The 144,179-nt window shown below is 43.4% G+C and overlaps 1 protein-coding gene across 1 annotated transcript; it reads right to left on the reverse strand.

The window, feature by feature from the left end:
* Nucleotides 1-27,945: 27,945 nt before the first annotated feature.
* Nucleotides 27,946-112,350, reverse strand: TBC1D8B (TBC1 domain family member 8B). Its single transcript, XM_088482798.1, has 21 exons — nucleotides 112,153-112,350; nucleotides 97,645-97,755; nucleotides 93,464-93,582; nucleotides 90,782-91,007; nucleotides 88,769-89,009; nucleotides 81,538-81,745; nucleotides 71,153-71,317; nucleotides 69,989-70,129; nucleotides 68,956-69,106; nucleotides 68,261-68,475; nucleotides 63,268-63,385; nucleotides 62,851-63,136; nucleotides 56,431-56,560; nucleotides 54,007-54,105; nucleotides 41,121-41,189; nucleotides 39,051-39,294; nucleotides 38,868-38,933; nucleotides 38,579-38,662; nucleotides 33,753-33,809; nucleotides 31,802-31,899; nucleotides 27,946-30,587 (listed from the first exon to the last, which is right to left on the reverse strand). The coding sequence occupies exons 1-21, from the start codon at nucleotides 112,277-112,279 to the stop codon at nucleotides 30,189-30,191; spliced, it is 3,354 nt and encodes a 1,117-aa protein (XP_088338924.1). The 5' UTR covers nucleotides 112,280-112,350; the 3' UTR covers nucleotides 27,946-30,188.
* Between the last annotated feature and the right edge of the window lie 31,829 nt (nucleotides 112,351-144,179).

Genomic DNA, 144,179 nt, shown 5'->3' on the forward strand with positions numbered 1-144,179 from the left:
TGTACATTTTGCCTCCAGCCTAATGGGCTGAATTAGCACTCATGAGCATGTAACATTATTTCCCCAGGAAAAAGTAAATCACTGAGGATTGAGGTATAGGGAAGTCATAGCTGGAATGTGATAGTCTGAGGGGTAGATTTACTAAAGCTTCTAAAAATAAAAAGCTGTGGTGTTGCCCGTAGCAACCAATCAGAATGTCTATAATTTTCTAGGAAGCAATACAAGGATGTTAGCTAGATTTGATTGGTTGCTATGAGTACACTATACAGCACGGGATAAAATAACTATTGGTTAGCGAAATCTCCCCATAGTAAAACCTTTAGGTGTTATAATTATATTTCAGTAAAACTGTTAGTACTGTGACTGTTTAATAAATGCAGTGGGAAAACTCTAATTGTAGCCATCTGAGTGCCACAAAATATAACTTCTTCAGAAGTGATTAATTCCCAGTCAGTCACACAAACATATCTACTGTAGAATGGGTTGAATTTTTTTTTTATATGTATACCTTATTTTTGTCTAAAATATAAGACAGCAGTGTTGTATGTTCAATTACATGCAATGTGTTTATACAATTATGTTGGTATCAAATTTTAAGACCTGTTGTTCACACCTATTTGTGAATGCACTTCAGCCACTAAAACCTAAAAAGTGCATTAAAAATAAGATGTATGGCATTTTATGATTGGCTTATTCCCACCATTAATATCTAAAATATTAACACTGCATTTAAAAAATACTAGAGCATGGCACAAACTATTCCTCATGTGTTACTAGTACAGTAGATTGTATTGGTTAAAGAGCAGTACAATCGTTTTCATGTGTTGTTTTTTCCCAGCACACATCTGTGATCGACGCTTTTTTTATTTTATTTTTTAATAGTGGTAGACTACACACAATAAGGGTAAAGTATGAGAATACCATAGGTAAAATAAGCTAACCACTCAGCAATTAACTACAATAAAGCAAGTTAGACTAATGAAAGCAAACTTTTAATTGATTGCCATTGATTACTGTACGTTTTCACTTTAGCTCTCATCAACTCAAACATGGCTTCAATCTGCATTAGAGAAGCCATATTTTTGGAGCGCATACAAAAACTTTAATTAATCTAGATCTCTGTTAAGAAGATGTAATTGAACCACTGCTTGTTTTTTTCTTAAAGTATTTAAACAGCTGTAGGAAACCTGTGGTTTTACAATTGTCACTTGGTTTAGAATGTGTTTATGTACGAAATTTTCTCCAGATTTTGCTGCCATGGCTGCAAGATTTCCTCTGTTATTTTGTTAATGTTTTTAAGCGGGTTATATGTCATTCTAATAATTATTCCTCTGAGAGGTATTTTAAAAAATGGTCTATTAAAAAAAATGGAGATGCTCATTCTTGGAATGAGCTATAATGAAAGAACAATGCTTTTAACTACACCAACACTACATATTTAATTAATTAGGAAGTGGGTCAGATCTAGAAATGCATCTAATTTTTAACAAACTTTACAAAAATTCGAATAAACTATAGAAAAAGTAAAATTACATTTTTAAAATTATAATCTTATAACATTATTTAGCATGAAAATTATTGTCTCAAATTATATATCATATTTGAAGATGGTTATTAAAACAGTTATACAGAACGGAAAATGAGGTATTGCCCATTGTAAACAATCAGATTGTAACTGCCACTTTTGTACACAGTACAGAACAATTTAAAAAATGTTGTTCTTTTATAGACTCACATTTACAAATATTGTTTAATGTTTATTAAATAACCCTATATGTTTTTTTTGTTCCTTTTACTTTGGTACGCGGCACTTAAGGGGTTAATACGGCCTTGCACTTTTGACTTTTTGTAAATATTTTTGTTATATTGTTGCAATGTAAATATTGTAAATGTTCAATGTACAAATCTTGAGTCAAATATTGAAATTAGTTTATTTTATATGATGTCAAATAGAGATGCGTTTATAAATGTTCCTATTGATATAATTTTGTAATGAAAAGTGTCTTACAAAGACAGGCAGGTAGATTTATTTTCTGGTCTTGGACAAGCTTTCTTGTTGAGCCTGTTGCAACGTGAAAAGCTTTAATAGAGTGCATATAATATTTTGAAAAATAATAAAAAAAGACTACTTTTACAACCTGGTAGAACTTGGGTGAAGTTATTTGTTTTTTTTTTTTAACGTTTAGTGAAATTAATACAATATATGTGTAGCTGGAAAGACTTCATAGAAAAAATAAATTACATAGTTACAGCCATGACTAACAATATCAGCATATTGGGACCAATGCAGAGTTCAACATAAGTCATTCGTAACTGCTGAATTAAATGTGTATATTTGCTCGTATGGTTTGCATCTTTGCAAGTGTACCCAGGGCAGGTGCAAGGTTTCTAAGCACCCAAGGGAAAACTGCACTCAACTGCCCCTTCCTCTGTAATACCCTCTTCCAAACCACACACAGACACAACTTTCTAAACATTATAAAATGTATTATTACCAAGCATGCATTTGCAAATGCATGACCTGACTTTGCTAGTTCACACATGTGCAGTGGAATTTATGACTGGTTTTGGACTTTCAATACCACTTCTATAGAATTCTGAAATAGTTAATAAAAAAATCAATAGACTATTTAAAAAATAAATAGAAAAATAAATGTATAATCTACTGTATATGTCAGTGTTTTCCAAACTGCACCCTGGGGTGCCTTGGGAGACTTGCAGGGGTGCCTCAGGTTCATTGTCCAGCATCAAATCAAATTATTTATTATCAATGTAATGTTAATATGTGGACAAACAGAAGCACAAACCTGTCCACACTACAAAACTGAACCTAAGGATGACAGGTAAGCACAATTTACTTCACTTTACTAAATTTTTTTCTGAATCTGTTTGGAACCACTGGTATATGTCATTTAAACATAAGTAAATGAATGTACCCCTGCTATCACCATCCTCAGTGCATACAGATTTAATTTGAAGGGGATTATCATGTATCATCAAGGTTCTTACAGATTTTAGTAGTACTGAGCACAACTCCTACATATATAATCCTGAATAATAAAAAGGGTGTACTCACCAGGCTCCTGAGTCGTCATATTGAATTTATTGACTCACATGTACATTGCAAGGATAGAAGTTGATGTTTCGTTTCTTCCTAGAGACCTTCCTCAGGATAGAAAATACTATATACTATTTCTTTCTTGGACTGTCCTGAAGGTCCCTTACAACACCAAAGCTTCGACTTCTATCCCTTGTGATGTATGTGTTATTATTCAGTGTGTATATATATATATATATATATATATCTTTTTCCACATTTTGTTATGTTACAGCTTTATTCCAAAATGGAAAAAAAATATATTTTTGTCCTCAAAATTCTACACACAATACCCCATAATGACGTGTAAAAAGTATTTTTGAGATTTTTGCAAATTTAATAAAAAAAAACACTAAGAAATCACATGTACATAAGTATTCATGGCCTTTGTGCTCAGATGCATCCTGTTTCCACTGACCATCCTTGAGATGTTCCTACAGCTTAATTGGAGTCCACCTGTAATAAATTCAATTGATTGGACATGATTTTGAAAGGCATACACCTGTCTATATAAGGTCCCACACTTAACAGTGCATGTCAGAGCACAAACCAAGCAAGAAGTCCAAGGAATAGTCTGTAGACCTCAGAGACAGGATTGTCTCGAGGCACAAATCTGGGGAAGGGTACAGAAAAATATCTGCTGCTTTGAAGGTCCGAATGAACAGTGGCCTCCATGATACGTAAATGGAAGAAGTTCGGAACCATGAGGACTCTTCCTAGAGTTGGCCGGCCGTCTAAACTGAGTGATCGGGGGAGAAGGGCCCTAGTCAGGGAGGTGACCAAGAACCCGATGGTCACTCTGTCAGAGCTACAGCATTCCTCTGTGGAGAGAGGAGAACCTTCCAGAAGGACAACCATCTCTGCAGCAATCCACCAATCAGGCCTGTATATTAGAGTGGTCAGATGGAGGGTCTGATCCAGAGTTGGGAATAGAGAGAGATATTTCTCTCAACTGATCATCTTGGTGAAACCATGTTGCACTGCAGGTGGGGCAGATTTAAAATGTGCATAGAGATTTACATTTGGGAGGGAGGTGTCCAAACTGACATCTAAATTGTAGAGTAATAATAAAGCTGTGCAGTATTTGTGGGCTACATGTAAAAGCAGCCAGTATTTACCTACATGCAAAAAAAATTATGTATTTAAACCCCTTGCATTGCAACATGGTTTGTACAGGTACACAGTTAAGTGCTATCTCTCCCTCTATTCCCAACTCTGAATCAGGCCCGGAAGCCACTCCTTAGTAAAAAGCATGTGGCAGCCCACCTGGAGCTTGCCAAAATGCACCTGAAGGACTCTCTGGTCTGATGAGACAAAGATTGAACTCTTTGGCGTGAATGCCAGGTGTTATGTTTGGAGCAAACCAGGCACCGCTCATCACAAGGCCAATACCATCCCTACAGTGAAGCATGGTGGTGGCAGCATCATGCTGTGGGGATGTTTTTCAGCGGCAGGAACTGGGAGACTAGTCAGGATAGAGGGAAATATTAATACAGTATTGTACAGAGACATAGGGGGAGGGACCCTAGATTGCACACCCTAAGCACAATGTGAGGTGCTACTTGCTGAGACTTATAGTGCTGCAAGCAGAAAAAGAGACAGATGCAAGTGCACACTCTAACTATGTTGAACCAAATAATGATACTGCTAAATTGCAACCGAGAGGTTCTTAACATAATTATGGCCATAATTATGGGCCTGCCCACTACGTCCAGGTGACCTCTATCAGGCAGGTCCCTAACACTCCTATGGAACAAATACAGGGCACGGGACCCTCCAGGCCAACCCAGCAGAACCGCCCCACGGCATCACACTAGTGTGAGATTTAAAGTGAGGGGTAAAGAATAATAAAGAAAGCCTATGTGTTAAGTCCTATATAAATAGGAGGTTATAATAAAAAGTGTATAAAGTGTTACATATACAAAAAACAAACTAAAGTGAAAAAGTGTACATTATGATGCCATGAAGCAGTCCAGCCACACCAGCCCAGAGAGCCCCGCACCCCAATACCAGTCCCAAAACTAACACACAATATATATATATATATATATATATATATATATATATTAGGTCTTACCCACAGTGTGCCTTATAAGATGTGCAGTCTTGGAGTGCAAGGGCTCCTTCCTAATTAAAAACACCCAGGGACAGGTGAGAGGGGTGCTAATCAAGGTGGAAGTAGTCTCGTCCTTTCAGTGTACATACATACACACAGTACAGAATACATAGGGGGAGGGGCCCTAGATTGCACACCCTAAGCACAATGTGAGGTGCTACTTGCTGAGACTTATAGTGCTGCAAGCAGAAAAAGAGACAGATGCAAGTGCACACTAACTATGCTGAACCAAATAATAATACTGCTAAATTGAATGATTTGTTGATAGGGGCTATGCCTTCAAATATTTGAATACTTTGAAATATAAAGTTTTATTGCTAGATCAGGAGGAGCTGTTAAGCAAAAGACAACAGATTTTAGCCACATGTAATTTCCTTGGGTTATGCAATTTAATGTAACATCTCCTAATATCAACAAGATTGCTAAAAGACATTGGAATCTGATCCAGACAGATAAGTATCTTGGCTTGTCAGATTGTGATCTGATGACTTGTTACTCTAGATCCAGAACTCTGCGAAAAGAAACCAGGTTGTTATAAATGTATGTGTGTGACCTGCAGATACCTCTTAACGGGCAATATTTTTTACCACCCCCATTCTGGGAAACAAACATACATTACCATCTTACATGTGAATCATCCTTTGTGGTATATCAAATCTTATGCCCATGTGGTCTTACCTATATTGGTAAGACCACTAGGAAATTTAAAGAACGGATGGGGGCACATTGTTCCTCTAAGTTCTGCCATACTGAACAAAATGAGTGATCAGCCTGTGGCACGCCACTTCATTGAGGCAGGACACAATTTAGCCAGCCTGCAGTATAGGATGATTGACTGGGTCCCCCCTTTACATAGAGGGGGTGATAAGAACAAGCTCCTTCTTAGGAGGGAAGCATTCTTGATACACTTCTCAGATGTTATTGCACCAAGAGGTCTTAATGAGGTACTCCCGTTAACTGTCTTATCAGTTTAATGTTTTTATATATATGTCTGCATTCAGTATGGGTTGTATCTCTGCTATATATTTGGTATGAGGTTGCTCAGGGTATCATTATATGTTCTTGTTGTAGCGCTCTTTGTGTGCCCGTTTTAATATGTATTAATACTTATGTTTAATTGTAATGTCATTGAACTGTATCTACTGATGCCCTGTGTTGTTATCATGTGTTTCCTTGGTGATGTTATGCACTGATGTGCATCGAGTTGATACACGGTGACGTCATCTGAGCGCGACTGCCTGTGTCGTTGGCAGTACGCGTTGATCCACGTTGGTGATGGGAGTATAAGGTAAGGGCTGTTGGTTATGTTTGTATTACTTCCTGACGAAAATCTTCATTTGATTGAAACCATGAATCTCCTTGCTGTGTGGGCTGTGTTTTCTTTGAAGTGCCGTGAGTGCCGCACCTCCGTCGTACTAATATATATATATATATATTGGAGTGAAACCACATAGAAGATAGCATTACTTCTTCAGGATATTTAACAGGATATTTCACACAATTATAGCCATAAACTGAAAAATTTCTTATGCCAATAATAATAGCTGCTCCTATATATTTTTTACAGAACAAATGCTTTATTTTACTATTAGTGTTATTGTAGTTTTACTTTATAATACTCTATATTTTAAATGAATATTTAAACCAAAGTCAACTTTCAATCCCATATTTAATAGAGGATGCTTCATAGAGAGTTTTAGTAAAATTGTAAGTGCAGAATTAGATGAAATAGAACCCAAACGGGGTAAGCATGGGAACCTATCCCTGAAAGAGAGAAAAGCAATGGAGGAGTTAGAAAAAAAACCTCTGATGTAATTATTAAACCTGCCGATAAGGGCGGAAGAGTGGTGTTAATGGACAAAAATCATTATAACAAAGAGATTCTAAGACAACTTAATGATAACGAAATGTATAAATTACTGAAGGGAAATCCCAGTGAAAGAATAGAAAAAGATTTAGGAAAGTTGATTGATAAACATTATAAAAAGGGTGTGATTACAGAAAATGAAAGTAAATACATTAAGAAAGAAAATGCAATACTACCCATAGTTTAAGTACTTCCAAAAATCCACAAGGATTTAACAAATCCCCCAGGCCGTCCTATTGTAGCAGGGACTGATTCAGTGACATCTAACCTTTCACACTATCTGGATTTTCAATTACAACCAGAAGTTGTGAAACTTAAGTCATAACTGAAGGATACAACTGACCTGCTAAATAAAATTAAAGGTGTTTCCTGGCAAGAGAATAATATTCTAGTAACCGCAGACGTAAGTTCATTATACACAATAATAGATCACTCCCAAGGTAAAGAAGCAGTGGAATATTTTGTAACTAAGAATGGAACACCACAAGATAAAAAGGATTTTATTGGGGTAGGGATTTTATTCATTTTAAAAAATATTTTTTTTTGGTGCAATGATAAATTTTATCTCCAACAGAGAGGAACCGCAATGGGTACTAAATTTGCACCCGCATATGCTAACCTTTTTATGGGGCATTGGGAAGAAAAAGTCATATGGACAAATAATTTATTCCAGGGATGCATAAAAAAATGGTACCGATTTATAGATGATATCTTTTTTATCTGGGAAGGTGGAGAGGAGGATTTGAAAGAATTTGTGATACCTTGAATATTAATGATGTAAATATCTCACTCACTTTCAATTAGAGTAAAAAGGAAGTTAATTTTTTAGACCTTGTTATCTATATTGAAGGAAATACGATACACACTAAAAACTATTGTAAGACTACTGACAGCAATTCGTATATAGATATACAGAGCAATCATTACAAACCATGTTTAAAAAATATACCCAAAGGTCAAATGAGACACATAAAGAGAAACTGCACAGATATCAATGTTTTTAAAGGCCAATGAATTGAAACAGAAATTTATTAGTAAAGGTTACTCAGAAAGAGAGATTAATCCACATATAGAAGAAATGACAAATATAGATAGGGAGGAATTACTTATAGAGAAAATTAAGAGTGAAGAAATTAGTGAGTTTTCGCTTCCCTTTATTACTACCTTTAATAACCAATATAAACAGGTAGAGAATATAATAAAGAAACATTGGTATATATTGAAACAAGACCCTGTTATAAATACAATTATACCTGAACGTCTGAAATTTGTTTATAAAAAAGCACCCAATTTTAGAACGAAGTTGGTAAAAAGTGCTATACCTGTTACTAGGTCAGAGAGGATTAAAACCAAAGGTTTTTTAGATGTGGTTTGTGCTTAATGTGTAGGAACCATTTGAAACAAGATAGCAAAGTCGTACAATATACATCTAATAATACGAACACATCATATATGATTGATGATTTTATCACATGCAATAGTAGAAATTGTATTTACCTGCTAGAGTGTACGTGCGGTTTGCAATATGTTGGACGCACTTTGAGACAATTAAAAGAGAGGTGGAGTGAACACCTGAGGAATATTAAAAAAAGTTTTGAGAAACACTCCCTCTCTAATCACTTTAGAGAATGTCATCAAAAATCTATTTCAGGTATAAAGAGTGTAATGGGGATTAAACTAGTAAAACCCCATTGGAGACAAAGGGGCGTAGATAATATTTTAGCAAAAACAGAAATGAAGTCAATTTAGGAGTTAAAAACTCTACTACCTAGTGGCCTGAACAATGACTTTGAAATTAAATGGTTCTTATAATGGTGTATGAATTTTTATGGGAATTTTTTTATGAATTTTATAAGGGTTTTAATATTTGAGGTGTTATCCCTTAATTTTTAGCTTGATATACTGTTTTCATCATTACCACATTTCTATAAGGTCATCATTAGTCTGATTTATAATGGTATAAATTATAAGTATTCTATGCTGTACACTCTGTTTCTGATAATATTTTAAATGTAAATTATAAGCACTTTGGACTGTGCACTCCGCTCTAATAATGGATATTTTAGTTGCTACCCATCAATTGCCCCATTGGATGGTGGTTTTATTATCATCATTTTAATAGACTAATCTCTGTTTTATTTTATTTTGTATAGGCATTTATAGATGTAAATTATGAGCACTTTTGCACTTTACATCCACTACGCTGTCATAGTGATAATGATCCCTATCGGAACGGGATTGTTCCTCATACCACACCTATTTCAGTTTATAATAGGGAACATTATGCATTCCAGTAAGGGCTATTTAACTTGAGGTGACCCGCATATTTCCGGATTATGTGACAGGAAGAAAGCGCCACTCCAGAAAAATCCTGGAGTCTTACAGGGGACCGGCCGGCTGGAGAGATTGAGTCATGAGGTGGGTCACATGATGTGGTGACATTTGCCTCTGACGGTGGTCAGGAGGAGGCAGAAAGTTGGGAACAGCGGCTGTAGTTAATAGGCACTAAGCGGAGACAATCCAGTCACGTGGTGCGTCAGGTGATCGCACCCGGAAGTACCATGTGCGTTCCAAATGGAACGCAAAAAACGGAAGTAATAGACTTTTAAGTCTATTTTAGTGGTTAAACGGATCATTTTACCTTATATTTAATAAGATTGAAAGGAGATATGCAAATGGAATGTGCTTATAATAGAAAACGATGCTTACATGTAAAATATAGAAGTTTTTTGTCCCCTTCCTGTTGCTGGCCAATGAGAGGGAATGGCAGGGTATATTAAGTTTGGAGATCCACCACACCAGCACACCTTGATAAAGACTATAATTGTTGAAACGCGTTGGTGTTTAAGGGGAAGGTACAGACACAGACGTGAGGATTTGTTTGGATACATCAGTGAATGTGAAGGCAGGTGCTTTTCCGGGACTGCTTCCTGTTATTACATGTGTTTGCCGGTGTACATATACACCCAGGGCCGGCCCAAGCCTAATTTTTTTGGTAAGCAGCTATAGATTTTGGTGCCCCTTGGTGAAATAAATCCTCATATTTCAGTGTATGAAATATCGGGTGTACATGTAATGATGTAACAATTACAAAAGTGTTATAGCACCCTTAAACAGCAGGATCAACCTGGGAGCTAAGCTACAATTATACCCAAAGATACAAATTCAGAGAGAGGGTGACAGCACTTGACGACAGGGAGAGGGTGACAGCAATGGGTTATAGGGAAAGGGTGACTACAGGGAGAGGGTGACAGCAGTGGGTGAGGGTGACAGCAATGGGTGAAAGGGAAAGGGTGACGACAGGGAGAGGTTGTCAGTACTGGGTGACAGGGAGAAAATGACAGCACTGGGTGACAGGGAGAGGGTAACCGCAATGGGTGACGTAGAGGATAACAGACAGCACTGGGTGACAGCAATGGGTGAAAGGAAAAGGGTGACTACAGGGAGAGGGTGTCAGCACTGGGTGACGGAGAAAATGACAGCACTGGGTGACGGAGAGGGTGACAGCACTGGGTGACGGAGAGGGTGACAGCAATGGATGACAGTGATAGGGTGATGACAGGGTTAGGGTGACAGCACTGGGTGAAAGAGGGTGACATCACTGGGTGACAGAGAGAGTGACATCACTGGGTGACAGAGAGGGTGACAGCACTGGGTGACAGAGAGAAAATGACAGCAATGGGTGACAGTGATAGGGTGATGACAGGCAGAGGGTGACAGCAGTTGGTAACAGGGAGAGGGTGACAGCAGTGGGTGACGCCAAGAGAGGGTGACAGCCAGCGGATGATTAATACACATTTATATTTTATTACCTGGGCCCAGAACTGCAGTGTAGCTCGTGGATGGCGGCACCTCCTTGGCCTTTTAAAGCCGGGGACGGTCACGTTACGTCAGATGCCTGGCGCCCAAGCACAGCCTTCAGAGAGGGGAGGAAGCTGGGGAACATAAGGTAAAAGGGGAGGAGCTGAGTATAAGTAGAGCGTGACCCCTCGTCCCCCTCCAGCTTTGCACGGACCTACTCCAGTAAGCCAGACTGTCCCTATGGGGGAAGGAGCTGAGAAGAGGGGATGAGAAGAGAGCGCGTAGCCACTCCTCCCCCTCCAGCCTTGTGCGAACGGACACCAGCATAAGCCAGGCTGTCACTCTGTGGGGAGGAGCTGTGGAGAGGGGAGAACAGGAAAGTGGCCCCTCCTCCCCCTCCAGCCTTGCGCAGACGGACTCCAGGATAGGCAATCTCTCTGGGGGGAGGAGCTGAGGAGAGGGGAGGAGAAGAGAGAGCGGCCCCTCCTCCCTCTCCAGCCTTGCAAGGATGGACTCCAGCATAAGCCACGCTGTCACTTTGGGGGGAGGAGCTGAGGAGAGAGGAGGGGAGGAGAAGAGAGGAGAGGACGCCCTTCCTCCCCCTCCAGCCCTGCCTGTACTGTCAATCACTGACAGTGTTCAGGCTGCGGCACCGGCTAGCGGCGGGCAGCGCAGCGGCATAGTATAAGTCAGTATGACTTATTGTTTTGCCGGCTGCTGTGGGGGACAGCGGCGGGACTGAGGAGATGGTGCCCTTACAGATAGGCGCCGTACGCAGTTGCGTACCTCGCGTAATGGGCAGGCCGGCCCTGTATACACCTCTCTATCTGGTACGTTACCTAGACCCCTAAGTGCTGGTGGATAATATGTTTTAAATTGTTTTCCATTAAAAAGATTGTACTTCACTATATTTGGCAATCTTTTTTTCTTTTATATGCATCTGAAATATATGCTTGGTGACAATCAATGTGGAGAAAGAAAGAAGAATCACTTATAAAGGGACTTTCACTCTAAAGAACCTACAAAAGGGAATTATATCTTCTATACTGGCCTAGGAGGAAGCGCTGGGGACTTTATTGTTTATGTTTGTGTTGCTTTTATTCTTAATCCAATTGTTCTCCAATGCAGTCCTCATGCAGATCCATTAGGCTCAGCTCCTTGCCGGTTGTAAAAGGGGGTAGAGCTTCAGGGACTCACTGGTTGGGAGGCCAAGAAAGGGGCAGCGCTACTGCCTGACTTCCTGTTCATGCAGCACTCAGCACTGGCAGTTTCAGAGACACTGACTGTTACTGTCTAATGGTGGGTACACACTTGCCAAACGCAAGATGCGACGGACGATATATTCAGCGGGCGGTAAACACTGCACGATCTAGTGACTGACCGCTGATATGTCGTTCACTGGCACCAATGACCTTGCGCTGTCAGGCAGCTGGGTTGCTCCGTCGTCCTTGATGTCGGGCAGCGGGGGTGCGCATACTGGGTACATACTAGACGATGTGCCCGATATGTCTGCTTGATATGTGAGATTGGACAACATATCGTCTAGTATGTACCCGGCTTTAGAAGAGCAGTCAGACCAAGTAAAAATAAGGGGGCGGGGCCACGGTAGCATACTGCATCTGAAGTCAGCATTGCATTAACCACAATAAGGAAGTCTCTTACAAGGACATCCATAATTTTAATGTTAGGTGGTCTCAGCAGCGCCCCCACTGGACCTGGCGTCCTAAGGAGCTGTCTAAAGCTGTCTAATAGTGGCGCCGGCACTGAGTGTATCGCCCCCACTATCAAGACACTTTTTGTAATATCAGTCATTAATATCAGTGCGTACTTGCACCAGCCATATCCTTGGTGCAAACATAGGTGTATTTACGTGTATGCACAACTCTACATAGGTGTTTTTCAGACCATCCAACATGACCCGTTCCATTAGGTACAAAATGCTCTGCTCCTGGACTTCCCTCTTAATTTATGACTGAAGACACCTGTGCTGAAACACCTGTCTCATCAATTACCTAGTTCAACACAGGTGTCTGCAATCATACATTACATGGGAAGTCCAGGAGCAGAGTGCTCTGTACCTAATGGAACGGGTCATGTTGGAGGGTAGGGTATTTACGTGTATGCACAACTCTACATTGGTGTATTTACGTGTGTGCACAACTCTACATTGGTGTATTTACGTGTGTGCACAACTCTACATTGGTGTATTTACGTGTGTGCACAACTCTACATTGGTGTATTTACGTGTGTGCACAACTCTACATTGGTGTATTTACGTGTATGCACAACTCTACATTGGTGTATTTACGTGTATGCACAACTCTACATTGGTGTATTTACGTGTGTGCACAACTCTACATTGGTGTATTTACGTGTATGCACAACTCTACATTGGTGTATTTACGTGTATGCACAACTCTACATAGGTGTATTTACGTGTATGCACAACTCTACATTGGTGTATTTACGTGTATGCACAACTCTACATAGCCCACAATTCCATTTATACACCCTCACTAAAGTTAGCCCATGTGTGAATGTTTCATCACCACCCAGTTACACCCATTAAAATATAGCAAAAAAAACAAAATACACGCAAAAGCCTTTCTAAATTACTATAGTTTATATATATATATATATACACACACACACATTTAATTTATATATACATAAATATTATATATATATATATATTTATTTGTGTAAGGTATTTCCTGTCTCCCACTACTAGGGAGATGGGACAGGCCTTAGCCTGACAGGAGAGGAGGAACACGTCACTGTACAGCAAGTATGGGGGCAGGATGGAGCAGTTCCCTTTACTAGTATGTAATTTACTAACACCTGTCACATCTCCAACATACAGTCAATACTATACTAGCGACAATGGGCTGCGACTCTAACCACACAGGAATTGTACAAAGTCGCAGATGAAGTGTACAGAACTAGACATGTGAAAAAGCTGCGAATGTCAGTAAGATGCACATTTTGAGCGAGAAAGACGCACAGCGCAGCTGAGTCACCTGGGCCCTGGTGCGCCGAGAGGGGCTATTTGCCACGACTGGAGCCACAATGTATCAGGACACATCTGTATAACCTTGTTGCTACAATAAGGACAATTAGCTATTCTCTAAAATGACACAAAGTAAATCAAATCAGAAAAATAAGAGATCTCTGCTAGTTTGTACCAAAAATATTGTTTTAATTTTCCATATCCCACTGCCCACAGCTGATAAAAGCCACCACCATCCTGAGAACGCCTCTGTGATATAAGGATCACCTCAATTGTAAATAAGGAGAAAAAGCTACACTTAAGCATTCAGTAAAAAAAAAGCTGTGATAGATATGTATTCACATGAAATAGGTGAGGTATTCCCCAGAGAGTAAGCACAGTAAAAATAAATGAAACAGAATATCACTTGTATGAAGCTACAATAAAAAGGCAGAGCAGTCATTCAAATCATGTACAAAGATACTTGCCCATTATCCCCAAGATAAAACATACTTCCTCCATCACACACTATCCATGCTCATACAAAAATAGAACGCACATTAAATGTTCAACTTGGCAAGGTGCACATCAAATAAATTACTAAATAAATGATCCCTATAGAAATGTTGCTTTTATGGGCGAGAATTAATGACTCTTCTATCATCCTAATGCTGGGTACACACTGAACAATGTCATTCATACAGCTGGCAAACTATATACCATCCCGACTGTCGGCCGGTACGTAAGGTTGACTGACATACTGACCCATATGCAGGCTGCATGAACCAGTGACAATGACAATGCGGCCAGACATATCGGTCAGCAGATTGGTGTGTATACACAGCCGCATACTTACCACATGGGTCGGTTGGGCAGCCAGCCGGTCGATCCGTCTGTAAAGCGGGTACTCCCGCATTATGGGGTGCACACTTTGACGAAGGATCGGCCGACCAGCCAACCCATATCTGAATGATATTTTGTGCTGTGCACAATATATCATTCAGATATATAGCATCTGTCGTGCTGCGCGGCAGACACGATATATCTAAACAATATTGTTTACAGATATACCGTGTACACACTGGCCAACGGTCTTGACGATATTTCGTCCATCAGCTGTATGAATGATATATCGTCCAGTGTGTACCCAGCATAACTCGCTTGAAAAAGGAGGCACCAGATCACTGCTGCAGAGGCCTGACCAGTTCTACTTGCAGTCCTGGGAATGTCCTCTGGGCCTGATTCAGACCTGCTCGCGAACAGTTTGATGTTTGGCCACTGCGCATGCGCGAGACCCGGCTAGCGACGGGTGCTCAGTCGCTCCTGGTCTCACACCAAAAGGGGGCGGCTGTCGATGTTGATCGACAGCTCGCCCCATTTTGGAGGCGGGCGGGGGGGTGGCTAGCCAAACGGAGGCGTTCCCGAAGGAACGCCTGCCGTTTGGGGGCGGCCCCACTGACATCACGAGTGATGTCAGTGGTGAGCTTCCGGCTCTATTAAGAGCTTGCGGAAACAAGACCCTACCGCAAGGGTCTCGTCACAAGCCCCGATGGTCGAGACCATCACCTGGCCGCTTGCAATAGCTGTGGGTGGTCACCCACAGCTATGCGGACGGCCAGGACGCCACACAAAAAAAACAAAAAACGCCCTGATTCAGAGCGAGCGCTCTTTCAGAGCGTCCGGCTCTGAATCAGGCCCACTGTGCGCTCATATTTACTATAATTTCTGATATGCTATTGTGGTGCATCCAGGTAATATACTTTGCGCATGTTGATTCTTCTTTATGCTTTTTGACATAATATACAAAAAATCCTTAATAACGCATCTCATATAGGAGCAGTTTGGGAGGCTACATTGTATTTTTTTACATACATGTAGTAGATGGGATGTAGTGTGAATACCGATGCATCGGAAGCCGTCTGACGGAATTTCATCATCGAAATCCTGACTTAGTACTAAAGAAAGGCGTCTAAATACTGACTCCTGAACAAAGGTAAGCGGGGACAGGATTAGATTTAGGCACCCCCCCGGGGAAGGTTAGGCTAGGAGAAGGGGAGGTTAGGGTTAGGCACCCCCCCTGGGAGGGTTAGGTTTAGGGTGCAGGGAGGGAGGCGGGGGTTAGGTTTAGGCACTCCCGGGGGACTTGGGGTTAGGTACCACCCCGGGTGTTTTAGGGTTAGGCACCCCTAAGGGAGGGTGAGGGTTGGGGGGGGGGGGGAGAAGGATAGGGTTAGTGTACTTAGATACCATGTTGAAGTATAAAACATGGTATGGCCAGAGTTTGTTTGAAACTACTGAGGGCCCGATTCAGAGCTGAACGCTCTGACCAGAGCGCTCGCTCTGAATCAGGGCCCTCCTACCTTTTTTTGGAGCGTCCTCATGGACGCTCGCATAGCTGTGGGTTACCACCCACAGCTATAGCGAGCGTCCATGATGATGGTCGCGATGGTCTTGACCATCGCGACCATCGGGCTTGCGACGGAGACCCTGCGGTAGGGTCTCGCTGCTGCAAGCCCTGGAGTGATTTTGGCTCTATCAGAGCCAAAATCACTCCCACTGACATCACTAGTGATGTCAGTGGGGCCAGCTTGAGACGGTAGGCGTTCCCATGGGAACGCCTCCGTCTGGCAGGCACGCCCCTGGCACGCCCACCAAAGGGGACGTGCTGTCAATCAACATCGACAGCACGCCCCCTTTTTGTGCAAGACCCGGAGCGATGGAGAGCCCGCCGCTCGCCGGGTCTCGCGCATGCGCACAACGGAGCTCCCTCCGTCGTGCACATGCGCAGTGGGGGAACATCGACCCGCTTGCGAGCGTACTGCCGCTCACAAGCAGGTCTGAATGACCCCCTGAATCCTTTGGTGATATTCCTATCCCTTTTCTGGATACCAGCTAACCAGGACACAGGACATTACCATCTCTAGCTGAGTGCAGGAGCACAATAGCCTGTGGGAACTGTCATAATCCAGCTATGATCTTCCAATTTATTTGTTTTATAGGTGTTTTTAATCTTGTGTTACTAAATTTGCTTTTTTAAAAACATTATGCTATTATTTTTCTTTCTGAGTAACTGACACAGAAAGCTATCCATAAGAACCATTACAGCAGCAATTATCCTCTCATAAGCTTCATGTGCTTTTCCTCCTGGTACGCATTATAGTGATTCATTATAGAGTCACTCCTGTAGAAAACTACTACATTATTTTATCCTTCTCATTTTCTATGTGATTTTCAAATATCAATCTCAGAGGATCTTTTCCTTTGACAATTTTATTATAAATGCAGAGACAGGAAACCCAGTTTGGATTATTCAGTTGTGGAAGGTAAAATATTCTGTTTATCCCTATGTAAAAATCAGTGGGCCTGATTCAGAGAGACACTAAGGTGATCGCAGCTGAGATTTTGCACGCATCGAAGCTGCAAAAATATACTAATGGTTTCAAAGCTTACCCGAGCATAAGGACGCCCACTGCTGTCTTCTCTTATGCGTATGACGTCGCTTACGTGCGTCAAAATCGGTAACATCAACACACATCGAGCAGCCATTATGCCCTTACGGCAGGTCTGACCTGCCACAGCCTTGGGAGCTCTTGTGACACACAGAGCTGCCAGGAGATTGCAAGGGCTAATTTATGCATGCCCATGAAGGGTTCCTGTCTATAGATAGACAGTAATTAGTTAGACAATGTCTAGATAGACACCAGATGTTACACAGTAAATAGTTAGACAAAGATAAAAGTTCGACACAGAAAAAAAGTCAGACACACTAAAGTTAGACATATAAAACGTTCGACAGGTACAAAAGGTCGACAGGGTCAAACGTTCGACATGAAAATGATCGACACAAAAATGGTTGACACACTTACACACTTAGGCACCAAGGGGAGGGTTAGGGTGAAGATTAGGGCTAAAAAAAATTATGTAAAAAATTGTCAGTCATTTTTATATCGAACTTTTGATCTTGTCGACCTTTTCACGTCTAACTTTAGTGTAAAAACAGAAGAAGTAACCAGCGCTATATGTTAAAATATAGAAATGAATATAATACTAGTAGCTGGATGGTTGTAAATATAAAAAAAGGTTTAGTAATTTATTAAGCTAATTAGCACTTAAAAATATATATATATATAACATATAATATCATATGGACACATACATGAGTGTCTAAAGACATACAAACATTAAAATGTTTGACACATAGAAAAAAATTGAGTGTAATGCAAAAATCCACCAAGGACCAGTTCTGGATAAATGGGTACAAATGTATCTCTCTAAATAATCCCACAGTGATCAACGGTTATGACCCCAAAAAGCAGTAGATTGAGTGTATAGGAAGTTCCAAGTTGTCCCAACAGGGAGTAAGCAAGCTGAGCCACAGTGGTATGAATGAATAACAACACCACTTTACCAGTTCTTGATTGGAATGACTGTTTGGGAAATCCTCTGGCATCCAGCAGAGATGAAATTACAGGCTGAAGCACAATGATGAGGAAACCTTCAGGGCTGCAGGGGTAAATCCAAAGTATGATATCCGGGTAGAGAGTGTGTACCAAATGTTCCAAATAGAGCACAAAGGTCCAGATGATAAATGGTGGAGGGTCTCAACGCGTTTCGCTGAGCAATGACCACTCAGCTTCATCAGGAGTGTAAAGTGTATGTCAAAAAGTAGCTCTTATATACCCAGTGTATAATTAGGCATTCTAAACACATGAAATCAATCAATACAATAAAACAGTGCAGGAAAACCATCCATCAATAAAAACATCTAGACAGTCATAGGTATAGGGGACAGTCATACTCATAATCCCAGAGTGAGAAATATAAATAAATCATAGTTCATAAAAGGTTACCTTCTATAGTCTCTGATTATCAGTAAAAGTACTTCCGTGGTTCCGGACTCCTGATCACGTGATCATCCTAGGTCACGTGGTTCGGTATAGTCCAATTGAAAAATGGTAAAGACAACACGTCACTGGGACACAAGCTGTGTGTTCCGTTCACGTGTTGTGTATGGTCACGTGAGGGAGATCCCTAATGCGTCAGAGAGAATCCACTATTAGAGAAAGCAGGGAAAATCAGTCACATGAGGAGAATCCCCAGCACGAATACAAATGTCATAAAGGAAATCAACTGATAATATTAAAGTGCATCTTAAAAAGCACATAAGTGTATAAAATGAATAAATGACACAAAGTGTCAACCCCTACACCCTACACCAGCAGCTCTCCTGATAGAGAGAATAACAAAGAAACTTGACGCGCTATCTTTAGTGTCTCTGACTTTTGTCTGTGTCAAACTTTTTTCCCTGTCTAACTATTGACTGTCTAACATCTGGTGTCAATCTAATTACTATCTATCTCTTATACCACACCCACCCATGAAACGCCGTTCAAACGGACAGACACGCCTGCATTTGTCAGACTACTCCCCGTCACCACCCAAAACTCTGCCTGTCACTCACTTTGCGATGGATTCCTCTATGCATCCGTAGCAGTGATGAGATCGCTGCACATGCACAGTGCGGCTTATACACATGCGTGATGGCAGTCGCTCAATCGCTATTGTGTCCAGTTCTGTATCAGGCCCAGTGTGCACAAACTTCCATCTAATAGTTGTATATGGACATATTGTTAAATAAACATATTGTGTGCAGATCATGACGACACTGCCTTTTGGGTGAGCACTTAGGCTTCCAGCTGAAAGACCTGCAGGCCTTCTGGTCACTAGAGGAGCTATGACTTGGCTGCCTCCTGCGAGCTTCCAGAGCTGGAAATAGACGGCATAGAATTATGACTTGTCCATTAGAAGCAGAACGCTTGAACATATTCCAGATGTCTGCAGAAATGAGGGTTCTTGATATCACGCTGCCTTTATTACAGGACCATGGTGGTCTTCCTCCCTCCCTGCCCACCTGTGACCATCACAGGATTTTGTTATAGAAGATCTACTGTATCCAGATAAATACTGAATAGATTCACAGATGGTAGACAAAAAGAATAGGTTGACACAAAAATGGTCAACCTTTTTTTTACCCTAACCTTCCCCCAAGTGCCTAAACCTAACCCAACCTAATCCTCCAGCAAGTGCCTAACCTTATGTTACAAAAAAAAATGTTTTATTTGTGTTGACCATTTGTCCCTGTTGACCATTTATCAGTCAATGTTTTGTACCTGTCGACCTATTGAGTGTCTATCTAGACACTGTAGATCTTTAAACCGGATACCCCATCACAGCTGCAGAGGCAACAGTGTGTTAACTGCACACATCTTACCATACACAACACAGCTATTTTTTGGAGCAATGAAAACAATTATTAAAAGTAGTTGAATTTGTAAAATAATAGAGATGGGGGACTTGATATTTCATCTTTTACTTATCAACACCATGTAAAATATATAAAGCATACATAACAGTGGTGTTGTCTAAAAGTGCGTACACACACGATTTTTTGAACGATTATCATTAAATGATATCATTTAACGATAATCGTTTGAAAAAATCGTTCACTTTTGGAGTCAAACGATGAACGATTATTGTTCATGCACGTTCACGTTTGTAGTTCAGTCAGACTTGTCAACTCAATGATTTTCATTAAGTTAATATGCAAAAATCGTTTATTACATTTAAATGAGCATAGTAAATGAACAACTTTAGTAAACGATTTTAGTTCATTTTTTCAAGGTAGAAAATAGTTTACTAAAATCGTTCATTAACTAAATCGTTGTGTGTGTATTCACCTTTAGGATTTAAAAAACAAACAACAAAAAAAAAAACAACATATTGGGCCAAATGTAATAGGGTGTCTGTTTTTGGTAAATTGCGAGTTTTGTGCTAAACTCACACTTTTTCACATCTCTCCAATGTAATAGGGCAGGGGTCTTCAACCTTTGGCCCTCCAGCTGCTGTGGAACTACACATCCCAGAATATCCTGCCACAGTTTTGATATAACAGCATGCTAAAACTGTGGCAGGGCATCCTGGAATCTGTAGTTCCACAGCAGCTGGAGGGCCAAAGGTTGAAGACCCCTGTAACAGGGTGTCGGTTCAATAGAACTCGCATTTTTTCAGAATTACTAAAAATCCCCATTCTCAAAATCACATCCAGATGTTTTCACATTGAAAACAATCAATTCGCCCAATGTAATAGGGTGCGAGTTTCAGACTTGCAAAAAAAAAAAAAAAGATAACCAAAAGTCCCCAAATAAAAGACCAGCTTCAGGATAGCGAGTATATTCTGAGCAGGTCATATTAACACAGAAACATGCACATATTCATGAGATATGTGCATGTTTGTGTGTACTTATGCAAAACGTTTTTTTTTTTTTTTTAAATGACGTGCAAGTCCAACCCCCCCCCAAAGCATAACCAGCCCATGCTTTATAAACCCTGTCCTGGTTCTAAAAATACAGTGGACAAAATGCGTAGGGGGTTCCCTGTATATTAAGAACCAGCACAGGGCTTTGCTGAGCCGGCCCTGGTTGTGGAGAAACAGGGGACAAAACGAGTAGGGGTCCCCTGTAATCTCCATAACCAGCACCGGGCTCTTTCTGGCTGGGCGGTAATGCCACAGCCAGTGAAAAACCTTTCACCGGTTACTCCGGTCAAAAGCATTACCCCTGACCGCTAGTCAGCCCAGGCCGGGATCCCTGGGGGGTTGGGGACCCCCCCAATAAAGGGGTTCCACTATCCAGGGCACCCCAGGCCTCGGCTGATAGTCCGGGGCTATCCCCGGCACTCCTGGGCGGTGGGTGCCGGGTTGATAGTATTTACATAGGAAAAAACTTGCCTAAATTCGCATATGTAGTAGCCTCGAGCTGAAAAGTTTGCAGGCTATTACATTTGCGAGTTACAGTACAAACTCGCACCTTTAAAAAAATGCGAGAAGGTGCAAGTTTGTACTGTTACTAAAACTGACACCCTATTACATTTGGCCCATTATCTTAGTTTTATAGTTACTAGCTGCCCTAATCTGCAGGGACAGGACCACGTTTTGTTGATTAGCACATGGAAACTTTTGCCAGAAACTGTCTGCTTTGTAATCGCCAACTTCTCCATGCTCATTAGTTCTTGTTCTACTCTGCAGTTATTTGCAATTTTAACATACAAGATGGACTTATATAGTATGATCATAGCATATCGGGGGTGTTGATTTCTAATGTCTGTATGGAAGGTAAAGCATACGACGGACAAAACTATGCACCTGACTAGTAATACAGCTTCCCCGGAAATTACCCTCCAATATTGTGCTGTAAGTCATTTCTTAGGCCCGTATTCAATTCGAGGCGAAAATTCCAGACTTTTCGCTTCTTTCGCGAGCGTGCCCGATTATCCCCGTGTTCAATTTCTATGGACGTGAAAACGGGAACCGGCGAAAAAAACTGTCAATTTTCAGGAAATCATCCTTGGCCCCCCTAAAGATGTCCAGACATGAGGAATCACTATGGGTACCTCCGTTTTTGCCTGCTGAAGGGAAGTCAGGTTTTTAAATAGCCGCAGCAAGTGCATAAATGCGCCTGTGAAGAAGTGATGAAGAATAGCATTTAGGAATTAGTTTTTGGGAAAAATAACTGTTCCCATCAAATTTGGGGTACATGAAAGCATATTTCTATGTCCGTAAAATGATTTTTAAAAATTCTTCAAAAATGCACCTGCCGCTACTACCCGCAATGAAAACACCTGCCGCAAACTTTGGGACCCCTCTGGAATCTATTCCACTACTTTAGGATTTTGTCCCCCATATTTTTTTTTTTAACCCCAAAATTAAAGTACATTTTTTGGGGGTGTCCCAATTTTTTTGTAAAACTTTTTTAGACACCCATTCATTTTAGGGGACATTCCCAGGGGTGCAGGCTATTTTTTTTAAGCCTGCACCCCTAAACCCCAATTCTGCACTTTTTTTCGCCAGCAAAACACTGGAGAAAAGTTATCCCCGCTTTTTTACAAAGACTTTTCGCACTGGCGAAAAGTTTTTGAACTTGAATATGGGGATAATGCAAACAGGCGAAAATGAAGTCATCGGCGATAATGCGTTTTCGCTTTAAATTGAATACTACCCTTAGTTGGAAAGTTCTACCCATGATTCAATGGGCAAAATTTGCTAAGCAGCAAGTTCTAAACCCCGGCGATTTGGAGGCGGTTTTGCTATCCGCAGATGTACTAAGGCCAAAACCGCTGTCAAAACACATTTTAGAATAGAACAGGGCTGTCATTTAGAAACCACTGCAAAACCGCCACCAAACCCCCGGGGTTTAGAACCCGCTGCTTAGTAAATTTTGGCCAATGTGTTTTTTTACTAGCCTTCATTTTAGAATAGGGGTCAGGGAACTTTTTTACCTTTTACCCCAAAATATATTTAGATACGCAAACGTTACCCCCTTGATTTGAAAGGAAGGAAATCATATAGTAGTGCCCCCATTTAATGCCCCCATTGTTATGCCCCTGTAGTAGTGCCCCCATATAATGCCCCTGTAGTAGTGCCCCCATATAATGCCCCTGTAGTGCCGCTTAAACAAAAAAATAAAAACACTTAACTTAATCCCCGCTCCTGCATCCAACGCCGCCTGGCTGTTCCTTGGAACTATGGGAGAGAAGTCATGACATCTCTTCCAAAGTGCGCATGGAGAGAGACGGAAGCTGGAGTTCAGAAGAGAACTCCAGCCTCCGGCTAAAGCGGCGCTGCAGGGAAGGAGCCGGACGCCCACTGGTAATAACATCTCAGTGGGCGTCTGGCTTAGAGCCTCCCTGCGGCACAGCCGGGCATGCATATGAATCATTATAGAATGATTCATATGCATGCCCGGCTGTCCGTCCATTACCCCCAGGAATTTAATTTTTACCCGTTCCCTGACCACTGTTTTAGAACATGAAATGTACGCAATTAGTGGAATATTAGGGAAGGTAGTAGTGTCATTACTTATGTGAAAAAAAGTTATCTGGGAGCATAAGTGCCATTTTATTAATATCAGTTATTTATATAGCGCACAGATACTCTGCAGCACTTTGGCAAAATGTCTGTTTAATAATATTGTTGTTTGTGAACAGAGATGACAGCCTGTTATTCCCATGGTTTCACCTGTCCTCCCTGCCCAGCTGACAGTATATGTCTAGCCTATAATACTAGTGATCGCACGCATTACTGTACTCCTCATTTCAATTGCAATGCTTGTTTGTGGCAATGTGGTGTGTGTTCCAAGTGTCCTCTAATGTTATGCATTCAGGAAAACCACAAAAGCAACCAAAGGAAGCCAAAGCTGCTGCTGTACCCAATGTGTGCATTTACACCCAAAGGACTTACTGTATATACAAAGGTGCTGCAGTGAGGCACCAAATTCCTCTCCTGTGTTGGAAAGGTCTTAAGAGACCTCCCCGAGAGACCAGTGAGAATGGTATTGTCTGCTACATGTGGCATAGTTTACTCTATTACGGGATGTAGTTATGAGTCCGACACTCGTAAGGGACTCAAGATAGGCGCCCTTAGCGCTAGCCGCCCCCGCAGGTGGGGGGGGGGTATGTGGTTTGGGTTAGTCACCCACCCTCAGGGGGAAGGTTAGGGTTCAGCTGCCGGGACTTTATACCCATTCCCTCTAATACATATAATAACTATTTGAGGGTGGTAGTGGACATTCATTTTTTGAGGACAAATAAATAAGTGATGTAAAAACTGACACAAGAAACAGAACAATTCTTATACGTTCTGAAAAGATGGAGTTTATTAAGCATACCATTTACATCAGTCTTGCAATGGATACAATGTATAAAAAAGTTAAAAGTGCAAATGCAGAAATAAAATGAAACACTGCGAAGCAGATAAATGTGACCCAAGCAGCCGTGACCTCTGGAATGCGGATAGAAAAGGCGCAGCAATGTGTTTGGGCAATCCGGGATACATGATTGTAAAGCATGGCTGTAAGGATCAGAGTGCAAACACAAAATACAATTCATGGTGTGCCCCAATGATGGCGGCATATAATCCAGTACAATATTTTACATCTGAAATCAAATTAAATATCACAAAAATGTAAATTCATTATAACCCTAATTTGATAGTAATCTACTTCTGCTTGTACCTTATTCAGAAAGAGGTGACGCTATCTGCCCTAATCCAGTGCCAGACCCCTCCTGTTAATCTTATTCAGGTATGATACTCCTCTCGCAGTACAACACCCAAGGGGTGTGGCCTAATGGCAATTAGGGGCTATGATGTAATTGGAGCATGACATATTAGGAGTTGGGGCCAGAACACAAGGAAATAAAAATAATCACAATAACTACCAACATTCCCTACTGAAACTTAGTACAAAACAGATAGGCTACACCCCAATCCAAAGAAAAACATTTAGGTCACAGTGTTTAAAGTGGTCCTGGTTATGTATGCATGTTTTCTTCATTTAATCAGGAAAATAATAATGCACTTACAAAACAACCATTAAGAATGAAGTTACTGTAAGCTTCATGATTTTTACTATTATTTCTATGACTGCATATTAATTCAGCCCTCACACTGCTTAGTGGCTTAAAAATATGCGATGAGATGCAGCTGTAAGACTGAAGCACCGCTGACATATAAGTATTGTTTGCAAGTAAATACAAATATGTAAAACAAGTTAGTTGCTTAAGCCAAGTAATATAAACTTGCAACAATGGAGGAAAAATGCAAACACACAATTACAATTGGATTGGTTCTATATAGCAGCACTCATTAGGAGACAAAACAGCTTAAGGCCGGTACAAGCTAGATGATATCTAGTGTACCCGACTTAGTCAGCGACGGGACCCGGCATTGGCGAGTGCATACACACTTGCCGATGCAGGCAGTGACGGAGCGACGGCAATGCTGCATTCGGCAGCATGGCACCCCGCTAACATTATCGCCCGTCGGAACGGCATGCAGGATGGCGCTGACGAAGTGCAGGAGTGTGCATCATCAGCGACATAGCAGGTCCCCACTAAATGATGTGCCCGGATTGGACGACATATCGCTTAGTGTGTACCCGGCTTTAGTGTTCATTTTCTATTTCGTTTACTATTTCCTTTTCAACATTTAAACATTTGGTGGCAGGAAAGTTGGACAGACAGACATTAATGTGTGCATTATACAGTCATTTAGGATAGTACAGTGTGATGCAAAATAATTAACACAAGGAAATGTCTTCTTGGAAATTATAGTTACAGTACGTTTGTGTCATTTTCATAATGTTGATATTTAAGACTGTTAATCAACAATTTTAAGATTTCTCCCTAAACAAGGCATGTCTGACAAATGGGAACAGATGCATCTCACTATGGCTTTCTTTAAATAAGTTAAATTTACAATTTAAGTTGAACCATCAGCATAATTAACCATTTTATAATATATTATAAACTATCCATAGAGCATTGTCAATGTGGAAAATGTCCTACTTTGTGGCAGATAAAGGCACAATCTCACATTTTAAAACTAATTATACTTATAGGTCCTCTGAACTGCCAAAATACAAGATTTCACAGTGTTCTCCCCAGAAATTTTTTCCAGCCGGGTGGCATCAAAAAGTAGCCGGGTGGGGGCCTTCGCAATTATGCACGCTGGAAAAAGGGGTATCTCCCTTACCAATCCAGCCTGACTGGTCTCAGGCTGCTCCCCCACTGGCTCTCAGTCAAAAGTGCCCATTATGCAGTGCCCCTGTATTTGTGCCCTTTATACAATGCCCCCTGTAGTTTTCCCCTTTATACAGTGCCCCCTGTAGTTTAGCTTTGCCCTTATGCAGTGCCCCCTGGATGAAGTAGTGCCCCTATGTAGTGCCCCCAGACTGGTCCCTTATGTAATGCCCCCAGACTGGCCCCTTATGCAGTACCCCCACGCTTAAATAGTGTACCTTACCCAGTGCCCCCAGGCTGGCCCCTTATGCAGTGCCCCCAGTAGTAGCGCCTTATGCAGTGCCCCCATTAGCAGCCCCCCTATACAGTGTCCCCAGTAGCAGCCCCATGATACAGTGTCCCCAGTAGCAGCCCCATGATACAGTGTCCCCAGTAGCAGCCCCATGATACAGTGCCCCCAGTAGCAGCCCCATGATACAGTGCCCCCAGTAGCAGCCCCATGATACAGTGCCCCCAGTAGCAGCCCCATGATACAGTGCCCCCAGTAGCAGCCCCATGATACAGTGCCCCCAGTAGCAGCCCCATGATACAGTGCCCCCAGTAGCAGCCCCATGATACAGTGCCCCCAGTAGCAGCCCCATGATACAGTGCCCCCAGTAGCAGCCCCATGATACAGTGCCCCCAGTAGCAGCCCCATGATACAGTGCCCCCAGTAGCAGCCCCATGATACAGTGCCCCCAGTAGCAGCCCCATGATACAGTGCCCCCAGTAGCAGCCCCATGATACAGTGCCCCCAGTAGCAGCCCCCTTTATACAGTGCCCCCAGTAGCAGCCCCCTTTATACAGTGCCCCCAGTAGCAGCCCCCTTTATACAGTGCCCCCAGTAGCAGCCCCCTTTATACAGTGCCCCCAGTAGCAGCCCCCTTTATACAGTGCCCCCAGTAGCAGCCCCCTTTATACAGTGCCCCCAGTAGCAGCCCCCTTTATACAGTGCCCCCAGTAGCAGCCCCCTTTATACAGTGCCCCCAGTAGCAGCCCCCTTTATACAGTTCCCCCAGTAGCAGCCCCCTTATACAGTGCCCCCAGTAGCAGCCCCCTTTATACAGTGCCCCCAGTAGCAGCCCCCTTCATACAGTGCCCCCAGTAGCAGCCCCCTTTATACAGTGCCTCCAGTAGCAGCCCCCTTTATACAGTGCCCCTAGTAGCAGCCCCCTATACAGTGCCCCCATTAGCAGCCCCCTATACAGTGCCCCCATTAGCAGCCCCCTATACAGTGCCCCCAGTAGCAGTTAGCAGCCCCCTATACAGTGCCCCCAGTAGCAGCCCCATTTATACAGTGCCCCCAGTAGCAGCCCCCTTTATACAGTGCCCCCAGTAGCAGCCCGCTATACAGTGCCCCCAGTAGCAGCCCCATGATACAGTGCCCCCAGTAGCAGCCCCATGATACAGTGCCCCCAGTAGCAGCCCCATGATACAGTGCCCCCAGTAGCAGCCCGCTATATAGTGCCCCCAGTAGCAGCCCCCTCTATACAGCGCCCCCAGTAGCAGCCCCCTTTATACAGTAACACATACTCACAAAAGAAAAAAAAAATAGACAACTTACCTGATCCCCGCTCCAGCCGACGACCGCCGCTGTCCGCTGCTCCCGGGCCCGCTCTGCATTATGGGAGAGACGTCATAATGTCTCTCCCATCAACCACTGCGGGGGGAGCCGGAATGGGAGCTCATGAATGAGCTCTAGCCGGCTCCCTCTGTGGCCGCAGCAGCCAATCAGAGTCTGTATGACTCTCATTGGCTGGCTGCACTGCTATGACAAACACACAGCTGCCGCTGGCGGCTGTGTGTTTGTTTCTGTGTGGGGCAGACCGCTACTCACTGCGGTCTGCCCTACACTTGTGAGGCCCTGGGGACACTAGCGGCGGGTGCGGGCCCCTGTGCAGTGCACCGGCTGCTCCGCCGCTAGTTCTCAGTGAAGCACAACTGCCGGGCGGTGGGGGATTTTTGCCTGGGCGGACCGCCCGACAAATAAAGCGTGGGGAGAACACTGTTTCAGGCAGAAATCATATAGGTCAGTGGTGAGCTAGCAAGGGTGATATTTTTGTAAAATACAGTCTCTCTTTAGATTGTTTCTCAGAAGCTAGAATACGCTACACATTTTAAACTGCTTTCCAAGATGCACCCTGGACTGCACAGAGGCCAGTAGAATGCTCTCTGGACTGCACAGAGGCAAATAGAAAGCTATCTGGACTGCACAGAGGCAAATAGAAAGCTCCCTGGACTGCACAGTGGCCAGTAAAATGCTCTCTGGACAGCACAAAGGCCAGTACCATGCTCTCTGGACTGCACATAGGCCAGTAAAATGCTCTCTGGACTGCACAGAGGCCAGTAGAATGCTCTCTGGACTGCACAGAGGCCAGTAGAATGCTCTCTGGACTGCACAGAGGCCAGTAGAATGCTCTCTGGACTGCACAGAGGCCAGTAGAATGCTCTCTGGACTGCACAGAGGCCAGTAGAAAGCTCTCTGGACTAAACAGAGGCAAGTAGAAAGCTCTCTGGATTGTAAATTGCACAGTAGAAATGCAAGTGGGAAGACATTCTGGCAGAGGCTAGCAGTGTTCTAGGTCTAGTAGTTTAAAAAGTAAAGGTGGCTTCTTCCATTGTATCTTTGGGGGCAAGAGTAAAAAGTGATGTAGATAACTAGCTAGACAACCCTGAGCTGATGTTTTGGAGAAACCAATCTGGCTCTTTGTGCGAGTGAAATGCCTAACACAAAAATGTTAAAGTGTGCCTGCCACCTACACACAACGGAGGCAATTTTGTAGACTAAAACAATATTCAGACTATACATTTCTGAGAAGCACTGACATAACTGAGGCATGCGTCACACCTCAGTGTTGTCACTAGCATCTAGTGATAAACTGCAACCACATGGATATTGCTTCTGCACAAAAAATGTCCGTCTTCCCTGTGTGTAGGCAACAAACACATTATGCAATTTAACCAAATTTTCTGCAGTTGATTTTTGAAGAGTTACAATACTGTAACATCTGAAAAGCAAGTATCCCAGAACATGCTACATTATACAGATACTGCAATTCTTCCACGGAGAGAATGAAAGGAACATTATACAGACATTGCTATATGTTACACATTAAAATATTTTGATTAGAAAAACAAATTAAACTGCAGAGTATCCATTACTTTCTAGCAGTGAGAACAGAAACGTCACTGATAATTTGCATATGTAGCAGAAAATAAGTAACAATAAAGGCATAACGTAAATCACATTTCCTCGCCAACACAGAGGCCGTGAGCAGCTGAGACTAATGCCGCATTATAGCCTTTGGTGCATGGCATTTGACCACTCTGTCCGTACCCAAGAAGCAGTGTAGTTCTCTACAAACGGTGCAGGTAAGCAGAGTGGATAAATTCCTAGGCTAAATAAAATGTGTCTGTGTGACATTGGCTTTAAATATCAGAATATTTAAAAACAGATGCTCTTAATGCAAGCATATAGAACAACATTTATTATACATAACACATCAATAAAGCACTCTCCATTGGAATGCAAACATCTACAGTGCATCTGAAGTGTGGCTTCTTCGTTATAAGAAAAACTGCATTGTAGCCCTGAAAACATATAAAAGTGTCTGAGAACTGTGACCCACTTGAAAAAACAGAGCGTAATAGGAAATGTGGCCATTTCGTATAGTGGTCTGTGTAACGGAGATTAGAAGTTAATGTTTTATACCCTTTTACTAGCTCTCATTTGTGAGGTCCTAGTGGCTTCTAACTTGGCTTTTATGCTAGTAGATTTTTCAAAAAATCTGACAAGTGAAGGCTCATTTAGTAGTGAGGCGAGGATCTGTTCAAAAGCAAAAGACCATTCTGTGGCTTCTTTGGAAGGGTGAGCAACAGTGCTGTCCATTGGAATGCCAGCCTCCTGAGTTGTGTCATTATGTTCAGTACCTGCCACAGGTGGAACACTCTTGGACGGTGAAGCAGGATTCTGCAGTTTCCTCCCTACTTCTTCCATTCGGAGGAGGAGGCTGGTAACAGCTGCAATAGCACGATACAGAAGCTCTTCTTCAGGGTCCCCACGAAATAAGTTGTATAGGGTCTTTGAAAACTGGATGAACTGGGTCTAATGAGAGATTTCAAATAATGCAACATGATGAGAGCAGGCATATATGTAGAGATGATTAATCATGATTCACACACAGATGACAATTATGAAGATAGGAAGATATATGTATACTCACAAAGACAACACTGATCTCTAGGGGTGATTGACTGACTGGGCACATGAATACTATACTGGATATCAGAGTAGGGACAGGGGAGAGTATAACATATATTACTCTCCCTTGTGCCTGCTTTGTAATCTATCTCACTCCATTACTGTATAGAGATGAATGCTCTCTATGTGCATATCCATGTCTCATTCACTCATTTGTCTCTAGCCTTAGAATAAAGGAGGATAGCGAGAATTGTTGGTAATTTCAATTATGGAAGGATCCCTAAATTAGAATAATAATAAAAAAAATCTTCTACTGAGAAGTGCCACATATACTGATTTCATTTCAGAATGAATAAAAACCATCATAAATCAATAAGGATCAGACATGAATAAATGCATATATATGCATATACAACATTAGAATACTACCACTGCTAATGCAGAAATTAAGCATATGTACCAACTGATCTAATCGTCTCATCCAAGGTGCAGAGAGAACAGCTCCTAATTTGTTCGTACTTAAATTTTCACCGAGTATTTAAGATACAATAAGGTGGGCTTTTCAGATGTTAACTGAGTTTAATCACAACATATAGAATTTCAAGTCAAAGACGGCATAAGCAAAATAAGAGAGGTTGAGTCTCCCATATCCAAATATTTTCCGAAATACGGAATATATTTTTAGCATGACTGAGAAAATGAAACCTTTGGGTTCTGATGGTTCAATGTACACAAACTTTGTTTAAAGCACAAAATTATTAAAAATACAGTATAAAATAACCTTCAGGCGGTGTGTATAAGGTATATATGAAACAAATGAATTTCATGTATGTACACAAACTTTTTTTGATGCACAATATTATTAAAAATATTGTCTAAAATGACCTGCAGGCTTTGTGTATAAGGTGTATATAACACAAAAAAGCATTCTGTGTTTAGATTTGGGTCCTATTCCCAAGATATTTCATTATGCTATGCAAATATTCCGAAATACGGAATATTCCACTATCCAAAATACCCCTGGTCCCAAGCATTATGGATATGGGAGACTCAACCTGTAAAATAAGAGATCACACTGCTATCTATTTATATCTCTTGTGCTTTGGTACGCGCCTCACCTGGTTTATTCTGGGCAAGTCTTTGATGCTTTCCTCCTTACGCACCAGCTCATCTTGCCACTGTTTCAGATATGCCTGAATGTCAATCTTTCCTTTTCCTTCAAAATAGAAAAAATAAGAGGCGAGTACAATTACCAGAACAACGCCAACTTTCAAGCACATTTATACTGAATAGCGTATATATAAAATGGATCCAGATGGTCTCTTAATGATCACTCAACTTTATATATACTGTAGTCCTGGTGTTATCCACCTAGATGTTTCTGTAGGATGGGTAAGGTGAAGATGAAGCACTACGTTATGGCATACAGAGAATAGTGACTGTTCATCATTAGACTATAATATACAGATGAATAGCCAGCCTACAGTTTTTGCATACTGATATATAGATTTGGGACAGTTGTTATAATCTGGACAATTATTCTTAAGAACACCCACCCTATAGAAACATCTAGGTGGATAACACCAGGACTATATATAAGGTTGAGTGATCATTAACACTTAAGGATCCACAATAGCGCACAGTAGATATTAGTAACATTAAAACCTCAGAGCGCTTACACAATATTGTTATATTAATGTACAATTTTGGAAGGTTGGGGATACCTGCCGTGTGAATAGCTGCAAGAGGTCAATTGATACCCTTTAGAGCGCAAACCAACTAGTAGAATTTACTTCAAATATCAATACATTTCTTGATTCAGATGCATACGCATTACATTGCAGGATTCTATTTTATAAACAGGCCAGTAGGAATTCTTCAACATCATTTTTGTAAGCATATATCATAAGGGGGAATTTTCCCTCCTTATGTAAGTGATACACAAGTGTTATTCCTCCTAATGGGAACTACACTCTGGGCCTGATTCACAGGTGGACGCTGCTGCATCCGCTCTTGCGTCTGTTGTCTGAGTTGCGGAAGTGATAACATGCAAATATGCGTGCGCTTGAATGAGCAAGCATGGAGATGTCCACTTTGTGTCTCTGCACTCCGCAACACCGCCGGTGATTCTTGACACACCACCATTGGCACACCATGGATACTTGCACCATCCTCAGGTTCTCTGTTTGAACATGACATCTGTGTTAGTGGCTATGCGTCTAAGAACGCAGCCCTTTACACTGATATGCCAGCGATTTTTTATGTTTTTTGGTTTCACTGTCACCGCCCAGGATCTGTTTGCCGCTGGATTTCTGATACCGTCTGAGCGGATCGCAATAACACATCAGGGTAACACATGAACCATCAGGTTTTATAGACATTTGTGTGCATGCATAGTAGTAAATAATCGCTCAACTACAGGAGCATCGCTCTGTGGAGAATCTACCATCTGGGACACTATTTCAGTTTTTCAGTGCAACGTGGGTCCTGTGTTTTGAAGATATCGCACCATTGTCAGGTCTGTCTTCTGTTACATGTATACTGAAACAAGTTGGAACAGCAGAAGCTGTGGAAAGTGTGTATTATAGGGCGCCTGTCAGGAATGCTTATGCACCTGAATCAAGAAATGTATTGAGACTTTCAGTGTGACAATCATCATGAGTTACTGTTCCCCGTTTTGCATTGTTTCATTATGAGGAATTTAGTGGTTCCTTTTAGGTACTGTACAGCTGCTGTTGTTCAGTATTATAATTTTATTTGCCAATGAGGAGGATGAAGCCTAAGAAATCATAAAGTGTATATTACATCACAGGAGAATGCCACAGCCAGTAATGTAGTTTGTTCTTTGTGAATTGATAGGTAGGACAATCATAACTATTTATTAATTTGTGCTTCAGTGAGGTCATGGATGCCTATTCTCATGAATACCGCCTCCACTATGCGCAGGTGAAAAGTGCACTTTGAAATGGTAAAGTGATATACTGTGATCTTAACTATTCCAAATCAAAATTCCACTTGGTAACAACTGAGCTTACACCCATGTTATAATTAATACATTTTCAAAAGTACCTTTTTCAGGGCTCTTTGTTTTGTCCTCAGGACTGGGATTATCTGTAGGTGAGGTTACTGTTGGAAAAATAGCATTTTACAGTTACACATCAATAAGCACAAAGGGAATTAATATATGCTGTCCAACTTCTTGCAGCCTTCTAATTAAAATAAAATTAGTAGTAGTGTTCATTCTAGCACCCTGCACCTGTCACAACCCATGCAGTTCCTTTTTTTTTTTTACCTGGGCTGGCGCTCTCGTGCACAGGGTGTGACAGGTGCAGGGTGCTAGAATGAACATAATTAGTAGTACAGCAACATATGAAAAAGCATTGCAGCAATCACCAACTGTTGAATGTACGAGGGTGGTCTAATGTGACTAAAATAAGGTAAGAAGACCTCTCACGTGTGTAATGTTCACTATTTTGTTCTAAATTCCCACCAGGCCAGAGCAGGTAGACCACTGCTTCCCCTCAATGCCATTACACTCAGTCATACTGTCCCAACATCAGTTGTGAGATGGTGTCCTCCTCCCTACAGCCATGACCTGGCACTGATTGATCTCCACCTCTTTAGATATTAAGCAGACATCTTAAGCACCTGCGTTCAGCATGCCACCATGTCCTGGCTTCAGGTGCTTTTCACAGGTTTCTTCTATGTCGGATAGATACCTTGGTGTGCCATTGAAAAAAATGCCTAGAAAAGTATGGGGACTATGTGGAAAAATAATCTGTACCAAGGCCATACTATTGATTATACATATATGTACGAGTTGAATAAATTTACGCAAGGAGGTTGCTACCTTATTTATTGAACCACCCACTTATCTAAAATTCTTTTGCCAAGAGATAGTTAATTTTTCCTAATGTTTACCTTAAACTGCCACACCATTAAATCCATGCTAATCCCAGGTGGTAAAATGGTCCCTGAGGCAACAGAACCTTACTTAGAAGAAGGCGCTACGACGGACACATTGACATCCTGAGATTGTTTGTGTACCACAATCCTCTAGCCACTAACAGCACCCTAAACGCCTTCACATTTTACCTTAATGAGAATGTGTGGAAGCAATGCTTTAGGAGGGAACAGATAAGCAGATGTAAATCCTATAAAACTGATAAGGCATTGTCAGGCTACTCCTTTGGGTACCGGACCCCTGAGCATAACTGCTTGTCCTGATTCATGTTGATAACCAGCTGTTATGGCAGGATGAACTGCAAATCTGAGAAAGGATTGCTGACCATTGCAGATTGGAATATGCACATAAATTAACTTCTCTCCTTGCATGCTACTGATAACAGATCTCAATTATTCTATCTTAAACCTATTTATTCAAACATAGGTGTTGAAGAGGGGGACACTTTCAATATCCCGACAGCGGGGATTCCAGCGTTCAGAATGTCAACGCCAGAATACCGGCACCAGCATCCCAACCGCCAGAATCCCGAAGGTAAGTAGTGGGATAGTGGGATTGGGGGTCGGTTAGGTACTAAGGGGAGGTTAGGTTTAGGCACTAGGAGCGGAGATTAGGTTTAGGCACCGGGGAGGGAGGGTTAGGGGTTAGGTTAGGATACTTGCCTATAGCCATCGGGATGGTAACCTAGACTGAATGCCAGCATCAGGATTTATACTGCTGGGATCCCGAACGCCGGCATCCCGTACCCAACCCATTGAGGATCTTGAGGTTCAAAATGGGGTTAAAGAAACCTTATGGTTTTTAAAGCCAAAACAGCATTGAGTTAATGTGGGCAGTACACTATATGAAATCAAGGCTCTATCCTTGAAATTAAATGTTAAGTAGGTAGTAGGTGGAATAAATGTGATGTAGAGTGAGTATAAAAAGAGCCATATGCATAAAGACAACAATGAAATACAAAGCAACAAAAAAAAAAATCAAAATAAATTTGACTCAATATAGATATAAAACTTTTTAAAATATAAGAAGCGCTTCTTATATTTTAAACTGTTCATTCTCATTGCAAAATAGAGAATATAGAAGCTGCTATAGGATTCCAGGTGCGCTTTGTTATTACTCTCTGTTTATAGATATAAAACTGAAAAACTACAGATTATAAATAAGAATGCAACAACAATTAGTGTTAACCGTATCTTGCCTACCCTATAAAGGTGTTTACACACTTGGCAAAATATTGTTCGTTCTATCGACAAGCAATTTATCGCGAGTACATCGGTGGGAGTGTAGACCTGATATGTCTGTAGTTGATGTAATTCACAGACATATGGAGGTTGGCCAGCGGCACAGGCAATGCCGATATCTGAGAGATATACATTGGTGCATCTACATGTGCGTGCGGGCAACCCGCTGACCGCTTGTACACATGCTGCAGGGGCCGCCAACACTGACATCTCAACTGGGCGGGCAAATTGCAATGCCCGCCCAGTTGTGATGTCAGCCCAGACACATTGAGTGGCCGATTGGTAAGTTATACACACTTACCAATGAGCCGCTCTGACGGCGGTCCGGTCTGCAGACAGATCCGTGGTCGAAGTGCGTACCAAGCATAACGCTAACACAAATCTAGCTAGTCATACAAACACTATTAAAGATTGTGACATGTCTTAGTAGCAATGCATAAAGCACTTGCAGATCGAGGTAAAGCAGATTGAGCTGATGAGATAAATCCAATAAGGTGACTGCATAAAAAGAATCTGACAACTAGAGCAGGGGACAGACCACTCTCCATTATTCTATAAATTATCATTATTGCATTCTTTATAATCTGCACATTTTCAATCAGTTTTATATCTGCATTGTATATATTTTATATATTGTATTTTATTGCCTTTTCTTCGATTGTTGCTTTTATGCCTATGGTCTCTATGCATGTAATAAAGGTTTATATTAATGCATACTCACTCTAATATTCACATTTATTCCACCTACCACCTCATTAACATGTCGTTTCAAGAACAGTGTCTTTATCGCATATAGCCAGTTGCCCACGTCATTTTCTTCCCATATTCACTTTTAGGGACTAGTCTGTGCCCAGGTATCCACAAATATTATACAAGTTTCATGAGAGAACAGAAAGCCTTACCACTAGACACAGTAAGAAGCACAGATCACAACAAACTACAGATGTGTCCTTATACACTATTGCCGCAGCAAAATAGCCCCCAGGCCACGCTTCACAAGACTGCACTGATTAATTTGATATGCAACACATGTATAGCTGTGTACTACCAAGTCTGAATCTGTATACAAAGTGCTATGATGCAGCAGCTGTGGCTGTCTTTCAAGCCAAGTTCCATTGTACAGATTAATACTTAGTCACACACAGATATACAAGTGTTGCATATAAAATTTTGTTGTATTGCGTTTCAATTAAGACGCACATCTCTCAGCGCAGCTCATTTGTGCCAGGCATCTCGCGCCGCATGGCGTACTGAGGCTAGGTGTATAAGGACACATCTGTATTGTTACAATTTAGTACTGAATGAAACCTTATTCCCCTCTGTTCTGTTGGCACCAGGGTGATTACACTCATGGCGAGTTACAAATGAATGGCTTCTTGCAAAGCCTAACACATTACCAAGTCCTCTTGAAGACCACTAGTGAAAAACCATCTGGGTAGAAGCACTGAGGAGGTTGATAATGTAACCCTTGATTCGGAGCGATACCCACCTAAAAATCTGACGTGGAATTGAACCACTGATCCTGGTAGAGAATGAATTATGCTCCCACCAAAGCCACTACAGGGTGAGCTGGCTACCTGCCATGCAGACCATTTGTCTGAGGGATTGGTCGCCGACTTATTTGCAGACCAGGCCTGCTTAGGCTGTTCTCACAAGGACTGCTCTATTAAATACCTTACTTTTACTGGCAGTGTGAAATGAATTAGTGTTAGGTAATGGACGAGAAGACAGTCCTTCCTACCATGTTATCTTATCCAGCTTAGCCACAATAGAACACATCACCCAAAAAATGAAAACCCTCCAGGATATTCTTAGACATCGAATACACCTCCAAGCCTTGAGCCAGAGAGTTACGCAAGATCATACTATGAAAACTGAAGTTGTGGCCCCAACAAAACCAGCATTCATATTCCCTATATTTTTAAACGCCTCTTGATGTAGCCTTCCAATCAGTACTTGACAAACAATATGTGCCGCATGCGATAGTGCAGTGACCGGCAATGACAGGTAATGCGATAGTGCAGTGACCGGCAATGACAGGTAATGCGATAGTGCAGTGACCGGCAATGACAGGTAATGCGATAGTGCAGTGACCGGCAATGACAATGTCGGACTGTTTGTCACTAGGGATTCGACACCCTTAACTCGGTGTAGCTTATTATAACATTTCAATCGGTACATGACGATATATGCTGCATTCAATAATGCGGTGACGGCACCTACTTCGCTTTCCATCGGAACACAATATTTTAAAGAGTAATAAATAAAGATAATACATTTTATTATAGTTTTCCGGAAATTCAGGTACTAAGGATGATTTTGACCTAAGTAGTGCACTGAATCAAAAACTTGTCCTTCCTCTTTGTGTTGAATTAGATATACATATCCGACTGCCTAATTTGTGTGACTAAGATGCACATTCGAGTGAAAAAGATGCTCGCCTAGTTGCCCTGGCACGCCAAGAGGTTCTATTTACTGCGTCTACAGTCACAGTATATGAGGACACATCTGTACATTGCCAAACAGAATACAAGGGATATATAATACAAGAGAGTAGACTTAACTCCTGAACTTGGCAAACTATTGTTTCAGGTAAAATATAGAGAGTGTTTGTGTAAGTAATGTTACTGTACAAGGTGAACTCCTTCATCTGTCTTCACTCTAGCACATGTAATTACTATTATATTTACCATGAAGTTGGCTAAAATGCATCAGATCCTCTTTGGAAAGCTTGGCTTCCTCTGAAGGGCTCATAGCTCCCACATCAGTAAAAGCTAAAATATAAAAAAGCATAGAGTAAACACAAACTGTATTTTACATGAATTTGCTTGTAAGCTATAAGTCACATAAACACACAGATCCTTCTAAGTTCAATGTAATGCTTTTAAGCTTCTACATGTCTCCAGTTTTTCATAACACTTTCTTTGGAGTCCACACTTTTATTTCAAGTAAACATCTGAACGAAAATAAACAACTTACCTGGAGGTATGTGCATTTTAAAGAGTAGCTTGAGCCGATCAGTAAAGCTGCCATTGAACATCACATCTAAAACAATAAAATAAAAAGTAACAAACAATTATACATGACACGGTTTTTCCAACATGTTGGTTATATGTTGGTATAATTCATTTCAAATACACATAATACTAATTATTTCCTCACCAAAAGCAAATGAAAATTCTTTAAAATTAATGAGCCCATCAGAGTTTTCATCCAAGAGACGGAAAGTCCACAATGCAAGTGAGTCTACGCTGGGAGAGTATGCCCAGGGGCTGAGAAGATGGTAGAGAGTCCGGAACTGCTGGCAGTCTATGTGGTATTGTTCTAGGTATGGCAGGCTTGGGTCATGATGACTGAGGATACTACTGTTGTTCAAACTCCAATAGCAAGACAAGAAGTGTTCTCTCTTGAATAAATACAATGAAATACAGTACACTGAATAAAAGGTCAAATCCAATTGTGCTTCGACAACCATATACAGTATTTAATCTCATGCTTGATAATTTTCTAACAAGTTTACCGATTAGTTTTCAGCAAATTTTAAATCACAAGACCTATATCAAGCCATCGCTTTCACAAATATAAGGGAAAAGCGTTATAAAGTGCATCTGTCTGAGGCCTCCTAGTCCATTTGTGTGTTAAAAAAAATGTACAAAAAAAAGTATCCAAACTTAAGTAATAGTATGATCCTAATTAATATTTTTCTTGTTACTAAATACTTTATTACAATTCCTCTTTGCATTCACCTGACTGAATTTGCAAATGAAAATTAGTTGGGTATGATGTCGACAGTAATAAACAGTGCCTGAATTCCTTGACGTCATGACGGCACACCTAGGTGTGGGGTCCCGGGTGTAACCTACTTTAAGAAGTGGAGCACTACCCAGAGATTCGTTGCTCCACAGTCTGCAGGGTGCCTGCTCTGAGTGGCCCAATGATGCTCCAGGCGGCTCTGCAGTAGTGTTCCAGGCACCCTACAAGACAGATGCAGGTGCCGTGGGGCAGCGACAGTGCCGCCCCCAGGGCAGTGCATCTCACGCACCTCTTGTTACAGACCTGGTGTGACCACGTCGACATTCATGTCAACTATGCTGAAATGTTGACAAGTTAGAACATCGACATAGTACCTGGTGGCCCAGCAGAGGTTACTTCTTCCCATCGGCTCCAGCAGCGTCTTCTATGTCCCAGTGGTCATGTGACTGACTTCCGGGTCAGACCTCAGATTCTCCAGCACTCGGGGGGAGTATTTCTCCCCTATTCTTAATCCCTACCACTCCCTCTAGTGCCTAACCCTACCCCCCTCCAACAAACCCTAACATCCCCCCCGCAGCCATATCCCTAAACCTCCCACAGCCTATCCCTAATGTCGACGTTCTGACAATGGCAACATTTCGCCGGTTGACATAACTGTCGACATTGTGGTATCCACATTATGAATGCCGACATTGCCATTGTTGACTATTTGACTACATCCCAATTAAAACCCCTAAAAACAGGGCAAGTGCTCTGCAATATCACAAATGGCCCAATACAGAAGTGAGTCAACCTCAAAAACAACCCTTATGCCTGATAATTTGATGAAATGTTACTATAGCGCATATACATACAATCTAAAAATTATCATTTCCAGCAGCATCAACCCTGATTTTCCATTTCATAGTCTATCCTATACTAGAAGTCATTCGGCCACACAGCTTGAGGAGTTAAGCAGTCACATTATATCCAATTTGCAAACTTACGTGTAGTAGATTTTACTCACATTTTCATGTATTTGTCCCAATAAGAAAAAAACCTAAAAATTATTCCTGGATATCATTAAAAAAAATCAGTATTCATCCTTTTAGGTAAAGTGTAACTTGCGAGAGCATATTTAATGTGTGCAAATACCATAAGGCCGGGTACACATCAGAATGACATGTATCCCAGCTGACCTGAAGGGTATATATCGGGCGGCCGTACACACTGCGCGATCCAGTGTACAACCGTGCACTATATCCCTCCATCCTGCATTTACCTGCATGCCGTCGTCAGCGTGGTCGGCCCATCTGACGTGCAGCAAATCAAATGGAAAGACCCTGCTGATGACGCACGTGAACGCGTGATTGAGAGTACACACTATGTGATTTGGACGATATGTTGTTCCAATTTGCCTGAAAATTACATTGTCCAATAATCGCCTAATGTGTACCCAGCCTTACTTGGAACAACAAACAGTTAATGACCTAGAAATACCTTAAATAAGTAATACAGTTCATCTAGATCAGCAGGGCTGAACTTCACATCCTGCAGGACAACTCGAACCTGCAGGAAAAAAATAAGGGAAAGACAGGCTATGCTTATCATGCCATGCATCTATATAATGAGGGACATTTATAAAACAAATCACTGAGAATACATGGTGCAGGCAGACTACCAATGAGAAATTGATACACACATTTGTAAATTTTAAGACACTTTTTTTGCTAATTTGTTGCTGACTTATAGGTCAAGCACAAAAGTTAACCTATAGAACAAATGTATAAAATTTCACCTACAAGCTTTGCTTCAAGGCATAGTATCACTACTGTCCATACAGAAAGATGTAGGTTATTCTAACTTATAATTGCTGTACACCATTAAGATCCTATTGATACATTTAATTAACTGAAGTTGTATTCCTTCTCTGCATTGCTCTCCACAACTTAACAAACTAACTACAATGCTGTGACAGTGGGTACTGGGACCAGGTGATCCAGGAAGTGAGAAGCTTCAAGACTTTATCATCACTACTTTGAAGATCTGAATCACAGTTTTTATTCAAAGCAGATAGTGCTTCTTATTTTCTAATAATGAAAACCTTACATAATTTGCAATCTTGACAAGTTCTTGGAGCTGTACATTGGCAGCATCTGTTAATACAGATAATATGAGATATGGTAAGAACTTACCCTTGTTATCTCTATTTCTACGAAGTCCATAGGGTTCCACAGAATACCTTGGGGTATAGGTGTGACGTCAGTCGCAGGGCACCAAAGAGTTAAGCTTTCAGCCTCCCAGGATGCACTAGGTCCCCCTCCTATACCCCGCCCCCGGGCCAAGGCACCTCAGTTAGTTACCAAGCCATAGGCCGGAGGAGGAGAAGGAAGAGAGAGAACAAAGATCTGGACACATACAAGAATCACATTCTCACCAGAGGGAGACGGAAAACCGGTGACCAGAGCAAAGCCCATCTGCAGCACAGGTGCGACAGGGCGGGAGTCCTGTGGAACCCTATGGACTTCGTAGAAATAGAGATAACAAGGGTAAGTTCTTACCATATCTCATACTTTCTACTTCAGGGTCCATAGGGTATCCACAGGATACCTTGGGGATGTCCCAAAGCAGTATCCTTTAAGGGTGGGGACGCTCCTGTGCAGAAAGGAGAATCCGCCGCCCGAAGGAAGCATCCTGAGAGGCGAAGGTGTCAAACCTGTAATACCTCACGAAGGTATGGACAGAAGACCACGTAGCAGCCTTGCAGATCTGAACTGCCGAGGCACCACGTCGAGCTGCCCACGAAGGACCCACAGACCTAGTGGAATGAGCCTTCAGAGAAGGAGGGACCGGTAAGCCTTCATGAAGATAAGCTTCAGAAATAGCCATACGGATCCAGGCTGCCAAAGTTTGCTTTGAAGCAGGCCAACCCTTTTTACGGAAGCCAAAGAGGACAAACAAAGCGTCCGACTTCCTAAACGAAGAAGTGCGGTCAACATAAGTCCTTAAGGCCCGCACAACATCCAAAGAGGCCTCACCCACGGAAAGACCCGGTGAGTTAAAGGCCGGAACAACGGTTTCCTCGTTAATATGAAACTGGGAAACAACTTTGGGAAGAAACTCGGGCCGAGTGCGGAGCACTGCCCTGTTCCCATAAAAAACCAAGAAAGGGGGTCTACAAGAAAGAGCCCCTAACTCAGAAACACGTCTGGCCGAAGCAATGGCCAGAAGGAAAACAGTCTTAGCTGTTAGCCATTTAAGATCCACTGAGCCCAGTGGTTCAAACGGCGGTCCTTGGAGAGCCCTCAGGACCACAGCCAAATCCCAAGGCGCCACAGGTGGAACAAAGGGCGGCTGAATGCGGAGAACACCCTGCATAAAGGTGCGCACATCCGGGATTGTAGCAATCCTACGGTGAAACCAGACAGATAGGGCCGAAACTTGTACCTTCAAAGAAGCAAGGCGAAGCCCATGATCTAGTCCCGCTTGCAGGAAGGCGAGAATCCGAGACAGACGAAACTCCCGCGGTGCATAACCTCTCGGTCGACACTACTGGAAGAACGTATGCCACACGCGATGGTATATCCTCGCGGAAGACGGTTTCCGAGCTCGTAACATGGTACGCACCACAGAGCTGGAAAACCCCCGGGACCTCAGCATGGCCGTCTCAACAGCCACGCCGTCAAAGACAGCCGAGTCAGGTCCGGGTGAAGGCAAGGACCCTGAGACAGAAGGTCCGGTCGTAGCGGCAACCGCAGAAGAATGTCCACGGACAGACCCTGAAGGTCTGAGAACCAGTGCCGTCTGGGCCACGCGGGAGCTATCAACAGGAGCGTCCCTCCTTCCTGTTTGAATTTCCGGATTACCCGTGGAAGAAGGGAGACCGGAGGGAACAGGTATGCGAACCGGAACGTCCACCGGACGGACAGAGCATCCACCAGAGACGCCCCTTCGTCTCTTGTGCGAGACCCGTACACCGGCAACTTGTTGTTGTGCCGGGACGCCATGAGATCGATTTCTGGAAGACCCCACCTGTCCACCAGTAGTTGAAAAACGTCCGGGTGCAGGGACCATTCCCCCGGATGAACGTCCTGGCGACTTAGAAAGTCCGCCTCCCAATTGAGCACTCCCGGGATGAAGACCGCTGATATGGCCGGAAGATTGCGCTCCGCCCAAACCAGGATCCGAGAGACCTCTACGAGAGCCGCCCGACTGCGAGTTCCTCCTTGCCTGTTTATGTAGGCCACGGTGGTAGCGTTGTCCGACTGGACCTGCACCGGGCGACCCTGGAGAAACCGCTGTGCCTGCTGGAGAGCATTGAAGACCGCACGGAGTTCCAAGATATTTATTGGAAGCTCCGCTTCTGTCGGCGTCCACCTGCCCTGGAACAAGTGTGGACCCGAAACTGCTCCCCAGCCCCGAAGACTGGCGTCCGTTGTCAACAGGACCCAATTTGGAACCCAGAACGGACGTCCCTTGTTGAGGTGGGTCGTCTGTAACCACCACGTAAGGGACAGGCGAACCTCCTGGGTGAGCACAATCGTCTGGGACTTCAGAGACTGAGTCAGCCCGTTCCACTTGGACAGGGATCAGGTGCTGCAGAGGTCTGGAGTGAAACTGGGCGTATTCCACCATGTCGAACACCGACACCATGGAGCCCAGTAACCTCATCGCCGAGTGTAAGGACACCCGGCGGCTGTGCAGACAACTGCGCACCCTTGACTGTAAAGCAGAGATCTTGTCCTCCGTCACGAAGATCCTTTGCTGTCCCAAGTCCAATAAGGCTCCAAGATGCAGAATCCTCCGAGACGGGATTAGAGTGGACTTCTGCCAGTTGATTAGCCGGCCGTGCCGTTGCAGCAGTGCAATGGTCAGGTCCAAGTGGCGTAACAGGAGCTCTGGAGATCCTGCCACCAATAACAGGTCGTCCAAATACGGCAACATGCGAACTCCCTGCAGCCGCAGAGAAGCCGCCATGACCGCCATCACCTTGGTGAAAACACGTGGTGCTGTTGCCAGGCCAAAAGGTAACGCCCGAAACTGGAAGTGGTCGCTGCTGATTGCAAACCTGAGGAACTGTTGATGGCGCCAAAGAATAGGGACATGCAGGTAAGCGTCCTGTATGTCCAATGACACCAAGTAGTCCCCAGGTTCCAGCGCCAGAATGATGGACCGTAGGGTCTCCATCCGAAACTTCGGGACCCGCAAAGACTTGTTGAGTGCTTTGAGGTTGAGAATCGGACGATATGACCCATTGGGTTTCTGTACCAAAAATAGATTTGAATAGAAACCCTGGCCCCTCTGGGAGAATGGAACCGCCACTATAACTCCAGCCTGGAGCATAGTGTGCAATACCTTCCGCAGCTCCGTAGCCTTGTTCCGGTCTGATGGGAGACCCGTGGTGAAGAAGCGAGCCGGGGGTCTGTGCCGGAAGGAGAGGGCGTATCCGTGGGAAACCACCTCCAGAACCCAAGTGTCTGTCGTAGTGGTCGACCAACACTGGGCGAACTGTAGCAGGCGGCCTCCCACCCTGGGATCCCCCAAAGGGAGGCCCGGACCGTCAGGCCGCAGGCTTGTCATCTGGCTTGGGGGCCGGACGTCTGGTACTCCATGCCTGCTTCCGGGGCTTGACCGATTTCTTAGGGCCAGCCTGTCGAGGAAACGACTGTGGTTTGGGCCTGCCCTGGGCCCTAGATGACCGAAAGGACGATGGTCCCGAACCAGAAGGAGCAGCGGCCGACGGGAGACAGGCAGATTTGGCTGCCGCCAGCGTGGCCACAATCTTATCCAGATCCGGACCGAAGAGAACTTCTCCGGTAAACGGCAACGCTTCCAGACCTTTCTTGGAATCTGCGTCCGCCTTCCAGGATCGCAGCCACAAGGTGCGACGAGCAGCTACCGCTGCTGAAGAAATTCTAGACACCAGAGTACTAATGTCTAGAGCCGCCTCGTAGGTGGCCGAATCACGGAGATTGCCAATCAACTCCGCCTGATCGGCCGGACAGTCGGATTCAAAAGAAGCCTCTAATGAATCCGCCCAGCGCTCCATCGCTCTGGCAACCCAGCAAATGGCCATAGCCGGCCGTGCTGCCCCCCCTGCAAGGGAATAAGCGGACTTCAGGCAGATTTCTACCTTGCGGTCCGTAGCATCCTTAAGGGAGGACATGGATCGCATCGGCAATGTGGCACTACGGACAAGACGGGTCACGTGAGAATCCACCTGTGGAGGGGATTCCCACTTCGCAAAATAATTATCCGCGAACGGATAAGCCACCACCAGGCGTCTCTGCGGCTGGTATCTTTTGCCAGGTTGTTTCCACGCCTCCTCTAAATGGTCCACCAACTGACCCGAAAGAGGAAAGACTGTGGCATCGCCCTTCACATCTTTGAAAAAGGCATACTTAGATTTAGCCGCTGGGGGAACTTCGTCCTCAATCACCAAGGCTGTGCGGACCGCCCGAATAAGTCCAGGAATATATACTTTGGACTTAGCATCAGCGTCCTTAGTATGGAGAGGTTCCTGATCGTAAGGATCTAGAATCTCCCCATCATCAGACGTCCCTTCGTCATCCTCATAAGGAGCGGACAGAGACGCCACCGGCCTTTTATGAGACCGCATCACAGACTCCCCTTGCAACACATCCGACAAGTGCTGTACAGAACTCGTCAGGGAGTTAACCCACGCTGGCTCCTGAGAACCCGGGAGCGGGGAAATAGGGAGACTGTGGGGTACCACCAATTGTCGTGGGAACCCCTGCATGGGTGACGACACCACAGACTGCTGGGACAAACCCATCGGAGTAAACGCGGGCTGCGGAGCTAACTGGCCCACTAAAGCTGTTAACGCCTGAGCGAAACAAGCCCAGGGCGGCTCCTGTACCGGTGCTGTAACCGTAATAGGCCGCGCCATGGACAAACACTGCCGGCAAAGGCCCTCCGCGCTACCCTCCCCCTCCGCTAACGGTACTTTGCACGTGGTACACTGTAGCCGGAGGGGAAAATCACTTTCAGACATGATGGCACCACGTATGTGACCTCTCTCACCAATTAAGTATTAAATAGGCGAGAGACCACCCTGCAGCACCGCACCGCAAGGGCTTTAGCAGAAAGAACAGGGACAGTAATAAAGCTGACAGTTTAGAGAAGAAAAGATTACAGGCAGCAGCGCTAGCACAGTCACATACAATGCAGAAAAATAACAATTCCTGCACTAACAGCGCTGATCACTCAACTACACAGACACAGGGCCTGGTAGGACACAGCGCTGCATACACAGACCTGACCACAGCGGAGGAGAGGTATGCGGGGGGACCCAGACCACGATGCTTCCGTCCAGCGCTTCCAGCAGCGTTCACCATGCGTTCTGGAGAAGATGGCCGCCGAGGAGCAGAGAGGAGGCTGGCCTGGGGGAGGAGCGCTGCCACAGGACCAGTCGGCAGCATGCAGAGAGGGCTGTGTGCAGCGGGGGAGGCGCCGGCTGTGAGACAGGGAAGGCGCGCTCCCCTGGCATGCATTTAACCCCTGGGACGCCGCAGCGCTACCGCTCTGCTGCGGTCCGCTGTCCCAGGGGGTAGTGGAAGCGCAGGTTGGTCGCCTGGCTCCACGCTGCAGCCAGTCCCCAGGGAGCCCCCTGCCTGGGGACTTAGGACCATGTGATCAGCGGGGACCCACCGCGGGACCCTGCTGCTTACCTCTGTCCCCCTTGAATCCGGCCATGGTCCGGAGCATCTGGGGTCACCGCTAGCTGTGACCCCAGACGCCCACCAGCATCCCCGGATCAGTACCGGCGTTCTGGTACCGGCGGGGTGTAGGGAAGACAGCATGGACGTCATGACTGACTGTCCATGCTGTTCATCCAGTTGTGCAGCCACAGCTGCATGAAGAATAAGCTTCAGGGGCTCTTCTAGCCCCCACTCCAACAGGTGCACCCGACTCCGGCCGGGCACCAAACTAAACTGAGGTGCCTTGGCCCGGGGGCGGGGTATAGGAGGGGGACCTAGTGCATCCTGGGAGGCTGAAAGCTTAACTCTTTGGTGCCCTGCGACTGACGTCACACCTATACCCCAAGGTATCCTGTGGATACCCTATGGACCCTGAAGTAGAAATATCCTCATACACCTAGACACAGGTCCACCCAGAGGTAGGTAAACAACATTCCCATATGGAACATAGCAGTGTTCTAGTTACTTCATCCCGGCCACCACTTGTTCAATAGTCTTTCTGGGTCCAAAATCTTGAACTGGAATTTACCAAGATTCCTCCTCCTTGGAGAAAATGCTGAAATCTGCTTCCATCAGACCTTGAAGGCTCACCTTTTGGGTGATTCAGAATCTGTCCCCTACTCTAAACGCCCCCATACACGGTGCGGAGATGTGGACAATTTCGATCGATCATAACGATCAATCGTGCACATTGTGTGTTGTTTCTGCATGCGCATCCCCGCCGTCTAGTTGGATCGTAGATCTTACGGGAAAACCGTAAACATCGTATACCGTTTGTCACATCGTACATGATAGAGATGCATGTAGCACGGACCAGGGAGATCCGTGCTACATGTATCTGTATGATTGACACACAGCACGGATGGGTCAGTGAGACCAGTCTGTGCTGCTGTGTATTTCAATAACACAGATGCACGCACGGACCAGGAGATCCGTGCTACTTGCATCTGTGTCATTGACACAGAGCACTTCAATGGAGGGAGCCGTTCATTGGCTGAGAGACGGGGACTGACCTCTTCTAAGCCAATGAACACTCAGTTAGGGCTCTACAAAGGCTAGAGCCGCATCTTAGCGTTTCATTCGGGAGGGAACAACCATCCTGGCTGTTTATCTAGTGCGTTGGTCGTGTAATTTAGTTTTCTTGTTTTACCAAGACCATGGATATTACAGGGACAAGGGGACCGCTCCAGGTAATGTAAGTGAGTATGTGTGAGTGTATGTATTTAATAAAACTTTATTTTCACGGTGTGTATTGTGTTTTTTTAAACATTTCTTTACAGGTGTACTACAGGTACCAGCTGGCCCTTAATGCCCCGCATGCTGGTACTTGTGGCTCTACAAGTACCAGCATGCGGTGGAGGCTTGCTGGGACCAGCAGTTCTACTTGTAAAGACAATGTTTACAAATCTATTTTTACACAATACCTATACATTATCAATCCGCCACCCACCGCCACTAGGGGTGGCGGGGATAGCCCCGCGCTATCAGCCTGGGGTGCCCTGAGGGAGGGACCCCATTATTGGGCTGGTCCCTAGCTCCCCAAGGATCCCCGGCCTGTGCTGACTAGCGGTCAGGGCTGATGCTGCGGCTGGGGGGGCCCGGTGAAAGGGCTCCCCTGGCTGTGGCATCAGCCCCCCCGCTAGAAAAAGTCCGGTGCTGGTAAATACAGGAAAACCCTACTCATTTTTTTGTCCTGTATTTCCAGAACCAGGACCGGATCAGAGCCCAGTGCTGGTTGCGCAGAATATGGGGGACCCCTACGTCGTTTGTCTCACGTTTTTTGGCAACCAGGACTGGTTCTGACTAGCCCAGTGCTGGTTGTGCTTGAGTATGGGGGATCCCTACGGCGGTTGTCCCCTGAATTTAAGCACACCCAGCACTGGGTTACTAAAAGCCCGGGGCTGGTTGCTTTTTTGGGGGGCTGGGGCAGGCAATATATATATATATTTTTTTTTTTACACAGGTTTTTTTTACCGCAGCAGCACAGAGTGGTCTCATGGACCCGTCCATGCTCTGTGTCAATGATAAAGATGCAAGTAGCACGGATCTCCTGGTCTGTGCGTCCATCTGTGTCATTGAAATAACACAGCAGCACAGACGGGTCTCACGGACCCGTCCGTGCTCTGTGTCAATGACACAGATGCAAGTAGCACGAATCTCACTGTGCTATATGCATCTGTGTCAGATCGTACTCGATCTAATGATTATGAAAATCATTAGATTGTGGACGATCGATTGGGTGAACATTGTGCAGCTTTTGCTGCACATCGTTCACCTCAACTGCCGGAGAGATTTCAAGGGTGATTTCATACGATATCGCATGGAGACCTTAAGGAGGAGTTGAGGCCTACGAGACTTTGGGGGCAATTCAGCTGTTTTAGACGCCCCTGCTGGGAGTCTATACGAATAGGCACCCGACGGAATAATTCAGTTGTCACTCCGTTTGGACACCTAAAGCTCCGTGGGACACATTTCTTCTCGCAGCCTCTTGAGGTGAGGCGGGACGCCAGTGACCTTATCCCTTTGATTCCAGGGAGTTTGGTCTGTGAAATAAACATCACTTCGTATAAAAATCCAGGGACTCTCGAGTGGCATATTAGTAAACATTGAATCGGACAATATGACAGCGGTGGCTTACATCAATCACCAACGGGAAACCAAGAGTAATTTGGCCATGCAAGAAACATCCAAAATCATGCATTGGGAAGAGCGTGATATCCCCAAACCATTTTGGCAATCGACTACCTCAGTGGACAGACCATCCACCCAGAAGATTTATGCAAATAACAGAAGTTCAACATTTCAACAAGATGGCCTCTCAGCTAAACCACAAAGTGCACCGCTATTCTGCAACAACTCAACACCCAAGGTAATTGTTAGAAGACACCTTAGACAGTCCCTTGGAACTAAACTCTAGTCTCTATGCAGTGCCAGTCAGAAATGACCAGCTAAGTCAAGGCCTCTTCTTCTATCATGACTTGACAGTCTAGATTTAGAACTTCCCCAAGTTACAGCAGTGTCCCCCAATATAGATGAAAGAAAATAGGATTTTTGTAGTTACTGTAAAATACGTTTAAGCTTATTCCAGCAAACCTCAGACACATCACATGCCTCCCATCACCCTCCAAAACACTGAAATGTGCCTTTCTGGAATGCACGCTCTGTCTGCAACAAACTAACATCTGTCCATGACCTCTTTATTTCAAATAACCTTAATCTTCTGGCATTAACAGAAACATGGCTCACACAATCAGACACTTCCTACCCTGCAGCGCCCTCACATGGTGGTCTACACTTCACACACACCTCCAGGCCTGGTAATAGTAAAAGAGGTGGAGTAGGAATACTACTGTCCCAATCTTTTACATATACAGTTATTCCACAGGTACCATCCCTTACATTTACATCATTTGAAGTACATTCTATTAGGACTTTCACTCCTTTCTCTCTGCGCATTGCTGCTATCTATCGTCCACCTGGACCACCCAATCAATTTCTGGAACATTTTTCTGCCTGGCTCCCTCACTTCCTATCCTCTGACATCTCCACCATTATTATGGGTGATTTCAATATCCCCATTGACAGTCCACAGTCCCTTCATGCCTCCAAACTTCTCTCCTTAACATCCTCTCTTGGCCTCTCCCAATGGACAGACTCCTCTACTCATCAAGATGGCCACTGCCTTGATCTTGTATTTACCAGACTATGCTCAGTCTCTGATTTCACTAATTCTCCTTTCCCTCTCTCAGATGATAACCTTATCACCTGCACACTCTCCTCCATTACTTCAACGCCAAGTAAATCAACCAAACCTCCTCAAACCCGCAGATATTAATGCTATTAATTTTGAACAACTATCCACCTCTCTGCAACAATCACTCTTGCCCATTTCTAATTTCACTTCTCCTGAGACTGCTGTATCATACTTGAACCAGACCCTAGAACTAGCCCTTGATGAAGTAGCTCCAGCTACCCATCACATTCCGCGTAGACTTAGACGTCAACCGTGGCATTCCAAATTCACAAGACACCTACAAAAACTCTCACATAAAGTAGAACGTCAGTGGCGAAAGTCTCATACTCCAAGTGACTTCCTCACATATAAGACGATCTACCACTCTTATCGTAATGCACTGGATAATGCCAAACAGACATATTTCCAATCTGTTATCTCTGCCCAAGCCTCTAACCCCAAGCGACTTTTTAATACACTTAAATCACTTCTTACCCCTCCGTCACCCAATCCACCTGCTACTATCAGTGCACAAGATCTCGCTTCCTATTTCAAGAACAAGATTGATAATATCCGAAATGAAATGGTATGCACTTCCTCAGCCAGGGTCTTGTTCAATTCCCTACCTGAACCCAGTGGCACGTTCTCATCATTTGACCCAACTAATGAAGATGAAGTAGCTACACTCTTTTCATCCTCCTACTCTACTACGTTTCCTCTTGATCCTATACCCTCACAAATCAGTGAAGCTCTGTCTCCTGAGCTCATTCCACACTTAACTAAAATCTGTAATCTCTCTTTCTCTACTGGTATCTTTCCATCACTGTTCAAGCATGCAGTGATCACTCCAGTTTTGAAAAAACAAAATTCTGACCCTAACTCTCTCTCAAATTACTGTCCTATCTCCCAGCTACCTTGCCCTTCCAAGCTGCTGGAGAGACTTGCCTACACTCGCCTCACACACTTTCTTAACACCCACAACTTATTGGATCCACTTCTGTCAGGCTTTCGTTCCCAACACTCCACTGAGACAGCACTGACTAAGGTAGTAAATGATCTGGTCACTGCCAAGGCTAAAGGCCATTACTCACTTCTAATTCTTCTAGATCTCTCTGCTGCCTTTGACACTGTTGACCATTCTCTTCTCATACAAACACTACAATCCCTAGGTCTTCAAGACACAGCCCTTTCTTGGTTCTCATCCTACCTATCTAATCGCTCTTTCACTGTTCGCTTTTCTGATTCTACCTCCACTTCGCTACCTCTATCAGTTGAAGTACCACAAGGTTCAGTATTAGGTCCTCTGCTTTTCTCAATATATACCACCTCTCTTGGCAACTAATCAGCTCTTTCGGTTTTCAATATCATCTGTATGCAGATGATACTCAAATCTACCTATCCTCCCCAGATTTGTCACCAACTGTGCTGGTCCGTGTCACTGAATGTCTCTCTGCCATTTCATTTTGGATGTCATCTCGCCACCTCAAACTTAATATTTCTAAAACAGAATTAATTATATTTCCACCGGCCAATAGTAGTTACCAACCTGAGATCTCTATTACTGTTGACAACTCGACAATCAACCCCACCTCACAAGCTCGCTGCCTATGTGTCATCCTTGACTCTGAACTGTCTTTTGTTCCCCACATTCAATCTGTCTCTAAATCCTGTTACATACATCTAAAAAACATAGCCAAAATTCGACCATATCTTACGCAAGACACTGCAAAAACTCTAATACACACACTCATAATTTCCCGCATTGACTATTGCAATAGTCTCCTTATTGGTCTTCCCAAAAACAGGCTCTCCCCACTACAATCCATTTTGAATGCAGTTGCGAGGTTGATCTTTCTCACCAAACGTTCAGTGTCTGCTGATCCACTCTGTAAGTCCCTCCATTGGCTGCCAGTCTTCTACCGTATTCAATTTAAAATACTTACACTCACACATAAAGCTATTAACCAAACCACACCAACATGCATCTCTTCACTTATCTCAAAATATCTTCCAACCCGACATCTCCACTCTGCACAAGATCTGCGTCTCTCATCCCCGCGCTTTACTTGTTCCCATGCACGGTTACAGGAATACCCTCCCACGCACAATAAGACTTTGCACTAGTTTCCAAACATTCAAGCGTTCTCTGAAAACTCACCTCTTCAGACAAGCTTATCAGATTCCAGGACCGCCCACCTAACCTTTTATAGCTCCCTATCTAACTCTCTTCTTATAATAAACACCTATCACATCTTCTCTTTCTTCAATTTAACATCCTCTTAACCCTAGGCCAACTTTCCAGTGTGATTGGATTATACAGCCCACCAAGAACATCTGCAATCGGGCTGGACCAATTTGCAATATGTAGCACCTATCCTTGTGTATCAACACCTATTTCCTTATAGATTGTAAGCTTGTGAGCAGGTCCCTCTTACCCTTATGTATGTCTTTTATGTATGTATGTATGTATGTATGTATGTATGTATGTATGTCTTTTACAACCCAGTATAATTCAAATTGTAAAGCGCGATGGAATTTGTTGCGCTATATAATAAATAATAATCTTAATAAATAAAGTTGCAGCTAATTGGATTCGGCCCATAGACTGCTCTGAGAGCAGGTGACAACAATCATACATCATGATGGCTTCCTAATTGTGGTGTAGGCCTTGTTGTACAATAAGGTCATTGGCACTAAAGTGTAATGACAACTCCAGTTGTAAAGATGATTTTAAGTTGTCTCAAAGACTGCCTGCTAATTATATTATGAACTAAGTGAATATTAGAAAACTGCAGGGGTGGGGGAAGTCCTGCTTTGTCCTCTCACCTTATAACAAGAGAATTACTTTTATTAGTGTATTTACACTGTACTTCACATTCTAAGACAATGGAGACAAAATGTTTTCAGTGACATACTGACATTTAGCACATACCACATTTTGTTTAGTTGTCATCTCTAAAGTCTGGATGACATAGAGGCGGTTTCTTGTGCGCATGCTTTCCACGTCTTCATAGCGAATGGCTCCAAATCTCTATGACAAGAAAAAGATGAGATAATTTGAATAATGACGTTGTGGCCAGTTAAGCTGTATTTACATTATAAACATGTTTCTTGGGTTTAGATTAATGGGTAACTCATCACAAATCAAAGCTGTTAACTTATATCACATTTGCAGCATGAAAGGAGTTACATGCAAGAGACTATGATACATACACACTTTATATGTGTGTTTGTACACATACGTACACACCAACAATAAAAAGGTGTGGTGGGATCAAGAATAATACAGAGCTGTTGGTGTCCTGGCCCCAGCTTTATAAAAGTGATCACAGTGAGGTAAAATGTGGAAGTAAGAAATCCATACAGATGTGTCCTAATACACTATTGCTGCTATCGCACCAAACAGCCTTTCTCTGCGCTACAGCTCCCATGTTATATCGCTTGTTCAGTGTCTTCTTCGCTCGAATGTGCGTCTTAGGGCCGTATTCAATTAACGGTGAAAACTGACGTTTTTTTTGCCAAAAAACAGGCGAAAACGGCCACAGGCGAAAAGAAACTGTAGAAAAGTTTTCTCCATCCCAGACCAGGAGAAGAAAAAAAAAAAGAAAAATTCCAATTTTTGGCTAAAAATGAGGGGATTTCTTTCAGAACCCTTTGGACATCCCCCTTAATGATAAATTACTGGGAAAAAAAATCGTAAGTTGAGTAATTTGGCGAAAAACGACCTCACAAATTTTGGGCGAAAAAAAAAAATTGTGGAAAAAGGTTTTAACGTGTTGGGTCTGATTTTTCGATGGGCGGTATGGATGCACCAAGTGTTTTAAACATCGCACGTGGTCGCAGCAGGCGTTTAACGGTTTTTAAAATTGCGTTTTTCCGAGAAAATATACTTGCATCCAATTTAATGTAACCCCCCAATTTACATGGAACAGTAATTTCCTGGAAAAAATTTCCTGCTTTCTATCTTTTCTCAACGTTTGTTTTTTTATCCCACCCAAAATTTGCGATGTCTCTTTTCGCCAAAGTACGAAACTTACTATTTTCCCTTCTGGTCATTTATCATCAGGGAGGGGTGTCCAAAGGGTTCTGAAAGAAATCCCCACATTTTTAGCTAGAAATAGGGTTTTTGCTTTTTTTTGCTCCTGGTCTGGGATGGAGAAAACTTTTCTCCAGATTTTTTTCGCCTGTTGCCGTTTTCGCCTGTTTTTTTGCGAAAATGTAGCAGTTTTCGCAAATAGCGAAAAAAACATCCGTTTTCTATGCTAATTTAATACGACCCTTAGTTGCAATGCAACAAAACTGCTTCAAGAGACGGCACTGATTAATTTGATATGCAATGCTTCTATAGCTGTGTGCGACTGACTGCTTTTTTTCTCGCCATGTTCAGTTGCAGATTCAGAATCAGTTGTACACAGATATAGAAGTGTAGCATATTAAATTCATCAGAGCAGTTTTGTCACGTGGCAATGCAACTAAGACACAAGGTGCTATACCGCTCGGCACAGCTCACTCGCGCCACATGACGTATTGAGGCCAGGTGTATGAGGACACATCTGTAGGTAGTCACTGGATTTTCCAAATAGGGTTCAAAAGCCATACTAAATGCACGGCAGATCAGGTATCTTGTGCAAAGCAATGGTAATAAATACATACCAGATGGATAGAACAGTATTTTCTGTACTAGTTATTACTAGATTCAATTTACATTGAATCAGTTACGGATGAGTAATTCATCATCAAAATTCCGATATTTATCAGAGGAACTGCCTGAACATTTACCATCTGTGAGTCCCCACTAACCAATTCCCAGCTTTACTAATCCGATCTGTGTTGTTTTGGGCAGAACTATATAACACTTACCCCATACTATTAGTTTGTAATTGATGGGGGTTTAACCAAGTGGTTACTATTGCCGACAGGAACACATTGTTTTCATATTAGATGCTTATCTTATATATTACTACTTTTGGTGTATTACTATATATTTTTTATGTCACTGTTGCTTTATTAAATTAATACAAATGAAGCCTCCAATTTTCATACCAACTGCAGAGAGACTTGTATTTACCTAATATGTATTGGTTCTCTTAGCGGATACCAAGCGCAATGATCACCTATACACCCGGGGATCTTGCACCTGTTCCTCCATTACAGTCCTACTCTTCTGTTACATGGTATGGGGCCTTCATTACCACAGTTGTGGTGGCAGTTGTAATGCCAGGGATGGTGTGAATACTAATAATTACATTGTATGTAAGGTCTGCTTTGCTGATCTCCTTTCACCAGCAATGCAACAGAAACACCACTATTAGATTGGACACAATGAGAAACTAAATACTAAACAAACATATCATACCTCATTTGATTCCCTGATAAGTTCAGTGATGTCTACTTTGGTGCTGGTCCCTTTCCTCTCAGACATGGCAGATGCTTGCTGTACACTTGAAGGCAGTGGGCTGTCTTTATTTGTTACATTATCAAAAAACCTGCAGAGAATTGTTTGTTGTCAAAACATTGATACACATGACATTTTAGGCATATACTATTAGGTAGAGATATTAAAACATCTAAAAAATTATAGCTAGATTTTACCTATTTAAAAAAGATCTAGTAAATCTGCCCTTACGTGTACAGAAAGGCTGGGGAACACTGGACCATGGAGATTGTAGGTTGGGGCTGGAGCTGGCACTTAAATTAAACTGTAGCTTTAAAACCTAAGCTCCTCCCCCCTTTGCAATCCCACAATTCCAGTACTTTTGTAAGAGAGTCCGGAGAGGAGTAGCAGAACCCCATGAAACTGTTAAGACACACATCCACTAGCAGACCTCAAAACGACTGCACGATTACGACATTGAAATCGTGCAGTCATTTGACAGTCTGTGCTGTGTCTATACTGAACGAGCAGTTGTTCAGTGTAGGCACATCAATCATCCCCTAACGTGCTCAACCTGACGCTATCGTCAGGTTGTTCAGCATGTTTGGGCCGATGATATACAGTCAAGTCCATAAGTATTGGGACATTGACAGAATTTTCAGATTTTGGCCTCTATTCACCACCACAATGGTTTTGAAATGAAACAAACATTATGTGCTTTGACTGCAGACTTTAAGATTTAATTTGAGGGTAATTACATCCAAATTGGGTGAACGGTGTAGGAATTACAACAGTTTCAATATGTGCCTCCCACTTTTTAAGGGGCCAAAAGTAATGGGACCATCAACTCAAAAGCTATTTCATGGACAGGTGTGGGCTATTCCCTCGTTATTTCATTATCAATTAAGCAGGTAAAAGGTCTGGAGTTGATTCTAGGTGTGACATTTGCATTTGGAATCGGTTGCTGTCAACTCTCAATATCAAATCCAAAGAGCTGTCACTATCAGTGAAGCAAGCCATCATTAGGCTGAAAAATCAAAACAAACCCATCAGAGAGATAGCAAAAACATTAGGTGTGGCCAAATCAACTGTATGGAACATTCTTAAAAAGAAACAATGCACCGGAGAGCTCAGCAACACCAAAAGACCCGGAAGACCACGGAAAACAACTGTGGTGGATGACAAAAGAATTATTTCCCTGGTGAAGAAAAACCCCTTCACGACAGTTGGCCAAATCAAGAACACTCTCCAGGAGGTAGATATATATGTGTCAAAGTCAACAATCAAGACAAGACTTCACAAGAGTGAATATAGAGGGTTCACCACAAGATGCAAACCATTGGTGAGCCACAAAAACAGGAAGACCAGATTAGAGTTTGCCAAACAACATCTAAAAAAGCCATTACAGTTCTGGAACAACATCCTATGGACAGATGAGACATAGGTCAACTTGTACCAGAGTGATGGGAAGAGAAGAGTATGGAGAAGGAAAGGAACTGCTCATGATCCAAAACATACCACCTCATCATTGAAGCATGGTGGTGGTAGTGTCATGGCATGGGCATGTATGGCTGCCAATGGAACTGGTTCCCTTGTATTTATTGATGATGTGACTGCTGACAAAAGCAGCAGAATGAATTCTGAAGTGTTTCGGGCAATATTATATGCTCATATTCAGTCAAATGCTTCAGAACTCATTGGACGGCGCTTCACAGTGCAGATGGACAATGACCCGAAGCATACTGCAAAAGCAACCAAATAGTTTTTTAAGGCTAAAAAGCGGAATGTTATGCAATGGCCAAGTCAATCCCCTGACCTGAATCCGATTGAGCATGCATTTCACTTGATGAAGACAGACAAAACTGAAGGGAAAATGCCCCAAGAACAAGCAGGAACTGAAGACATTTGCAGTAGAGGCCTGGCAGAGCATCACCAGGGATGAAACCCAGCGTCTGGTGATGTCTATGCGTTCCAGACTTCAGGCTGTAATTGCCTGCAAAGGATTTGCAACAAAGTATTAAAAAGTGAAAGTTAGATTTAGGATTGTTTAGTTTGTCCCATTACTTTTGGCCCCATAAAAAGTAGGAGGCACATATAGAAACCGTTGTAATTCCTACACCGTTCACCTGATTTGGATGTAATTACCATCAAATTAAATCTGAAAGTCTGCAATTAAATCACATCTTGTTTGTTTCATTTCAAAGCCATTGTGGTGGTGAATAGAGGCCAAAATATGAAAAATCTGTCAATGTCCCAATATTTATGGACCTGACTGTATGTCTAAAACGACCGGGAGCGCACATCGCTGGTCATTTTAGACATTTTAATGAACGATTTGCGAACAATCATTATCGTTCAATCGCTCATTTTAATCGTGTAGTGGATGTGCGCCATCAGAGCAACCAAACAACCCAGTAGGGAAAAGACTGGTCAAGACCCAAACACCTCGCACGACTGAGCGTGAGGGAGGGAACGCAGTGTTCTCCAGCCTGATTAAGAGAAAAGGATTCAACGGTAAGTTGACCAAAAATCCTATTTTCTCTTGCAGCAAGGCTGGGGAACACTGGACCATGGCCCTCATTCAAACCCGCTCGCAAGCGGGTCGATGGTGGGGCACTGCGCACACGGCATGTGCGCAAGCCCCGGAGCGAGAGATAAATTCTCTCGCTCCGGGGCTCACTACAAATGGGGCGGCTGTCGATGTTGATCGACAGCTTGCCCTGTTTTGTAGGCGGGGATGGCCGGACAAACAGAGGCGTTCCTGAAGGCGGCCCTACTGACATCGCCAGTGATGTCAGTAGGGAGGTTCCTGCTCTGTTAGAGCAGGAAGCTACCTGGGGCTTGCAGTAGATGAGACCCTACAAGCAAGGGTCTCGTCGCAAGCCCCGATGGTCTCGACCATCGCGCCCATCACCTGGTCACCCACAGCTTAGCGAGCGGCCAGCTTTTAAAACAAAAGTGGCCGCCCTCATTCAGAGCGAGCGCTCGCTTTTTGCGAGCGGCTCTGAATGAGGTCCCATGGGACGTACCAAAGATCGCCCCCCAGGGGAGGGAATGCTCAGGCTGCCTGACCAGAGAACTATACGCCCATAGTGGGTGACGTCGGAGGCAAAAACATGAAACGCAAAAAAAAAATAAAAAATGAGCAAACGTTCGGACAGGGGACCAGGCAGCTGCACGACGGACCTGTGCTGTTGAAGTCCCGTGTTGCACTGCACAGAAGATTGCCACCGCCCTAGTGGAAGGCGCTGACACCAGGTCTGGTGGCGGTCGCCCCGCACCAGAACGGGCTTGAGTAATGACCAAGTAGATCCAACGTGCAAGGATCTGCTGAGTAGCCGGCCAACTATGCCCCATGCATCATAAAGTACAGTGCGGCGTACCAAAGATGACGTGTCCAAGGAAATCTGCATAGCTCAGCCCAAATAGTAGAGCCAGATTATCCCAGTCCCGGGAAGTTAGAACCTAAATCCTATACGGCGCAACTGCACAAACCTCATGAAAGACAAGAAAAGGCGGCTTGCCAATCCCAACAATGAACTTTGCAGAGGGAAGGCAATAGCCCTAAGGAAGACCATCTTTCAAGCAACAAGCCGAAGATCCATTGAACAACGCCAATGGAGCCTAGGTGAGAGCCGATAAGACTAAATTAAAATCCCATGGCTCCACCTGCGGATGAAACTGTGGCCAAATACACAGGACACCTTGTAAAAATGGTTTGGACCTCGGAAGAAGAGCCAAACGCTGCTGAAAAGAGAAAGAAAAAGCCAAAGCCTGCATAGTCACAAAACAAAGTCGTCAACCGGCCTCCAAACCCACCAGAAGGAAGGCCAGGAAACGTGAGAGGTGAAACACGTAACAGTTACTCCACCAGAGACAGAGTTTTCAAGCCTGGAGGTAACCGCAAGATGGAAACAGAGTCCGGCCTTGCAGCCAAGTACGGACCATGAGAGAGAAAGACTTGTAAGCTCTATCACTCCCGGGTACAGAAGGCCAGGGACGAAAAACCAAGAAAGGTAGTGCCCTTGTAGAAACGGGCCTAGTAGCATGGACGAAGTGGAACACGCAACCCCGGACCTGACTACCTTGGGAGAACGTCCGCGTACTATGACTAGCATAGTCAGCCTAGAGCCACTAGGAGTACCCTCACCCAGGAAGCCTCAATGCCCATGGAGACCTGAGGGAACAGTGTGGACGGCGGAATCTCTGGATGAAAAATTCCACAGAATAGCCAAGGCAGCCACTGGCGAAAGCCAGCGGATAATTGGATCACATATCAAACTGTGGAGCCTTGCAAACGAGCAGAGAGGCCATGAGATTCCCCCGCTGAAGGCTTCATGCCCGAACAGTAGGCAGACCACTGGAGGGAGAGCCCACTGTCCTGGGAAAAACATGGTTCTACTGAGGAAGACCACTGTCCGATTTCCCTCTAACGGTATGACTACTGCTTAGAGAGAAAGAACAAAGGTCTCCGCACCGGAAAAACTGCAGCATCTGTGTGATGCTCGTGTGAGAACGTCTGTGCGCAATACGCACGGTGTCACCGACCCTGTTGTGTTGCAAACACACAGAGTCGGGGTGCCACCGAACTGTAGGGCCCGGAATAGACAGGGAACGGAGTAGATTGCCCATGAGGAAGAAGGACGACACGCCCGAAGCGGAACCTGAAGATACACATTTCAGACAGCTAGCAAGGATTTGTTGGCCTCTGTGTTGTGGTGTCCCAATCGGAGAGAGTTCATACTAACTGAACCATCCACCACTTGGTGCTCAAGGCACGAAGAGACAAGATCGACCAGAATGAGCCGGTCAGCAATCGAACGAGGAAAAGAGATAGAACCCCCAGTTTGTAGTCCTGCAGCAGAACTGGAGCAAAAACCTGTGGGCTGAGAGGAGTGGAATGATAACAGCCCATTTTCACTGCGTTTGCCTCTTCCTGGGGAAGAGTGATGTTAAAAACCAAAACAACTATGAAGCGGCAGACCTCCAAGGTGCAAAATGGAACCCTAGCGAATGATGCCAAGCACCCAGCTGTCATATACTCAATGATCAAGCAACCGCCCTACCACTTGCATGCGAACTGGGTAGAGTGAGAGACTCCGTTAGGCCTTAGGCGTCATTGGAGCGGTGTCCCCCGAACGGTGAATGGACTAGAAAACCTGCCACCGGAAATCGAACCTCTGCCGAGGAAGAATCGTCTTGTGTCGGACTGACCTTCCAATGATGCTGTGCTGCTGCACGTGGGGAGTGCAGCGTGGGAAGTTCCGCCCCATTCTTCTCCATGCTCCGGAGACCAGGAGTACTACCCACGGGTAGGGTAAACTCTGGTCTTTCAGCCCTGTTGATGGGCAGCCTGTCCACGCGTGCACCCCCTCTTGTATGGGAGGGGAGCGTCGCAAAAGCCTGCTTGTAAAATGGCGGCCGCCATCTGGGACTGCACCCTCCGCCGTCACCCTTTAAAAGGGTAACCGTGTGCACCAGTCCTCTGGCCCAGGCGGTCTCACTGGAGACCAGAGTGCTGTGGGGGGTCACAGCGATGCGCACCGACAAACGCAACGGCCGCACTCACAGAGCGCACAGGTAACCTAAGCAGAAAAATATATATATTACAAATGAAAATAAAATCTAAGCTACAGCAAAGCATAGCAGCCCTCTACAACGTGCCCTACTCCGTGAAGCACTTAAAGAACACTGGAATTGTGATATTGCAGGGGGGAGGAGCTTAGGTTTTAAAGTTACAGTTTAATTTAAGTGCCAGCTCCAGCCCCAACCTACAATCCCCATGGTCCAGTGTTTCCCAGCATTGATGCAAGAGAAAAATATATTTATGATATGAAGGAAGAAATAGGTTTACATTTTATATAGCTATCATTGCCAACATTCAAAATGGTTCAAACTTGTTTCATGGTTGTCGAGGCATATGACATATTATATGGGGAATGTATAATGGTGTGTGGGGCCAACAATGAAATAATGATGTGCTCGCCTTCACTATCCTCTTGATAGAGAACAGCCTCTTTAAAGGACTTTCATCATACTAATATACAATCTTTTGTCATTACAGGACTACCTTTAACATTACTCACATTACATAATGTTTGAATATTGCCACAACAGCAAATCATTTTGTAGACCAAGGGCTAAATGTAAGCATGCGATCTTCAGCCACTGCAGGGATTTATGGGAGGCTCCCTGTATTTTTAAAGCAGCATTGATTTTAAACACCAAGCTAGTTTAGCCTTTAAAATTATTGCCACTTTAAAATTACGGGGAGACTGGCATAAATCCTGCAAAAGCTGAAGATCGCGAGCTATTACATTTAGCCCTAAGACTGGAACCAGCGGAGACAATGTCACAAAACACCTGCAAAAGGGGTAAATTTTCCTCATGTGTCTTTCATACCGGTTAAGAACAGTGACAGCCTCAGCATCGTCTTTGCAAACTAGCAGCTTTTCAATGTTAAAGTGCAGCACAGTCAATCCCAGTTGTAGAATGGCCTTGATCCCATCATAGAAAAAGCAGTCCACAACATTTACAGCACTTTCAATAGGCAGGACACTGATAAAGAGGGTGAGAAACCATGACAGGGACACCGAGGAGAAAAAGGTCATGTCAACCATGTGATCAGTCAGCTGCGGCAAATAATCCTTAATAAGGTCTTCAAATACTGCTTGATCTACCAAAGCACCTGAAACACAATGGACAGAAACAATTACTTATGTTCAACGACATGAAGCTCAGCTCTAAACTTATGTCAGATAACAGACATACCACAGATAAGACAGCAATCACAAACAAGTGATAGAACACAATGATTACCAATAATTCTCCGGTTGAAGTAATCTGGCAGCATTCTTTCACACACCGCTACTAGCAGCCAGAATGCCTCCTCTTCTTTGGCATAAAGCAGTAGGACAGAAGTGAGAATATTCATTGCCTGTGGAAACACAAGGGAGGACATGGAAGTCATGCTTTTTATGTAATTAATTGTCTTCTATTCCTACTGACAAGCATCAGCAGAATGAAAACAGAATATACTCTTCTCTAAAAGCTAAATGAAAGTACAATACAATTTACTCATAAAAAGAAATCTAATACAAAACAGTGGCATTCCGAGATGCATTCTGTGCTATCAAGGGTGAAGCATAAAATAACAGCGTGAACCACCAAACGAATAAAATGGCAGTGAAAAAGAAACACTCTACTATAACAAGCAATAATTGGTTTACATGTAATCTACTAGGTGTCCCTAGAGAAGGTATAGAATATTGTGGACAAAGGCTAACACCTAATGCATGTGTGCTGTGCATGTCCTTAGAAAGTAGGAATACCCCCTTGTGCCTATGTAACTGAAGGACATCGGATCTACTCATCAAACCTAGGTTAGTGGATGATGTTTCACAATTGCCTAGTGCAATCAAACAACATTTATTTCAACCTATATGTAGGTAGCAGCAGCGGCGCCTACCCTCTTAAATGAGGGGGGTTGACGATGGCTGTACTGCCGTTGTCTGCACTGCAGGAGGAAGGAGGGGACAGTAGTCCCAGGCGGCAAGGTCCTGATGCCTGCGCAATGGATCTGGCAGGCGCCAGGGCTGACATACGAAAAACACCGGTTTCTAGGGACTGCATTGGTTGCAGCCTCTAGAAGCCAGGTAGGACTGCCCGAAAGGCAGAGGAGCGGCTTCCCACTGGAAGCACACGCTATACTAATCGCAGCCCGGACTGGCAGTCCCAGAGGGAGAAAATACCTCCCCCTGAGACTGCCTGTCTTGTGTGTGATTGGCAGGTAGCGCTTCCAATGAGAAACCACTGCCATTGACAGTGTAGCCACTGCAGTCACGGGCTACAACTGGCTCACTGAGGAGGTGGAGTTTAGCACTGCAGCCCCTAGGTAAAATCTGCCACTGGTTGGTAAGTATTACAATAGTAATAAGTCAATGCATCATTACTTCTTTCCTTCCCTTTTCATATTTGTTCCAACCATTTAAAAGGAGGACTGTGTAATTGCTGCTCTACCGTCAAATACTGTCCTAAAATGTTTTATTTATGAACCAGTAACATATTGTGAAACATATAAATGTAACGCTACAATAAAAGACTTGTTATAACCCCTCAATTACGTAACAAGTATATATGTACTCCTGATCAGCTGATGATCACTAACAGCAAGTACCTTTCAGTTTATTAATATGAAATGTGAAAGTTGGAGTGGGGTGCAAACTCCACCAATACTTTTTTATTCTATTCAAATTACATCTTGACATGCTCACTACTGGAATTAAGTCCAAAGTTTACGTATCTGGGAGCAGCCCAATCTTCTACTGTGGGTCACATGCAATATTGTGTGATTGTTCAGTTGTTCATTACATCGTGTAATGTGTACTGGTAGTCTTGCATGGTCTGGGGTGAAGGTAAATCAGCCCCGACCTTCGGCAAGATTGCTGGTCGTACAAGTGTGTACCCAGTCTAACGCATACTTTTCAGATTAAATAAATAAAGCAAATCATAGGCAGGAAAAAAGATCATGCCCCCGCAAGGTATTTTTCGTTACTCCTCCTTACCTTCCTTTGTTTTAGGTGACTTCCCAAGTTTGCCCTGAAAAAGATTTAAACACCTACAAGGGAAAGATACATTGGGCTTCCATGGACTTCTTCAAAGAAAAGAAATTATCAGCTAAGAACATAATTTGCTTATTTCTTTTTCAGACTCCATGGCAGACCTGACTAATGGGATTTACCAAAGCAGGTTATATGGGTGGCATGTGTCAAGAAACAATCAGGTACAGAAACAAAACCGCATTGAACAAATTGTTTCATAACTTGATGCATCTTTCTTCCAAATTGTGTATCTCCTGAGTTAGCCACATTAAGGAGATAGTGCTTGGAAAGCTGAGTAAGAAAGACCACATTGCGGCCTCGCATATGTCCTACGTCGATGCCTGTACTTTGTGGGCTCAAATGGTAAACACATTAAACTATTTTTGGATTACTGGTCTGCAACCCATGCAAAAACATCGAATCTTTGGCCTGACAAAAAGAAAAAACACACCTTGTTAAATGACTTGCATACCTTCTACTCACTTTAACGTGCGTCTCCGGGAAGCCGGCTGTCGGTATTAAGGCAGCCGTTTTCCCGACTGCATACAAGTTGTTCCTCAATTTTCTTATGGCCCTAGAGACTGATGACACAGCTACAGACGTCTTAATGGCAAATCCTACCAACACATGCAGCCGTCTACAGCATTTATCCATCTTTTTATCACCTGCATCTTTCATCGAACCACCATCATCCAATGAATGACTCTTTAGATGACAGCTAAATATATTTTAGGCATAAAGTCCCAATTTTCTCTCCCATTATCTGGAAACTGGGAGGTCATATCCAACCTTGTTGCACTAAACTGACTTCTATCAACATGAGCCCATTCTTATTCTAGCAATCCTTTAATAAATGTATTAATAACAAATACAGAACGTCTATGACATTACTCTCCAAAATTATCATCCTGGATGTCCTCAGCATTAGAATGCCCATAGTCTTATAGTTTAATGAGGCTATCCACATTCTTATGTTGGGCATATACAATACAATTATCGGGCTGATCGCCCCGAAAAATTGCACTGTGCGCGCGGCCGTTCGGGTATGCCAGATCGTCCAGCATGTCCATCTGATGCAAAATATTTTAAGTTAAACGTCGGCCTCATTGGGTAGTGTATGCCCAGCTGCGGCCGACCGACAGACAGTCATTTCCCCGTTCTTTCACAGGAAAGGAACGGGGAAAGGTCTCCTCCCCAGGGAAGGAGGGCAGATATCGGAGCCAATTATCTTACAGTGTATGGCCATGATATCTGCTGGGTGTCAGGCTGCCAGATAAAATGCCTGTCAGACCGACAGACATTTTATCTGGCAGTGTATGCCCAGCATTAGGGATAAATACAGACATGTCTTCTTTAACCTCTCCTTCCTCCCTGCAAGAGAACTTTTCTGAATAAAAGGACACCTGAGGAGATAAAGTTTTCATCTTCAGCATAGCGACCTAGAACTCTTCACTCCCTGACCAGATTCAAAAACCTTTGTGTACACAAAATACTTCATCCAATTTAAAAGCAGATTAATTTGACTAAAAGACTAAAGAAGGTAAGGTGAAGTCCTAAGATGTACCTTCTAGGGGCGTTATCTTTTTTCCTGTCTGTCTATCTCAAGTGGAATATGATTTAACCCATTAGTCAGCACTACCAAGGAGACTGCAAACGAAAACATATTCTGCTACTATACACTTGATTTAGTTAGTCTGTAACTATGCACTTCTTTGCAGAGCCAAAATTCCTGATCCAATGGTTAATGATGCATGTTTCCGCCTATTGCTGCAAAGACATAGGTTTAGGGTCAAACTTGGGATTTCTATCGGGGGGGAAGGGGGGGGTTTCCATATACATGCTTAAAATTTAACACTGTACCTATCTTAAATCATCCCCACTTATGCTATTGCTAGACTGTGCTTCCCTCTTACTGCCCACTTATGAATAATATTACCACCCCTCTCATGCCTCTCACTCCACCTCCCTCCAACATTGATACCTCTTTTATGCCTTTCACTGCGCAGGCCTCTCACACCTTGCTAGGAGCTCTGCATATTTTCCAATGTTACTCAGAGACGAAGTACACACTTTCCTTCTAATCGTGTTCGCTGCTGATTACACTAACAGTGGGTAGTGTCGCCTTTGAGTGCATGAACAAAACTCTGAGGAGAATGTGCTGGTGTAGACCTCTAGACATCCAGAACCAAAACAACATTAGCCAAGAACCTGATTCACCAAAAACACACACTGAACTTTCCTAATTTTTCACATAAACTCCAACCCTTTGTGGTTCGGTCTAAAGCAAATCAGTTTGGAGGTAGGGTGGACAAAATAAAATCTCCTAGGTATATACCTGCAGTTATCCAAGCCCTACATAGAATGGAGGCAACAGGTCACTCCTCTTTGTGCAGAAATAAAATAGATGGAGTCACCAGGAAATGTTCTGTAACACAAGCAACGTCCTCAACTGCATACGTTTCTCTCAACTTCCACTAATTTTATTTTCACCTCCGTTTTCCAGCAACACTAAATAGCTGTAAAACAAATTATGTCGCCGGTTACTAGTAACAAACCAGATACCATGGGCATAATACACCATGCAGAAATTAAATACTAATGACGTTAATGCGGCTTGTGCAAAACACTTTTGAAGATTTGCTGGCGGTAATTAGAAAAAGGGGTTGTAATTGCAAGAGAAAAAAGGTAACCAATGCTTCTCCACTAACGAGATGAGGTATATTGTGACACAAAAGTAACGAGAAAAATACACATTTCTTAAAACAAATCAACAATAGAAAAATATAATAATCTGGAAAATATTTACATTGTGGATTTTTATCTTGTGACCTTTGTGTCACAATTTAACTGCCTTATCTCATTAGTGGAGAAGCACTGGTTACATTTTGTCTTTTTAGACTGTTACTTACTTTTAGAATGTTGATTATAATAGTAGACTACAAAAAACTCTGAGCAGCATCATGATTTATTACCAGTGAGCACTGCTGATGAAACCTGGGAAGTAGGGAGAACACTGAGCAGCAAAGCTGCATAGAAACCAAGTGTTATAGTTACAGAGTCTCAAGCACCTGTGTAGAATAGAATATCCTTTTTAAGCATGTAGGTGTCGATTGTTAAAACATAGTTCACTATCTAATTATCTGAATAAAGTCTACTGCAGACATCCATGCATATCTGTCATCTTTACCGCAAATAATGGGAAATCTGCTGACCTGACAATATCCAATTTTGGGGTTCCTGTAAGCATATGCGGTCAGCACCCTCCTCAATGCAGAAATGCCGGTGTCACTCTGAAACGCAGGATGCTCTGGTAATGATCTGCGCAAATCTCGTTCAATCTCATCAGTAGCCAATGTGCACGTACCTAAAGACTTTTCCACAACTTCTGTATAATAGCCTGGGTTAGCTGCCATGTCATTCACAGCACCTGCAAGTGATAACATCTGTTATTCCATTATTAAAGTGAAATTGTTGATTATGTACTGTGGGTGCAGACATGTTGTGATCTGAACCGATATTTGCTATAACGTAGTCGGTAATATCCACTAGAAGATTCTACTAGATATTACCTCCGGTCCCACTATGTGGAACCAACAATAATGTTTCAATGAATTCGGGTTATTCTGTGTGCTAAAAATTGGTCCAAGACCCTCCAAAAGGTATTAAGGATTTCTTATAACAGGAGATCTTGCCTTGTCAACATGTACTAATCAACATTAGCACACATAGCCAAATTATGAACGTTTAAACTACATCATAGGAATTGTTTGTAGTGAGGTGCAAATAGGAAGCAATTTGTATGACTACCCACAATTACTAGCGTGAGGTTTCACTTGTATCTTTGGTTCTGTGGATACCATTGGTTGATATAAATTAATTATCCTTGCTCCAGGATGTGATGTTTTACCTGAGAAAAGTAACCAGAGTTCTCCTCTCAGCGTCTCCGGAATGCCCCTAACTACTAATTTCCGAGTTCTTCTCGTCCGAAACATGCTAACTCCACGGCCACATTCTGTGAACAGGATATTCCATGACTGCTCCTTCATTTTCTCTTTTAACTGGAAAAAGAATTGACATTAATTAATGAAACCAGTGCATACTGAACCTGGTAAGCAGACATTTTATGAGCACAGGAGATGTAAAAGGTATAAATTACCCCTGTACCATACGTTACCATTATACTAAATAATAGTATATAGCAAAAAGGAACAAGACTTAAGGGCTGAGTAAACAGAGGGGGTCATTCAGACCTGCTCGCGAGCGCAGGACGCTCGCAAGCGGGTCGATGTTGCCCCACTGCGCATGCGTACGACGGAGGGAGCTCCGTCGTGCGCATGCGCGAGACCCGGATAGCGACGGGCTCTCCGTCGCTCTGGGTCTCGCACCAAAGGGGGCGTGCTGTCGATGTTGATTGACAGCACGCCCCCTTTGGTGGGCGTGCCTGCCAGACGGAGGCGTTCCCATGGGAACGCCTACCGTCTGAAGCCGGCCCCACTGACATCACTAGTGGTGTCAGTGGGAGTGATTTTGGCTCTGATAGAGCCAAAATCACTCCTGGGCTTGCGGCAGCGAGACCCTACCGCAGGGTCTCGTCGATGATCATCATGGACGCTCGCATAAGCTGTGGGTGGTCACCCACAGCTATGCGAGCGTCCAGGAGGACGCTCCATTTTCATGGAGGAGGGCCCTGATTCAGAGCGAGCGCTCTGGTCAGAGCGTCTGGCTCTGAATCAGGCCCAGAACTCACATGTGGCTTCAAATAATCTCTAAATGAACAATGTAAAACCTGTCATTCTTTAGAATATATATTGTTGCAGCTATACAAAGATATAATGTGAACTCATGATCAGCAAATCTAGTTTATAAGGAAATTATATACAAGATGACAAGATTGCATAATAACTGCAATATTAGGGGACATAGGAAACTTTTTTCCTTACCATTATAGGATCCAGGTTTTCTGCGTCTTGGGGGTGGAAAACAGTCATCAGTGCCTCTGTGCTCACCGTTTTACTAGTGCCTTTTGGACCCACCATAGGATGTTCTTCCAGGAAGTTTTCCCTGCTATCATTATATCCAGTCTAAGAAGATGGGAAGTGTTGTGCATATAGTAAAACATAGAGCAGGCATAGCAGACAAATAATAGTATTGAGCGAAGACTGTGATGTTATATAGTCACAACACCAGGAGTGTCAATGACTAAAATATTACTTCAATATTTCTGGAGTCAGGGGCATGGTATTTAACATATTATGTTCTGCAGAGGGTGGACATATTTACACATTTATCATAGTCAATAGCAATAAACACACTTTCAGGCTAAAAGACTTGGGGGCATGGCATACAGAGGGCAAAACCAAATCTTACAGCAGAATAATGTCTTTAAATGCACAGATACAGTAGTATAGGACATACAAATAGTGGGGCTGATCGAAGGCTAAAAAAGATTTGTGTTTTCATGCAGCACAAATACTATAGGCCCTTGCTTGCTGCACACACATAGCACACAAGCTTGCTTGCTGCACACACATACCAGCCAGCTAATTTTACACTACATTTTGGAGCTGGACTAGGCCATGACAACCTATTATTATTACATTTCATTTATAGGGCACCACAAGTACCGTACAAAGAGCAAACAGTAAGACAATAAAGTGCAAAACAGTACAGTACAAATAGCACTACAAATCTCGACACAGCTACTGATGCAATGTTAGCATACAACCTAGCATACAATAGCCGCGATTCCATTCAATGCGATGTTGAATAGCCCCAGGAGGGAGCTCCAGGAGCTATTCAATTCAGCGTGACGTTTGGTCCAACTAAAGGATTTCTCCTCGCACCCTCCTGAGGGTACGAGGAGAAATCCAACAAAAATGCTGGCTGCGAGGTGGTTTGCCGGCTTAGTGCGGCGCTAATAGCCTCGTGGCCGGCACTTTTGTTGGGAGAATGTCGGTTCTACACACCCAGGTTAAGTCGGGAGAAACTGCATTCTCCTACTTAACAGTACGCTGAATTGAACAGCTCCAATGTTTTTTTTTTTCTAGGTGCAAAGTTTGAAGTGATACATTTGATGTCGGTAAAGGGGGGGAATGACAAGTTACCTCAGTAGAAGAAGTGTGTTGGGGACTTGTTACTCCGCATTTGGACCTCAGTCTTGCCACCAGAGAATCATAGTCTCGAACATCAGTGAAACGGAATATATTCTTCCCTTTTGTACTAATTGTAGCAGCCCTTGTGATAGAATCAGACTTCTCTATGCCAATAATCTGCAAGTGGAAAACACAAGACCGGTCTAGAACAGCAATTTTAAGTTTAGAACAGTAAAAATGCCAGAAGGGAAAAATTATACAATTTTAGACAATAGGTGCAGGTTTCACATATAAGGGATTGTGTGTAATTTATATATATATATATATATATATATATATATACACACATATACACAGTCAGGTGCATAAATATTGGGACATTGACAGAATTTTCAGATTTTGGCCTCTATTCACCACCACAATGGTTTTGAAATGAAACAAACATTATGTGCTTTAACTGCAGACTTTCAGATTTAATTTGAGGGCAATTACATCCAAATCGGGTGAACGGTGTAGGAATTACAACAGTTTCAATATGTGCCTCCCACTTTTTAAGGGGCCAAAGTAATGGGACCATCAACTCAAAAGCTATTTCATGGACAGGTGTGGGCTATTCCCTCGTTATTTCATTATCAATTAACCAGGTAAAAGGTCTGGAGTTGATTCTAGGTGTGACATTTGCATTTGGAATCAGTTGCTGTCGACTCTCAATATGAGATCCAAAGAGCTGTCACTATCAGTGAAGCAAGCCATCATTAGGCTGAAAAATCAAAACAAACCCATCAGAGAAATAGCAAAAACATTAGGTGTGGCCAAATCAACTGTTCGGTACGTTCTTTCTTTTTAAGAATGTTCCAGAGAGCTCAGCAACACCAAAAGACCCAGAAGAAAACAACTGTGGTGGATGACAAAATAATTATTTCTCTGGTGAAGAAAAACCCCTTCACGACAGTTGGCCAAATCAAGAATACTCTCCAGGAGGTAGATGTATATGTGTCAAAGTCAACAATGAAGAGAAGACGTCACAAGAGTGAATATAGAGGGTTCACCACAAGATGCAAACCATTGGTGAGCCACAAAAACAGGAAGACCAGATTAGAGTTTGCCAAACAACATCTAAAAAAGCCATTACAGTTCTGGAACAACATCCTATGGACAGATGAGACAAAGATCAACTTGTACCAGAGTGATGGGAAGAGAAGAGAAGGAAAGGAACTGCTCATGATCCAAAACATACCACCTCATCAGTGAAGCATGGTGGTGGTAGTGTCATGGCATGGGCATGTATGGCTGCCAATGGAACTGGTTCCCTTGTATTTATTGATTATGTGACTGCTGACAAAAGCAGCAGAGTGAATTCTGAAGTGTTTCAGGCAATATTATATGCTCATATTCAGTCAAATGCTTCAGAACTCATTGGACGGCGCTTCACAGTGCAGAAGGACAATGACCCGAAGCATACTGCAAAAGCAACCAAAGAGTTTTTTTAAGGCTAAAAAGTGGAATGTTATGCAATGGCCAAGTCAAGCCCCCTGACCTGAATCCGATTGAGCATGCATTTCACTTGATGAAGACAGACAAAACTGAAGGGAAAATGCCCCAAGAACAAGCAGGAACTGAAGACATTTGCAGTAGAGGCCTGGCAGAGCATCATCAGGGATGAAACCCAGCGTCTGGTGATGTCTATGCGTTCCAGACTTCAGGCTGTAATTGCCTGCAAAGGATTTGCAAGAAAGTATTAAAAAGTGAAAGTTAGATTTAGGATTGTTTAGTTTGTCCCATTACTTTTGGCCCCTTAAAAAGTGGGAGGCACATATAGAAACCGTTGTAATTCCTACACCGTTCACCTGATTTGGATGTAATTACCCTCAAATTAAATCTGAAAGTCTGCAGTTAAAGCACATCTTGTTTGTTTCATTTCAAAGCCATTGTGGTGGTGAATAGAGGCCAAAATCTGAAAATTCTGTCAATGTCCCAATATTTATGGACCTGACTGTGTGTGTGTGTGTGTATTATATATATATATATATATATATATATATATATATATATATATATATATTAGGGATGTGCAGGCTCGGATAGGTTCGAGTTTGCACGTGGAGTTCGGATTTTTCCCTCCAAAAAAACGGAACTCAGAACGAGGCAAAACGTCATCTTACATGGACGAACATCATCATTCCTGGACAAAAGACCAGGAATGATGATGTTCGTCCATGTAAGATGACGTTTTGCCTCGTTCTGAGTTCCGTTTTTTTGGAGGGAAAAATCCGAACTCCACGTGCAAACTCGAACCTATCCGAGCCTGCACATCCCTAATATATATTATATATATATATATATATATATAATCAGAATGTCCTGCACTCACAACCATAAAGTGTACAACGTTGGGGTGCTTCCAAGGATCAAATGAAAATGATGCCAAAATAGTCCTGTATTTCCCCCAAAGGAAGGAGAAATTCGCCACTTTAATTCTTTAAACAATTTTATTCAATCTGTGAAAAAGAGGAAAACACATTGACATGTCTACCAGGCTCCAGGAAAATAGATCACTGCTTATGTTAAAGAGTCACCTATATATTACACATATGCCGCCATATAGGGTGCTGATTAATGCACACGGTACTAACTGGACACCTTCACCAGGTAACCTATGTGACCATAGGAGCAAACCATTAATAACACACACACACCTCAGTGTTATCCACCTGATATTCATGAATCACTATATACAAGTACCTCACTTGTCAATAGCGCTGTATGTAATGCGCATGGTTCAACACAACCCCTCAAGGTCCTAAACCTGAAGAAAACATAACTCCGTTACAGTCAAGGATAAGAGCGCCGATCTCTCCACAATGTGTGTGGAAGCTGGCTCACCTTATAGCTCAGGGCTGGTCTACAGTCATCCGTAGTGCATTCATTCAGTGTGCCGCATGCCAGTTCACCTTCAGGTGCACGCTGCTTGCTCTCTCCAGTCCCGCTTCCGGCTAAAGCCGCCGCGAAACCGGAAGTACGCGAATATGCTACAAAGCACTACCGCGTACCTGCATGAGACGCACGCTGGTGCGGGTTGCCTAGGTAACCACTTATGGAAACCTGCAGGTGCCAAATTGAGAGTGTGTGTGTGTTTGCGAAACCGGAAGTGGACGGGAAGATAATCCAATGTCTCCACAATACAATCAGCCACATTAGTTTCCTTAGTAACATACTATGGGAGCCTGGTAGGGCCATATCTACATACGAATACACCACCATAATAAAAAAACTCTGCTGCATTGCTGCAGCAAAGCATAACATCAATTTAGTGTTCTTAAATCAAACACCATATACATATGTAGGTGCAACCCCGCATAGAAGAAAAAACAATGGCAGAATCGAGATAGATGCTATACGCAAATAGATATAGTATAATAAATACGTGGATAGTACATTGGGAACCCTACCTAATTAGCACAAAACAAACACACATGCAAAGATAAAACTATACAATATACACAGAAAAATATTAAAAATGTATATACAGGAATAGCCTATGTAGACCTATATTATCTAGACCTGTAAAGTCTAATGTATCTAATACTACAGACAGCTCAAATACTACATCTGTTGCACCATATGAATCCAGAATCAAAAGAACTGGTTTTAGAGAAAAACAAACATATGTTTCTCTACCTCAATGACTATAAGAATACATTCAACGGGTTGCATTCGTTCAGTCCCCTTGGCATGACCGTATTTAACTAACGTATCCAAAAGCTTTCACGCCTTTTTAAGGCCACAAGCCTATCCGTACCCTGCTTGGGTGGTATCCAATTGATTAATTTGCATCTTAGCGATGCTGCCGGATGTGCTAATTGCAGAAAGTGTCTAGCCACTGGCTTATCACTTGCGCCAGTTGACAGAGCTGCTCATATAGACGCTCTGCGATTGGCCATGCGATCTCTGAATCTTCTGGCTGTAAGGCCAACATAATATAGGCCACACGGGCATACTAAAATGTAAATTAAATAGTCAAGTGCACAGTGTAGTTTGTACTTAATTTTTATCTTCCGGTCTGAGTGTGAGTGATTAAACGTGGACCCCACAATCATAGAAGCACAGGTGATACAACTGCCACAGGAGTAGCTACCAGGCCTTCTCAACAGTAAGTCCGATACATCACTCTCCTTGTCTGGATAAAGCGTGGGTCTCATTAATAACTGTCGGAGATTTGGCCCCCTTCTATACGCCATCATCTTTAACATAAGCAGTGATCTATTTTCCTAAAGGAGCCTGGTAGACATGTCAATGTGTTTTCCTCTTTTTCACAGATTATGTCTCTGTATGATCTGTAATTATCAATTATTGGATGAGGTCTTGAAAAAGGTTCAATGTGGAACCGAAACGTCGACCAGAATTTGATACATCCAAGCAAGTGTAAAGCCCATGAATGAATAAAATTGTTTAAAGAATTAAAGTGGCGAGTGCCTCCTTCCTTTGGTGGAAATACAGGACTATTTGGGGATCATTTTCATTTGATCCTTGGAAGCACCCCAACATTGTACACTTTATGGTTGTGAGTGTGGGACATTCTGGAATATTTTGAGTTTGCATCAACTAATGTTAGTGCATGCTTTTCCTGACACCCAACATTTATATAATCTTTCAATATGTGTAAATCATGTGAAAATTATCTGGCTCCGATAGGTCACACAACTTAATGGATACACCCACACACCCACCCTCCACCTATATAGCACCTTTCAGTCCACCACTCAGTAACTCCTTGATAAAGGCCTCAGGCCGAAACGCGTTGGAGAACAACCCCCCCACACACCACTGCATATACATACACACACATACATACACTCACACTTGTGCACAAACTCTAATTGCAACCGAACATCTACAACTATAAATAAATTGTTATAATAGCTAAGGCGCCAGTGTGGGTGCACTGTGTGTTATGTCTGCTGTTTCCAAAAAGCTGCACACCTATCAGGGGTCTGCCACACCCCCAACAATCTAAACTATACACAAACAGTTGATAGACGGCGCTAATATCTCACATCAGATAGAAAATGAAAAAATGTCTTTAATTTAAATGTTTAATATTGAATGTTTATATGCACATATAATAGATAGATTATCCCTAGGTGGGATTCCTAAAAAGGTATAATCCTAAAAGACATATATTGTACAAAATGACAATGATACATATAAATAAAACAACCGGTGGGTAGTGATCTCCAATCCCCTGTAATACAGGGTGCCAAAGCCCCTTTCCAGATCAAATGGTAAAAGGCTGTGCACAATGGTTACTATGTTTGCAATGGTGTGGATAATGTTCCCAGTATTGTGACACTGTGTTGCAAACAAACCACAAACTGATAGTGATGGCAACACTTGTATCAAACCACAGTACATGGGAGCTAAACTTCAAATAGAGGAAGCACTGGTAGCCAAGCGGTACTGGAGCAACAGTGTGTATGAAAGCTCAACAGTACTCACGATCCTCTTATAATCCAAGCCACTGAGAAAATGATGAAAATGCAGCCTCCGTGGCTGCCAACAGTGTCTCCAGAGATGGAACAGAGCGAATATCCTGACAAGGTCTCCTTCTCTATGAACCGCTCCGGCGGTTAGCTATATGCAGCGTCAGTGGCTGTGGTAGCTTGCTCCAGAGATAGATAAGGGTCTGGCCCCTTCTCGGCACTGATTGTCCCGTGGCTCAAATGAACTGCCACCCTCACGTGCGTCCCGGCAGACCGCTGTATGTGAACCAGCGATGGGACTGCTGGGGAGAGGAAAAAGCAAACAAATGTCTTGTACTGCAGCAATCGCTGGGGGATGGGGTCACTCCACCGGTAAGCACAACTGTGCCCTCAACGCGTTTCTCCACACTAGGCGGCTTTTTCAAGAGGCGGATGTGTTTAGAGGGTCAATCTTGGCCCAACCTTATAGTGCTGCCAATCAAAAATTTCAGGTGAATTTAAACAATCAATTAATTAAAACGAACATCACTACTCCCTTCGAATCAATGATAGCACCAATAGGGAGAAAAACAGACAGTTAGGTGAGATTAAATTCATTGTTCATATTCACCCAAGCTTAATAAAATAATAAAGTACAATACATTACAGCACATAAATTTAGAATTAATAATTACAATACAAAAATATATATTTTAATATATTTATTAATAAAAATATATAAAAATAAAATATAAAAATAATCACAAGTATAAACAGACAAGAACTTGACGTGTTATATTACCTAAGTAATTCCAAAGTAAGGAGCAAGTAACCTCAATGAACAAAAAACAAAAAAAGAGAAGAAAAGGCTAAAGTACACCATATGTACTAAGAGAATTTAGTGAGAACAAAACAGAAAAAATAACAGGGAGGACCTCCCAAGTTTCTAAATAAATTCAAGGTCAAGCGTTTCATTCAATCCTTGTGGCTTTAATGATTGAAGCTTCAATATCCAAGATGCCTCTTGGTGACATAAAGTTCTGAATCTGTCGCCACCCCGATTCGTAATAGGTATATGTTCTAACCCTACCACTCTCAAACCTGAAGGATCACTTTCATGACTTTCCAAGAAATGCCTAGGAACACTGTGCTTTGTGCACTTATTAAGAATATTCCTCCTATGTTCCATGAATTTACACTTTAAAATTCTCACAGTGCGCCCTACATAATATATATTGCAAGGACAATATAGCAAATAAACAACAAAGTCTTTATTGCAGTTGATAAATGCATCTATTTTAAATTCTTTCTTAGATTGAGTAGAAAATACAGTCTTAGGTTTATTTGCTACATGTAAACATGTGGTGCATTTATTATGATTGCATCTATAAAAACCACAGATATTTAAACCTGTGATAGTACTCTGTCTAACTGCAGATTTTTGATTCTGAGAATTATTATAGAAGCTAGGAGCCAGCATGCATCTCAAATTATTCGCCTTCCTAAACACAACCGTCGGTTTCTCTTCCAGGCATTGAGCCAGAACCGAGTCTGTATATAGTAACTTGTGATTCTTCTTCATCATGCTAGTGATTTTGTTAGCTGAAATATTGTATTTGGAAATGAATGTGGGACCAGGCCCAAAGCCCCCCCACTGCTTAGATTTGGAACTGAGTCTATTACAAGTGACAGCATCTGACATCATCTGATTGCTAATCTCAGAATTGCCTATATTACTCGACTCAATATTGATACTATGCCCCATAAGGATATCACTGGATGGCTGTGTGAGATCTAGACCATCTCCACCTTTCTTGGATTGTCTACCTCTCAGAATGTTACGTCTATCTAATGTCTTAGAGTATTCCAAGGCTTCATCAAGCACCTTAGAGGGATAGCCCTTAGTTTTAAATTCTTGGATCAATTCAGTGGCCTGTACTTTAAAATGTTAATCCGAAGTACAGTTCCTACGAATACGTTGTAACTGGCTTTTAGGAACATTTTCAAGCCATTTTTTCTTATGGTTGCTAGAAAAAGGAATGTAATTGCAAACATCAACAGGCTTTTTATAGGAGGAAACACTTAGGGTCTCCTGTAACACCTCCACCGTGATATCTAAAAAATGAATACGAAATAAATCATGAGTGCACGTGAAAAATAAACCAAAAGAATTAGTATTAAGATAATCAACAAAATCACTAACTGAAACCGCATCCCCATCCCAAATGAAAAACAGGTCGTCGATATAGCGAAAGTAATGAATGAGATTCGCACCATATGGGCCGTCCCATATGTGATGTTGCTCAAGACGGCCCATATACAAGTTCGCGAAACTCGGTGCGAATCGACTACCCATCGCTGTACCGAAGACCTGTCTATAGTGCACGTGATCAAACAAAAAATAATTGTGAGATAAAATAAATGCAATAGAAGATAAAATAAAATCACGCTGTCTCCCAGAGATCCCCTTATCATGAAAAAAGGACATCTCCACAGTTTCAATTCCTGTGCTGTGTGGAATATTACTATAAAGGGCTTGAACATCACACGTCACTAATCGGTACGTGGACTTCCATTTTAAACCCTCAATCTGAGTAATGAAATGCGTAGTATCACGGATATGGGATCTCAGGGAGACAGCATGTGGCTGCAAAACATAGGAGGAATATTCTTAATAAGTGCACAAACCACAGTGTTCCTAGGTATTTCTTGGAAAGTCATGAAAGTGATCCTTCAGGTTTGAGAGTGGTAGGGTTATAAAATATACCTATTACGAATCGGGGTGGCGACAGATTCAGAACTTTATGTCGCCAAGAGGCATCTTGGATATTGAAACTTCAATCATTAAAGCCACAAGGATTGAATGAAACGATTGACCTTGAATTTATTTAGAAACTTTTGGGAGGTCCTCCCTGTTCCTTTTTCTGTTTTGTTCTCACTAAATTCTCTCTTAATACATGGTGTACTTTAGCCTTTTCTTCTCTTTTTTTTGTTCATTGAGGTTACTTGCTCCTTACTTTGGAACTAGTTAGGTAATATAACACGTCAAGTTCTAGTCTGTTTATACTTGTGATTATTTTTATATTTTATTTTTATATATTTTTATTAACACATTGTTTATTAAAATATATATTTTTGTATTGTAATTATTAATTCTAAATTTATGTGCTGTAATGGATTGTACTTTATTATTTTATTAAACTCGGCTGAATATGAACAATGAATTTAATCTCACCTGTCTGTTTTTCTCCCTATTGGTGCTATCATTGATTCGAAGGGAGTAGTGATGTTCGTTTTAATTAATTGATTGTTTAAATTCACCTGAAATTTTTGATTGGCAGCACTATAAGGTTGGGCCAAGATTGACCCTCTAAACACATCCGCCTCTTGAAAAAGCCGCCTAGTGCGGAGAAACGCGTTGAGGGCACGGTTGTGCTGGCCGGTGGAGTGACCCCATCCCCCAGCGGTTGCGGCAGTACAAGACATTTGTTTGCTTTTTCCTCTCCCCAGCAGTCCCATCGCTGGTTCACATACAGCGGTCTGCCAGGACGCACGTGAGGGAGGCAGTTCATTTGAGCCACGGGACAATCAGTGCTGTGGCCAGCCCCTTATCTATCTCCGGAGCAAGTTACCACAGCCACTGACGCTGCATATAGCTAACCGCCGGAGCGGTTCATAGAGAAGGAGACCTTGTCGGGATATTCGCTCCGTTCCATCTCTGGAGACACTGTTGGCAGCCACGGAGGCTGCATTTTCATCATTTTCTCAGTGGCTCGGATTAAAAGAGGATCGTGAGTACTGTTGAGCTTTCATACACACTGTTGCTCCAGTACCGCTTGGCTACCAGCGCTTCCTCTATTTGAAGTTTAGCTCACATGTACTGTGGTTTGATACAAGTGTTGCCATCACTATCAGTTTGTGGTTTGTTTGCAACACAGTGTCACAATACTGGGAACATTATCCACACCATTGCAAACATAGTAACCATTGTGCACAGCCTTTTACCATTTGATCTGGAAAGGGGCTTGGCACCCTGTATTACAGGGGATTGGAGATCACTACCCACCGGTTGTTTTATTTATATGTATCATTGTCATTTTGTACAATATATGTCTTTTAGGATTATACCTTTTTAGGAATCCCACCTAGGGATAATCTATCTATTATATGTGCATATAAACATTCAATATTAAACATTTAAATTAAAGACATTTTTTTATTTTCTATCTGATGTGAGATATTAGCGCCGCCTATCAACTGTTTGTGTATAAATAAATTGTAGCTACAGATGTGTCCTTAAACTATTGCTGCAGGCGCGCCAAACAGCTCTTCTCGCCGAGTCAGTACCGTTGCGGCTCTGCTTGCGCTGAGTATGTTTTTTGCCCTAAAATGTATGTTAGTCACAATGTGATGCGACAAAACAGCTTCACGTGACTGCACTGATAAATTTGATATGCAATGCTTGTATAGCTGTGTGCGACGGAGTCTGCACTCAGATCCATTTTCCTTTGTATACAGAATCAGACTCAGTTGCACACAGATCAGTGCTGTTTCGTGAAGCGGTTTGACACATCAGACTGCGACCAAGACACATATTTGGGCTAAAAAGAGCCTCTACATCACTTGTTGTGGCTTACTCACGCCAGGTGTCTGGAGCCACAAGGTGTACTGAGGCTAAGTGAATGAGGGCACCTCTGTATAATAGCTATGGTGTACCAACGGATCTGTTAGTGATCACACCCAGGGCTCTAATCCAGTGGGATTTCACCAGACATGGGCTCAGTAGGAAAAAAGTGATGTCTCACTTGCTGCTGAAATCACCGTAATAACACCAAGTACATTTCATAATTGTAGCAACCCAAAGGATTGTACTTCTCACTTCATACTATCATCACAGGAACATGTATATTTATATTGTTATCTGCTATGTAGCTTTACCTCTCGCAATGGAATGATTGTGCTGTACAGACTACCATCATGGCTAGCGAAACAAATGTAGTTCTCAGAAACGCACATCTTTCCCAGTGTATTCAAATGGCTGAAAGGTATCCACAGAAAACACTCATGCACCTCCTGCAAGGTCTCTTCTTTAGGCAGTCTGAAGTAGGTAGTGAAGTGTTCGCTGTGAGCTCGTCTTTCCAGACCTCTAGCGGAGAGAGTGAGTAATGCATGTTAGTTTATCACTGTGCAACAACAGCCAATTGCAGATATTACAGAATAACACCAGTTATATACTTACTATGGTTACTAAAAAGTGACAGTTAAAAAAATATTTGTAGTAAACATACCCCTATCCCTAAATAGCAGAACTGTGGGACTCCCACTGTCAAGTATACTTGCATCAAGAGAACTTGCCACTGAAGTGCAGCAAGAACTTCCTTGTACGTGTGTTGTTTCTAAAGTTGGCATTGATTGGACAGTCATAATGCAGCACAGTTTTAATGCTTCCCTTCTCCTGCTTGTTACAGAAAGAAATTAAGTCTCCAGAACCATGCTAGCCCTATGAGTTCTACGTAAGAGCTCATTATGTATATAGCACATGGTTCTGTGGGGGATATGTATTACAAGCGAGGACAAAGTAGTCATAAGGATCATCCACACAACTATTTAGTTCCACAACATCTGGAGTGCCACACATTGCCTATCCCTGATATAATTTACAGTGAATGCTATATGGAAAAAGGAAAAAAGCTATAAACGTTAAACAAAAATAGAGAAAATTAAAAACTTAGATGGGGCCCTGCAGGGCCCACCAGGCCAGACCACCAACCGACATTTGGGCACCTGGAAAAGTATTCTCCTATGATCCCGTAGAAACAGGGGGCAGTGGGGTCACCCGGCAGAGGATATGCACCTGGCAGAGTATATGTATTGGATACCGGCACACTATGCTAAATAATTGACAGCACTTCTATTTCGCCCCAATCATTCCTTCTTGTTCACTATTTAATGCTGGTGCATGAGCCTGTCATGCTTTCATGGTGTATGCTCAAGGAGGTAGATAAAGACAACAACTCTTGCCAGTTTGAATCAGGAGTACAGCATAGGGACCATGAGTAAATGGAGGCATATAATACTGCAGATGTCACTTTAACATCTATTATTACTACTTCTGGGCGGAGTTGGAGGTTACTTTAGTCACTTTAAAAATGCTAAGAGTAGTATTGAAAGTTACTCTACACATTTAAATATGGCATTTGCTGTAAATGATGACATTATAAACACTATTTAGCTGAAACTCTGTTTTTTCTAAATCAATTTTTCATATAGGGGATCTACTCCCAGCTCTTCCAAAGCAAAGCAATCTTATTAAAAAGAAAAAAACTTTTGATTCAAATTCTGCAGATTGTGGAGGTAAGAGAGAGAAAAGTCTGCACTTACAACCAAACGTTAAAATATTAGAAACAAGAGTTGGTATAAAGAAAGCAAACCAATCTTTCATCTATTCAAAATAGTTTATTGATGACACTAATCATAAGATATTCAGTTTCACTTTAGTTAGTATACATATGTATAGTAGCGACATCTTTGTTTCACTTTATTACTTCTTTTGCATATTATGGTATCTCATTTATTTGTAGGACAGACCCACATAATAATAGCAGCAACAACCCCAAAAACACAGAAGGACAAGTGCAGTTCTTCCCTCCAGAGATCTCTAGAAATAAATATATTACGGCCACTTTCATTAAAAATATTTTGTAACCTCCACTAAAATTTTGTTTATGCATGGCTAATGTGTTGCTTTAAAATATGAAGTGGGCAAAGAACAACCAGAGTTAATATAAAGAATAGGATTTTGGTAGATACTCGAGTATAAGCCAAGCTTTTCAGCACATTTTTTGTGCTGAAAAAGCCCCCACATGGCTTATACTCGAGTGACCAGGGCCGGTTCTCCCGTTACGCGGCTGAGTAGGGCGCCACATATTGGAGGGCACCTCACTCAGCTGCGTACCATGCGGGCTGCGGTGCAGACTGTGTCTCTGTGACACAGCTGCACCGCGTGTGTAGTGCTGACCAGACGGAGTTTGGTCAGCACTACACAGCGCCGGCAGCTGTGTGTTTGACAGACTCTCATCGGCTGCTAATTACAGCAGACTCATCGGCTGCTGCTGCTCCCACTGCGGGAGCCATCTTCCGGCTCCTGCAGTGGGTAATGGGAGATACGTCATGATTTCATGACGTCTCTCCCATAATGCAAAGCGGCCGGAGGAGCCGGTAGCAGCATCGGGACCAGGAGCGGGGTGTCAGGTGTTTTTTTTTTAAATTATTATTATTATTACGTCTCTCTACTGGGGGGGCTACTACTGGGGGCAGTACCGGGGGGGATTACTACTGGGGGCACTACCAGGGGGGGATATTACTACTGGAGGCACTACCAGGGGGGATTACTTCTGGGGGCACTACCAGGGGGGATTACTTCTGGGGGCACTACCAGGGGGGATTACTTCTTGGGGCACTACCAGGGGGGCTACTACTGGAGGCAATTTTTTTATGTTTAAAATTTACCAGTAGCTGCTGCATTTCCCACCCTAGGCTTATACTCGAGTCAATAAGTTTTCCCAGTTTTTTGTTGTAAAATTAGGTACCTCGGCTTATTTTCGGGTCGACTTATACTCAAGTATATACGGTAAATCCCTTTCTCAGATTTCATTGGGGACACTGGAGTTAAACTGGGTACAGACAGGTGATAAGTGGAGCCCAGCACTTTAATTCTTTTAAGAATTGGAGTTGGCTCCGACCCCTCTATACCCCACTGGCCTCAGTTAAAATGAACCAAGCCCGAGCGGAGAGTAGAGAGAATAAAGAGAAAGAGAGAGCCGAACCATACAAAACAGGGGCAGAAGGACCCAACTAAACAACCAAAGTTCGCAAAAAAATGGCATCTGCGGACGCAAAAGTATCTAACCTGTAAAATTTGACAAAAGTGTGGACCGAGGACCAAGTGGCTGCATGACAGAGCTGATAAGCAGAAGCCCCATGCCGCGCAGCCCACGAGGCCCCAACTGACCGAGCAGTGAGTGCAGAAATGGCCCAATCGGTGCCCGGCCATTAGCGACATAGGCCCCACAGATACCCATACATTTTCCAACAGGAAATGGTCTGCTTGGAAGCAAGCCAATCCAATTAAGGGCATCATAGATGACAAAAAGATTGTCCATCTTACGTAAGGAAGCGGTGTGAGCAACATACACCCTAAGGGCCTGAACCACATCCAAAGAGTGGAAAGAGGCATCAGCGGACGAAAAGAACCAGAACCCCAAAAGGTTGATTGTGGAAACCTTGGTAAAAAGGAAAGCTTCCGCTTTCGTACGGAGCTCGGCTCAGTCATCATAAAAAAAACAGATAGGGAGGGCGGTACAACAAGGTTCCAAGCTCATACACTCGCAGAGCTGACGCAAGGGCCAAGAGTAAAAAACAATTTTCCATGACAGATATTTGAGATCCACCTCTTCCAGGGGCACAAAGAACTCAGGGCCTGATTCAGCAAGGATCGCAGTTGCCAATATGCACGCATTCGGCCGATTGTATGCGCAATACGCAACATCGCAGTGCGCGAGTACTCCACTGCGATCGGGTTCGCAGTGACTACGCGGACCCATCGCAGAGTGATTGACAGAAAGAACCGTTTTGTAGGTGGTGACGTGGAGGTGGTCGGGGAATACAGGGGTGCCAGTGCATTTCAACGCTTTTGCAGAGGCGTGCATAAATTATCCACTGCGATGGCCTCCACAGTCTGATGACTCATAGCGTGGGAGGAAGTTAGCAAGATCTGATGACCTTGTGCAAGTGTGCGTTAGTCTGCGGCCGATGGTTTTCGCAGTCTTGCTACTCATTACGGATGTGTGTACGGTAAAGTGGGTGTCCTTGAGTAGTACTGCGACGGCATATTGTTCACAATGAATTAGCATACTATCGTAGTTGAACTGCATTCATAATCGCTACTGCGATCGCAATTGCGATTCTTGCTGAATCAGGCCCTCAGACTGTAGAAAACGTAAAACTATGTTAAGGTCCCATGGAGTAGTTGGAGAAACAAATGGCGGCTGAACATGCAGAAAAGTTTTAAATTTCGAAATAAAAGCCAACTGATGCGGAAAAAAGATGGACAAGCGGAAACTTGCACCTTTAAAAGAGCCTAAATGAAGATCTGTATCCACGCCAGCTTCCATAGTATCACAGCTTCTAGAATACCCTTATGCCTCAGAATCCAGGCTTCAATCCATGCTGTTAAAACGCAGACAGTGTAAGGCGGGGTGAATGAAGGGACCCTGTTGAAGCAGAAGCGACAACAACCAAGGATTGTTGTCTAGCAGCTGAAGATTTGAATGCCAATCTGAAGCCACCACGCATGTGAGCTCTCGCACTTCATACACTTCAAAACCAGAGGAAGAAATGGTAACGGAGGAAATAAATAGACCAGTGGGTAGCACCACAAAATGGAGTGCATCCACCGCCACTGCCCCCGGACCCTGTGTCCTGGAACAATAGCGTGGAAGTTTGCGATTGTGCCAGGATGACAATGAGTTCCAAGTCCGAACTGCCCCAACGCCGGATCAGTTGCTGGAAATCATTTGAATGAAGGGCCAGTTCCCCGGGGTGTAGGTCCTGGCAACTGAAATAGTCAGACTCCCAGATGTCAACCCTGGGAATGAACAGGGCTGATATGGCCAGAACGTGCTTTTCTGCTCACTGTAAAATGCGTGAGGACTCTCGTCTAGCCAGACGGCTCTGAGTTCCCCCCTGGCTATTTATATACACTACAGCTGTGGCATTGTCCAACTGTACTCGTATCTGACGATCTTTGACGAGATGACACACTGCTGTTAAAGCGTAGAAGATTGCGCTAAGTTCTAAAATGTTTATTGGTAGAAGACACTGACCCTGAAACTGCACGTGTAGAACCACAGCCTAACAGTCCCTCTAGTTAGCATCTGTGGTTAAAAGAATCCAATCCCAGATCACAAAAGGACTACCTGCCCCTAGGTGAACATTCAACCACCAGTGTTGGGAAAGAGGAGTCTGAAGGGACCGCTGAACAAGCCGATGTAATTGAAGATGGGACCCTGTACACAAGGAAAGTAAGTCCAGCTGAAAGGTCAGAGAATAAAATCTTCTGAGATGGATCACATCGACGGAAGCTACCATTTTTTAAAGCATGGGGATGCATAAGTGAACCGACCCCAAACTCTTTCTGAGCACCATCCGGACCATGGATTGGATTGCTTGCATCTTGTCTGGTGGAAGAAAAACCCTCTGCAAGGACATGTCAAAATCATGCTCAAGAACAGAAGTTGCTGGGATGTTACCAGATTGGAAGTCGTGAAGCTGACAATCCACCCATGGGCAATTAGAACGCGATGGGTCATAGTCAACCGATCCATCAGAATATCCGCTGCCAGTGTCTTGAGAAGGTTGTCAAGGTAGGCAACAATGGTTACCCCAGGGAATGAAAGAGAGCCACCATCACCTTTGTGAACACCTGGGGTGCAGAGGAAAGGGCCTGAAATTGGAATTGGGAGTCCATAATTGCCATCGCAGGAATGCTTGATGAGGTTTCCAAATCAGAAAGTGCAGGAAAGCATCCCGAATGTCCAAGGATACGAGAAACTTCCCTGGTTCCATGCCTGCGATTACAGAGTGTAAAGATTCCATCTTGAACCTGTGAAACATCTAATGAACATTTAAGAATTTGAGATTCAAAATAGGCCGGACTGAACCATCCGAATTCGGAAACACAAAAAGAGAGGACTAAAACCTCTAAGTTCGCTGATGGACTGGGACTGGTACCAGCACTTTGGAAGCAAGTAGTTTGTCCACTGCCTGTTGTAAAGCCTTCCACTTTTGTGAAGAGGTTGAGAGGCCAGTGGTGAAAAACTGAACTGGGATAGAGGTTAGAAAATATCTTGTAACCCTCCCGAACAAGATTTCGAATACCAACATTGAAACAAGTTTGAAACGTCTTTGGAACTAAATAGGCGAGCGCCCACTGTAGGAGCCCCAGCTCGGACAGAAGACAGTCATGCTGCGGTTTTGGTATCTGGACAACGGGATGGACTGGACTAACTACCGACCCCGGGATTTCAGTCTAGCAGCTGACGAGGCTCCTCTGGTCTTAGAGCGAAAGCACGAAAGAAGTGAAAAGACGGACCTGGATATGACCGTCGGGGCACGCGGGTAAGGAAGACGAAAAGAAGGTACACACTAAGCCAACACTAAGCCCCGTCCTCAGGCATAATCCGCTGCAGCCAGTACAAAATTATGGCAACAAACTAGCCTTCTATGCTGGGGGGAGGCAACTCCGCTACCGGCAGCGCTAAAAAACCTCCCTGCTTCTGATCCTATCTGGCTGGGGGCACTACAGTTGCCTTTGCCTGCCAGATCGCGGAAACCACACAAAGTCCTGTGACTCTGAGGCTAGGGACCGGAAACACCACAGGTGGCCATGGCAGGTTCCTAGGCAGCTTCCCACAATGCAGGTAGACTGCAACAACCTCGCAATCTGCCTGTCTAGTCTCCAAAGGATAAGGCCGAGGCCAAAAGCACTCCCACTGACATCACTAGTGATGTCAGTGGGGCCGGACCCAGACGGTAGGCGTTCCCATGGGAACGCCTCCGTCTGGGCAGCAACGCCCCCGGCACGCCCACCAAAGGGAGCGTGCTGTCACTCACCATCGACAGCACGCCCCCCTTTGGTGCGAGACCCATAGCGACAGCTTGGCTGTCGCTATGCGGGTCTCGCGCATGCGCACGACGGAGCTCCCTCCGTCGTGTGCATGCTCATTAGGGCACCATCGACCCGCTTGCGAGCGCTCAGCGCTCGCGAGCGGGTCTGAATTAGGCCCTGAAAGTCCAAACTAACACCCGGCTCCCTTGACCACTTAATCTAAATTGACGCCAGTGGGATATATAGACAGGGTGGAGCCAATTCCAATTCTTATAAGAATTAAAGTGTCAGGCTCCACTCATCACAAGTCTATACCCAGTGTAACTCCAGTGTCCCACAGTGGATGAAGGAGAAAATATGTATTGTATGGTATAGTATTGGGGAAACATGGTGATGGCACAGTGGTCATCATTGCAAGTTTGACGAAACAGCGAATAAGAGGTTGGTTAGTTTATAATTTAAAGGACTAAGCGTATTTATATATCTGATGTCACCATTTACCTCTTTGTGATTTGCATAGGATCATTCAATATCGGGTCATTTTCAAATTTCTCCTTGTCGAAAAGTCTTCTAATAGCATAGCCTGCAAGTTGCTCCATCAAAAGAAAGGTCTCATTGATGTGCATAAACATAGAGAAGTAATGGTCCTCCCCCTGGGAGCAAACATGTATACTCTCGGTGAGCAGGACTGTAGAGGTCTTCTCCAGTCTGGAGATTTCGTCCCATGAGATGATGAGTTTAACTGGGGTAAAACAATAAATCTGAATATTACTATACATGCACAGCTTAATGTTTTTTGGACATTTTAATTACACATTACTGGGCACAAAGGGACAAATTACAGGATTTTTGCTATTTATAATTTCCCCATATGGATTCCGAAATATTACAAACATTCTACATGCTTGGATGGCATAATATTATTAGACGTGTTCTGCTCAAGGTTGTAATGAGTTTATAAGAGGAGACAGAAAATCTGCTAGGCAGCTCAAATGTAATAAAACAATCACATGGAGCGAGCGGTACGTGAGAGGATTATCACTTGAGCTAAAAAGTGGATTATAAATCTCTGAAACGATTAAGCCTTATGCTGTGAGGCAGAAGGGTAACAGACCATTGCTACTGCCCAACTTGCAAAAGGTTTTTTGTCCTAATTTTTTCCAAGTAACAAAAGTAGATATGAACGGTTTTGGCTTTGGCTCTAATCTTCCCACCAAGTTTGTATCTCAGGACGAAGCAAAACGTTACATATACTCTAAACTCATATGGATGCTGTGCTTAAAGACAACTTGTGGTTCACAAAGATGTCGGACTAGGTGTTAAATCTGCAGTGTTACCCTTCACAAGGTTTCCTTCCAAATGATGTAAAATTACTTATTTAGTGTGTTCTGTTATAATTATATAAGGAGATCATAAACAAGGTCTCTGCCATTATATTCGACTGTTTAATACTTACATTCTATTGTATAACTTTTACAAAGGGGTGACATTAAAATACAAATTTAAAAGATCCACAGGTCATTCTGTGAGGAGATCTGGAAAACATGCACTGTAAGTGTATTCCGAAGACTGGATATCAGAAGCACTAATTTAGACTACATAGCAGAAAAATTCAAGTGAAAGATGCACATAATGGGACTGAGCTATTCTTCCATTCTTACAAAAAATGTAGAAGACTTAAAGCCAAGCTATAAGTATATTTACAATCCTTCTCCCTTTTAAAGACGCTAATTACCAGAAGCCACAGCATCTAAAAATGTTCTTTCTATTGTTATTAATTGGTTCACCCCATGACCCAAACAATGACATACAAAGCTGGCTCTTACATTTATCTGACGTACAAACGTCTATAGAATTTAAGGCAATGGTCTTAAAGAGCACAGATCCAATTACAGAGCAGTAGGAGTTCTGTCACTACAAAAAATACATCTTTGATGTAATTTCCCCATTATAAGAATATTAATTATTCTTAAGAAGCCCTAACACAGTAAGGTGGTGATTTAATAGTTATTTTTTAAGTTGCAGTAATTAATGGGCGCCCAAGGTTGCAACTCAATTGCCATTAATCGTCGCGCCCAATTAGACCGGGTTTAGATACGTAAAACAGCTAAAACTGTCTAAAGTCCTAGATAGGGACTACATACTTTTCGCACATTTCTGCTCACCTCCTCAGGTGGGGGCGAGGAGAAATGCCGGCGCCTGTTCGCGTCTGAACAGAGCAACAATTGAATTGCTCTGCCGCCAGCGCTAACAACTGAATTGCCCCCTAAGTGCCCAGAAATTAAAATAGACTCTCTAACATAGCCTTCCCTGCAGTCATTTGGTCTTCACTTGCTCTGAACTCTCAATGACAGGCTATGTATGTTGCACATGGAAAATGGAAAAGTGATACAGGACTTTGCCACACATCTATATCTCCACTATACTCTTGAAATAACAAAAGCTGATAACATTAAACTATTAACAAAAGTCTTTTTTTTTGTAGTTTGGACTAATTTCAATGACCAGACTTACACTCGGAGCCTAACAGGAATGAATAGAAGCTTAGAAAGTTGGTGCTAAGATACAGCCATCCCTGACAAGGAACTCTTCCCCTCCAGTAGCTGCACGAGTAATAGGTCACCAGCTTTTCCTGGTCTGGCAGCTCAAAGCATTTCTCAAACTTCAAAAGAGCTTCACGAAATTTTTCAGGATCCTCTTCTTTTACAAAGGATCCCTTTCCTTCTTCAGCAATGAGCCCCTTAAAAAAAAATGTAAAGTGAGCTTATGCAGTTTCTCCTCATTTCACAAAGGTCACTCCCACACATTCTTATTCTCTATAACCTGTTCAATATATTTCTAGCCACTAACTGTTACACGATTGAAAATAGAAGCACAACGACAACCTGCTGTTAGCATGAATTGGCGAAAGATAAGTGGGGATTGCATGTTGCCCATAACAACCAGCAAGGATATAAAAGATAGTATCAGCAGGTACCTGTAGGAGTATATTAGTGTGTGGAGGAGGGGAGACAGATTAGAAAACCAGTAGACAAACTTTAAGGATATATAAAGGTTACTAAACAAAATATTGAAATGGAGTTTAAGCACCATAATATTTATTTTGGATGACCACTATTTTTGTTACTCTAATATGCAGACAGCCATTTCTGCATAACAACTGCAATTCTATCAGTTCTCTTTACTCAATGGAGCCTGCACTACATCATAGATCAGTGCTGGGCAAGTCCCAGGAGCCATGTAGCTAACGTGCCTAAAATTCTACTACTGATTTCTGAATCCTAAAATACTCAGTCCACTCTTGGCACAGACAAACACCATCAACACTTAGGATTAGTTCAATTAGTATCAGAGATGCTAAAAAATGATGCCAGCATTCGGCAAGGTCCCATGGTGTTCCCTTCCTCGGCAGCGCCCTCTGCTGAGCTGTTAGCAGCCTATCTCTGCTGATGGCTGCCTGTTGACTAATGTGCATGCAATACAGCGGTCTTTGTATTTGCATAATACAGCCACATCCCCCCCCCCCCCCCCAGGGATTCAGGAAAGCCTGGAAGGCTTTAGAAGATCCCCAATGTAGGCAAATGGGACCGTACAGTCAATAACAGCAGTAAGCTGAGAAACTGCGCTTACTGCTGTTTGCTAAATACAGAACAGATGTCAAAACCTCTTTAGCGAGTGCAGGTGATGGGACCTGGGACTTGTATGGACTTACTGCCTTGTATTGGAACTGCCTACGATTGTGGATGGTGAAAATTCGGCCTCCATTACTACATCACAGGTTGTTCATTCCATCTTAGACCAATTATAGCAGCAGTATCCATGAAGTCTGAAATTTACTTTTTAATAAAATCTATTGTATTTATACAACCTTTGTTCCTTTTATATATGTGATTTTTACCACACATTGGGAGGGAGGCTGCATGAACCAATCTGTGAATTAAAGGGCCATTTAAAGAAACCTTGATGGGTATACTGAAGATGCCCTGTATGTGAGTAGTGTACGCACCTCAAATCTTTTGTTCCCCATCTGTTGCTGGGTAGACTTCCCATAATAATTTGAGGATGAAAAGATACCTTTAGGAGTTTGATCATACCTGTTTTATTGTGAGTTGGGTATGCTGCCCTTTTATCAACTGGGGATTGCCACAATTATATACTCAAGACCATGCCAAGAACTGTTTTATGTGTTATGTACTGTGGAGGATATCTGGATGGACTGAATTTAACTTAGAGGACTTCACTTGATTCAATATACACCTTGACTCAACATACTGTACATCTTGAAAATTTATTAAGGACTGAGGACCTCATTCAGAGTCGGTCGTTGCGGCCGCACGGTCGTAAGGTAAAAGGGGCCGGATATGCAAATGAAGCGCTCGCAAGTTGCGTCGTTAAGATGGGATCGTTAGCTGGACGAGCGAGGGGAGGATGCAGCCGTAAGACTAAAAAAACGCCCCCTTCTCGTTCCCATTACACGTCATCTCCGAGCATATAAGGATTAATCGAGACCATCGGAGCTGGTCGTAGACCTTAAGGTTGACCATTCCCTCTCTTAAGCACTACAATCAAGCCAGTGTAAAACCCTCCCATGTCACATGTGCCATGACACTATTTAGTTAATTATGCACTCTCATAAAACGCTGTTTGCATAGTCAGGCACGCCTGCGTTCGGATCTCCACTCCCCCGTTCACAAGCACCTTCCCCTGTTACCACCCACAAACGCCTCCTGTCACTCAAACTAACGACATGGCCAAGTTGAAGGAGAGAGCAATTTCTGATCGTAATAGCTAGTTTGCGCACGCGCATTGCGAATTTTACGCATGCGCAGTTTAGCGGACATCGGTGGCGTACGACCGCAACGACTGACTCTGAATGAGGTCCTGAGTATCATATATTGTAACATCTGTTTGGCACTAATCATACCTAGCGCTATCACATGTTCAGATTTACATGTATAAGTATATATTATTTGTGAAAGTGTGGGGACACTTTATTTTCTGAACGGTGGATAGGCAGCAAGCTTGCGCACCTTATAGCTATACAGTTTTCCCTAAACGGAACTGTTTGCTAAATACAGAACAGATGTCATAACCCCTTTAGCGAGTGATGAAAGGCCAATAACTTATTTTAAGTGGGGCCATTCTTGTTTTCTGTTAGTATATTTAATGAAAAAATACAATTCAAAATGTACTTACTCTGATTTTACCTTGAACAAAGCTATTTATATCATCACTTGAGTCAAATACTGACAACGTCTTCAAAACATTCTGCTCCAGCCATTGCCAGTGCTTAAAAATCTCACCTCTGTTAGCTCCTAAAACAGAAGAGCATTGTAGCTATAATAAAACATCAAAGCTCCAGTCAACCCACTTTATTGTGTTCACAGCAGATATATATAAAAGAGGAATTGTGTCAGATATCTCTGCAGGACACAAAAAAGGTTTATAGCTTACTTACTGTAAACAGATATGCTGTGAAACACATGGAAATGAAACGTGTATGATAATGGAAAGTAATACAGAGAGTAGATTAACATGAGTATTCCTGCAGCCACATTACAGGCAGTCCCAACAGAACCCTCCCACTCCTTTATGAGGAGCAGATTTTAGTTTCCCAACTAAACACAAACAAGACAGACTGTGGGTTGGTTTAATTAAGAAAATGTCAGTATGAGAGCCAGGAATTACAAAGCAATCCTTCCACAAAACAGACTGACTACTCTCTATGGATGCTCCCTTCAGTGGCAAACATCATTTCTACAGAGGGGTTTCCAAATGCTTGATTTTAAGTGTGGCCAGTCCATCAAGAGGGCATTAATCAGCTATAATAAAGGTCATAAGAAGGTATGAAATAATTCTGACAAATACAGGACCAGCTATCCTGTCAGAGTTGAATGTTTTTATTTCAGATGTGGGCTCCATTCCAGATCATTTGAGTAAGTTCGAGAATCTGGGAGAGGAAGACCCTTGCACCCCTAACAGTGCATGTTTTCCAGATCTCCTAGTTGGTGAACAAGTATCAACAGGTCAGGTAGTGCTAATTATTTTTATTTGTGACACTGAGGAGATCTTAAAAAATATGCAGCTGTAGTATTATAAGATATTTATATAGTGGTCATCATGGTGTGGGGCTGGGAGGGGGGTTTCCAGGCAACGGTAACCCCACCCCACCCCCCTTCTCCCTGCATTTGCCTATACCTTTTGCATATGAGACAACTAAACACACATTAACAGATACAGAAGTGCTGGTGCACTTTGGTCAGAAAGAAATTCACTTAAACCATACTGTGGGGTCATATGCACCTCTGAACTAAAGCACTCATTCTGGGTTAATCTGCTGCTTCCTTCCTCCTCCTATAAGTTCAATTAGTACTTGCTGCCTTTACAGTCTGGATAGATGATATATGCAGTGAGGAAATTAATTACAATCTCTGCATGATAAGTCCGTGGTACATATGTTGCAAGAACTATGTAAGGAGTCCATCAATACATTTCTGAAGGACTCATCATTGCTACATTTCACCACCAAAATCTGCCTGTGTGCCCAAACAAATGTATAACCTTTTCATCTTAAAAGTACATAATGTTTAACTGTTCATTCAGCACCCAGGATGGTTGAACAAAGGACTGGCGCTACAAGTAGTGGTGAGCTCTGTCACATGGAGAGTTTGCAGTGGTAAATCATTTCATCATAGCTAGGTGCCACTAAATAAATATCACGATAACCAGGTTGATCTAATAATTTAAGCACACTCCACTGTGAGGTACCGTATATACTCGAGTATAAGCCGACTTTTTCAGCACATTTTTTGTGCTGAAAAAGTACCTCCTCGGCTTATACTCGAGTGAAGTGTAGCGCTGACCGGACGGAGTTCGGTCAGCGCTACACACTGCCAAACACACAGCCGCCGGAGCCGGCAGCTGCGTGCTTGGTGTAATCAGCAGCCGCTGAGAGTCTGTCAGACTCTCAGCGGCTGCTGCTGCTCCCACTGCGGGAGCCATCTTCCAGCTCCCGCAGTGGGTAATGGGAGACACGTCGTCATGACGACGTCTCTCCCATGCAAAGCGGCCGGCGGAGCGGATAGCGGCGGGACCAGGAGCGGGAGTTTCAGGTAAGTAATTTTTTTTTTATTCTTATCACGTCTCTCTCTACTGGGGGTGGGGGCGGGGGGGACTACAGGGGGCGATTACTACAGGGGTCACTACCAGGGGGCGATTACTACAGGGGGCACTAAAAGGGGGGATTACCACTGGGGGGGGCACTACCAGGGGGGATTACTACAGGGGGCACTACCAGGGGGGGGATTACTACAGGGGGCACTATAAGGGGTGATTACCACTGGGGGTACTACCAGGGGAGGATTACTACTGGGGGCACTAAAAGGGGGGGGATTACTACTGGGTGCACTACCAGGAGGGATTACTACTAGGGGCACTGAAAGGGGGGATTACCACTGGAGGCACTGAAAGGGGGGATTACCACTGGAGGCACTGAAAGGGGGGATTACTACTGGGTGCACTACCAGGAGGGATTACTACTGGGGGCACAACCAGGGGGAATTACTACTGGGGGCACTACCAGCTGCTGCCATTTCCCACACTAGGCTTATACTCGAGTCAATACGTTTTCCCCAGTTTTTTTGGGTAAAAGTAGGTACCTCGGCTTATATTCGGGTCGGCTTTACTCGAGTATATACGGTAAGTCTGGGATCCCAACTACTCCATTAGGCATCACAGACCAAATGCCAACCCCTCTGTAAAGTTTCCAACCACATCCATCCAATTGAAGGCCCAGAACAGACTACCCGGGTCAAAGTTCTGCCCAGCGTACACCAACGGAAGCTCCGACCGGGACACTAACCCTCCTAAAACCTGGCTAGGATCCAACTGGACCACCTCACATTGGTTTCATCCCATTCGGTGCAGGGGTGTCCGACTGCATTACCGTACAGACAAACAAGCAAACACACAAAAAAAAAATATATATATATATATATTATATTATATATATATATATATATATATATATATATACATATACACACACACACATATATATATATATATATATATATATATATATACACATATACACACACATACACATATTTGCACACATATACACACACTGTATGTAGATAAAAGTGCTTACCATGCATACCATTGCACAAGGGATCCAAATGGCCACTAAAATTATTACATATTAAATCCTGATTAATATTTGGTTGTGCCGATGTATAATACAGAAATAGCTCTATATTGCATAAATGTTTGCTGTTTCAAGAAAGGTTACCCAATATAAGCAACAAATATGTCACTAATACAATGAATGTTGTTGAATTGCACTATCTTTGACAGGAACGTCACACCACCTAGGAATAAGTCTTGAATGGCGAGGGAAAGATGCCGGTGGAGAGAGATAAGATGAAGAGGAGCAAAAGTGGGAGCAGGCAGTGGCGGAGAGGGAGCAGAGGATGCGAGGAGGCAGAGGGTCCAGGGGACAGGTGGAGTGGGGAGAAGACAAGATGATGGAGTTGACTTCATCATCCGTGGTAGGGCGGAAGGAGGACAAGGTGGGGGGGGCCGGGGGGACCGGATGCTGAGGGGAGTGGGGCTGCAGCGGGAAGATGGGAGGAGATTTTGTAAGGGATTGCCTCAATTTTGGAAGAGGTCAGTCGCAGTGATGGAGGATGGGAGGGGAAGGCCAAGGAGAATGTTGAAAATAACAATGTGGCGGCGGGGATTCGAGGACTGAGAGGAGATGAGTGACTGAAAGAAGGGTTGTTTGATGAGGGAGAGGGCCGAGCTGTAAGAAGAGAGGACAAACTTGAAGTGGAGGAAGTCTGCCAAAATGCGAGATTTCCTCCAGAGGCATTAGGCAGTGCGCAAGTATTTTTGTAGGAACTGGGTCAGTTTGGAGTGCCAGGGTTGGGGTTTGGAATGGCGGAGGGGGACAGAGGAGATGGGGGCAACTGAATCAAGTGCGAAGGTGAGGGTGGTGTTGTAGAAGGAGACCGCCTGGTTGAGGCAGGCCATTGTTCAAGTTACTGTACTGCCTATTGCAAACTGGCTTAACATTGTTAATTTGTTGCTTTAGGTAACAAACTTTAATATATTGTGCAGAGCTGGTTTAATGTACATGCCAGGGTTCCTGAAGCCAAAAATGTATTGCATGAAGCATTACAGCAGGCCTCAGAAAATGGCAAACCCACATTTCCATGCAGCACATTGTATTTCTCGCACTGCAACCTCTGTGAGACCGTATGGTGCAGGTGAGCTAAGATGCAACCTGTATGATGGCTAGTTCTTAGCTGGAGGACTAGATCAGAAAAAAATGTGCTCAATAAATGTTCAAGTGCAGCTTCTTCTGTACTCACCACATGCAATAGACCAGTACACCTGAGAATCAGGGGTTTGGTGGAGAATTCTAAATGGTGCTACTTTAGCAGTAGAATCCAATACAGCATCAAGAGTTCCCACGAGAAGACCTGCCCAGGAGATGGAAATGTAAACGGTTAGTCATTATACAGTAATACAAACAAGGCAATTAAAATGATACAATAAAGAGAACACTGACACTGTATTTTAAAATTGGCAAAGAAAAAGTATCATATGGTTTTACTGACGAAGGAAACAATAGAACAAGTCTATCAGTGACAAACATTTTTCACATATACATCTGAAAACACATACTGGTATTTATGAACTATTTCAGCATTGTTTATTGAATACATTGTGAGCATTATTCAGTACATTACAAAGAAAACAAAAGGTTTTAAAACTTTCCTTATATTCAATATAACACAAGCCAAATCAGGGGGTACCATACCTAACCCCCATGTCAGAGCATTTTTTGGGGGGTGTCAGGCTGATTTCCCCAAATATGACAGCACTTTCCGCTTGTTTCAGTTTCGCCGGGTCCCGTTTTCGCGTACTTTCAAATTCAATACGGCGATACGCGGGCACGCGCGGAATACTTTTCCGCCTACAAAACATGCTGTGTAGGCGAAAAGTCTCGGAGGCGGAAAAGAATCGCGGGTCCGCTCAAATTGAATACGGCTCTAAGATGGCCATACATCTAAAGATCATATTTCGAACCATCCAACTAGTTGGCTGATTGGAATGTAAATCTGGTAATTTATGGGAGCAAATGACAATCAACCCTTTGCTTCCAATTGCTGGAAATCCGACAAAAATAGTTGTCCAGACACAATGGGTAAATTAAACAGATTTCATACATTTTTCTGAACGATGATTTTTGACAGATTTCTGGTGTTTGGGATCAATGATCGAAAATCATTTGCTCCCATACATTATCAGATTTTCTTTACATGGATTACTGTTAGGGGAGGACAATTCTAAAAGGAGTTGAAGATTACAAGTGAGCAGGGTCTGGAATATGGAAGGAGGTCCAGGGAGCCAAAACTTTGTGAATGGAGACAAAGGGGTTCAACAGAATGTTGGTTATTTAGTCCATTCCATACTTACACCAGATGTGGGCACACACCATTAGGGTAGGAGGGTGGAGATTCTGCCACAATGACACTGTCAGGCATGTGATTGCACAGGTAACATATCTGTTTATATGAATGCGTAGGGGCATCCGGAATTGGCACGGGCAGCGGAATACATTTTGGGTTATGTGGCTCTGCTATGCTAGCAATGTTTAATGTTCTCCAACTATAGCTATTCAAGTTTGGAAGAGCTCCAAGATGTGCACGACTGAACCCTGTTGCCCACAATTTCTCTAACACACGTCACACGTGTTTACAAAAAAAATTCTAGGAAAAGTAATGCAACATAACATTTAAAAGAGAAATTTATTGCATAGGCATTTTCTTTTAATGCACTACATTGTCAAAAGTATGTGGGCATACCATCTAACTAGTGTGTTTGGCCATTGCAGCCACATTCATTGCTAAAACTCAAACAATAATAGGTTATATAGGTTGTACTGAATAGCTAAGTTAAGGTGCCCATCCACTAGGCGATTAAATTGAGCGATTGAACAATAACGATATAGTCATCGTTCATTAATCGTTTGCAAACAGTTTAGAAAAATGTCTAAAACGAACCAGCGATGCGCGCTCCCGCTGGTCATTTTAGACATCTATCAGGTTCTACACTGAACGGCACATCACAGACTTTGAAACGACTGCACGATTACAATGTTGTAATTGTGCAGTCGTTTTGAGGTCTGCTAGTGGATGGGCAGCATTACTTTCAACATGGCAATGTCACAATGTCATAGGATATCAGTGTTCTCCCCAGGCGGTTTTCTGCGGGCGCATTGCCCGGCAGAAACAGGCTGCCGCCCGGCACTTTTCCCTGCTGACTCCCGCTGTGGAACGCTTGCCTCTGAAGTGACCGGAGGCTAAAGAGGCCTCCGATCGCTTCAGATGCCAGCATTCCCAGTGATGCACTGCGCGGGTGACGTCCGCGACGTGAAGAGCCTGCCCCGCGCGCCTGTTGGATCTAGTTAAGATAAAGTCCAATCGAGGCAGCGGCCAGCAAGTAAAGGTAAGTGCTGGGCTGGGGCCAGGACCAGTCTGTGGGCACTATTTAAGTCTGGGGGCACTGCATAAGGGACACTATTAAATCTGGGGGCACTGCATAAGGGGCCAGTCTGGGGGCACTATTTAAGCCTGGGGGCACTAGATAAGGGACCAGTCTGGGGGCACTACATAGGGGCACTACTTCAGCCAGGGGGCAATGCATAAAGGGGAAAACTACAGGGGGCACTGTATAATGGGCACTTTTGACTGAGAACCAGTGGGGAAGCAGCATAAGACCTGTCGTGCTGGATTGGTAAGGGAGATACCCCTTTTCCCGGCGTGCGTATAATTGCGAGGGCCCCCACCTGGTTACTTTTGGATGCCACAAGGCTGGAAAAAATTTCTGGGGAGAACACTGGATATGATCTTTCCAAAAAGTCAGACCATCAAATTTCTGCCCTTCTACAGATGTAAGCAGTGTGATTGTAAAGTGCAAACGTCTAGCAGCAAAAACAGCTCTGCCGGCAAGCTGTAGGCCATACAAGTTCACAGGGGTGTGGTATAAGAGATAGACAGTAATTAGTTAGACAATGTCTAGATCAGGGCTCGACAAATCCCGGGGGCCAGGTCGCCTTGGCAAACAGATTTTGCAGCCTGGCGACCAGATTACCCAGGGAGGCAGGGGCCACTTTTAGTTAATGAGCAGTTCCGTCCCACAGGACGTGCTATGATCTAGCTGTGTGCACTGTGCTGGGTGCCCGCGCCGCAGCCAATCACTGCTTGCATTGTCTCCCCAGCCAATCGCCATGCTGCCTTCAGTATCTCCCCAGCCAATTGTAATGATGTCTGCAGTGTCCCTCCTTCACTGCCCGCCAGCGTGCCACTCTGTTATTTAAATCCAACAGCTCTTCAGCAGCGCCTCTGCATCCTCCTCCTCAGGCTCTGCACCCCTTCCCTGTCAGCCACCCTATGACTCTCCCGGCTGCAGCATGAATTGTTGCTCCTATCATGTTGTTGGTGTCGGGATCCTCCAACTGCCTGCACTGCATCCCTGACTCCTTGAGTCAGCTCTCCACACACAGAAAGCCAAGGTGGACACTGCCCAGACCAGGAGGGAGCTGGAAGCTCTACACCCTGAAGGACGAGCTGAGGCTGCAGCTCATGCTGAGCTCCCCCAGTAGGGAGGAGGAGGTAAATACTGCCCTCTGTACTGCCTGCCCCTAACCCCCTCCTTGCCCCACTGTAATTTAATTAATTAAAAAAAAAAAAAACTCCTGAACCTTGCCCCTTCGTCAGATAAAACTCCCTAAAGGTGTGTATCCACTTATAGACATACAAACGAGAGCATGATAACGACATTGCAATCGTGCTGTCGATTGTATGTCTAGTGATGTGCCTAGACTGAACGTTCACTCGTTCAGTCCAGGCACATCCATCTTCCCCATATATGCTGAACCTGAGCGCTCTGGAGCAGGTTTTCATCCAGGATGTCTCTGTACATTGCTGCATTCATCCCCACAGCATGATGCTGCCACCACCATGCTTCACTGTAGGGATGGTATTGGCCTGGTGATTAGCGGTACCTGTTTTCCTCCATACATAACACCTGGCATTCACACCAAAGAGTTCAATCTTTGTCTCATCAGACCAGAGAATTTTGTTTCTCATGGTCTGAGAGTCCTTCAGGTGCATTTTGGCAAACTCCAGGCTGGCTGCCATGTGCTTTTTACTAAGGAGTGGCTTCCGTCTGGCCACTCTATCATACAGGCCTGAATAGTGGATTGCTGCAGAGATGGTTGTCCTTCTGGAAGGTTCTCCTCTCTCCACAGAGTAATGCTGTAGCTCTAATAGAGTGACCATCGCATTCTTGGTCACCTCCCTGACTAGGGCCCTTCTCCCCCGATCGCTCAGTTTAGACGGCCGGCCAACTCTAGGAAGAATCCCAGTGGTTCCGAACTTCTTCCATTTATGGATGATGGAGGCCACTGTGCTCATTGGGACCTTCTAAGCAGCAGATATTTTTCTGTACCCTTCCCCAGATTTGTGCCTCAAGACAATCCTGTCTCGGAGGTCTACAGACAATTCCTTGGACTTCATGCTTGGTTTGTGCTCTGACATGCACTGTCAAGTGTGGGACCTTATATAGACTGATGTATGCCTTTCAAAATCATGTCCAATCAACTGAATTTACCACAGGTGGACTCCAATTAAGCTGTAGGAACATCTCAAGGATGATCAATGGAAACAGTATTCACTTGAGCAAAATTTTGAGCTTCATGGCAAAGGCTGGGAATACATGTGATTTCTTAGTATTTTTTTTATATTAAATTTGCAAAAATCTGGACTCGGTCTCCTCCCACATATCCCTCAACATATTTTTCCCCTCTTTTCTCTTCTTTCCTTCTCTTTCTTTTTCATCTCTCTACCCCCTACGTAGTTCTGCTTTCCATGTATATTTTCCAATATTTTGTTTTGCTCTATATGATCTATTCTAATTAGTTTGGATTGTTGATATATGCGCTAACATGATATATTGTTTTGTCGATCTGAATATTTCATATACCTCTTTATTGGATTATGTATAGTTGTATTATTTAATTTCTGTAAACTCTACAAATAAACTTGTTAAAAAAAAAAAAAAAATTAGCAAAAATCTCAAAAAAACTTTTTATATGTTGTCATTATGGGGTATTGTGTGTAGAATTTTGAGGAGAAAAATGAATTTATTCCATTTTGGAATAAGGCTGTAACATACAAAATGTGGAAACAGTGAAGCGCTGTGAATACTTTCTGGATGCACTGTATCGTCTAGTGCAGATGCAGACGTCAAACATGCGGCCCAAATGCACATTTTATGTGGCCCGACAGTGTGGGCCCAAATACAAATATTATGCAACCCAACAGTAACAGTGTCACCTGATGATGCGCTACATTGCCGTGGAGAGACGCCACACCCCACAAGACCTGCACTCCCAGAATGCCACCTTCCGGCAGTAACGCGCTGCTGGGGAGAGACACCACACACCACACACCACAAGGCCTGTGTTTCCGCAAGCCTTCCTTCTGGCAGTAACGCACTTCTGGCTAGACACACCACAAGGCCAAACGCCGCGTTCCCAACTGAATCTCTGTTGCACACCCAGACTTCTATACAGGAGCCTGAGAAACAAGCTCAGCCAGCCGGGACAGGACAAGCGCTGCAGCTGAGACTTGAGTCACTCATAATATCACACCTGTAAGTACATCCTGGTACTTCCATGCTCTGATAAGTTGGTGTACCTGACTTTTATAAGTATTTGCCTGCTTGACTGGTAGAAACTTGCAAGTTTGCATGTGAAATTATTTCCATGTTGGAAGTACCTACCAGTGTGAGCAATTATTCTCATTAAGAAAAGGAAACAAGTCTCCAGAAAGGTCCAGATTGACAGACTTTCATCTTGGTTCAGTTTTAAAAGTTATCACATTCAATAAGATTTCTCCTGAAATTGGAAATTTGATGACAGCAAAAAGATGTCAAATATTGTGAAGAAAACATTAAAGTATGTTTTCTCTTAATAATAAAGCTTTCAAAATTGCATACAAGACTTTTTTTCTTGTGGCCCACACACTCATTGCTAAAACTCAAACAATAATAGGTTATATAGGCTGTAATGAAGAGCTAACTTAAGCTCGGTACACACTTTTTCGATAGCAGGCTGATCGGGTTCAGCTGTGCAGTCTGTCCTCAGTGTGACCCCCTATCAGCTGCCTGTGAGCTGTGTACACACTGTGCAGACATAGCACAGTGTGTACGGGCATCTATGGATTGGGAAGTTAAACCGATAAATATTAAACAGTACATAAAATGCGACCTCCCAATCCCGACCGTTGCAGGATCGTTAAAAGCTGTTTATCGGCTAACGCTCCTGCATCGAGACAGTTTACACACCTATACAATCCAATGGCCATTGATAATGAAAAAACGGCCTGACAATTGTATAGGTGTGTACCCAGCTTTACACCTTGAATATTCAGACGGGATTTTGAGTTCGACATGCCTGGTCTAGTGTGTACCCAGCTTAACAAAACGCCTTTGGAAACAATGGGCCTGATTCAGAGCCGCTCATAAGCGGCCGCTCGTTCGTTCTGACCGATATTCGCACATCTGCCCATGTGTACGGATTGTAATACGCATGCGCGAACCAGTCAGTGCGGCCGAAAATAGTTTGTTCGCTAAATAGCGAATGCCTGCTATTTTGAGTGACAGGAGGAGGCGTATGTGGGTGGTAACAGGGGAAGGTGCTTGAAAACAGGGAGTGGAATTCAGAACGCAGGAGTGCTTAAAGGTCAAAACGGGCGTTTTATGGGTGTGCATAATTAAAACAACAGCATCATTGACCACGTCACTTGGTTTTTTTAAAGGCAGAACTGCTCGCAAAATAGCGGTTGGAATAACCAACCACAAGAATAGCGAGCAGTTCATACGCTGTTCGATGTACTCGATTAATCTATTAAATAGCGGACATGATGTATGGTGCGAGCGGCCAGGGGGCGTCTTTTTCAAAATTACGACCGCAAGTTTTGCTCGCTCGTTCAGACTTAGAGGCGTGAACAGACCGCAAAGAGCGAACGGTTCATTTGAATACCCACCCCTTTTTTTTTTGAACGAACGACCGCAAATAGCGAGCGGCTCTGAATCAGGGCCAATGTCAGCACATGAAGTGTTTGTCCAGAGACTTGTAAGTTGTGTTTCCATTGTTGAATAGTGGCTCACAAACCCCAGATCGCCATGTGCAATTCCAATCATGGACTAGAGTGGTGAGATGCACATTGCCATTGGACTTTGAAGCAGTGAAAATATATTCTTTGGAGTTATAAAAAAATTCAGAATTTGGCGGATGCCAGGAGAATGCTTACTGCTCAAATGTGTACTGCAAACTATACAGCTGTGTATGAGGAAGCAGTCGCTGGCTGCTACCCCCCCCCCTCCACAAAAAACGACGACGTCGTTGTAGCCACCACCCCCTCACGTTAGCTCCCATAAATGGCCACTGTGGGCCTGCGAAAAATGTCCTGGACTTTTCGCATGGTGCATTTTCCGCAGTCATCGCTGGTTATGCCCAGGGCTGCCATCAGAAATTGTGGGGCCCGGTACTGACAAGATAGGCAGGGCCCTCCCGGGGTATAGGGCAGACTTGGGTGGAGCTGTGGAGCTACTTCGGCGGTGGTGCATCAATTGGTGCATAAACCAGAGATGCTAGACATGGTGGGGGGGGGGGGTAAAGGGCAGGGAAGGATGGACATTACTGGGGAACACAGGGCAGGGGAGGCTGGACAAGTGGGGGCACTGGGCTGGCAAGAGTGAACTGGAGCAGGGAAGACAGGCTAGCTGGCTGGACTAGGAGAGGGTAAGGGCCCAGGGAAGGCTGGCTGGATTGAGGTAGGGCCAGGGAAGGTAGGCTGGCTAAACTAGAGGGCTGGCTGGACTGGGGTGCAGTGGGCAGGGAAGGAAGGTTGGCTGGACTGGGGAGGGGGCTTAGGGACGGCTGGCTAGACGGGGGAGGGGTAGAGAAAGTAGGCAGGCAGGCTGGAATGGGGGTTGGGCAGGGAAGTCTGGCTAGACTGGGGGGACAGTGCAGGGAAGGCAGAATGGCTGGATTGACTAAGGGGGCAATGCAGGTAAACCTACCTGTTCATTTCATGGCACTTCCTGTCCTGAGAGAGATGGGCGAAGAATGCACTGGGTTGGAGACAGGCAGAGAGACCAACAGTGTGCCGCTGCTGCATGTGAGCTATGGAGCTGGCCGTGAGCCAATCATAGCTCGGAGAGCAGCAGCCAATCAGAGCAACCGCTTCTGATTGCCTTCCGTTCCGCGAGCTGTAATTGGAGCCGGCCGCGAGGCAATCACAGCTTGCGGAACAGCAGCCAATCAGGAGAGGCTGCTCTGATTGCTCGCCGTTCTGCGAGCTATGATTGGCTCACGGCCAGCTCCAGTGTTTACATGCCACAGCGCTGATGACTTTCCTTGCCGCTGCCACCTGGGCCCCCTCTCTCTACGGGCCCGTGACTGGAGGCCCGGCAGTCCCCCCCCTAATGGCGGCCCTGGTTATGCCTCCGGAAAAGTATCGCGTTTGTCCTCGCTTTTCGCCCTATTCAATTGCAAAGGAAGTGAAAACTCGTCCCGGCAAAACTCACACAGCTAAAAAGTGCTGTCAGATTTGGCGAAATCAGCATTAACACTCCCCAAAAGATGCACTGACATGGGGGATGACTATGGATACCCCCGAATAGCCCTGCTGAAGGTATTTGGGGTGCTTAAATGCTCTCAATTGTTGCTATTTAGCGTCTTTGCACAAGTGGTGAAGATTAGCATCTAGCAGGTTTTTTTTGGCTAAAATAAGTAGTCCTGGCAAATTTGGGGTACATGAAAATGGGTACAACAATGGTTAAAAATCGCTAAAGTAAGGTTTTAAAACTGCTTATCGCGGCTAATTGAATACGGCCCCATGTGTCAATCACTCTGCGTACTAATCCACACTACATCCGCCATCGCAAGACCAGCGCGGCTCATGCACAGTGCAACTCAGACACGTACTCTATGCTGTAGACATAACATAGGCCAATTGCAAATATCTGAATTGTGTCTACCTCTATATCAGCACAAAGCCCTGAGCTCAACCTCATCAAACACCTCTGGGATGAACTGGAATGTCAACTGACAGTCTGGCCTATTCATAACACTAATGTAGAAAATGTGGATCTATTATACATTTTGGTACTGTTATTAGTCACTAGTAGCGATAACATAAACTCCAGTAAATAATATATATGAGCGGCTTGAGTTCTACTGGAGGATAGCATTATATAAACATAATAATAATAATAATAATAATAATAATAATATTATTATTATTATTATTATTAATAATAATAATAAATGAAGAATCTCAATAATAAAAAATTGTGGTACATCAAAATCAAACCACCCACAGTACATACAGTTTTAAATATAACTAGCAGAAAAATGTAATTACAAATATTGACTAAATAGAAGGTCATCTGGGTTACACAGAGCTGTGGGGTTCTAATTTTAGATCAGAAAGTCATGTACAACAGGGTTTAACAATTTTTTCCAAAATCTAGGGGCCAGGATGAAAGTGTAGGAGCCAGACCACTGTCCCACCAAATAAATTACAGGAGTGAGTGAGTGAGCACAGCTTTGTGTGTTATGCAACTGTTATACACACTATACTAGTCTACAAAATGTACGCAGTTGAATGGATTTAATAAAATGGAGGCCCCCTCACTGCTCTGCACAGCTCCCCCGGGGCCACATTCCTTGTCACCTACCCCCCAGGCAACCAACCCCCACAGACACACTACTGAGGGGGTACCCCCAGGCAAGCCCCCCCAATAGCCACACAACTAGGGGGGGACCCACTAGGAAACCACTCCTCCACAACCCTGCCGCCCCATCATGGTCATATTACTATCCCTCCGAAGCCGCTCCGCAATCCTTGGCCACACCTAGACCCTCTTCCGGAGAGCTCTATGCAAACAGAGTTAGGATACAGCAGACAGCCGGGACGTACAGGAGGATAAGCAGAGACTGGGACAGACAGCAGGAGTCACAGCAGGTCCGGGATGGAGAGAATGATTCAATGCAGCGGAGAGGAGTCAGTGCAGGATGGGACGTACAGGAGAAGCCAGCGAGGGCCAGGACGGACAGACACAGCAGTAACCGCAGGCGACTGTCAGCACATGCACTCCTGTGCATGAAAGGACCACTGCAATATTACAGACACTAATCTGCACTGGGGCTGACGAGGGTCTGTTTCTGCCCTCCCTGCAAAATCTGGTAACTAGGCTGCAAAATCTGGTCGCCATGGCGACGTGGCCCCCAGGGTTTGTCAGGCCCTGATATACAATAATTGGGGCAGATTGAAGTACCTGTAAGGTTCTGTTGGAACATCGCATGATGTGCAGCTACGCACACTTTCAGTCATTATGGCATGAAAACATTGTTTTTTCTTGCACCTGTGCTGGACATGAGCAATAACAAGTAAGCTGTGAGTTCACAATCATCTTACTTCCTTGAGCGTTAAACAGTCCTTCTAGTTGCGCCATGGCGTGACTCGCTTTCACCGAGAGTCTTTTCGTGTGACTGCCTTCAAATGAGTCTTATTCGCAAATGGATTTGAATAGGACACACTAGCAGCTTCTGCTGATTAAATTGACATGAAGCATGCCTATATTTTGTGTGAAACTGCGGGTGTATCTGCATACGAAATGCTACGCTAAAGTGTCAGCAGCTGAGATACAAACGTAGCATTGTGAATAAGACGCATTTGAAGGCAAAAAGTCACATGAATAGACGCTCTGCGCTACAGAGTCACACGGCGCTCACGCGCTATGTTTAATGTAACTTGTAGGGCAAAAAGGTAAGATGTATGTGTACACATCTATATTAGCTCCCACAATTCACACGGATACAATATAAAACATAAAATTACTCAGTTTTTGCTTGAAAAATCTATATATTTTTTCCTTTTAAAAGGTCTTTGCTAATGATTTCTAATACCAAAATCTGCTGCTCTATTGAAAACATATTTATTGCAATTAGTCCACCATAAAAAAGCTGCCACTAAAATAGCTGGCAAGCCATTGTTTACGTTTGGCAAACTATACTATATCCCTCCTGTTTCTGCAGATACAACACTGCCAGTCTGTGTCTACAATATAGAACGCCCACATAATCTAGCACTGAAAATAATTACATACTTTCTGCCAACTGAGAAAGTGATATATCAGTGAAATGCTTGTCAAACCAAACAGGTGTAAATATTCTGTGCCATAAAATCACATCCAATAAAATTACATTTTATAGTTTGTATACAGCTTCATCATGGTACAATGAAGGAGCTGTCCACCTACAGAAGACTTTAATATAGTGGCTTGTGCATTATTTATAAAACTTTCACTTAATACACAGCCTTTTCTACCTAGTTTCTTTGCATGCTCTTCTGCATTGTCTGTATATGAGCATCAGGCATCTTGCTTCTATCATTTTTTTTGTTTTTATTGTCTTAGGAAACGGCACAGTTCTGCTCTTTGGATTGGACACACATCTGCTTTGTGCAGTTTCCCACAACAACATCCAACTCTCCTCCCGATTAATATTAACTGTTCCTATTAAGACATGGCTGAAAAACACAAAAAAATATGTAGAAAGCCAGGTAATTAGTAAAGCTGCATACACACACAACGATTTTTTAATGATTTGTCGATAACGTTCATCGTCCATTTCAGACTGTCCAACATGACGATTTTAATTAAGGGAAGGAACATTGGGGGTCATTCAGACCCACCCGCGAGCGGCAGTACACTCGCAAGTGGGTCGATGTTCCCCACGGCGCATGCGCACGACGGAGGGAGCTCCGTCGTGCGCATGCGCGAGACCTGGCGAGCGACGGGCTTTCCATCGCTCGGGGTCTCGCACCAAAGGGGGCGTGCTGTCGATGTTGATTGCAAAAATCGTTCACTTTCTGAGTCAAACGAAGAACGATTATCGTTCATGCGCGTTCACGTTTGTAGTTTGTCGTTTGTAGTTCAGTCAGACTTGTCAACTCAACGATTTTCATTAAGGGAATATGCAAAAATCGTTTGTAGTTCATAAAAATCGTTCATTACACATTAAAAAATCTAACAGAAAATCGTTCAGAAAAATCATTCAGAAAATCGTTGGTAACAAAATCGTTGTGTGTGTATGCAGCTTAAGAGTTGTAGAAAGGCTTGTACAAGTCAATTAACTAAAGTTTAGCCAAAAGATGCCAACCCTGTTAAAGCAACAGTTTGCAGACAATGCAATTTTATTATAACAAACATTTTTAAATATTTTTTTCTTACAAAGACACCAATAAAAGCAATAAACAAATAAAAAACAAACATGAACCACACAGTGTCCACTCTAGTTCCAGGCAGGGCGCCGAACCTGAAGAAAGGTCACTCAGACACGCGCCGAAGGGGCGCGCGCTTGGAACTGGGCGTAGCCACGAGAAAAGGGAGTGTGTCTTTAAGAGGCACCCCCTTTACTTGTCTCTTGGGGACGTGCCCGGCACTTACGGACAAACCGGGCTTCCCCCAAGCTCTCCCTTCTCTGTTAATAGATGCTGGGTGAATGCGCCCGGCATTTATTCAGCGGCGGTGATGCCTACACCACAGTTTTCCCCACCCGCGGGTGGGGACGGTTTCCGCAGGCTGTTTTAGCAGGGCAATGCAAAAAGGGGCAGGGCACATTCTGCCCTTTTGAAATCGGGCAGTTCGGGATGCCCCACTAAAACAGCATAACGAGAACACTACACACATAGATATATACGCACTTTAAACACCGTGGCAAGTATCGACATGACATAAGATTAGCTTTTAGAAGGATAGTAGGTGAGCACAAAATTGCTTATTTCTCTTACAGTATATCGTTTTATATTTGCATAAAATAATCTTCTTTGATATATTGTAAAAGGCTGTCCCGACTATCATGTGCAGTGGGAGCCCCCCAACAAAGGCTCCCACTGCGCATGACGGACAGACTGAGGTACAGTACAGAGTTCACGGCCATGTGAAAAGACGCCAACGGCTAGATGAGGAGGAGGGAGACTAGCACAGGGAATATCGGAACACAGTTACTAGTTCTCCTGTAACACCTGTATACAAAGCTTGGATCCCCAGAGCATATATTAGAAAGATGGAAGAATTTAAATAACTTCAAGGCTCTGTCAAATTTAGTTTTCATCTCACGGAAGTTTCTCACAAAGAAGAAAAGCAGACTGAAGGCATAACAATGGTGTCAATCCAGTTAGGTGTGAGTTGGGTCCTACAAACCGTTAGCACAGGGAACTCGCACTGCAAATTACACTTGCAATCCAGTTCCAAACTCGCATTGATTTTTTTACATGAAATTCTATTTTTTTTCTGCGCAGCCCACTAAGGGTGTGAAACGGTAGGGAAAATCTTTATTTTAAGGTACAAATGTCAGGACTTGCTTCAGAACCCCTTGTACACCATCCTCGACTAATTAGGCAATTGGAAGTTGTCAATAAGCTTAACTGGGCCAATAATTACACGTCATTAATGTGGTTAAAAAAATTGCCTCAAATTAGCCCAAAATCTACTTCTTCGTTGGTTAAAAAAAATGGCCTCAAATTAGCCCAAAATCAAGGTACCCCACATATTCTTCTTTTTTCTAATTTCGAAAAAGTTAAGGTGCGTACACACAGAGCGATATATCGTTACGATATGAACGATAACAATATCGTTCAACGATATATCGTTCATATTGTTCCGTGTGCATGCTACCAATGATGCGCGCTCCCGTTGGACGATAACGATATCGTCCATGCAAGCAGGCCAATCTGGGAGAACGATCGTTGGTGAAATCGTTGGTGTGTGGATGAACAATATCATTCATCCAGCACACCAGGAATTTCAAGGGAGATCATTCAGCGATATCGTTCGCTGAACAGATCGTCCCATGTGTACCCAGATTAGCTTTTTATCATTTTATTTTTTTACAAATGCACAGCCTTTTCAAACAGTTTAAAAAACTCCAGTACTTTCCTTGTGCCCACTAACATCCTTCTATAGGATACTGCTAAAGAAGTTGTCACTTTTTTGGGACCCAGGATGGTCTGCCCACTTTTTCATGCACTTCTCCCAGGTCACATTTTGTAGAACAACCGCACACACTCGGAGCGATTACTGCAATTTGCCATTTCTCGGGAGTACGCATTTGTGCAATGTTTGTGAGTTTCATGAAATAAACTCGTATTTGCAAACTCGTGCCTAATTGGATTGACCACAATGTCTGCGACATATCCCCCTGTACAGATAAGTGTTTTTTACCTTTGGGGAATAAAACAATAAACACAAAACAATCTTGAGCTAAATGCTGACATGAAAGAAAACGTTTAATACCAGCCACACTTCCAATGACAGGACTGCAGTCTATTAACTATTTACAAGCCCTTCCGGCAACACACTCCAGCATAGCAACGACTTAACCCATTCCAAATCTTGGTCAATACAGAAAAAGAAAACGCAGCAGTAGTAATACAAATAATTAGGATATTAATAAACAAAATCAGCCGTTTAGCTATAGAAAATCCACAATGACGCAAAAACAGTTTTCTAAATTGTGCTCTGTGACTGTATCTCCTTATTATATATTAATGAAGTGGCAGCAGGAGAAAGATGCCTCTATATGCCAGCAAATTGAGCAATTACAGAAATTATATATATATATATATATATATATATATATAGTGATCCATGAGAAGATGTATCGTGGGGATCCCAGCAGCAGCAGCTGCTGATGACTTTGGCATGTATGTACATAGATCCAGCTCATCATGTACCTGTCAGTCCCCCTCCTTCCTCTCCATACCCCCTTCTCCTCTGCAGCACGAAATAAGGGTTGGAGATTTCGGTCACCCATAGCTTCAAGGCGTTCTTTAAGAGCACCTCCTCCGGTCTCAGCCACATCTTGTCGGTCTCATCGGTGACAGGCTCATCTCTTCCTGCCCACCGTGAACTCCAGACACGTAAGCAGCAAACCTGCCAGGACAGTGGAGCCGCCAGCGGGTGACGCCGGGAGTTGTAGTAGTTCCCCACATCGATTCAGGGCGTGGACAAGACTACATTTTCCACAATGCACTGCGTCAGGGCGGGGATGCTTCTGTTGGCGCCGCGGTTGACAAGTGTCAAGTGCTACTGTCTGGGACTCAGAGGAGCTCAGACTAGGGGGACAAGGGAGGGATCAGCAGGGTGGTCAGAGCTGTGGCATAAGCCTTTTCCTTGCCAACTCGGGGCCCTGCCACATGCTATCTCCTCACAGGCTCAAATTCATGTTTTATTAACAAATACATAGAATATTTTTTAAATTCAAGGAAAATTTGATTTGAAAGTGGAAATCTTTTGAAATGCAGGCAGCTAACATATGAGGTAAAAAGAAGTAGTGCCTCAAACCTCATCACCTCAGTAATAAAAAGGCTGCCCTGTATTTGATACGGCACACCGTATGGAGTGGAGGTTGCGTTTAGCTAAAACATCCCCAAAACCCAAATGAATGTTAGAAACTGCAGGGACAAAAATTCACTCTCTTTAGTTTGGCACTCGCTAAGGACACATCCTATGGGTACACCAACTTATTTTTATATGAAGCCTAAGCAACGGCACAACTAATTTTACGAGACCCCATTAATTTATTTTAGCACTAAAAATAATGTAAATTCCTCTACGTTAATATAGCATCTTAAATCAGTATTGCCATACCTTATTAAGTCTATCAGTGTTGCTTTAATAGCTCTAAAGTAATATAAAATCCTCCAGTTTAATGCATCATAGGTAAATTAAAAACAATAAAAAAAAAAAATTAAAGTCCTTTTGATTAATAATATAAAATGATTAAGTCATGCACTTAAATTTATCTACCACCCACATTTCTTTGCATGAAATCACTTATAAAAAGGAAGTTTATGGGGTCCATCCAATTAGGTGCGATGTGCTGTTGCAACGGTGTTTAAATGCTGGCAACGGCACCACATTTCACTACCTGAGCCTTTTCGCATAAATTTGCTCGGAGCCCTATAGGGATGAGAGCAATATTAGGCAAATTCTGGCTGCTGTTAAGTGCGGCCACTGCTGCGATGACTCGCTCACGCGAGACCATCGCACCAAATAGTATTGACCCCTGTCCTGTCCTATGTGTCCTGTCTTTGGATTCGGTTCTAAATAATATTAACACGTAAATGTTTCTCATTTGCTGCTTTTGCATAACTGCTAATTATTTAATGACCAGATATAATCCCAAGTATTAAACATTTGTCCCTTGGAATGTCCATATTTAAAAAAAATTGAACAACCGCACAACAAATATTCATTTCTAAATTTTTTTTTCTAATATACTTTATTAACAGATTGACTTATATATTAAAGTACATTATACAATGTCAGGTACAAAAGTTTCTATACAGCATATATATAACATTCAAAACCTCAGAAATACATATACGGAATAGAAAAACATAATTGTAGACATAATTTACACAGCCCAATTACATGACCTAGTGTAGGAGTTAGAAGGGCAACCCAGTGCTTAATACTTCTAAATTATACCAATATGTTAAACAAAAGCATTTTATCAGAGCTTTTTTACAATGTCTGACAACGTGTGGACATAAGGGAGCCAAGTATCAAAAACTTTCAGTCATCTTTTCTTTACGGATGGAGGTTTCCGTCTAATCCATAAAAAATAAGAAAGATAATTTAGAATAAAATAAGTTTACTGGTATGGGGTCAGTGGAGATCCATTGCAATTGTATAGTTTTTTCGTCAGCTGCTGCCAATTTTATAAGCAATATACGGTTACCTCTTGTTAATTTAAATACCCCAAAAGGCCCATTCCTCATCAGATCTACATTTTTTATGCACTTGTCACCACCTATTAACTTTCTGTGGAATTTTTAAGTTACTGTTTATTGAATGGGTGTATTTAATTAATATATTAAAAAACAATCATATTCGATAAACGTCATAATTTTGATCCATGTAAACTATTTGAAATGCTGGCAAGTATGCCATGGAAGATAAGGAAGGGAGTTGTGGGGAAAAAAAAATCTGTGATTTTGGGGTTACCATAAGTGTAGCATATGCGCGCACTTACTGGCAGAATGATCTGACTCGCTGCTAAATGAATAGACCCCCATAAGTCTGAACATTCTGTGGGAGTCATGACTTTTGGGAGGTATAACATAGACCTTAGCCTAAAATATAGAAATTGTTTCTAAGGTCATATCAGAACAGCATTTCAGAAGTGAATTTTCAGTAAATTCAGTAATTTTTGTCCTGAGAGCTGATACACAGCTTTGTTGTCTTAGGACATTCATTTGTCGATTTTTCTATTCTAATACAAATATGAAATTGGACTAAGCATGTTTTAATTTTTCTTTTCTACAGTGGGTGAACATTTTTATTTTTAATAGCGCAAACGCTTAGATGTCATTGCAACACATTAGACCCAGATGTTCCACCCGGAACAAATGGTTGAATACTTTATTGAAGGAATGTATAGGATTGGGCAGTGAGACCTGCTCAGGATTAAAAGCTAATATTCATATAATTTGGTTCCTAACAAATGCACTTGAAATGTGATATATTAGTAACGGTTTCCAAATCCAAAATACAGGGAGATTTTTTTTGTATTAAGATAAAATCTTGCAACTCTGAAAACAAGAGGAATATGTTGTTAACGACCTCCCAACCATACTTGCCTACTTTTGAAAAAGCATTTCAGGGAGATTGTAAAAGAAACACCTATGAGCGCACGATACAGTGGACGTGTACTGCTACATCTCAGAGGTCTGATAAAACTGATTTGTTGATAAAACTGACTTACATCCAAATGTAAACTAGCCCAAAAGCAGTTAGTAAGATCTATTTGTTGATGAAAACATACTGATACTTTTCAGAAAATGCATAGGGATCATTGTGCCTTATAACCGATGCAGGAAAATGATACTAATGATCGGGAGACTTAGGGTTAGGCTGCGGGGAAGGGGGGGTTAGGTTTAGGCACTTGGGGGAGGTTAGAGTTAGGCACTTGGGGGGAGGTTAGGGTTAGGCACCACTAAGGGAGAGTTAATGTTAGGGGCTAGAATTAGGTTAGAACATACTTACCTGTTGACGATCGGGATTTTCACCCTTGCTGGGCTGCGGCTGTCGGGATTTGAACCCAGCTGGTTCCGACGGCTGTTTCGTATTGCCTTCCTCAGGAAGGCAATACGAAACGGTCGTCGGAACCAGCTGGGTTCAGAGCATGGCTCCCCAGGTTCTTTGCAACTTATTATGCTAAGTATGCAGATACCTTTATGGCTTGTTTTTACCCTGTTGGTGACACACTAAAATATTTTTCAATTGGAAAAAGGTGTGCTGGATTTTTGTCTGGACTATGACATTTTTCTATATATATATATATATATATATATATGTGTGCAACACTCTCTTCTAACTGCAGATGGCTAGTTATCCTTCAATTGTCCAATTTCTTTATTGGTGATAAGTGAAATGAGATAATGGATATGGATGAGCAGCTGAGTGTAAAACACAAAGTATAATAAAAGCTGAGTACAAAGCCGAGTTGGTGTTGAGAAATAACACAGTTAGCAGTGCTGCCCCCCCATCCGGGGTATATTTCTTTAAAACATTTAATAAGTCCCCCTTGTTTTATATAAAGTTATACCTTCCTGCAAATTTCCTGTGATTTTACTTAAAAAAAAATGCTGTACATACCTGCAAATCCCCTCTGCTTATATACATACCAGTGTTAAAGTGAAGAACCATGTTAAGGCATGACTCCATTTTGTGTTCAAATGCTAATTAGAAATTATATTCTGTGTGAGACATTGTGCTTGAGAAGGGCCTCATTCCTTATCTATCTATTCTAGCTCTTAGGAATGTATTCATATAGAATAACTTATGTTAGCCAATTAAGACTATAGTAGAGTATATTCATCCTTTGTATTCAATTCTGATTTATATGAAAGGAAAGATAAGAGATTCTATGGTTCTATTGAGGACAGTGGTGTAAGTTGTCAGACACTGCCTTATACCAATGATTTATTGTCGCTAAGACTAGACTTAGCTAATAAATCTCTTGAGAGATGTCATATAGATTTATAGCTATAGATAGCAGTACTAATATTTATTGATAAGTTAGGCAATACTGCCATCTACTGACGATGTATGTAATGCTTGGAATATGCTAAATATATTTATATATATTTTAATTAAGTAGATAAGAAAATTTGTTGCAGATGTGCAGACTAGATTTATTTGTCTCTATGTTAATTTGAGTGCTATAAAATAATCTGTCTGTCCAAAATAAAGGCAGAGTGGTTTTGGAAACACACAGGTCTTGTTGTTTCCCATCATTCTCTGGCCATAAAATGCATTGTGTTAACTGGTGGCTGACCACTGTATGTGAGCTGTGGAGGATACAGGGTCTATTAACATAAGCATTATCACCAGCAAGGCCCCCCCTGCGTTATATTAACATGTTTAACTGCAACTCCCCCCTGGTTTATATAACAGTCAATATACACACCTTTAATTCCCCCTTGGTTTATATAAACTTCCTCCTTATATACAGAAATAGTAAACACATATCCAAAAATAAAGTGCTGTCTGTTTGATGGGTGCGTACCAAAACAATAAGGGCTCTATTCAGCATTAATGTCGATGTTGTCCTGAATATTTTTGGGCAATATACTGTAGACACTGTCCCTGCTATACATCATTAAACTTTGCAGGGACAGCAGAAGTTCCCAGCCGCATTGTTTTTAGTCGTTAATGTGCAGTCTGATGGACCTGTTTTTAGCTGCATCACAAGCTGAGTTGGTGTTGAGAAATAACGCAGTCGACAGTGCTACCCCAACATTTCAATAAGTCCCCCTTGTTTTATATAAAGATACACCTACTTGCAAGTTCGCTGTGGTATTAGTTAAAAAAAAATACTATACATACTTGAAAATCCCCTCTGCTTATATACAAACCAGCAAGGCCAGCTGCTTTATATTAACATAAAAATATAATAGTTGCACCCCCCTGGCGCCCAGATACCTATAGAGCAGCAAAAATCAATCAAAAATGGTTCTACCCCTAGAACCGTAATATCATAAGGGACTTAATAAAACTTGAAAGATAAATTGCTCTTGTATCTTTTAAAGATATTCTGAGTACTTTCCTTTGTAGTATCCAATTCTTCCTTTTGCTGTTAAATCTTCTCTTGCTAAATATTCATACCATGAAAAAACAAGAAAATTATCATGGTGTAGTATTTTCTTAAAAATTCATAACATTTATTTATATATTTTTAAAAATCAGGTGCACACACCTTCCAATGTGTTATAAACGTATCCAACAATTAAAACAAAATGGGAAATTACCAGAAATCCATATATACAGGGCATGTAGATGTTAATGATGGAGGTATTCCGGATTACTTCTAACTGCATCTATATTAGGATCCTCTGGAATCACCCACTACACCAGTAGTTCTGTCACACTAGCAACGCGTTTCGGGAGCTTCTCCCTTCCTCAAGGCAGTGTCAAGGCAATTTCCCATTTTGTTTTAATTGTTGGATACGTTTATAACACATTGGAAGGTGTGTGCATGTAAAATATATAAATAAATGTTATGAATTTTTAAGAAAATACTACACCATGATAATTTTCTTGTTTTTTCATGGTATGAATATTGAGCAAGAGAAGATTTAACAGCAAAAGGAAGAATTGGATACTACAAAGGGAAGTACTCAGAATATCTTTAAAAGATACAAGCGCAATTTATCTTTCAAGTTTTATTAAGCGCTTTATATTAACATGTTTAACTACAAGTCTCCCCTGGTTTATATGACAGTCAATATGCATACCTTTAATTCCCCCTTGGTTTATACATACATCCTACTTATATATAGATATAATAAACACATATCTAAAAATAAAGTTCCGCCTGTCTGTTCGGGCTAATCTCTGGAACCATTTGACGCAGTTTGATGCAGTTTTTACTATTCTATAGGGCATTTGTCGAGGAAGGTTTAGGTCTATGAAACATTAATGTATGACAAAAGGGAGCCTAGCAGTAACAATTTTAGTGAAGCAAGTCAATGAAAAAAACGGTCCATGGTAGGTCGTCTGTTTGTTCGGGCCAATCTCAAACAAACCACTGGACATATTTTAATGCAGTTTTCAATAGAGCATTTGTCGATGAAGGTTTAGGTGTATGAAACATACTAAAAGGGAGCTGAGCCGTAACTAGACTTTTTGGTGCCCTGTGCCAGAAAGACCATTGGCACCCCCCCATCATTTTCCAAATAGACACATAAGACACGCACCCGAAAAAGGTCCATGGCCTCATGGGGAAGGGTCAGGGAAGAGATATGAGAGGCCAGGAGCTGCTGGGGATAAAAGAAGATGCTACAAGTGATAATTATGATAAACAGAAAATTGACAGGACCAAACAGTGCCCCCTGCCTTACAGTGCCCTGTGCCATGGCACAGGTCGCCCTACCCTATTTACGACCCTGCTGAGCAGTGACAATTTTAGTGAAGCAAGAACAATGGAAAAACGGACATCTGAGCATTTTCTTGGCTTACGCTGCTTAAACCGTTAAAGACATATCACAACGATGGACTTTATTTTATACCATGTAGAGATTTATACTTATTATCCGGTATCTCCAGAAAAATTGATCTAAGTCCTGTTTACTGATACAAAGTTTCCATTTTTCCTTTTTTTTACCGTTCCTATCTCATTTATTTGAAAAACGATTCTTTAATTTCAAATGAGTCCAATTCCTAGTAAGAGTATGCTTTGGCATGACAATAAATAGAGTACAGGGATAGACACTTAATGTGGCTGGAGTTGACCTCATTGGAGACTGTTTTTCTCATAGACAACTTTACGTGGCACTTTCACATGTCACATCAAAACGAAATCTTTTTGTCTTGACATCAGGAAGAAAAACTACTAAGGCCATCTACAAGGAAATCTGATAAGACCTCGGTTAAAAAAGACGATTGCATTATATTCAAAATGACTCCGATGCGAAGCAAGGGCTGGTCACTAGTTTAGATAGATAGATAGATAGATAGATAGATAGATAGATAGATAGATAGATCTATATATTTATCTCTATCTATATGGATAGATAGATGTAGATATATCTATATAATAAGCAAGAAAGTGTGTGTGTGTCTGTTTGACCTTTATGCATGGCCATAGTTTTGTACCTAGCTCCACCAAATTTAGCATTTGACCAGAATTAGATTTTTGCCTAGGTTTGAACTTCTTCAGGGCCACACTCTGTCACACAATCCTATAAAATGGTGACACTCTTAACTTACACAGGTTCTGGGGCTGAGGGGCTGGCTTCATACACACACTGTCATACTCTCATCTCTTCCAAAGTGCTATGTTATATCACTTTTCCATATTCCAGCCGCATGCTTGGAATATGGAGTTAGTCAGCCATGTGTTTGCTAAATTAGCATACGGAGATTACAAACAGCAGGGGAGATTGATCGCAGCCACACAGTGCCACTGTGGCTGGCCCCCTTCTGTCTCAGCATTCCCCCCCCTGATGGCAACCCTGCTAAACATGGTCTTCAAGGTTGGTCTGCGGAGTGATTTCAGGGGGTTATTTAGCTGCGGCCGCAGTGACAGGGATCAGACAGATTTCCGATTATTGTGAATCTGCACCTGACATATACTGCGCATGTGCAACCCACATACCAGAACAAGAATTCTATATAATAAAATAAAGTAATTATGGTTGTGATTCGCTGGCGTTTTGGACCTGTTTTCAGAGAATGACAATGCCATTGCAGATTTACTGGCCTCGCAAGTGGCCAGGAGACAACTAGTTTGGTAAAGCTTTTGCTTACACTGATGGTCGATGCTGCAAACGTAACGACCAATGGTCGTGATGTTGATCCGATCATGCATCTTCGGACGCAGGCATTGGATCTGGGATGCCGGATGTAGGTTTTTTTTTCCTTTGAATGTCTCCTGCAGTGATTATTATATTTTTGCAGTGCACCTGCATCCAAAACGCAGCTCCTGTGCAAAAGCCATCAAGCTCTGAATGAATCCCTATATGTTTTTGAGTTAATTAGACCCTTTATTTGCAATGTTCAATAAGACCTTTAGTATAGCAACTGTATCATGCCAGTTTGTAAATTTACCCCATAATCTTTTTTTCTTTTGTGGTTCACTTATGTACCTTTTCATCATCCATAATGGTTATGTTAACATGTGGGAATGCTGTTTTTCACATGTTTATTTTATTTATTCATTTATTTATTACCAGTTATTTATATAGCGCACACATATTCTGCAGCGCTTTACAGAGAGAATATTCAGCCATTCACATCAGTCCCTGCCCCAGTGGAGCTTACAATCTATATTCCCTATCACATGCTCACACACATACACACTAGGGTTAATTTATTTTTTTTTGTTGGGAGCCAATTAACCTACCAGTATATTTTTGGAGTGTGGGAGGAAACCCACACAGTTAGGGCCGTAGTGGGAATGCTTACAGGAACATACATATGCCTTATGAGAGACCCCATAGGACATGCTGGTATTCATCAAAGTAAATGTACATTTGTAAAATGTTCACATAAGTAAACCAATGCTAGCTCTAGACAGTGTTGGTTCTTGGAGCCCAGCTTCTATGTGAATTAGGTTTGGGGTTGCAGAAAGGGATCCAATTAGATTCCTCAGCAATGTGTGAACTCTGGTCATGCATGTGCACTTGACTGGCATGAGCTTACTGATTAACATTGCTACTGACTAAGGGGGTCATTCAGACCCACTCACGAGCGGCAGTATGCTCACAAGTGGGTCGATGGTCCCCACTGCGCATGCGCACGACGGAGGGAGCTCCGTCGTGCGCTTACGCGAGACCCGGCGAGCGAAGGACTTTCCATCGCTCCGGGTCTCGCACCAAAGGGGGCGTGCTGTCGATGTTGATTGACAGCACGCCCCCTTTGGTGGGCGTTCCGGGGGCATGCCTGCCAGACGGAGGCGTTCCCATGGGAACGCCTACCGTCTGAAGCCGGCCCCACTGACATCACTAGTGATGTCAGTGGGAGTGATTTTGGCTCTGATAGAGCCAAAATCACTCCTGGCCTTGCGGCAGGGAAACCCGACCGCAGGGTTTCCCTCGCAATTCCGATGGTCGCGATGGTCAAGACCATCACGACCATCTTTTTGCACGCTCGTATATGCTGTGGGTGGTGACCCACAGCTATACGAGCGTCCAGGAGGACGCTCCATATTAATGGAGGAGGGCCCTGATTCAGAGCGAGCACTCTGGTCAGAGCGTCCGGCTCTGAATCAGGGCCTAATTGTGTTAAAGGTTTGTGGGAACAGCAGGTATTTTCAACCACTCTGCCTGCATAATATCGTTACTGAGTAATTCTTTTGTTACATATACAGCCTATCTTGTTGACACAAGTTGAATGCATAATCATCGAGGACATATTGACAATGATGATGATGATTTCATCTCTATATTTACAGTTGTTATTTTATATTGAATTGTAAAATATTTTTATGTCATGTCTTTAATAGCAATGTCCTCAAACTTAAACTGTGATGAGGGAGATATTCTTGATACCCAGCTACGTCCTACTGAACCAGAATCGCAGTCTGAAGCTGCAGCCAGTCTATCAACTTCAGGGAAATCATTAAAAAAAAGATCCCCATATTTCAATGCAGCAGAAAACAACATTCTAGTTAAGGGAGTCCTATCCCGTTATGATGCCTTGTTTGGACAAAAAGCAGGCTCAAGTTAAAGTTTTGAATCCAAGGAAGAACTATGGTGTAAGATTGCCGCTGATGTAACAGCAGTTGGGCATTGCAAAAGATATGTTTTGGAATGCAAAATACGATATTCTGACTGCAAAATAACAGTAAAGCTAAAGATTGCAGTAGAAAAAAAGCTTTCAAAGTTAATTGGTGGAGATTCACCAGTAAACATTTCATTTGTGGATTGAGAAAGAAAACTGAGTGAACGTATATCCTCTGTGTTTGTCTCAATAGAAATTGATAGAGGCATAGAAACACCAAAGATAGGCAGAGATAGATACAGAGAGGACAAATACAGTATATAAATTCAGGAATAGGGGAGTATAGGCCACGATGATTAAGTGTTGATCTCATTGCAATTTAAGTGTTGATCTCATTGCAATTTATAAAAAAGTACTATAACCATTTTGGATTATTTTGGTGCAGGGACAGCTGCTCAAAAATGCATTTATCCCTGTGATCCCTAATATTGTCACCAAAGTAGCAGTCTTACTTAACACATGCATGAATCAAGTTATTACATGTGCAACGGATCTGTGGGCCTGATTCAGCAAGGAATGCAACTGCGAGTACGCACACACTCGGCCGATTGTTGCGTACTGCGCATGTATATGCGTGCACGAACGCTCCACTGTGAACAGGACTGCGATCGCAGTGGCTACGCAGACCCATTGCAGAGTGATTGACAGGAAGTGCCGTTTGTGGGTGGTGACGGGGGGGTGGTCGGAGAAATGTAGGAGTGCCAGTGCGTTTGAAATCCGTTACAGGGGCATGCATAAATTAGCCACTGTGACGGCATACGCAGTTTGAGGACTCATAGCAGGTGATTAAGTTAGCAATTCCTGAGTAAGGTCAGAGCTTGGGCAAGTGTGTGTGAGGCTGCGATGGTACTTGATTCTACCGATGGTTTTGCAATCTTGCTAAACATTACAGATGTGTGTAAGGTAAAGTGGGCGTCCTTGTGTAATGCTGTGGTGGCATAGCGAGCGCAATGAATTATCATACTATCGCAGTTGAACTGCATGCGTAATCACAATTGCATTCGCAGTTGCGTTCCTTGCTGAATCAAGCCCTGTGTTAGGACATGCTCAAAGCCGAGGGGCACTAAGTATGGAGCCCTAGGAGAAATCTGTTTGGATCGCTGTTCTTCATATTGGATAGGATCACTATTCTAAAACTGCAAGAAATCCTTTCCATAGGAAGGAGCTGAGGACCTGATTGAGAGACGCTCGTAAGCGGCCGTTCGTTCGCTCCGAGCGATGTTCGCACATCTGCGCATGCGTGTGGGTCGTAATGCGCATGCGCCAACCAGTCATTGCGGTTGGAAATCAAGCGCTCGCAAAATAGCGAGTGCCTGCTAATTTGAGTGACAGGATGAGGCGTTTGTGGGTGGTAACAGGGGAAGGTGCTTGAAAACGGGGAGTGGTGATCCGAACGCAGGCGTGCCAAACGGTCAAAACGGGCGTTTTAAGGGTGTGCATAATTAACAAAGCAGCGTCATCGACCACGTCACTTGGTTGTTTCTTAGCCTGAACTGTTCGCATGATTGAGGTAGGAAAATCCTACCACAAGCACTGCGAGCAGTTCAGACGCCTTTCGATGTACTCGATTAATCAAATAAATAGCGGAGATGACGTAGGATGCGAGTGGCCAGGGGGCGTCTTTACAAAATAGCGAGCGCATGTTTCGTTCGCTCGCTCAGACATAGAGACATCAACAGACCGCAAAGAGCGAGCGCTCAATTTAAATAGCCGGCCCCTTTTTCTGAACGAGCGAGCGCAAATAGCGTCCGGCTCTGAATCAGGCCCTGAGATCCATGCAACAACTCCATCAGACGATGGGCTTGTGTTCCCACATGTGAAATTTTGGTAATTTTTTTTTTAAAGTTATGGGGGGCATCCACTAGACGATTTTAGCCCTGTCCAACCTCTAAACGATTTTCCCTTGAATTTTCCCTTGAAATATGATCTTCCACTCTGAACGATTTGCAAACGATCTAACGATAAACTATGTCGTTTCAAACTGTGATTGACAGCTTTCAGCTATAGTGGGCAGATAATATTTTAGAGGGGTGGGCGTGGCTATAATGAGGGAATAAATAGGTGGTGGTCATTTTACTCATTGCATTTATGCTCTGTAGCTAGTTTGGTTTGGTTTATACCTGCTGAACGCTGTTGCATTGCTCATTTGCTGTGGTTTGTTTTTGGCTTGTCCTTAAACAAACTTATTTCTCTTCCTCATGGATCCTTCTTATCGCTATCGTGTGATGACAGCATATGCTGGAGTTGTGCTTTTAGCTGATAGGGAGAGGTCTGAGAGACGGAGAAGGGTGCACTCATGCTGGACCAGGGAGTGGTTGCTGCAGAGGGATACTCTGTCGCATAGCTGTGGGTGACCACCCACAGCTATTGCGAGCGGCCAAGATGATTGTCGCGATGGTCAAGACCATCGCGACCATCCGGCTTGCAACGAGACCCTTGTGGTAGGGTCTCGGCCATCGCAAGCCCCAGAGAGCTTTCGGCACTAACCAAGCCGGAAGCTCTCCACTGACATCACTTGTGATGTCAGTGGGGCCGGCCCCAAGCGGCAGGCGTTCCGTCGGGAACGCCACCGTTTGAGTGTCCACTCCCTCGGCCCGCCCACCAAACAGGGCGAGCTGTCACTCACCATCGACAGATTGCCCCCTTTGGTGCGAGACCCGGAGCGACGGAGCATCCGACGCTAGCCGGGTCTTGCATATGCACACGACGGAGCCGGCTCCGTCGTGCACGTGTCCAATGGTCAACCATCGACCCAGTTGTGAGCGCTCAGCGCTTCCAACTGGGTCTGAATCAGGCCCTGAGTTCACAAATGATTCAGGTTCAGTATACATAGGATGAATGGTACACACATATTCAATTCACATACATTGGTTAATGAAAATCACACCCACAACCCACCATTTATTCTACATGAATGCACCATCAATAAAGAAAAACACAAGACCAGAGTATTGAAGTCTAGAATATTTATGAGTATCAAAATAAATAAAAAATAAAATCTGGGCCGGATTCATTGAATATTACCAGACCAATGAGTGCCTCCTCAGTAGGGACTACTCCAAAAATGAGTAGCTTCAGGCACTGAAATAAGCGTAATATACAGTCGGGAGCTAAACAGTGATGTCAACATAAACAGGGTGAAGACCAAGAAATAAGGTTCAAAAACAGTGTCCATGGGAGCACAAGAAGTATGCAGATTTCAAAACGTTCGGAAAACGTTTGTGCAAATTAAGCACATTTGCCAAAGTTAAGGCACTGTGTACATGCTCAAATTCAGCATTGACAAAGAACCAAAGAAAAAGAAGTGTCAAATTTTTGAATCACTAAAAAAAAATAACTAATAATTAAAATACACTTCATCATCGGCCTCCAGCGTGGCATGTGCACTCATCCATAATGAGCGTACGTCACTGCTGGATGTGCTGGCAATGGGAACTGGTGTCTGTGGGACGCCCGATGCATGATAGGTGAGGGGATGTGACAGAGGAGGAATTGGCATTAGTGTGGACGCGGGTCTATGAGGTGGGATAGGGAAATTGTCAGAAGACAATGGGTTGGGCTACTCCTTATTATATGACCCTATGTTACTATGCTCGTCCAATTTTCCTTCGTGAGCTAGTATTATAGCGTTATATATTATACGCTTGAAATGATGCAGCTGGTTTTGAGCCGTGCTGTCCATTTCGTTGCCAATGTGAGCAGCAAAAGTTTGATTTGGACCGGAGGGTGCATGTAATACCTCCTCCGCGTGACTCAAAAATCTGTCACTTCTTGACGGGCCAGAGGATGGAGTCTTGGAAGCCGACCTCTGCTTCTTGGCGGGTGCTGCCACTGCCGGCCTCTCGATTGTTGACTCCATAGCCTCTGTGGTCTCGCTGGTTGAAGGGCCTGTCCCTGTCCATCCAGGACTTCCTCCTTGGAAAAATGACAAACAAAAATTAAAAGTATTTAGATTTTAACAAAATAAACATACATACAGTGCCTTACAAGTTATTTTTTTTTTATTAAAAAAGCACAGCATTTGGAGCATCACCATCCCGTCCATCCTAGAGAAAAATAATACACTATGTCCAATTAAAAAATACAATAGTTTAATTGCATACCTGGTCCTGCCCCTCCACATTCTCCACGAGGGTCTCTTCTACCTCGGGAACCAGCGAAGACCGTGCCCGATTCTTTGGCTCTTGGTCAAGGACGAATTTGAGCAAGTCATAATACCATAACTTTGGCTTTATGACTTCATCTGCACCTGCTCCCGAACGCTTTGATTCTTCACACTTCTTGTGCTCCTTCAGGAACACTGTTCTCAAACCCTGGATCTTGGTCTTCACCCACTCTATGCCAACATCACTGTCGTACTCCCGACTGTATACCAACAATTTCTTCAGTGCCTGAAGCTTCACATCACGGTTGGAGTAGTCCCTATCTGAGTGCTTCCAGAGACACTCATTTCAATGAACCCGGCGATAAAAGCTCTGGATTGAGTTCCAGTCATGTCTGCAAGTGAGAAAAAAATGGAAAAAAAACATTACCCCCCAAGTTTCTAACGAAACTGGATCAGAACCTTTATATACCCCTGCCTATACCGTCTAAATATCCTTCCTATAAACCTCTAAGAATAATGCTAATTTGCGTACGCAGTCTGACCGCAAATAAAGACAGGAGTGGAATCTGTGGTTCCAACGCACAAGTATTATGCAGGTAAAAGTACAGTCAGTTACACGCAATTGATACATACACAATTTAGGCGTAAAAGGAAATATTACAGACCCAAGTACAGTATACATACGCTGCGCCTCCGGACCCAGAGATAGACCTCAGACTAGAGACCCTCAGTTCATACAACCTTCAGCATGGACTAAAAAACTAGTATACAAGCACACATATTTATCCCCCTCAGACTAATACAGGACAAAGGGAAAGTTTCTTGTTGATATCATTGGTTCCCAGAGGAGAAGCATATGTTACAGTACATTTAACAGGCTGGTTCAAATTGACTCTCCCTGCCTCTAACAGCAGGGGAATCTTTCTAGTAACACCTTCTGTACATTCCAACAGTTTAAACATTTTGTTGCTTGTAGGTTCTGCGATCCATAACTTGAGTTTGCATGATGCGATCTCTCCACCGATAATACCGGAATGCTGTAAAAAACTTATGCATCAGAACAAGACCAAACACAACTTGCTTATCATGTATAATACCTTAGTTATCAAAAACCTTTATTTCTCAGCGTTGAAACTAACTTAACCAACTTAGATCATACATTTTGATGCTTATGGAACCTTATGAGTGAATATGAAATGTGTGGGTATTCAGGGTTTGGTATAAAGACATATTTAATGTGTGTATGAAGATGAGTGCATTTGTCTCTAACATTTTAGCATGCTGGGCCAGATAGTTCTACATGTCCTGTCAACAGGCCCTCCCATCTTTCCTGTGTTCAAAGGGAAAAACCTATTTTGTTCTCTAGACTCTTGTGTGGAATGCAAATGTATTATCACCTCAAGCTGTGAAATTTGGGGCCATCCTGTCTAGGATTTGGACAAATCCAATTGTGTATAACAATGCCTGGATTATATTACAATTGCCACAACTTTACTTTATCTGCATCCAGGGATTCCCAATTTGTATGTAAAACTACCCATTGTCTATTTCTATTTACTTTTACTCAGAAAGCTTGTTTTTCCAGTTGCCCTTGGTAGATTAACATTGCCATCTGTTCTTAGCTCCTGAATTGTAACTTGAAATGACGTTGGTCATAAAATGGCGTCTTGCAGATTCTTGTTTCTAAAATGGAGTCTAGCTGCCATTTGCAAGTTGGCGTCACGCATGCTTCAATTTTAAACTGATCTTGTCTCAGCTAATAATCCAGTTTTGACATTTCCCTTATAGAACAACCCCAGTAGTCCTCCTTCATGCAGCACCCCCCTCAGTATGCCCTTAATGCAGCACCCCCCCGTATGCCCCTTATACAGCACCCCCACAGTATGCCCTTAATGCAGCACCCCCACAGTATGCCCTTAATGCAGCGCCCCCACAGTATGCCCTTATGCAGCACCCCCACAGTATGCTCCATATGCAGCACCCCCACAGTATGCCCTTAATGCAGCACCCCGCGTATGCCCTTATACAGCACCCCCACAGTATGCCCTTAATGCAGCACCCCCATATGCACCTTATACAGCACCCCCACAGTATGCCCTGAATGCAGCACCCCCACAGTATGTCCTTAATGCAGCACCCCCCATATGCACCTTATACAGCACCCCCACAGTATGCCCTTAATGTAGCACCCCCCGTATGCCCCTTATACAGCACCCCCACAGTATGCCCTTACTGCAGCACCCCCACAGTATGCCCTTAATGTAGCACCCCCCGTATGCCCCTTATACAGCACCCCCACAGTATGCCCTTACTGCAGCACCCCCACAGTATGCCCTTAATGCAGCACCCCCCGTATGCCCCTTATACAGCACCCCCACAGTATGCCCTTAATGCAGCACCCCCACAGTATGGCCATGCAGCACCCCCACAGTATGCTCCATATGCAGCACCCCACAGTATGCCCTTAATGCAGCACCCCCCGTATGCCCCTTATACAGCACCCCCACAGTATGCCCTTAATGCAGCACCCCCACAGTATGGCCATGCAGCACCCCCACAGTATGCACCATATGCAGCACCCCCACAGTATGCCCTTAATGCAGCACCCCCTGTATGCCCCTTATACAGCGCCCCCACAGTATGCCCTTATGCAGCACCCCCACAGTATGCCCTTAATGCAGCACCCCCACAGTATGCCCTTATGCAGCACCCCCACAGTATGCTCCATATGCAGCACCCCCACAGTATACCCTTAATGCAGCACCCCCGTATGCCCTTATACAGCACCCCCACAGTATGCCCTGAATGCAGCAACCCCACAGTATGCCCTTAATGCAGCACCCCCCATATGCACCTTATACAGCACCCCCACAGTATGCCCTTAATGCAGCACCCCCACAGTATGCCCTTACCAGCGCCCCCACAGTATGGCCCTTATGCAGCACCCCCACAGTATGCTCCATATGCAGCACCCCCACAGTATGCCCTTAATGCAGCACCCCCCATATGCCCTTATACAGCACCCCCATAGTATGCCCTGAATGCAGCACCCCCACAGTATGCCCTGAATGCAGCACCCCCCATATGCACCTTATACAGCACCCCCACAGTATGCCCTTAATGTAGCACCCCCCATATGCCCCTTATACAGCACCTCCACAGTATGCCCTTACTGCAGCACCCCCACAGTATGCCCTTAATGCAGCACCCCCCGTATACCCCTTATACAGCACCCCCACAGTATGCCCTTAATGCAGCACCCCCACAGTATGGCCATGCAGCACCCCCACAGTATGCCTTTAATGCAGCACCCCCACAGTATGCTCCATATGCAGCACCCCCACAGTATGCCTTTAATGCAGCACCCCCACAGTATGCTCCATATGCAGCACCCCCACAGTATGCCCTTAATGCAGCACCCCCACAGTATGCTTCATATGCAGCACCCCCACAGTATGCCCTTAATGCAGCACCCCCACAGTATGGCCCTTATACAGCACCCCCACAGTATGCCCTTAACGCAGCACCCCCACAGTATGCCCTTAACGCAGCATCCCCACAGTATGCTCCATATGCAGCACCCCCACAGTATGCCCTTAATGCAACACCCCCACAGTATGCTCCATATGCAGCACCCCCACAGTGTGCCCTTAATGCAGCACCCCCACAGTATGGTCCTTATGCAGCACCCCCACAGTATGGCCCTTATGCAGCACCCCCACAGTATGGCCCTTATGCAGCACCCCCACAGTATGCCCTTAATGCAGCAACCCCCAGGAGCTCTTTAAAAATGCACCTCCCCCCAAGTCCCTTGATGCAGCACCCTCCAAGTGCCACACCCCGATTGTGTGCTGCCTCTTGTACCCCTTCCCAGTGCCAGTCCCCAGGGAGTGCTACATTGGTGGTCAGTGGTTTACAATTAAATACTTACCGAGCTTCTATTTGTGATCTGAGTGGTCCTCCAAATAATGTAACCTCTCACAAGCTCCGTCAGGGCTGAATCCACAAAATGGAGGTGTGGGAGTATCAGGGAATAGTGTCAGGGAGTGGTTCATTGTTTGATCGTTCACCGTGAACGATGTGTAAATGATGTGTAAGCGATCTGCAAGCGATTTTAAAGCGATCAAGTGAAATTGATCTGCATGTTCACTCGATGGAGGAGACGATCAAACGATCAGCGGGAGCACGCATCGTACATCGCTTGAAACTAATACTGAACGATTTTCAAACGATTGAACGATATCGTTATCATTCAATCGCCTGCTAAAATCGTCTAGTGGATGCCCCCCATTACTGTGGAAAAAGAAAAACCGCACAAAGAACTCATAGTGAGTATCATCACCTGGCTGGTGCCCAGCTATCCTGCATTGGAGGAAAAAGGCTGTCTTAAGGACTACAGTGATATATACTAACGATACTGGATCAGAACCTCTATACACTCCTTCCTATACCTTCTAATATCCTGCCTATACCTTCTAAGGATGACGCTAATTTGCGTACGCAGTCATACAGTAAATAAAGACTTCAGACCTGGAATCTGTGGTTCCAAAGCACAAGTATTATTCAAGTAAAAGTACTGTCAGTTACACGCTATTGATCCAGACACAATTCAGCGCAAAGGAATTATACAGACCCAAGTACAGTATACATACGCAGCGCTTCCGGACCAGATGTTAGGCATCAGCAAGAAACCCCTTTGTCAATCAGCATTCAGCACGAAGATTAAAACCCAGTGTTGGAGCACACATATTTATACCTCCCAGAAATAGACAACACAATAGAGAAGTTTGTTGCTGATGCCATTGGTTCCCAAGGGGGATGCATCTGTTACAAAGCGTTTAACAGGCTGATTCAAATAGACCCAGCCTCCAACAACTGGGGGTCTCTGGTTTCCCGCCTCGTGCAACAGCCTAACAGTTATTCATATAATATACATTTTGTTGCTTGAAGTCTCTGCGGTCCGTAAGTTAAGAATGCATGATGCGATCTCCACACCGATGATACCGGAATACTGTGGAGAGAGTACGCAGCAGTACAATATCAAACACGACTTATCATGTATAAAACCTTAATTACCAAATAATCTTTATTTCACAGCATTTAGACTAAATGAACAAACTTAACTCTTATACCTTAAAGCTTATGGAACCTTGTATGTGGATATGTAATGTGTGAGTATGCGGGGTTTGATATAAGGACGCTAGTTAACTTGGGACAGATGCGTGCGCATTCAGCTAATAAACAGCGTTTTCATTATGCATTTCGCTAATATGCGACTAGTTAACAACGCAATTGTGTGTATTAATGTGTATATGAGAAATGGTGAAAGATGCAATCGCATGGTGCTAATAGTAATATCGCCATATGTACTTAATTGTGAGTTTAGCTAAAAATGGCGCTTGGGCGGCCATTCGCAAACTGGCGTCTTGCAATCTAATTTCCAAGATGGCGTCTTATGGCCAGTCGCAAGATGGCGTTGCTGCGATTCAATTTTAAACTGATCTTGTCTCAGCCAATAATCCAGCTTCGACAATACCTTACCTTCTGGCTGGGCTTCTATATATCCCATTATAAACAGTGTGGGAGGATTGAAGTGTGTCTACATATGGGAAGTCCCTCTATTATAAAGTGGATGGATATATGAGACTTTGTGAACTTTTTATTATTTTTTTCTTATGCCCATAGCTATTACCTTCAATGTCCTTCCATTTTTCCAAGGAACTAAAAGTACTGCTATATTATCCTGAATACACAAAGTGGATATTGATATAGCTTACTAAGACTTTGTATACCTGTGACTACCTACTGTAAGTGCGGATTGGTTATTAGACCCAATACAGGGAATTATCCACCTATATAATAGGGTGGTTATTTTTATTAACGTGACCAACAAGAAAATGAAAAACTGAGTGGATTTAAGGCAACAGAGTGTACACATTGTTCTAGATGTTAAGTGTGCTTATACAAAGGAGTGTGGAGTATTACTATACAATATTAAATCCTTTAGGTTTTGATTGTTTCTTTTTTGCTGTTCAAGATAAAAATGCTCAGAATCAGCCTGATCCATTTTTTATATATTCATTTGATATTTGTGTATTTTATTGTGTTTATGATATGGCCATTTTTATGCATTAATAAAATGTATTGTAATTGATTGGTGTGAGTAATTATCCAGTTGGCAGCACTTCCTATATAATTATATATATTCCCTTGCAGTGGCCACAGCATTTTGCAGAGTGTTTGGGTTTATGATGAAGCTATTCACTGAGTATCGCGTCATCACTAGAATGAGGGAGGGTTTCCCCACTCTTCCAGGAGTCCATGGTACACCCCCCATGGTTCGGTTTGATCCCGTGGTTCGGTCTGACCACCACATAAGTCAGACCAATTTACTACCCATATTTTAAGTACCAAATTACTGTATATGCCCCACTTTTACAGTCAAATCAAAATAATATAGACTGTTTGTAATCATTTGCTGATGATGACTTCAGGTGCTTCTAGCATTGAGCATGCCTAACCCTTCCCACACAGCCTGACTCTAACCTCCCCTCCCGCAGCCTAACCCCTAACCTCTCCTCCTGCAGTCTAACCCCTAACCTAGGGGTGGCCAGACTTCTGGACAGGGTGGTCTACTTTTAAAGCTAAAAACCTCTTGTGATCTACCAAGCCCGAAAAAGGGGGCGTGGTATGCAAAAAGGGGCATGACCTCGCGGCAAGGGGCATGAGGTCTGTCCCGCCTCAATCACACATGGTATCCCCAATTCAAATTACGCCACACATCAGCACTATCTTATTCACATTACACCACATAGTAGTATCCCTTATTCACGTCACACAGTAGTACCCTATATACACAAAATGCCCATAGTAGTGCCCCTTTTACAATGCCCTCAGTAGTAGTGCCCCTTAGGCAATGCCCCCAGTAGTAGTACCCCTTATGCAATGCCTCCAGTAGTAGTGACCCTTATGCAGTTCGCCCTGTATTAGTGCCCCTTATGCAATGCCCCCTGTAGTAGTGCCCATTATGCAGTTCCCCCTGTATTAGTGCCCCTTATGCAATGCCCACTATAGTAGTGCCCCTTATTCAATGCCCCCAGTAGTAGTGCCCCTTATGCAGTTCCTCCTGTAGTAGTGCCCCTTATGCAGTGCCCACTGTAGTAGTGCCCCTTATTTAATGCCTCCAGTAGTAGTGCCCCTTATGCAGTTCCCCCTGAAGTAATGCCCCTTAGGCAATGCCCCTGTAGTTGTGCCCCTTATGAAGTGACCCCTGTAGTTGTGCCCATTATGCAGTTCTCCTTGTAGTTGTGCCCCTTATGCAATGCCCCCCGTAGTTGTGCCCCTTCTGCAATGCCCCCTGTAGTTGTGCCCCCTAAAGTAGTGCCTCTTATGCAGAGCCCCCAGTACTAGCTCCCCCACCCAGTGAAGAACAGCCCGCCCACACCCCTGTGCAGTACTTACCTGTCTTCACGCTGGCACTGCTCCACACCGTCAGGGCTCCCACCGTTGCTGCTGCTGACTGCTGGATCTAACTGGATCCAGCAGGTGCGCAGGCTCCTCACATTGCGGCTCATTTCATGATGTCAGCCACGCACTGCATCACTGGAAACGCTGGCCTCTGAAACGATCAGAGGTTCTTTAGTCTCTGATTGCTTCAGAGGCCAGCGTTACCAGTTGCTGTGATTAAGTTGGTCGCGATCTACAGGAGGGAACTCCGTGAGCTCCCGGTAGATCATGATTAACCTCTTTGCCGGACCTGCCCTAACCTCTTTTCTCGCAGCCTCATCTCTAACCTCTCCTCCCACAGCGTAACACCAGGGCCGTAGCTAAGGTAGTGCGGCCGTTGCCATCACACAGGGCACCACAGGTCAGGGGGCGCTGTTAGGGCCTCGCAAATTTCTGTTTATTATCATTCTTGCTTGTAGCTTCCTCTTATTTCATCCCCAGCATCTCCTGGCCTCCCCTATCTCTTCCATGACCCTTCTCCATGAAGCCATGGCCCTTTTTTGGGTGCATTATGTCCCTTTGAAAAATGAGGGGGGCGCCAATGCTCTTTCTGGCACAGGGCACCAAAAAGTCTAGTTACGGCACTGCGTAACACTAACCTACCTTCACACAACCTAATCTCTCCTCCCACAGCGCAGCCCTAATCTACCCTCCCGCAGCCTAACCCCTAACCTCTCATCCCACAGCGTAGCCCTAATGCAGCCTTACCCCTAACCTGTCCTCCCGCAGCCTAACTCCTAACCTCTCCTCCTGCAGCCTCACCTCTAACCTCTCCTCCCGTACCCTAGCCCTAATCCTCTGCTGACAGTCCATACAGAATGTTGGGGCTCCACATGTTGACAATTCACATGTTGATATTGTGAGCATGTCGACATTCTGCATGTGCCAACACGTTCAGTGTCGATACCATAACTATCAACATTGTGGTGTCCGCATAATGAATATCGATATTGCCAATGTTGACATTATGACTACATCCTTAAACCTAAAAACAGGTTTAACACTTTTGAGCATAATTCTGAATAATTTATTGTTATTATGTACAGATGTGTCCACATCAGCCTAGTATCAAACTGCACCAAATAGCTCTGTGTGGCCACAAGTTATGTGACTAAGCTGCACCATGGTCTTGTCACACTGTTTTGTACAGAATATACTAATACGACAAAAGCACGATGCACGAGCACCCTGGACACTGCGTTTGGCAATGCATACAGCAGCGCTGTGTGACTCCTGCACTAACCTGGGAAAAAAGGCAAAAAACCACTATAAGTGAGCCGCATTACAAATCCTGCCATGTTATGATTACTCTGTGACTTTATATCAAATCCCTTGGGACAAAAAAAATAATACAAAGCACCCAGTACACTATAAGCTTCTTTGGAAGCAGCAAAGATGTGACTTTGGGGTCTATGTACTAAGCCTAGGAGAGAAATAAAGTGGATGGTGATAAAGTACCAACCAATCAGCTCCTAACTGTCATTTTACAGACTGTGTTTGAAAAATGACAGTTAGTAGCTGATTGGTTGGTACTTATCTCTCTCCACTTTATCTCTCTCCAAGTCTTAGTACATAGACCCCTTAGATTCTAAAATTAGATACAGGTACAGTACAGGTACAGTACGAAAGTCCGAGAATTGCCATCCGTAGCAGAGAGTCTGAGTCACGCCATGCTTCTTGCTCCATATGAGGCAAAAAGGATGGGTAAATGAGGACACATTTGTATAACTAAAATGTTCAAATCTATTGTAAATTGTTGATGTGACAATAATTACATATTTCCACCTCATATCGCGGAAATCAGCAAATGAAACAGGTTGCGACGAGAGATTAATTTGAATACTTCCGCCACTGTCTGGCTCCTTCCACTGGATGCCTGTGCTTTGTGCGCCTATGTGAACCCTAGTTCACTCAGGCGCACTAGCACTGGTGCGTCAGACTCAGCAGTGATAATTTTCACTGTTATGGAAGTACTAGTCAAAGGATTTGTGGAGAAAATTGATTTTCGGATCAGCTGTCCCCACGCCGGACCAACAATGAATTGCTCTGGCACTCGCAGCGAGATAGAATGTTAATTAACAATGAATAGGCCCCTTAGTGAGCTCTCTGGCTTGTGTTTCAAATGTATCACCACTCTCAGCAATCCTTCACAGGAGGCTCTATTTAGGTTAGGCTGCACATCCACATACAGTATATCACTTAAGGGGACATATATCAACCCTTCAAAAGAGGAAAAGTGGAGGTCTTGGCCATAGCAGCCAATCAAATTTGAGCTTGGCTGCTTTGGGCAATACCTCCGCTTATCCTTTTTAGAAGGTTTGATAAATTTCCCCTTGTAGGATGTACTGCCTATGGGGTAAATTTACTAAAGTGCAGGTTTTTAGAAGTGCAGTTGTTGCCTGTAGCAACCAATCAGATTCTACTTATCTAGCACATTCTAGAAGATAATAGCTAGAATCTGATTGGTTGCTATGGGCAACAACTCCACTTCTAAAAATCTGCACTGTAGTAAATATACCCTTTTGGTTCTTGATGCAGCTTTAGCAATGATACAGCAGTTATCTTGATGATGATGATAAACTCCATTTTAATCACTGTAGGCCTCATCTCCAAGTAACTTGCTCTTCCACAAACACGATCAGCTTGTCCGGGAATAGCGGGGTTCGCAAGTTCACATTATGTTTAACTTAAAATTATGTTGTTTTTCTTTACTGTGCATCTGCATTAAAACAAATCACATTGTTACAGTGAGACCTAGGGGGATGTGGTCGGCCTCTCCTTTGCACAGAATACCAGCGGTCAAATTCTGGCTCCAGAATCCCGACGGGGAGTATTAGGGTTATGGTGCCTACACACGGTACGATATTTTAAACAATATTGTCATTTTCAACGGATTGGAACGACAAATCGTTTAAAAACTATTGTGTGTAGGTATGATGCCAATGTGTGCTCCCGCTGTGCGTTGGTCATGGTCTGTGATCTTTTGAACATGCAGAAAGATCATGACCTGTCTTTAATGATTTGCCACACATTGTTCCATGTGTACATACAATGAACGATTTGTTGTCACTTTTCCTGGACACTCCCCTCCACCATTGTATGCCAGACAACGACGATGGAGAGAGAGAGACAGCAGCTTTGCATCATGTTGGTTTCGGAGGATATTCAGCATGTGAGTAGACACACCATTCCACAAAGCACCAATGTATTCCTCCGGCCCACCAATGTTATGCCACTGCCCACCAATGTTTTTATTTTTCAACGCCCACCAATGCTGGCCACCAATGTTTATACTGCCCACCAATGCTATGCCACTGCCCACCAATGGTTATTACTACATATATATTTATTAATTTAAGGAAAATGTTAGAGTTCTTTCAATACTATATTTATTTTGTTTCATTCGTCTTCCAACAATTTTCATCTATTCTTCTACCTATTCCTTCCTCCCTCGCTGTGTATTAGTGCCAGTTGTACTCCTGCGTATGCCACTGATGATATATTAATTCACGATTTATTGGGTGATGTAAAATAGCTGGGAATGAGTGGCCGGAGCTATTCAATTGTGCGCTTTGCAACCAAAACATAAGTGAAGATATGCAGTTTACCATGCCTAATGTCGGGATTAGTCACAGTAAACAGCATTGACTGACTTACGTGCCTGGTGCAAAGCGCCACTAGTTTAATTGGATTTCTGATCGTACCCTAGGTGGTTGCGAGCAGTAATCCTCTAGTAGTGGGTTTGACAGCGCAACCAATCTAATAGCTCTGGGCACTCATTCCAGACGTTATTTAGCATCTCAATCAATTGAATTCACGCCATTGAGTCTGTTTTTGATGTTGCACCCATCTTCTACACCCATATTTCCCTGCCTGTTATACATTCCCAAATGACTATATTGTTCTTGTCAATCTTAGGTCTTTTGATTAGTGAGCAGTTCTGCTCAAGGGGCTAAATGTTTCCGTCTCTTAGTAAATTACTTCTGCTTGTAGATGAATGGTGTGTGCAAAGTTTGAAAATGTAAAATGGATGTCTGTAAGTCAGAGTAAGGGATATGAAACAGCTTACATGTCTTGTGTTTTTGGGGTTGACTGTTATGGTACAGATCTACAATGTTTGAATGTTGTGTCGCCAATGGTGTAAATTGGATCTTGGGCCCTGATTCATACCCACTCGCGAGCGGCTGTCCGCTCGCAAGTGGGTCGATGTTCTGCACTGAGCATGCGCACGACGGAGGGAGCTCCGTTGTGCGCATGCGCCAGACGCGACGAGCGAAGGAAAGTCCTTCGCTCGTTGTGTCTGATCAAAGGGGGCGTGCTGTCGATGTTGATTGACAGCACGCCCCCTTTGGTGGGCATGCCGGGGGCGTGCCTCCCTGATGGGGTGTTCCCACGGGAACGCCTCCCGTCAGAAGCCGGCCCACTAACATCACTAGTGATGTCAGTGGGAGTGATTTTGGCTCTGATAGAGCCAAAATCACTCTGGGGCTTGCGGTTGAAAACCTCAACCGCAGGCTCCGGCTCGCAGTTTCGATGGTCGCGATGGTCACGACCATCGCGGCCATCAAACTGCACGCTCGTATAGGCTGTGGGTGGTGACCCACAGCTATACGAGCGTCCAGGAGGACGCTCCATTTTTATGGAGGGCGGCCCTCATTCAGAGCGTGCGCTCTGCTCAGAGCGTACGGCTCTGAATGAGGGCCTTGGATAGTGTTGAGAGAGCCCAAAATTATCAAGAACATGATGGGTGTAAGTTGAGGATGCACCAATTCCTTTAATGTGTAGTCATACTTTTTTTTTTCTGGCTGCACCTACTCTGTGGAATGCCCTCCCACACACAATAAGACTATCTTCTAGTCTCTAAGGGTTCTATTTACTACAATCCGCATTTTGAATGCAGATTGTAGTGTGATATTACCGACTGAATTCGCATTGCAAATTCAGGCAATATCACAGGGATTTACTACAAATTCCTTGCAGGGACAGAGCTTGCAAAAAAGCTCTGTCCCTGCGAATCCTCTCCACACACTTATCACGGTATTTTCACCAAAAATACAGTGACAAGTGCCGACGCATGCGCCAACCGGCCGTCGCTAAGCCCACCCCCATCACTAAGCCCCGCTATCGCGACCCCCCCTCCCTTAATTACTCTTACCTCCGGTGATCGGTGCTCCTGTGATGTCCTCTGTGGCTTCGGTCAGCTGCCATCCCATCCTGCACTGGGACCCGGTCAGCTGACATCCTGTCCATCACCGGAGCTCTGGTCCCTGGACTCAGGTAAGTTTTTTTTATTTACTATTTTTTTTTCTTTTTTTTGCAGTGTATCAGCGTGTGGTCTGTTTAGACCACACAGCTCATCACTGGGGCCGGCTCCGGGCTCTGCTCTGCCTGTTAGAAGACCCAGGATAACGCCACCTCTGGGTGGCGTTATTATCACAGGGCTTTCCCCGGTATTTTTTCACAATTTATATTTAGTAACTTTGGCCAGGTCACATTTTCCTTTACAATTATGGAAAATGCAATCTGATTACTAGAAATAAGTGATAATTAGGGCTTTGAGTAGAATTTTACGAATTCTACTCCAATTGCCCTGTAGCAATTTTAGGTGATACTAAAGGGTGTGAAAATCCCCCTTTTCACTTTATTTTAGTAAAAATAAAGTTAATAAATAGAGCCCTTGACCTCCTGAAAACTCATCTTTTTAAGCAAGCTTATCAAATTCCATAACCACCTGCATAACCTCCATAAGCTATCCTACCCAATTACATCCTCTCTATACAGCCCACACATAACTACATATTTTCTCTTTCTTCACTTTCACATCCTGCTGACCCTCGGTCAACATCCCTGTGTAACTGGATCATACAGCCCACCATGAACCTCTGCAATCTGGCTGGACCAATACTACAATATGTAGCACTGATCCTTGTGTATCAATGCCTATTTCCTTATAGATTGTAATGTTGTTATTTTGGGGGTTTAAGTGAATTTTGGTGTTGGGATTTAGTCAAAAGGTCGTCAGTAATAATGTCGACATTCATAGTATCATCACCACAATGTCAACGACAGTTATGATGTTGACATTGTAAAAATGTTGACAGATGAAATGTTCACATTGTCACACACTAAACAATATGCCATCCGATCCGGCGGATCGGAGCGACATATCAGGCACATCATCTAGTGTGTACCAGCTATGTCGCTGACTATGCACGCTCCCGCGCATCGTCACTGACATCCTTTGTATACACTACATGCAGGCCCGATGGGGGATGTCGTTAGCGAGGGCTATGCTGCCAAACGCAGCATGGCCCTCGTCTTCACTCTGTCAATGCCCGCATCGTATGGAAAGTTAGGGTTACTCACTAGAGGGAGGGATAGGAGTACAGATTAGGGATAGCGGAGCAATACTTACTGGAACACCGGAGGATCACAGCTCTGACTCCAAAGTGATGGTCATGTGACCGCTGGGACCTGGAAGCCGCGCTGGAGCAGCTGCAGCTACCAGGAGAGGGTAAGTCACCGCTGGGCCACCGGGACAAAATGTCGACATTCTAACATACATTATATATATATTTATTTATATACGGTACTGTGCGTATTTATATACGGTACTGTGCAAAAGCTTTAGGCAGGTGTGGAAAATATGCTGCAAAGCAAGAATGCTTTAAAAAAAATAGCAGTGTTAATATTTTATTTTTATCAATGAACAAAATGGAAAGTGCATGAACAGAAGAGAAATCAAGTCACTATTTGGTGTGACCACCCTTTGCCTTCAAAACAGCATCATTCTTCTAGGTACACTTGCACACAGTTTTTGAAGGAACTCGGCAGGGAGGTTGTACCAAACATCTTGGAGAACTAACCACAGACCTTCTGTGGATGTAAGCTTGCTCAAATCCTGTCTCTTGCACTCCATAGTGCATAAAAGGGTAATTTATAAAATCTGTAAAAAGACAGCCTGCTAGCAGGTTATGCTTGTATCTTATGACAAACGCAAGCCATGCCGTCGACTATCAGCAACAGTGCCGGGACCATGCCAACCGCAGGCAGGGAAGGAGTCCTGGGCAGTGTCTCCACATCACCAGGCCATGCTCAAATGCGTTTCATTAAGGACTTCGTCAGAGGGCTGTCCTGAGTGACGTACAACTGGTCTCTTAACGACACCAGCAGCCAATCGCTGCTTGGCACCTCACAGCATTAGCATATGTAAGAAGAACGCAAAAACAAGCAGACGGGTCGCCTCCAAATAAACGCTTTCAACACTAGAGTCTTTTCAAAGGTTGGAGATTGTTATATTCTAATATATGAGACTGCCAGTAACTACTATAAAAATAGTCCCATTATCTTGATCTTTAACACTCTCTTTGTTTTGCCGATATATTTTGATCCACAGGGACATATAAATGATATAAGATGAATTACAATTTAGGGAATTGTTGATAATGTTTGGTTTATTATCCATATTTGACTCAAAAGTTTTGGCTCCTTTTTCTTCAAGATGACGATTCTTACATCCCGCAACATGAATGTTAATCCCTTCAGTTCTGTTAGAATTTTTTTGGAGGATCCATGCCACATTGCATTGTGCTTCATCTGATGAGAAGGATACATCTGTATATATATTATATGCACATACGCACACAAAGTATATATCTATGGCAAAAGGGTGAGAAATGGTGCCATCTAGTGTAGTACTCAAATATTTTTTTTTTCCGTAATGTGTGCTCAACACTTGTATGTGAGAAACTATCAAATTCAAGGTGTACCAAAAATAAAAATGCTGAGGTTATCTGGAGTTACCTTTTTAGTTCTCACATTCTTCCAGCCAGGTTCCTTCTCAGGCATCAAAAATCCCAATATTGCACCAAAAACACAACTCTGTGAATCAAAAGAAATAAGTACTGCATACCAAAATTGACCAAAGTATATGTCCAAAACACCGTTTTTTCTCCATAACACTGTAACCACTGCTCAAAAACATATAAATGCATACCAGATATAGTTTTAATTTAAGGCTATCTGCTGCTTATCATGTTCACTCACAGACTTGCTTGGAGAGTAATGCCCAATATATATAACAAGAAGCGCTAACATAGTGCGATGCTTTTCAACACACTTTTATTCATATATACCTAAGTAATAAAAGAAAATGCCTGTATATAAAGATAAAAAAATATTTAATTTGGATATCATCAAACAGAAAGAATGAGGGTCCCAGAAATGTCCAAATTCATTTCGTCCTTTCACTGTAATCTGGACTTCATCAGGGAGATACTGTACACTGCCAATATCAATATTAATAGCCTTAGGTGTAGTTGGCAACTTCTGATTGTTACCGCACATATGGATACACACCATTGCCATTTTAGATGTTGCGAGAATTAACGTAGCTATTTTGAACAGCAGTACACACATATTCTTGATATTCAATATTGATGTTAGTATCACCTCTATCTTTTCCCATTATTGTACCACACAATACAACTTGTCTACAAACTTTGCCTAATGTGTATGAAAAAGTTTAACATATGAAAAGAATGGCTTGTTATAACTGCCATGTTTGTGTAGTACAAACCAATTAAAATGGTGTTGCGATTTTGTTAGTTACATAAAGAAAGGTATACAGTATTCCATCACAGCAATTTTTTCTGTAGTATATACCCTTTACAGAGCGGTACACCATTTTGTTAGCGGAATCAGTATGTTATACCGCCGGCGGGGGAGGGGGTGCCAAACCTTAAGTCTCCCCGGGAGCCATAAAACCTAACCCTCCCCCACCCCGCGGCTTACCTTCGTTTGGTCTGTCGGGCTCCCGGCGTAGGTCTAATGACAGGCCTCAGGATCTCGATGCCTGTCATTAGTACCCTGCCGGGATTTGACAGTCGGGAAGCCGGCGGTCTGCATTTTGACCGTCGGCTTCCTGACTGCATCCCCCCTGTGCCTGATATATTTGCACTAAACATACAATCACAAAAAAATTTATATAAATTCTAACTTCACACTAACAATGTTACGTAGTAAAAATGTACATAATAGAAAAGGTAGAACCATACAAGGCAGTTACAGAAAAGGTGCTGTTTTAGAAACTTAGTTTATTCAGTTAAGTTCATAAATCTAGTACATTTCTTTTGTAACAATTTGTTATTCACTCCTTTCACTAATGGGCCCCATAAATCTGCGACTGATTGCCGCGATGCTGCAACCCAGCATCGCTGGATTGCAGAAATCCAACATGTTGGATTTTGGTGATTTGACGATCGCGATCAAAAAATGATCGCAATCGTCAAATCGGGGATATTTAACATGTCAAATGTCAGCGATCAAGCGACGGATCGCTGAACATCGATGGTGGGCGATCGGAAATTTCCGATCGCATCCCTGCATCGCGACAATCCATCACAGATGTATGGGCACCTTAAGTTGGATCTGCTCTATAGCAGTGATTCTCAAACTCGGTCCTCAGGACCCCACACAGTTCACGTTTTGCAGGTCACCAGGCTGGTACACAGGTGTATTCATTACTCACTGACACATTTTAAAAGATCCACAGGTAGAGCTAATATCTCACTTGTGATTCTGTGAGGAGACCTGAGAAACATGCACTGTTTGGGGTCCTGAGGACCAAGTTTGAGAACCTGTGCTCTATAACATACTTGCCTACTTTTGAAAAAGCATTTCAGGGAGATAGTGAAAGCAGCACCTATGAGCGCGGCGATAATGTGGGCGTGCTGCTACATCTGAGAGGTGTGTCATAAACCTGACCTACATCCAGATGTAAATGAACCCAAAAGCAGTCAGTAAGATCTACTTGTTGATAAAAACACACTGATACTTTTCAGAATGCATGTACCCATAGCAGGGTTGCCGAATTTTAGCTCTCTCCTTCTGGGAGGGAGCTGTTGGGCTTCATCAGCAGAGGAAGGGGGGGGGTGGCATGGCCGCGTAAAAGATGCAAAAATGGGGGCGGAGCATGGGCATGACAGCACAATCGCGTCATTGTGGCCACACCCCTCTTCACAATGCCGAGAATAATAGCATTGTGAAGCAGGGGGCAGGGCCACGATGACACGATTTAGTGCTAATCTCGTGACCGGTAATCTCTGGGGGGGGGGCCAGACGGGTTGCCTGCCTTTCCGGGGGGGCCGGGACCGGCAACCGATTTTCGGGAGGCTCCTGGCCGAATCGGGAGAGTAGGCAAGTATAATCCATAGGGATCATTGGGGGAGATGTATTAAGCACTGCAGCGGTATCAATGCATGTTATGTGCGCTGATACCGCTTCTCCACGTTGTATGATCAGTGGGTTTGGCGGTAAATGATGCTATGCGCCCTTGTCATTATCGGCGCTGCTATG

The sequence above is a fragment of the Taudactylus pleione genome, unplaced genomic scaffold (assembly GCF_031769625.1).
Source record: "Taudactylus pleione unplaced genomic scaffold, aTauple2 ptg000296l, whole genome shotgun sequence".
In the NCBI taxonomy this organism is placed as follows: Eukaryota; Metazoa; Chordata; class Amphibia; order Anura; family Myobatrachidae; genus Taudactylus; species Taudactylus pleione.

Bases quoted from the DNA above. Each gene is read 5' to 3' on its own strand.
- TBC1D8B (XM_088482798.1), bottom strand. From the start codon at position 112,279: ATGTGGCTGAGACCGGAGGAGGTGCTCTTAAAGAACGCCTTGAAGCTA. The intron at 91,008-93,463 runs GTAAGTACATTT...TTTTTTTTTAAG, and splicing joins TTGTTCAAGGTAAAATCAGA to GGGCTCATTGCTGAAGAAGG. The intron at 38,934-39,050 runs GTGAGGAAATAA...TTATTGTTTTAG, and splicing joins AGAATTTTCATTTGCTTTTG to ATGTGATGTTCAATGGCAGC.